The sequence below is a fragment of the Anthonomus grandis genome, chromosome 22 (genome assembly GCF_022605725.1).
Source record: "Anthonomus grandis grandis chromosome 22, icAntGran1.3, whole genome shotgun sequence".
Taxonomy (NCBI): domain Eukaryota; kingdom Metazoa; phylum Arthropoda; class Insecta; order Coleoptera; family Curculionidae; genus Anthonomus; species Anthonomus grandis.
Genome location: NC_065567.1, coordinates 31000002 through 31117842, shown reverse-complemented (window position 1 = coordinate 31117842; position 117841 = coordinate 31000002). Strand labels below are relative to the sequence as shown.

The 117841-nt window shown below is 31.3% G+C and overlaps 9 protein-coding genes across 16 annotated transcripts; 6 read left to right on the top strand and 3 right to left on the bottom strand.

Annotated features, from left to right (window-relative positions):
* Positions 1 to 34845: 34845 nt before the first annotated feature.
* LOC126748200 (progestin and adipoQ receptor family member 3) lies at positions 34846 to 44667 on the top strand. Its single transcript, XM_050457264.1, has 7 exons — positions 34846 to 35012; positions 38680 to 38775; positions 43297 to 43517; positions 43572 to 43728; positions 43784 to 43936; positions 44083 to 44271; positions 44325 to 44667. The coding sequence occupies exons 2-7, from the start codon at positions 38683 to 38685 to the stop codon at positions 44556 to 44558; spliced, it is 1047 nt and encodes a 348-aa protein (XP_050313221.1). The 5' UTR covers positions 34846 to 35012; positions 38680 to 38682; the 3' UTR covers positions 44559 to 44667.
* Positions 44668 to 51455: 6788 nt separating this feature from the next.
* Positions 51456 to 55312, top strand: LOC126748454 (uncharacterized). The gene is made up of 5 exons (XM_050457708.1): positions 51456 to 51555; positions 51803 to 51874; positions 52189 to 52320; positions 52389 to 52601; positions 52674 to 55312. The coding sequence occupies exons 1-5, from the start codon at positions 51456 to 51458 to the stop codon at positions 54917 to 54919; spliced, it is 2763 nt and encodes a 920-aa protein (XP_050313665.1). The 3' UTR covers positions 54920 to 55312.
* Positions 55313 to 60669: 5357 nt separating this feature from the next.
* LOC126748360 (ubiquitin-conjugating enzyme E2-17 kDa) lies at positions 60670 to 69954 on the bottom strand. Its single transcript, XM_050457528.1, has 5 exons — positions 69617 to 69954; positions 69077 to 69140; positions 64691 to 64722; positions 64410 to 64593; positions 60670 to 62259 (listed from the first exon to the last, which is right to left on the bottom strand). Exons 1-5 carry the CDS (start codon positions 69638 to 69640, stop codon positions 62120 to 62122), a joined length of 444 nt encoding a protein of 147 aa, XP_050313485.1. The 5' UTR covers positions 69641 to 69954; the 3' UTR covers positions 60670 to 62119.
* A 350-nt stretch (positions 69955 to 70304) lies between these two features.
* LOC126748361 (40S ribosomal protein S21) lies at positions 70305 to 72441 on the top strand. Its single transcript, XM_050457529.1, has 4 exons — positions 70305 to 70411; positions 70478 to 70537; positions 70711 to 70902; positions 72346 to 72441. Exons 2-4 carry the CDS (start codon positions 70488 to 70490, stop codon positions 72353 to 72355), a joined length of 252 nt encoding a protein of 83 aa, XP_050313486.1. The 5' UTR covers positions 70305 to 70411; positions 70478 to 70487; the 3' UTR covers positions 72356 to 72441.
* A 2875-nt stretch (positions 72442 to 75316) lies between these two features.
* Positions 75317 to 79861, top strand: LOC126748945 (origin recognition complex subunit 3). The gene is made up of 12 exons (XM_050458495.1): positions 75317 to 75520; positions 75607 to 75750; positions 75810 to 75918; positions 75973 to 76151; positions 76388 to 76636; positions 76687 to 76875; positions 76931 to 77064; positions 78468 to 78654; positions 78735 to 79052; positions 79107 to 79340; positions 79411 to 79610; positions 79678 to 79861. Exons 1-12 carry the CDS (start codon positions 75488 to 75490, stop codon positions 79778 to 79780), a joined length of 2079 nt encoding a protein of 692 aa, XP_050314452.1. The 5' UTR covers positions 75317 to 75487; the 3' UTR covers positions 79781 to 79861.
* On the bottom strand, positions 79789 to 82408 carry LOC126748946 (beta-catenin-like protein 1). The gene is made up of 10 exons (XM_050458496.1): positions 82248 to 82408; positions 81954 to 82160; positions 81639 to 81893; positions 81449 to 81582; positions 81101 to 81210; positions 80818 to 81046; positions 80602 to 80762; positions 80399 to 80546; positions 80095 to 80344; positions 79789 to 80040 (listed from the first exon to the last, which is right to left on the bottom strand). Exons 1-10 carry the CDS (start codon positions 82275 to 82277, stop codon positions 79900 to 79902), a joined length of 1665 nt encoding a protein of 554 aa, XP_050314453.1. The 5' UTR covers positions 82278 to 82408; the 3' UTR covers positions 79789 to 79899.
* Positions 82409 to 82680: 272 nt separating this feature from the next.
* On the top strand, positions 82681 to 88541 carry LOC126748152 (cyclin-G-associated kinase). Of its 2 annotated transcripts, XM_050457180.1 has the most exons (19): positions 82681 to 82917; positions 83123 to 83184; positions 83241 to 83415; positions 83820 to 84085; positions 84137 to 84359; positions 84421 to 84566; positions 84651 to 84731; positions 84878 to 85041; positions 85099 to 85403; positions 85454 to 85622; positions 85674 to 85868; positions 85920 to 86062; positions 86119 to 86205; positions 86383 to 86811; positions 86870 to 87064; positions 87121 to 87256; positions 87319 to 87529; positions 87589 to 87750; positions 87802 to 88541. In XM_050457180.1, exons 1-19 carry the CDS (start codon positions 82785 to 82787, stop codon positions 87910 to 87912), a joined length of 3393 nt encoding a protein of 1130 aa, XP_050313137.1. In that variant the 5' UTR covers positions 82681 to 82784; the 3' UTR covers positions 87913 to 88541. The 2 variants fall into 2 exon arrangements, with proteins under 2 accessions (XP_050313137.1, XP_050313138.1); XM_050457181.1 differs by lacking the exon at positions 84651 to 84731.
* A 289-nt stretch (positions 88542 to 88830) lies between these two features.
* On the bottom strand, positions 88831 to 112953 carry LOC126748151 (glycogen debranching enzyme). Of its 3 annotated transcripts, none has more exons than XM_050457177.1 (28): positions 112739 to 112953; positions 111018 to 111063; positions 108600 to 108669; positions 108159 to 108512; positions 107150 to 108100; positions 106473 to 107097; positions 106219 to 106420; positions 106016 to 106153; positions 105794 to 105956; positions 105394 to 105724; positions 105159 to 105335; positions 104931 to 105100; positions 104624 to 104876; positions 104315 to 104514; positions 96911 to 97164; positions 95532 to 95740; positions 94131 to 94334; positions 93912 to 94078; positions 93710 to 93856; positions 93475 to 93652; positions 93235 to 93413; positions 92237 to 92592; positions 92045 to 92177; positions 91779 to 91940; positions 91471 to 91721; positions 89946 to 90131; positions 89666 to 89893; positions 88831 to 89606 (listed from the first exon to the last, which is right to left on the bottom strand). In XM_050457177.1, the coding sequence occupies exons 1-28, from the start codon at positions 112813 to 112815 to the stop codon at positions 89556 to 89558; spliced, it is 6462 nt and encodes a 2153-aa protein (XP_050313134.1). In that variant the 5' UTR covers positions 112816 to 112953; the 3' UTR covers positions 88831 to 89555. The 3 variants fall into 3 exon arrangements, with proteins under 3 accessions (XP_050313134.1, XP_050313136.1, XP_050313135.1); XM_050457179.1 differs by lacking the exon at positions 112739 to 112953 and adding an exon at positions 112412 to 112494; XM_050457178.1 differs by lacking the exon at positions 112739 to 112953 and adding an exon at positions 111194 to 111300.
* LOC126748153 (serine/threonine-protein kinase STK11) lies at positions 109804 to 117507 on the top strand. 5 transcript variants are annotated; one of them, XM_050457185.1, is made up of 8 exons: positions 109804 to 110414; positions 110483 to 110509; positions 111755 to 111876; positions 111932 to 112116; positions 115049 to 115185; positions 115241 to 115426; positions 115479 to 115684; positions 116053 to 116214. In XM_050457185.1, the coding sequence occupies exons 1-8, from the start codon at positions 109978 to 109980 to the stop codon at positions 116094 to 116096; spliced, it is 1344 nt and encodes a 447-aa protein (XP_050313142.1). In that variant the 5' UTR covers positions 109804 to 109977; the 3' UTR covers positions 116097 to 116214. The 5 variants fall into 5 exon arrangements, with proteins under 5 accessions (XP_050313142.1, XP_050313141.1, XP_050313143.1 ...); XM_050457184.1 differs by lacking the exon at positions 116053 to 116214 and adding an exon at positions 116493 to 117507 and having other exon boundaries at positions 109805 to 110414; positions 115310 to 115426; XM_050457186.1 differs by lacking the exon at positions 116053 to 116214 and adding an exon at positions 116493 to 116639 and having other exon boundaries at positions 109805 to 110414; positions 115479 to 115724.
* The last annotated feature ends 334 nt before the right edge of the window (positions 117508 to 117841 follow it).

Here is a 117841-nt window from a genome sequence, read left to right as displayed (position 1 = left end):
CATAAAACATTACGTTCGAAAACACGATATTAAAGTACAGTTAATGCAATCAAAAGCCTTGCTTAAGTCACAGAGAACAACAGCACATAGTCATGTTAGTGATACGTGTAGATGAACAAAATATGAATTGAGATTATGTATCAAATATACATCTGCACCCCACATAAAATAAATTTAATTTATTAATTAATTAAATTAATTAGTGGTATTTTTAAATATTATTAAATAGTAAAGAATTTAATTTAAACATACTTGACTCGAGGCATCCTAAGGCCGATTTTAAAAAAAGTCACGGTTCCGTTATAATGGAATTAGTTAAAATGCCTGGAATAAATTTGAAAAGTGCTCCAAAAGAAATAAATTTAAAATTATTTCCAATGCATGGAAGAGCCGAGAAAATATGTTAAATTTCCTGTAATAAATTAGAAATTGTCTGGAATGTTCCAATGTAATAATGTAATAAATTCCATTAAATACTCCAAAAAATTTAAATTACTCCAAAAAAGTGCAACATTTGGCAAATAATTTTAAGTATCAGGAATACATTTAAAATGGCTTCAGATGCCTGGAAGAGTTAAAAAAATATTTGGAATTCCCTGGCATATATAAGGAATTACTCAAAAAATATTGAATTAAAAAAATTATAGATAGACGCCTGGAACAAAATTTAAAATAGCTTCAAATGCTTGGAAGACCTAGAATAATATTTCAAATTTCCCAGAATGAATAAGAAATTATACGAAAAACGAAGAATTAAAAACAGTGACTTTATATGACTTCAATTGCCTGGAATATATAATTAGTTCACCTTAAATGCCTGGAAGAAAATTAAAAATTACTTAAAAAAGAAAAAAAAATCAAATTCTCTGGAATACATAATAAATCATTCAAAACAAGTTAAATTAATAAAACAATCAATGGCTTCAATTGCGTGGAATAAAATTGAAAATTATTCATGGATGAAAGAGCTAAAAAAAATATTTTTAATTCCGTGGAATTTATCAGAAATTACTCGTTTAACAAGGACTTCAAACGGCTTCAATTGCCTGGAATATATAAACAATTTCATAAAATACCCTTCAATTGCCCGGAAGAAACCTAAAATGGCTTCAAAATTACTCCAAGAGGACTAAATTTAAGATGGCTTCAAATGACTGGAAGAGCTGAAAAAAATATTTCAAATCCCCCGGAATACGTAAAAAAATAAAAGAAATTACTTGACTGGAGCTAATTTAAAGGAAAAAAACGTTGGTAAATTTGTTGCCAAGTTTCCGTCCTTTGAAATAAGATAAAATAAATGCAAAAAATAAAAATAGGTAAAATTTAAAGAAATTATGCAGTTACTATTAAAAAAATAAAGAGCTTTATGTAAAATGTCAAAAGTGACAGGTGTCATGAAAAAACTTTCTATTTCTATATCTTTTCTGACAACTGCAAAATTTTGTAAAACTAAAATCAACTTTGCATAGTACTTCCAAAACCTCTCAGGACTGTCTGGGAGTGTCTTCTGGTCAATAGTACAGATCTCATCTCGTATGCAGCAATAACCATTGCAATATTTTTTTTTAATTCTAAAAGGCTCATTTAAATAATCCCTAATCTGCATATAATCAGTCTGGCAACCCAGCAGTGTTCCAGAGGCGTTCCCTTTCTGTCACCATGCCGCCCTATAGGGTCATAAATAGAGCGCGCGAGAGCAGAGGCATATTGAGGTTGCATTGATATGTATCAGTGCCGGTTTTATTGCCAGTGTAATCCCTCTATCATAGCCCGATCAGCATAATAATAGTTTAAATGTCGGTAGGAAACATCTGGGTTTTCCGCTCACGAATAATAATGGGGTGGCAGGAAATTCGATCAGGAAAAATACTATAACGGCACCATTAACTTATTCATTGGACGGTTAATTGAACTGGTTGTTCTTGCTTGCTGATTAGATTAATGTTGGTGACAGATGGCCTCACTAACTTCTATCCATTAACATGTTAAGTAATTCGTTTTTTTATATGATTAAGAAACAGTTTTAAGAGACCATGCTCTTATGTGCTCTAAATATAAAATATAAAAAGTCCTAGAATAAAATGATTATTCATAATACCTGGAATATGTAAAAAACTTGTTTGAAAATCAAAAATCGCTTCAAATAAAAAGGGATGTAAGAGATGGCCCTTCGAACAGTCTAGAAAAAAATGAAAAGGCTCCAGATATTATGAACATATGCAAAATGGCTTCAATACCTGAATTAAAATTGAAAATTACTCATATATTCTCATCACCAAAAGTAAATGGTTACGTGAAATACCAGGAAGAGATTTTAAATGCCTAGAATAAAATTAAAAATAACAGCTAGTACAAATAGGAGATAACTTAAAAAGCCTGGAATTTATAAATAGTTACATCTGGAAGGTAACAAATATGGAAGTGATTCATATTTTTAGCTCCTACCTTGTTCGAATAAAGTTGAAAATATGCCCAAGAATAATACATAAGAAATAACCATAAATACCAGAGGGAAAATGAAAGTGGGCATGTCCGTAATAAAATTAAAATTACTTAAAAAATGCGAAATACAAAAGAAATAATATCAGTATCAAAAAGTAATAAAATATGGTTTTAAATGCCCGATTAAGAATTTTAGAATTAGTTAAAATGAAATAAAAGAATCAAGTCAAAATGGTTTGTCAATAGTTTCAATGCCTGAAAGATCTAAAAAAATATTTCAAATTCCCAGGAATACATAAAAAATTACTCAAAAAAAAACGTTGAATTAAAAAAAAACAAGTTTATTAGCGGTTTCATTAACGGCTTCAATTGCCTGGAATAAATAAATAATTCCATGAAATACTCTTCAATTGCCTGGAAGAAAATTAAAATGCCCTCAAACGCCTGGAAAATTAAAACTTGCTCCAAGAAAAAATGAAAATAGCTCCAAATGCCTGAAAGAACTGACATTTTTTAATAATTCCTTGGAATACATTATTATAATAAACTTTAAATAAAAAAATACTTTAAATAGCTTCAATTGCTTGGAATATATACAGGGTGCCTCCGATTAGATCGGCAATATTGGTATCTTTGTTAATATTTAAGATACAGGGCCCGATTCGTTGGCCACCTAGGTCACCCGACCTAACCCCTCTCGACTTTTATTTAATTTTTTTCAAAAAAAGCAACGAATTCTAAGGACTCCAATTAATTAAATTATATATATAATTACATCAAATAAATTACCTGGAAAAAAATTATAATGGATTTAAACGCCTGGAATCCCATTAAAAATTGCCCTAAAAGGAATAAATTTAAGGTGGTTTCAAATGCCTGGAAGAGTCAAAAAAATATTTTAAATTCCCTGGAATGCATAAGAAATAATTGAGAAACTTTAAATTGAAAAAAAAATTGCTTTAAATGGCTTCAATTGCCTGAAATATATACAGGGTGTCTCCGATTAGGTCGGCACTATTGCTGTCTTTCTTAATATTTAAGATACAGAGTCCGATTCTTTGGCCACCTAGATTACCAGACCTAACCCGTATCGACTTTTATTTTTGGGGTTACATAAATAATAAAGTGATGAACTTCAAACACATATTAGACAAATAACTGTGATGTTTTTTGCTCATATATTTTAAATTAAGTAGGTTTACTTAATGTTATTTTTATACTTTAAAGTCAACTTGCCCAAATTTGGTAAAATTATTAATACGCTATAGCTTTGTTATTTTTAGTTTTAGGTCATTGAATTAAAGTAACTTTTTCATTAAGAAAATTATTATCTTTTGATTTATGTAAAAATATACGGGGGATTTCATTTAACAAAAGTACATTTTCTCGAAAACGAGATGATCAATTTTTCCTGTTTTTATCATTTTAATCAACAGAAAAAGCTACTAGAACTCGGTAAAAGAAACATTTTTTTCAAATAACTTTATTCAAAAAACCGAAAAATAAAAAAATTGCATTGCCAAAATGTTATAATACGGTCCTCTCTAATTTAAATAAGTTGTTCAAAGTTGTCACCATTAACTTCAACACAACGATTTGCTCGACGTAACCACTGTTTCGTAACGGCACGCAATAGAGAAATCGGTTTTTGTCTAACTGTTGCCGCAGCCTGCTCAATACGTGCTATTAGTTCTTCTTGTGTGTCGATAGGCGTCTTGACTAAACTAAACTTTTCATATACCCCCACAAAAAAAAGTCACATGGATTTAGGTCTGGCGACCTTGGTGGCCATGCAACTGGTCCATTTCGGCCAATCCACCGTTTTGGGTAACTTACATTCAAAAATTTGCTCACTTCTCGTCTAAAATGGACAGGTGCTCCATCCTGCAGGAGCCACATAGCTTGCCTGATATTCAGTGGCACGTCTTCTAACAGAACAGGCAGATTATTTTGCAAAAAGTCCAAATAAACATCGCCCGTCAAACAGTCTGGTAAGATAAATGCTCCAACAAGTATCCCATTCACAATTCCTGCCCACACATTAGCAAAAAAGCGGTGTTGAAAATTGGTTCTGCGAATTGCATGGGCAACATCAACAGACCAAACATGCGTATTTCGAAAATTGTTAATTCCGTTTCGGGTGAATGTTGCCTCGTTCATGGCTAAAATTTTGTTCGAAAAATGTTGATCATTTTCATGTTGTTGTAGGAATCATTCACAAAACTCAACTCCGTTCATTGTTTTCATAACGATGTGCCATTTTTAGGATTTGCAAATTTAAAATTACCAACAATAAACCAAAAGTGTCTAAGACTAACTGATTGGTACAATGCGTGATCGATAATACAAAAATTCGAGCAAAAACTAAACATAAACAGACGATGAAAAACAAACCCATATTCACTTTTTTTATTCTGTATGTCCCTTGTTTTTGATTGTATTGAAAAAAGTTATTTGAAAAAAATTTATATTTTACCGAGTTCTATACACAGTTAAAAAAAAAGTATCAACTTAAAAATCACTCTGTATATCTTAAAAAAATGAATAAAGAAACTAATAGCACCGACCTAATCGGAGGCACCCTTTATACAATTTGATAAAATACTCTTTAACTGCTTGCAAGAAAATTAAAATGGCTTCAAACGCCTCGAATAAAATTGAATATTACTGTATTATGAAAAATAACGTAAAATGCTAGTGAGAGATTTAATATGAAACAGAACACATAAAAATGTCTCTAAAAACGTGGAATAAAAAAGGCTTCAAATACAGAGAATAATAGAAATAAAATTATAATCCGGATGAGTTTAAAAAATAAAAAGTATGTTTTAAATATAGAGTAAGATATATATTGAAATAATTTCAAAATACTAAGTTCTCTTGTTTTCAGCAATTTTACCAACCAATTTTTTAAAAATACATTCATAAAACTCACGATAATCAAAAACTAAGAAGTGGTCCAAAAAGAACAATATCACAATAACCCTTTATATATTTATTGCTGTATAAGCAAATAAGCTGTTCCATCAACATCAACCGCGAAATAATTACAATCAGATACCGACGGTATTATTGGCTTCAATTTTTCCCACCAAAATTCGCAAAGCATTATCTACCGGCTAAATTACGCTTGTTAGTTTAAATCCTGCAGATTTTTATTTTCAATTGAGCTCGTTTTTAAGGCTTACGCCCCTAAATTAGTGCTGTGTTTAACCCAAATGGCTTTTCGATACATTCCGTGATATCCATTTTCTAAAGCGCGCATTTCCATGAAATAGAAAAATCGAACAGGTAGCTCGTTTACGAGTTTTGCGTTATTACGTGTTATGTCCGTTGTTGCATTGTACAATTTTTACTCGGGCAATCAATATGTAATTAATGAGGAAATTATTATTACTCATTCATTCTTTACTATGTCATTTTCAAACTCTTGTTTGGCAAGAAGTTGAAGAGAAGATTTTGACGTTGTGAATTATCTGAAAAACCAAATTAGTCTCATCATCACGATTAAGTGTATGAAAATCTTTAGTCTAGAAGACACAGGCAAGTTTCTTATATCATTAATAAGCTTTACAAGAATAGTAAAATATTAATAGGCTTTAAATCTTTAAGCTCCTTAGGGTCAGAAACTTTAGTTAATAAAGCGATTTTTTGCAAAAATCTCTTATAGAAAGATCAATTTCTCCAACAGAGTTAGTACTGATTAAACTCATTTTACTAGAGTTGATTCATCCATTAATCTAAAACTAATTAATATAGAGTTAATATTATTCTGATAAAAATTAATGAGGTCATTTAAAGGACTATGAGCTAAATTATTACGATGAGCAAAGTAGTCATTAATTATACTAGCGTTATTTAAATTAGGAGGAATTTCAAAATTAATTCTATATAATATTAAATATTGTTAATGTTTTATTTTTAAAATAAGCAACTTTTTCACAGATAATTGCATGTTTAGTAACATTTCTTAAATTACAGTAGTAACTTATACAATTTTTCATTTTATACCGTAAATATCTTTTATGAGGTTTATCCCTTAATTTAATAAGTAATTTATTAATTAGATTTTTGATATTAGTATTTAAAGTATCTATGCCTTTGAAGAAGTCTATTGTTCAAAGAGAGGATTAATAATAATATTATTATAGTTTCTATACCTTATAGAGATTTCATTTTATCTTTATGTAATGTCATATTGAAATTGAAATGAACTAAGATTGTCTCAAAAATAGGTAGAGAGGTAGCAAGCAATTTGAAAATTTATATAGAAGTATTATTAAACGTACAAAATCCGGTTGGTTTATTCACATGCTAATGTGTTTTTCTGATTGAACGTTATTTATTTATTTATTACAGAGGCTTTACAACAGATAAAAAAAAATCTATTCAGCAAATTACAGGAAAAAACTTACAGCAATTTATATGACTAGTCCTAGCAAAGAATGAAGAAAATACTTGCCGAAAAATCCAAAAATATTAGATAGAGTTAACTATATTGAAAAAACGAAAAACACAGAATAAACAGGTTATAAAAAGTCATGTAAAAACCTTAAAGGGTTCTTGTTTCAGCCTCAAAACAAGAGTGCATTTTCTAGTAATTTATTGGGTTTCAAACTATACACTTTGGGTTGGTCTTGGACCATAGCTGACTTAATTGGCTGTAACTCAGTAAGTTCTTAAGCTACAAGAGTCGTTTTTATATCAATCTATTTGTTAAGAAACGCCCTTACTTAAAACGAAATTTTTTTAGAAATGCCTGGAATAGTTTTTTAAATATCTTGCTTAGAATTCGATTTTTGGTAGAAAAAGTTCCTTGAAAGAGGACTCAAGCAAAAGTGCTCTAGCTTAACAACTCCTTGAGCTAGAATCACTTTTTATACATCAAGGGTCCCTCAATACTCTACGAGATCTAAATCTTCCAGTTCTATATTGTACCTCGTATACACGGCTGGCAAATGAATTAAGTCGAATAATAATATTTGACTTTATTTAAAATCCTTAAATAACAATCAATATATTATGCAAGTAATAGAAACATATCATCCAATCTTTCTCTTTTTTTTTGAGATCTTAAATATGATATATTCACAAATTTACGTTGTACCCTTTCCAACTGATCAATATATTTGTAATACATCGGACCCCAAACAATTATTGTTCATACTCAAGAATAGGACTTGCCAACGATATAATATGTAATAAAATTAATGATTTAATATTACCAAAACCGATAGTTATTTTAGATATAAATCCTACATTTTCAATCGCTCTTTGAACACAATTCTCTTGATTTAAGTAAAAAACAGCCTGAAACACAAGGTAACACCATAATTTATTTAAAGTGCCCTAATGGACAAAAATAGAAATATCTGATTGCAACCTTTAAAAAACTGATTCATTTTGATTATCTTTATATATTTTCAAATCATCCGCATAAAAAAGGTACATACTATCAAACACTATTTTTCAACTTAAGCTTCACAAAAACCATTCGATGATGAACCTTATCAAATGCCTTAGATAAATCAGTGTACATCGCTCATGTCTCAAGGCCTTATTCCATGTTTTTGTTTATTTTCTGAATGGATGGTATCAAATTAGTAAGATCTGATCTTCCCTGGACAAATCCATGTTGATTGGCATCAATTACTTCTTATATTTTAAAAAAGAGAAAATGAGCTGTTCAAATAGCTTGTCAAAGTGACTCAATAAGAAACTGGGTATAATTTGTCACAGAACCTTTATCTCCAGATTTAAAAATCAAAAAACACTTTCCAACTATAGGAAATGTAGGTTCAGGACTCATTTTAGAGACAACCCTTCTTAATTCATGTTCCTCTACATGATTTATGGTAAGACATTGTGAGCATTCGCTAGAACTTACTGAGGATGGCTCAAAGACGTTGCTAAAATAAGTTTACAAGTATCTTTATTATTTGACGTTTCAAAATTATTAAATTCCACTTTTAAAGGAATATATTTTAGATATTTTTGTTGTTATGTAGAAAAGGCCAAAAGTATTTTAATTATTAACACTCTTACGTAAATTAAAGGACCTGTCATAGTCGGTCCTACGTTTTGAATAGTTTTCAATGTTTTATTTTTTTGTTAAAGGTATTCTAGGCTTGGAAAACCATAGAGCATATTGATTTTTATTAATTTTTACCCTTGGAATATAATCTGTAACAGTTTCATCTAAAATTTCATAAAAGGCATTGATATTAACATTTATATTTAATTTATCTTTAATAAACCATGACCTGAAATTACTTAACCAGCTTTCTTCTTGCCATAATCTAAAACTTAACCCTCTTAAATCAAATGTTATGATTTTTGGACCTAATAAAGATTCTCTTAAAAATAATTTAAATATCTTATTAAATGATGTTTCTCTTCCCAAGATGGATCGTGCAAAAAATTTAGGCATTGTCCTGGATACTGAGTTGAGGTTTCGTGAATATGTTAAATTGTTAATTCAGAAGTCATTTTTATCGGTGAAAATTTTATATAATAGTCCTCAGGTTCTTAGTCTTCATTTCTTAGCTTTCTGAGTCTCTGATCCTATCCAACTTCAACTACTGTGATTTTATTTATGGTCCTTGCTTAGACATTGCAGATAAAAATCGTATTCAGAAAGTTCAAAATGCTTGCTCACCGCTAATATTTGGATTACGAAAATACGATCACATTTCACACACATTTAAAGAGCTTAACTGGTTGAGGATGGACAGGCGCAGAGAGTTACACTTAGGTAATTTTTTATTTAAAGTCTTATTAAACCCCTCCCTTCCCTCCACTTTATGAAATAAATTTGTTCCTCGTTTAAACGTTCACACAAGAATGATCCGATTTCCGCAGAGGATGACACTTCCTCGTCATTCGACTGCAATGTTTCAACATTCTTTTACGTACATTGCCATTAAACTCTACAATAACCTACCAACTGAATTGTCAACTTTAGATCAGAAGTCATTTAAATCAAAGTTTAACAAATATTTTTTACATTTAACCTTCAACCCGTAATTTAGGCCTTTAATTATTTATTTTATTTTTGGCAATTTTTTATATTTAGCTATTTAATATTTATTTAAATTATATATATATATATTGTTCTTTATTTGGGTATTTAATGAATTTGATAGAGTTAGTTATATTTTACTTTATATTGTAGCTTAATTTTATGACCGTTGAGTAGGGTTCAGTAGAGTAGGTGTCTTAGCTAGACTGCGCCTTGCTTCTCGGGTACTTAATTATAGAATGTTATTATTGTTAACTACATCTGTAAATTTTGAATAAAATTTTTTAAATTTATTATTATTATTATTATTATTATTATTATTATTATTATTATTATTATTATTATTATTATTATTATTATTATTATTATTATTATTATTATTATTATTATTATATCAGTAGACATTTTCTCATTGATTGTGTTATAGTGTGCGCTGTTAACTTTTAGTTTTTTATATGAATTATAAGCAATATTTTTTTCACGTACTAAATTAATGACGTGATGGTTATCTTTAGGCACAAAAAGATTATTATATTCATCTATACGCATTTTCGAGCAGTTTTTAAGCAGAAGAGATCCATGGTTTTAGCTCCTACCTAGCCAAGCAATGGCTTTAAGATACATAAGAAATAACCATAAATACCAGGGGGAAAATGAAAGTGGACTTGTAATATCCAGAATAAAATTAAAATTACTTAAAAAATGCGAAATACATGAGAAATAATATCCGTATCAAAAAGTAATTAAATATGGTTTTAAATGCCTGATTAAGAATTTTAAAATGAGTTAAAATGCTTGGAATAAATTTGGAATTGCTTTAGATGCCTGAAAGGGTTGAAAAACTATTTCATTTTCAACGGAATTAATTAAATTAAAAAAAATAGTTCTAAACAATTTTATGAAATACTCGAGAAAGTTCAAATGCCTAGAAAAAAATTAAAATTACCTAAAATGCCTAGAATATACTTGAAAACTTTCCAAAAAAGAATCAAGTTAAAATGGTTTTTTATTTCAATGCCTGAAAGATCTAAAAAAATATTTGAAATTCCCAGGAATACATAAAAAAACTACTCAAAAAAAACGTTGAAATAAAAAAACAATGAGTTCTACTAAGGGATTCATAGCCTGGAATAAAGTTAAAATGCCTTCAAACGCTTGGAATAAAATTAAAAATTTCTCCAAAAAAAATTGAAATAGCTCCAAATGCCTGAAAGAACTGAATAAATATTTTTCTTTATTATGATTCTCTGGAATACATCAGAAATTACTCTAAAAAAGTTGAATTAAAATAACGAGTTTAACTGTTTCAATTGTCTGAAATATATATGAAACTTCATAAAGTACTCTTCAATTGCCTGAAAAAAAAATTAAAACGGCTTCAAGTATCTGAAATAAAATTGAACATTATTCCAAAAGGAATAAATTGGAGAGCTAAAAAATTATTTTTGTTCCAGGGAATTTACTCAAAAATAGCAATGAGTTCTAAGGGCTTCAATTACTTAATACAATTACATGGAATAAATTGCCTGGACAAAAATTTAAATGGTTTTAAACGCCTGTAATACAATTGAAAATTGCTCTAAAATGAATAAATTTAAGATGGTTTCAAATGCCTGGAATTAAAAAAAAATATTTTAAATTCCCTGGAATGCATAAGAAATTAATGAAAAAAACTTTAAATTGAAAAAAAAAGAAGAGTGAGAGAACTGAGAAGTTTTTGCTACAGAGATCAGTGCCTTGACTCTATATTCTCTAAATTCTCCTATCCTATCATAGATGATTAATTACATTAAAGCACGTCGCATTTCCCCGCTGACTTTATAAGTGAAAAACGAAATAAAGAAAGGCTCTCCTTGAGGATCTTGATGTTCATTGCATTCGGGGAACGGCGAAAGCGGACCAAAAGCGGGCTAAAACTCGTTAAGGGCGGATTAGGGCGGCCGTACGTTTAAAATAGCACCGCATTTTCCAGTCAGTCACTCACACGCTTCTGCTTTTAGCTAATTAAATAGTTTTATTACGCGCGTTTAAAATTTTCGGCTCAAGGAACCCCGGGAACGGAAGAAAAATAAAGTCAAGGGGATTGACGGATACGGCCCTTATTTGCATTTAATTTAATCAGCTAACGTACACTGCTTGAAGTATAGACGTAAAAATCTAACATCTCTGAGTGTTTTATAGCCAGGCAGCACCTAATATCGGTGGAATATGCCGTCTATAAAAAAATGGTTATGTCAATGTAAACAATACAATTTAGGCACTTACAGGATGTAATAATACCGATATCGAAAATAAGGAAAATAAAATGTCATGTTGTCAAATAGGCGCAAAAGTGAGGAGGAAAAAGTGTCGCGTAGTGAAACTACTTTAAAAAACTTAATTAAGCGTATGCTTAGTGAAGCATTTAAGAGGAGCTGAAAAAATCTCTTAAATTCATATTAAACTGATTTGAAGAGCAACAGTTAGAGAAATTGCGTCACATTAGAACTGAGACTACAAGCCTTGGAACACCAATCAAATAATCAAGAACTAAAATAATAATAAAAAAAATATCAATATTACGGAGATATCAAGTCAAGAAAATGAAAAAAACAACAAATGTATTAAATACAGTATTTCAGACAACGCAGGTAATCAAGTAATTATCCCAGAAACTAATTTTAAAAGAGAAAAAGAATGGACCTATCATAGTGATTTTTTATAAAAGGCAAAAACACAAAATCTACAGCATCACAGATTTTTTTTCAGAAACGAAATTTGGTGTAAGGTGAAAATGTAAGCATTGTTGAATAAACCATATCTTCCTTGTAGGTAATTCTTACTTGAGATAAGGTTTTTCTGGTAGAGGTGAATGAGTGAAGCTTAATTAGCATTATTTAAATCGAAAAATTCGTCCATTTTCCCAAAGAAAATGGTCATACGTTTTTATAAAGCAAAAACACGAAACACAAAATCTACAGCATCACAGATTTTTTTTTTAAGAGACGAAATTTGGCGTAAGGTGAAAATGTAAGCATTGTTGAATAAACCATATCTTCAGTAGAGGCAAAAACACAAAACACAAAATCTACAGCATCACAGAATGCTGTATGCGATGTAATTCTGTGATGCTGTAGATTGTGTTTTTGCCTTTAATAAAAACGTATGATCAGCATCTTTGGGAAAATGAAATTAACATTACAGGCATTTAAAAAAATTAAGGAAATAAGAGGAGTTAAAGTGAGTGCGTGTGGATTAGGTGGACAGGATGTAAATATATTCTTCAAATTTTTTGAAATTACCATTAAAAAGAAACATAAGTTAATGCATATTCTATATAAAAATCAGCGACAGAGCAACCTATTTATATATCCTGATAAAAATTAGAAATAAAAGTGAACAAGCTATCCACATCATTGAATTAACTTGGATTTATCCAAATTAAGACCGATATTTTAACCTAACAAACTATAACACTGTACATTATTGTAGTGACTCGAGAGGTGGTGGTACAAGCTCGTTTATTAAGAATTTATTAAAATATAAAATAAAAGCCGCTTAAAAAAAAATGGAGGAAATTAATTGCAATTTAGTAAGTGCACACTTTATGCAAATTAACTGCACATAATTATTATTTATAGGCCACCTAGACACCATGCAATAGCTTCTATATACAACTTGAACAGAATTCTAGAATTGCAAAAATCACATAGTATTTTTATAAGGAAAGTAAATTTAATTCTTTTAAATCCAAGAGAGGCAGTTAAGGAATATAAAAATGTCATTGAAATGAACGCTTTTAATATTGATAATCTACTTACTCCTGAATATGCCATTAGACAAACTGAAACTGCTGCTAGTATTTTAGATCATATTTTAACTAATAAAAATCTTTTATATTCTACTATCCCTTATATCAAATCTTATCAAAAAAAAAAGTTAACATTGAGAATAAATTGACATAACATAATTTAGCGAACTAGCAGAATTAATTGCATCATAAATAATATAAAGAAAATAAAATAAAAGAAAGAATACGTAGAAACGAGGCTAAGTATAGCTGGTAAAAACACAAAAAATAAAATATATCACAAGTGAAGAACTACCATAATTATAATCTAAGCTCCATCAATGACTTTAGAAATAAATGCTTAAGGATTGTAATATCACAAAGATCTCTTTTTTACCTATAGTGGTACTAAACATACAATAGTTTACCAAAGACATCAAAGCCAATTTCGACAAATGCCTCTAATAAATTTTTTTTTTCTGGAAAACATGGATTTATTTTAGTTTGTTGAATTTCTTTAATATTTTCTTTTGGTAATTTTGAATTTTTGAAAACTCGAAAAAGCACAAAATAATTTTTTTATAATAGATAATCTTCCAGGAATTGCACAGATTTAAGAATTGTAAAAATGTAAAAAATGGTGCCAACGAAGTACCTTGAAATGTATAAAGAATCACTTACAATTCCTAATAATAATTTTGGTAATTCTGGTTTTTTGAAAAAAAGGTTAAAAAATTAATTTTATTTTTTAGGAATTTAAAGTTATTCTGTTTTTCTTTTAAGGTACTTGATGTAATTAAGTGTATCTTCCAGGGATTCAATCATGGAAAAATGTATAAAAATTACGCCAATTAAATGGAAACGTGAAAAATCACCTTAAATTCCTTATTAATATACAAAAGTCACGACAAATGCCTGAAACATAATGAAAATTATTTCAATTCCCTGGAAAATATTTTGGATATTTAGAAACTTAAGCAAGTAGATTAATTCTTATTCATATAAAATGTCTATTTTTCTATGTATCTTAGAAGTTTTACCGTAGTTATTTTTTTATTTCTTTAATTAATATTAGGCACCTAATGGTATTTTTTGTATTTTTCAGGAATTTCCCAGGCAGCACCCAACATCCATGGAACATGCTATACAGGGTGTTTCTTAACCTATACGCATAAACTTGGGAAATTATTGCTAACGGCAAATAATGACTAAAAGTGAAAAAAAAATTTAGTAAAATAGTTTTAGTTACGGAGATAAACGACTTATTAATTAAAATTTTAAAAAAAGCGTAAATTCTCCAAAATAAATGTTTATTTTACTATTATAGTAACTGTTCGAAAATATTTTCATGACTTTCAATACATAATTGAGCACGCCTAATCCAAGAGTTGCAGACAGCAGCTAATCTAGGTTGTAGTCGAATTTCCTCGGCGGCAGCAAATATCCGATTTCTTAATTCTTGTTCATTGTCAACTTCGGTTACATACACCAGAGATTTTAGGTGGGCCCAAAAATAAAAGTCAAGCGGATTAAGGTCGGGTGATCGAGGAGGTCATCCAACTGGACCACCTCGGCCTATCCATCGTTCGGGGCACATTCGATCCAAATGCCGTCGCACTGGTCGCGCAAAATGTGGTGGAGCACCATCGTGAAGAAACCACAAATTCTGCCTAATGTGAAGAGGGACTTCGTCAAGGAGTACCGGCAAATTTTGTCGCAAGAATTGTAAATAAAGAGCACCAGTTAGACGATTATCCAAAATGAAAGGGCCCGTTTACAATTCCAGCCCACACATTTACTGAAAATCGTTGTTGAAAGTTTGTTCGCCGAATGGCATGCGGATTTTCAACTGCCCAAAAATGCGTGTTGCGAAAATTGTGAATACCATTGCGTGTGAAAATTGCTTCATCCGTAGCTAAAATGTTCCTGGTAAAGTTTGGATTTAACTGCTGCTGATGTAAAGCTTGTACCCTTTGGACGTGAAATGGATACAGTAATTCATGCCTTAAAATTCGCCAAACTGTGACTGGTGTTAATCCAAATTGTGTTGCAATTGTTCTAGTGCTTATGTCAGGATGCTCTTCGATGATATCTAAAATCAAATTCTCCAGATTTAAAATGCGCCTAGGTCTAATGGCTCCACCATGTTGCCCTGGCCTCGGCCGCAAATTTCCAGTTTCTCTACCCCGCTGAACCACACGCAAAAAAGCTTCACGCAACGGATGATACCTATGAGGAAACCTTTGTGCATAAAGATTAGCTGCAGCCACACTGTTTTGTCTTGATTCCCCGTATGCCAGTAACATGTTCATTAGTTCCTCATTTGCAAAATTATGCGGCATAATTTTAATAAAAAACGAAATACGACCACAACTGTATCAACTGATAGCAAAGTAGGTACTACTAAACATAATAAATATAATAATAAATAATTTCCCAAGTTTATGCGTATAGGTTAAGAAACACCCTGTATATATCTCATGTGACAAAATTTATTGAAAAATGCCTGGAATATACCAAATATTGTATATCCAAAAGCAATTTCTTGCAGCAGATATACAGAGAATATTCAATTTTCATATCTTTGAGATATTCTAGTAGCATAAATTATTTAAAATAAATAAAACTTTTTTTTTAAATTTTAAGGTAAGTATATATTTCATTTTCAAAAATTTTTTGTGAAGGGTCGTGTAAACATTTAATCAAATATATGTTTCGTTTTTGCACTTAATATAATTTGAAATAATTTTGAACTCCTGGAAAATGTAATAAAACGACGTCAAGTAATATGAAAAATAATATTCAAAAATTACCAAAATGCTTGAAGCCATAAAAACAAATTACCGCAAATGCCTGGAATATTTTTTTTAATTTCTTGTAAAACATGGATTTATTTTAATGAGTTTAATTTCTTTAATATTTTTTTGGTAATTTTAGATTTTTGGAACCGGAGAAAGTGCAAAATTATTTTTTAATGTAAAAAATGGCGCCAACCAAGTACCTGAAAAATATAAAGAATTACTTACAATTCCTAATAATATAATAAAAATTAAAAATTATATCCATTTTCTAGAAAAAAAAAATGTTGTTTAGTTTTCAGCTTGTGTTAATTTTTTTCATATTTTTTTTTTAAAATTCTGGTTTTTTAAAAAAAAAGGTTAAAAATGTATTTTTTAGGAATTATTCCGTTATTCTTTTAAGTTACTTCATGTAATTTTGTGTGTCTTCCAGGGATTAAATCTTGATTTCCCAAACAGCACCTAATGTCCGTGGAATATGCCGTCTACATCTCATTTGACAAAATATGTATTAGGCAATATGCCTGAAATATCCCACAGATATGCCAAATATCGTATACGCACAAGCAATATTGTTGCCATATTCCATAGAGAGAATATTAAATTTCCATTTCGGGCGAAAAAAAAGCGAGTAATCAAATTTACCCCAAATCAAATGGAGATTATAAAAATAGTTTTTATTTTACGGAAAAACAGTGGCGTACATACTATTTTTTTAAAATATTTAGTCTACGTTCCTGTACGGAGGCCACTGGTTAAACTTTACATAAAAAAATTACTGTTAATACTCAAAGGGTGTGTGCTAAATTTCATAAACATATTTAGGAAGTTATTAAAGATATGATAAAGAAACGATTTTTTTCTTAAAATTTTAACACCCTGTAGCTGAAAAGTTAAGGATTAACACCCTTAAGGATCAGCATCTTATTTTGTAACACCCTAAATATTTAATATTTTAATTTTTTTTTTGTGGAGGGTAGTGTACATTTTATCGAAAATATGTTTCATTTTTCCACTTAATTGTGAGGATGCTTAGGGAAAAACATGGTGGTTTTAGTTTTTCCAACCTTTATGACTGCTATTCCATACCGCATTTTTGTAACTCATATTTTGCATGATCTTTACATTGAAACCTTTTTAATTACCACCCTGTATAACTGCAGGATATATTTCAAAAGATGCGCAAAAGATATGCCTAGCATATATTATAGAAAATAAAAATATATATTAATTGTCTGAGTGACTAGAGTGGCTTATACTCTGGTAGTAATTACTCTGCCTAAAACTGACTAAATAATATAGAATTTTTGATATATGTTACACAACATTTGCGGAACATAAGTCTATTTAAGTTATGTCAAAAAATTCTAAAGAAAACTAACCGTGAAATGGCCTTATTGCGTAATTGGAGACAACGAACAGTAAGAGTGGCGGTATTAAAGGATATTTGGGGCGGCAAATGTGAGCGCGGCTTCCGTTACTGACACCATCCCTTTCCCGTGGGGTTGATTTATGAAAATTCGTAGGAGAACTGATGTGAATTTTCATGCCGTTGCTGCAAATCGTCCGATGATTAATTACCTACTTGCCACGACGTTATGAAAAGGTATATTGTGGGAGTTGAGTGAAGAAATTTTGTTTTTGGCTCTGCTCGGTTGAGTCTAATATAGTCATTTTGGGGCCACATTGAATATGACGCGGTGTTTAAAAAGGGGCTGTTTTTATTATTTCACGTAAAAATAAACGTGTAACAATACAACGGGGGGACTAAATTAACCAAGATAAATCATTGTCAAAAGATAAAGCCTTTTATCGTAATGGCACGCCGCCATCGCGAAAGCAAATACAATGTGAACAAATAGAAATACTAAAAATTATATTTAGATATAATAAAATATACATATGTACCTACATACATAATAATATAATTAGAGATGACACGTAAAACGGATCACTACATCTGTCGAATTAATTAAAGGTAATGTATTACATCACTAATTGAATTCTATGTTTCCAATTTATTCTTGTATTAAATGGGATTTATTTTTGGCGTCTAAATAGCGTAGTAGTAATTAGGTTGTATTTAATTAAAACTGTTTTTTTTTTAATATCTTTTATTAAACGAAATTAAACTTAATGTGGCAACGTTGTATGTTACCACAATTACAAAAAATATTATACTTTAATTTAATTCATTTTTAATAAAAGTATAGTTTTTGCTAATAGATGGTGTAACATATTATGTAATTTAAAAATAGTTTTTATGTGAAATTTTTTAGCAATTTACTTTTATTTTTATCATAAAAACCAGTTATAAATGGTAAAATACGATTTGTGACAAAAAAAGGTTAAAAGTTCTAACATTTAGTGTTATGTGTTCTGTCAAATTGTCAATACTCTTAAATTTATTTTTAATTTGTCAATAGGGGTAGTTACTAAGGTGTTTTTAACGTATTATTTAAAATTATTAGTGTATGAAGATAAAATATAGGTCTTAAGGAAGCATTTATTTTATATATTTTTGGTAAACCATAAGTGTGTCTGTGTGTCTGTGTCTCTGTGATAAGTGTCTTGCTATTATTTGGAGCTAATTTAAACCTATCAATATCAGAAAATTGGTCTTTTAATTTTTTTGTAGGTAATATCGAATAATTATTATAATTAATTAATGAATTTAGTTTATTTTCATAAGTATTAATATTTAAAAGAACAGTACCCTTATCTGCTGTAAGAATTTTAATAGGATTATTAGTATTTGAATTTTGCTTGATTTTTATTAGTTTTTGAATGTCTTTGTTCTAATTCTAAATTCGTCTTGTTGATCCCTCGGTAAGTTTTTCATTGTATTTTCTATAGCTAAAAAAATGTAAATCGGATAAATGAATAACATCAGTTTTATTTATAAGATTATTATTATTTATATTTAATAGCTCTTGATTTATATTTTTATTATAAACTAGATTTATTTTTTTTCTAACCATATTTTCTTTTTTTCCATAATAAGGGTATGAGATACTAATTGTTAAATTGATATTTACTGAAATAGTGTCATAATACGCAATAAAGCAGGTTAATAAATATGAACATATTCGAGATTCTTATTTACGAGGGTGGTCCCAAAAGTACCCGACCCAAGAAAGAAAACACGAAATTTTTTTAAAAAATGTATTTATTTTTCAACATAATCTCCTTTCAGCTCTATACACTTTTTCCAGCGATGTTTTTATAAGTTCGATACCCTTTTTATAATAAGAACTGTCTTGCGCCTCGAAATAGCCATTAACTGCAGACATCACTTTTTCATCGTTGGAAAATGACCACTGAGCCAGTTTTTTTAATTTGGAAACAGAAAATAATCTGAGGGGGCTAAATCTGGCGAATAGGGAGCATGAGGTAGCAATTGAAACTTTAATTCGTTAATTTTGGCCATTGCAATAACGGATTTGTGAGCTGGCGCATTATCTTGATGAAACAACACTTTCTTCATAACTTCAAATGCGGCCGTTTTTGCTTGATTTCTTCGCTCAAACGTTGCAATAAGTTCGCATAATACTCGCCGTTGATAGTTTTACCTTTTTCAAGATAGTCAATGAAAATTATCCCTCGCGCATCCCAAAAAACCGATGCCTTGACCTTGCCAGCAGATGAACGGTTTTCGCCTTCTTTGGAGCCGGTTCTCCCTTTTGAGTCCATTGTTTTAATTGTTCTTTTGTCTCAGGTGTGAAGTGATGGACCCACGTTTCATCCATGGTTATGAAACGACGCCAAAATTCTGCTTTGTTGCTATTAAATTTCGCTAAACACTCAATTGGAACATCTTCACGACACTGTTTTGGCTCGAGTGTGAGCAAACGCGGCACCCATCTTGCACACAGCTTTCTCATGTCAAAATTTTCAGTTAATACGCGATGTACCGCACTTTTTGAAATGCCTACTATATCCGCTAGCTCGCGCACTTTTAGTCGACGATCATCCAGTACCACTTTGTGAATTTTCTTTAAAATTTCTGGAGTCGTCAGCTCATTTGGTCGATCACTGCGTTGCTCGTCTTGGCAGCTCGTACGGCCTCGTTTAAACTCTGCTACCCAATATTTTACTGTTGTTAACTAAGGAGCAGACTCACCCAGAGGAGAATTCAGTTCAGCTTTTATATTGGTTGGGCTGAGGCCATAATCACATAACAATGATTAATTTTCTCCATTTTCACAAATTCACTGAAAACGTTCACTATTGATGGCTGCCAAACAAATACTAAACAACGTGGCGTCTTCAAACTTGAAATATATGCTTTATAGATTGTATACTTTTTAGTACACTGATATTTTTCAAACTACTACCGACATCTCTAGGTAAGCCGGGTACTTCTGGGACCACCCTCGTAGTTTATCATAAACCACTCATTATTGAGATCTTAGAATTGTCCAAAGTTTAAAATTAACTATTCATTTTGATTAAATTAAATGAAATTAAATAGATTTTTATTAAGTTTACATTAAGAATAACAAAGAAAATAATGTGTTCCAAGTTACATAAATAAATTAAAAAAAAAACATTAAAAACCAGTATATAGCCTGTTTTTCTCCCTTAATTTGTCAGATTAATACCGAAAAATATAATTTTATTGCCATACTTTTCTAATTCTCCGACTGAGATAGGGATATATAAATGAGAATTTTGCTTTTTTTCCTATATAATAATATAATAAATGTCTTTTATTATTCAAATTTATTACAAACTTCATACAAAAAAAAATAAACAAAGTGCCTGAAACTGGCGCAGTCTAGGTTTATATAGCTACTCCACTGAACCAGATCAGGGTGTATTCGAAGTATATAAACCGACATTATAACAACATGTAAAGAAATATTCCGAATTATAATGTAACACAAAAAAAGGTTTTCTTCTTCTATTAAAAACAGCAAATTTGATATATATTAAATAGTAAGAGAATTGTTTTGAATATTCATAAGAACAATTTTCTCCTAAATTTATCTGCACGAGGGTCAACAAATTCTGCAGGTATTTTATTGTAGCACTGAACAGCATTGTAAGAAAACGATCGCTGAAATATAGCACTCCTATGGACCGGCATGGTAAACTTATTTCTAGCTCTAACATTTACCCCGTGTACATTTGACTTTGGGCCGCTAATAATTTTTATCAAAAAAAGTCAAAAAGTGAAGGATTCTACGATTGTCCATTTTAAGCCAGTTAATTGTCTTAAAAAATTACGAAATATGATCATACTTACGTAAGCCATAAACCAATCTGATACAGGCATTCTGAATTTTTTGTATGCTCATTTTACAATCATTATCTAAGTAAAAACCATAAACATAATCACAGAAGTTAAAATTAGAGAGCACCATGGGAATCTCAACTTACTGTCCATCACAATGCCCAAAATTTTTGGCAGTTTCAACAACCGAAAGCTTAGAGCCCTCCACATGAACATTTATTACACTTTTAATAAATAAGTTTAATTTATATTTCCAAAAACCATTAAACAAGACTTTGAGGAATTTAATTTTAAATTATGTTTTTTAGATAATTGATTTATTATATTTAAGTTATTGCTTATACCTATCTCCGCTTCTTTAAGATTATTATATATATCAGCAAACGCTTGCACCTTATAAACTTTTAAGGACTTAAGAATGTCTGCTGTATATGCAAGAAAAAGGCAAAATGTGAGCCTGATCAGAATTATTTGTAATTATTGTCTGAAATCTATTATTCAAAAAAGGCTCAATTAACTGTATAGCCTCAATTGAAAAGCCATAATATTTAAACTTAGCTAGTAAAAGGGCATGATTTATTGTATTGAACGCCTTAGGGAAATCTAAAAGCGCCAGAACAGCAATCTGTTGCTTATCAATAGCGTCCATTATATCATCCCAAGTAACAATTTGCAGTCACTTAAGTTGAGATTACTCTTATTTTCACTAGTTGCAACGTTGTGTAGAGAGAGCTTTTTGACATGTTAAGAGTTTAAGAAAGAAGATAAAGAACAAAGACAGAGGGAATAAGAGGAAGAAAACATATCAATTCAACATAACCTACTTAATCTATATTTTCATAATTCATTTTTTTCTTGGAATTATTGGGATTTATTTTTTTCGTTTTACTTTAAAAAATGAAGAGATATAAAGACTAAATATTCTGTAATTGTACAATAATTGAAATATTAAAATTTTAGGTTAGATCCATCCGTTCTTCCTCTTGCTTCAGGCCAACCAGGGACAATGACAGCGGGATTCTTATGTAACCAATAAAAAAAAATTAGTTATTATATTTTTTTCGAAATCGCTATAAATTCAGGGCACCCGTGTTATTTAGGGCTAAAATAACATCTTTTCACAGTAAACTATGTTCCGTTTATAAATTGAGTGCTTGTAAATCTTTCAAAACGGGTATCTTACCCGTATAATTCACTATATTAAACTACATATAAAACAAATATTAATAAGGACTGTTCAAAAGATGGATTAAAAAGGTTGTATTTTTGGAGTAGCTGCCTACTGCAGTTATCTATTAGTTTATTGTTAAAAGAGTAATTAATTTTTCTGTCGTTATGGCGTCCATCCGTCCAAAAATCAGTAACTCTAAAAACGTTGCAAAAGCGTTTAGAAAGTTAACGAGTAGTCACTGCGTAACGTTGAGACAAAACCAAAAAAATCTCTTTCAAATTGGTGTAAAACGGGGTTGTCTCTACGGTTAAGACAACGTAACAATTTGCACCGTTGTCGCGTCGAAAAATTGCTAATTGGGATCCAGTACGTTTAGTAGAGCTACAGAGGTACCAAAGTTCTCCCTAAAGCCACATTGCGAATATATATAAAAAAATAACAAACCATCTGATGGTAAAGTACTTTTTCAAATATTTTTGAAAGTACTGGAAGTATACTTATAATGCGCAAGTCGTTATCATTTTCTGGGCTAGCAACTTTTGATAAGGGTTTACCAATCCAAATTTTCAATGTATTATGTGGCATATGTACTTATCAATAAAGGGGCTACAATACCTTAACATTTTTGGTGAAATCTGATCATATCACAAATGATTTTTGAGATATCATTGCACCTTTTTTTTAATAGTGTCTGGATCGCCTGGAAATAGTGTTTTTCTTCTTTAATTTATTAGATAGTATTTATATAAAGGAAAATTTGCAGTTTAATAAAATCGACTGTAGTAATTTAAGTGACCCCTATAACTGGATTTGTATAGAGTTAGGTAAACTACTAAAAATAAGTGCAATATATAGACCGCCGTGTCTTCCAGGTAATGAGTTCCTAAATAAGCTTGAATCTGTGATAACTAAACACAAAGTAAACCACATTATATTAGGCGATATGAATATTAATCTCTTAGAACAAGAATCTTTAAACACAAAAAATTATAAAAATTTGTTAGCGTTAAATAATTTTTGCATTGTCAATAAAATTAGTTTTGTGAATGCTACCCGAATATCACACACTAAAACTATAATAGATCATGTGATTTGCTCTACCAATAAAAAAAATGAATGTGATATTAAAGTTGAGGAAAATTCTCTATCCGATCATAGGTTAATTAGTTTAGAAGTAACAGAATCTATAACAAGGTTTAAACCAAAAATATATATTCAACATCCTATTCTAAATATACAGAAATATAAACAAAATATACAAAATAAAATTGCAAGTGTAAATATTGACTGTTTTCAAGACTTGATTAAGTTTATTTCAAATTGTAAACAAGAATCGACTACTATTAAAAATATTAAATGTCATAAAAGTAATGAATGGATTACACCAGACCTATTAATCCTATTAAAAGAAAAAGAAAGACTCTATAAAAAACACAAAAAATATCCAAATGATGACTTATTTAAAATTGAATTTATAAGACAAAAAAATTTTGTAAATAATAAAATAAAAGTATTAAAAAATCTTTATTTTAAGAATAAATGGGCTCAGGCTGGAAAAAATCCAAAAAAACAATGGAATCTAATAAATAAATTTATAAATAAGTCAGGCGAAAATATAAATATTAATCAAATCGAAATAAATGGAGTACTGATAAGTGATAGTAAAGGTATCGCAAATAGCTTAAATAAATATTTTACAGAGATAGGTACGACTATGGTCAGGGATGTACAGAACCAAACGGGGCACTTAAATAATATTCAAGAATTTTATGAAGTTGAGTGTGGTCATAATGCATTTTTAGAACCTACAGATCATAACGAATTAAATGGCATAATACTAAACCTGAACAAAAATGCAGCACCAGGCCATGATAATATCGGAGTGCTTGATTTAATCAATATAAAAGATCATGTGATGTATATATTGGTAAAACTTGTAAATAGGGCTCTTGTTACTGGTGAATTTCCATCAGAACTAAAAATATCCAAAGTCTGTCCAATATATAAATCAGGATCTAAAACTCAACAAACTAACTATAGACCAATTTCCATAATTAGTGTATTTTCCAAAATTCTAGAAACAGTTATGAAAAAGCGAATAACATCATTTGTTGAAAAATATATCTCATATGATTGTTATCAGTATGGCTTTCTTAAAAATAGTAGTACTCTGAGTGCCACCGTTGATCTGCTCAACTATATCTCAACCAATCTGGACAATGGTAAAATTGTATTAGCAATTTTTGTAGATTTGAGAAAAGCCTTTGATGTAGTAAATCATACTATTTTATTAGATAAATTAGAAAAAATGGGGTTTAGGGGGGTTGTACTTGCCTTGATTAGGTCGTACCTATTAAACAGAAAGCAATATGTGCATCTAAACGAACAGAAAAGTGAAATTCTGACATGTAACTGTGGCGTACCCCAAGGATCTGTTCTGGGGCCATTGCTATATGCACTATTTGTCCTTAGTTTGAGGTTAGCAGGTTTGGTTGCCCAGTATTTTACATTTGCAGATGACACTGCTCATTTGTATTCAGACAATGACTTAGATGTTTTAGTTAATCAGGCAAATAACGATCTATTTAAATATAGTCAATGGCTGCTCCAAAATAACTTAAAAATTAATTTAGATAAAACGAAGTACATATTGTTTAAACAAAAAAATTAAAAAATAAATCAAATAAATATATCTCTAAATAATGTTACACTAGAACAAGTAAGTAGTATAAAGTACTTGGGTCTCATACTGGACGAAAAACTTGGCTGGAATCCTCATATTGAACATGTTTATGACAAACTTATACCTTTTATGGGAGCACTCTACCGCTGTAAGGATTTTCTCAGTATTTCAGCTAAGTATCAAATATATAATGCGTATATTTTGTCTGTACTAAGATATCTTATTCCGGTGTGGGGCACATGTCCAAATACTAACTTTCAAAAAATTAAAATCTTGCAAAATAAAATACTTAAAATCCTTTTCGATCTTGACTACTTTATGCACACGAATGATTTATATAAAAAGCTAAAAATATTGCCCATTGGAAAAATTTGCGAGTTGGAGCAGGCCAAATTAATTTTTAAGATTTTACATAGACTACAAAAGTCCAATCACACGATTGTATACTCAAATGACATACATTCATATGAATTAAGAAATAATAATGTTAGACTAAATAATGCGAGAACCAATATAGCTCTGAGAAATCCTATTGATGAAGCTTCACAGGTATTTAATTCTTTGCCTTCTGAAATTAAGCAGGAGACCTCTTACTACAGATTTATTAAGAAGCTCAAGATCATTGTTAGTCAATATGAGGATTGATTTTTGAATGTTTAGGTGTTATCAAAATTAATGTAATGGTTGTAAACAAAGCTACACGTGTTGCGGTTTAGTTATTAATGAAACTCTGGTACCAATGCTATAAATGCATTGTTTAAGATTTTATCATTTATATTAGCTTTTAAAATCTGTATTAATTTTTATATAAATTCGTGTATTAATTTTTATATAAAATTGTAATATCTTGTATGTAACTGATGGCTAATAAATGACGTTTTCAAAAGAAAAAAAAAAGATAATACACGAAAAACATCACTTTATTCCCATACGCTTTTAAATTTTAATTCTCTGACTGAGATAGGGATATATAAATGAGAATGCAACTTTTCCACCACTTCCTATATCATCGCATCATTTTCTTACGTATCTAGACAAGGTGCAAGATACGCCACTGCTTTGCCACCTTTAACACAAGTCAGCACTGATTGACGTGCGGTAAAGTCAATTTTAGGTGGGATATTTAAATCACATTATCTCAAAATGTGAATCTAATAACCACAAAGAAGTAATCGGGCGCATCAAAGTTAATATTCCACCATTTCCGAGAGCCCATTCTATTTAAAACTAGCCCTTTATCTTAATAAAAAGAGCAACGTCGTAAAAGGCAAATCTATACGAAATCCGGGGGCAATAAAGAAATGATATAAAATAATAAGGCTGAGCCCAGGTAAAGAGCGTCGACAAATAGATCAAACCCGAGCGCGATCCACAATTGAGTAGAAAGCTTTCGTAATGATCTCCTTTGAGCCGAAGGATGAGGCAGATATAAATTTGTGGCGCTCCCGCTAACCCCTCCGTCGCGTACGCGGGGGGGTTCAAAATGGCGCCCCAACTGTGGGGGCTGTTGCCTTGGCAACGCGATTTCTTGAGGGTGGCGGCGAGGGATGCTGGCCAACACTGCCAAGACACTATATAGAGTTATCAAGACAATGCCAAAAATTTTATTTAAAATAATCGAATGTCTTTTTTATTGCCGAGAGCTTATTGAGATTCGGTAGGGGATTTCGTTATTTAGGATAAAAGTGATTACCATAAAGGGCTATAATGACGCAGTGACGAACTGAATCCAACTAAATTTTGGTCGTACCAAGCATAAATAGACATTCAAAGGTTGCCTCTTTTGGAAATATAAAGGTCCAACGTACATCTGTTAATTTCTTCAGAAAATCCAATGAATGTCTATAGGAAGTCCTACTTTTCTGACATTTGGATTATCCAAATGTTAGAAAAGTAGATCGCCATAGTACCGTTGAATAAAATTGTCCACTAGACGAATAATTTGCCATTGTAAAGGGATATATAAAACAGCATGTATAGTTCACTCAAAGATATACCGTTGATCTTTTGACCGCAATAAAACCCTAATTATCTATTGAGTCATTAAAAGGCCCAAAATTATCTTATATTCTGCAAGTTATAGCCATTTACCAGCATTGCAAAATATTAAGTAGGTACGATTAATGGCCTAAAAATGTAAATAAGTGTATTTATGTCTGAGTTTAGTCCGAAATAACACTTGTGGTGTTAAGTCCGTATAGGGATAAAAATCGACCAATAATTTACTTTGGCGAAACCTGTTTCGACACTCATGGTACTACACAAAAAGGATGGAGTGACTCCTCAAAAAAAAAGAAGAGGATAACAATAATACATGTATGCTTAGAAAGTGACCTCGTTTTAAATTGTCTAATATTTTCAGCTAAAAATATAGCAGATTCTTCCCTGAGTCACAACTTTTTCAAAATTGGTGTTTGAATATCGCCTTCTTAAACAAATTCCAAAAAATAGTGTTATTAAATTAAATATAAATTTCCTGCAAACACATTGTTTTTCATAAACACAAACCACACCCCCCCACCCACCCCAAACATTTTCCCAGTAAGAAATTCTTTTGAAAATTCACCGTTTTTCGTCCATAATATCCAATCCAATAACACTGTTTTTGTATTAAATATTTATAAATATAATACTGCCTCTAACTCAAAAAGTTCTGATCTTAAATTATTAGGGAAGCAATGGAGTTTCTTTGCGTAAAACTCTTTTTAGAATATTTCTATTATTTCGTGAAAATACTCCCGCGAATAGTGAAAAAGAAGTAAGTAGCACGTCTGTTGTGATCTCCCAATTTAAACCAAATATTTGCAAGTTAATTGCTAAATAATAATCTTTAAAGTATTTAAATCAACTGTACATGTGTATTGTGATTATATGTCAACATGGTCAAAGCAAAATCAGAGAATATGTCTAACAAACAAGCGTTGGAAATCCAAAAAACTTGACAGAGTTAAATAAATGGCGGCTAAATTTGACACGTAATCAAAGGTTTTCAAAAAGGATCGTACAAGAAATATTTTTAAATATTAGTGTTTGAAGGTTTTCTACTTTTAACCTTTAAAGGTAAAATCCCTCTCGAACGGTGGTTTTAACAATTGGTAAGCCAACTACACCATCATTTTCTCATTTAAACGAAATCGCACAAAAGCGATAACTGAATTACACAATATCCCCAATTGTAACGCAAGATTGCCTAATCAAATCATGCAGGTCCGTGGACCTCACCCCTGGAATTGTCACTATAAGCGTCTGGATGGAGACCTCCCTTTCTCATTTTCCACAACCCCGAAATTACTGCTGTGTACAGATTATACAACGTTTAAATTCTACTAATAGAAACCGGGGGGGTAGAAATGTTTCAAACTTTCGATTTAATTGTAAATGTCTTGTGAACTAGCCGGGGTTGTTGAGTCGGACAGATTTTTGAGTTAAACTATTGCCAAGGGATTTCCAAAAGTATAAGATTTGTTTCCTAAAAAAGGTTAAAAGGCAGAGCGCAGACTCGTAAACGTAAGGCCAATCAGATTTTTTTGTTTTAGTCACTTATTATTAAGAAAAATCCAATCAGTCAATTCAAATTCACCAAAACGTCAAGTAAAAGAAAATCCTGATCATACCAGTAGTAGTACCGCTTAGAATTATTGATTTTATGGCGGAAATTCTTGGCAATTTATTGAATTTTTTATTTTACTTGCTTTATTAAAGATTATATATAAAGTTATGCAAATTCGAATTGTTACTTTGGTAAATACTAATAATATTTTACCTAAAAAGCAATTGGACTTTAGACAGAGGCATAGCTGTAAGACTGTATTGGCTGAATTAACAGGCAGAATTATTCAATCATTAAATAGAAATAGAGCATCGGTTCTCGTAATATTAGATTATTCCAAAGCCTTCGACACTTTAGATCATGAGATGTTACTTCCTATTTTAAAATATATTGGATTGTCTTATTTGGCGTTGACTTTAATAAGGTCGTATTTCATTAATCGAGTCAAAAACAATTAAAACAAAGATCAAGTTTAACTCCGAAAACAAAAAAAAAAGAATTCAAAAACAAATGTACAATTGAAAAATATTATATACTACCACTGTTGTCCGCAGAAAACTACAAAAAGCAAAGCGTACAAAAAGAAATACATAATAATTTTTATAATTATATAATTTTGGTAAGTACAGTAACCCTGTATCTACCCCATTTATTATCTAAGTATCTAATATACACACAAAAGAAAAAAAATTAAGGCTTAACTAAACTAATATATCCAAAGTGTTTATCCCAATCAAAAAATTTACTATGAAACATTTAATACCCAGACAAATTTACAATATTCCAAACAATAAACAATAAATTAAATAAAATTATAAGAAATATCACAATTTCCAATAAAAATTTATTCCAATTTAAATTAAGTACCTAATAATATACCCAAGTTATATAAAAATTATTTCTAAAACCACCAGGCTTTAAATTTGCATACCTACTTAATTAACACTTGCAAACTTAAACTCACATCTAAAAGAGTTTTTTAAACATTCTATGTTTTCAAAAATATATGATTTTTTGGCAATTTTATATTTAAGGGGAATAAGACTATTTATTTTGGTTGCAAAATTATTAACAAATCTCAGATTTGCATTAGTATTACTTTTAGGTAATTCTATAAAATTATTGGTTTTTATAATACATATAAATTATAAATTTTGATCAAAGCATCATATAAGACGAAGCCAAACACCATGCTACTGAAGCAGTAATTTTACCTTTTTTTAAAAGAGCCCTCCGATAGAGCGTTTATATCTACAGAAATATCATTATAAAGCCGATAAAACCTATAAGAGAAAGATCGCTGAAAAAACTGCTCTTGTGAGGTGTTGTGAGGGGTAATTAAAGGGTTAAACCTTAAATTTAAGGTATGAACGTCTGTTCGGTATTTAATCTTCTCAAGCAAGTAAGGACAACATTACCTTAAACAAGATTTTTGTACCCCTTGAATCTTTTGTATTTCAGTGAAATTTAAGGTGAGGAAACCACATTACGAAAGTTAAAATGGCTCAAATCTAAAGTGTCAGTCAGCTTATTTTTTAAAGATTGGGATAAAGTAACTTCAGCGCGTTGTAGACTGTATTTGAGATAAGGCTAAACTAACGGCTAGAATTCCGCAAGAAAGCATCTTGGGTCGCCTTTTATATTGCATCTATACGTCTAACGTGTACCAGTGTCTTCAGTATTGTGATTATTGTATGCCGATGATACCCAATTAATTTTGAGTTTTGATGTTTCCAAAATATAGATCTTATGAGTGTCGAGTAACAATTGAGACTGAACCCTACAAAATTCATTGCAGTTCTCTTTGCCAGTGACATGTAACCAAATCAGTCAATTCAATTTCACCAAAACGTCAAGAAGAAACATTCTGGTGGTACCACTTAGAATTCTTGATTTTATGGCGGAAATTAACTTAAACTTTCAATGCGATTAGCACAAATCGATTAAAGTAATTTTTTATTGTCCAAGGCGAACGTGGTCCCGTCATATTTAAATTAATCACTCCTGGTTAAAAAGTGTTTATCTCGTATCTCTGCCAGGAGAAAAAAGAACAACCGCACGTGTCGCTATCCTTCTTGAATGCGAAAATATTTTTTCCTTCATAGCGAGGGACGATATTTCATCCCTCAAAAAGACCTAAAGGCAACATCATAGAAACATCGTTTATGTATATCACAAACATTGATCAGAAACGGAATGTATTGTTCGGTTGTTTAGTATTCCAATAATAATTGGCAGTAAATTATTTAGGATTCCGTTGGAGTTTGTGGCGCGTAAGGCACTCGGGCTGGGAGGCGGACGATGCCAAAGGGCTTAAATGGGATTAAAGGGTCCGGGGGCCAATCAAGGCAACTGTGACAGCTCTCGGGGCTTTTCCCCCCCGGTTTGCTTCCCCTTTCTGTTGTTTGTTTCCGTTTCGCCGGCAATGATTATTGTTGTTGGTGTATGTAGGAATTGATAAAGGGATAGGGAAGAGGGATGCTCCTTTTTTTTTGCATATTTTATACAGAAGGATTGTTTTTAATAGGAATAATAGATGGACAATTGTTCGATTTATAGTTCGGGAATTTCTTGGCAAATAATTATATAGAAGGAAATTTCTTTTAACTCTCTTTTTTTCTTAACTTCCTGTATATTTTTCAAATTGACCAATTTTCATGCAAAATTCCAATAGTGTAACTGCCTTAGTTTTTAAGTTCTAGGCATGTTGGTAAGATTTTTTTTAAATCACCTCTTCAGAAAAAACTTATACAATTACGTCATTTACTGCCAAATCTGACCAAGTTTTCACCCCTTTCTTGTTAATTTTTTTTTTATCAAGATGATCAATATACTTTTTAATGTAAAAATTGAGTTTCATATTGTAATGCAAATCCCTCAATGTTCTATCGATACCCTACTATCTATTGGACTATTGCGCAAATCTATCTCTAGTTTACATTTTTTTTAAAATTTGACAGTATTTATTGTTCGTTCTACTTGTCCGTTTGACTGAGGATACCTGGGAGATTAAATTATATGAACTTTAAGCTCATTGTTATTAAATTAAGGTCTTCCATCTGTGCATATAACCAAAGGAATACCATGTCTTGAAAAAAATTTTACTTGTAAGCAAATCCAAATGTCACAAACATGCAATATTTTGCCAAAGTATTTTCGGAATAAAAAAATATTAGACCAATTAACTGATAACCTTCTCCTATAGATTAGCAATAAATCTTCTTATATTTACAAGAAGTTTCAAGTAAATTGGTGTTGATTTCAATATTTTATCAATCTTTAAATTTGAACTAAAATAATAGTAAGGTTTCAAAATTAAATTTCTATTAATTTAAATTTTTTAAACTTTGACTAAAATAATTTTAGGAGTTTGTTCGGAAAAAAATTCGTAACTTAGAAAATAATAGACCAATTAACTTGTAATCTTCCTTTATCGATTAGCAATGAATCTCTTTATGACTACAAGACCTATCAAGTAAATTGTTCTTAATTTAAATTTCTTATAAATTTTTAAATTTGGCTTTAAATAATTTTTGAACTTTTTTTGATAAGATATTTATAGCCTAAAAAATATTTGAGGAATTAATTTACAATCTTCTCTCATTAATTAGCAATAGATATTTTTATAATTTCAAGAAGTTTTAAGTAAATTGCACTTGATCTATTTTTTTATGGATTTTTAAAGTTGAAGTAAAATAATAATTGGAATTTTTTTGGCAAAAAAATCAATTCAAAAATTATTAGACCAGTTAATTTATAATCATCAATTAGCAATAATTTTTTTTACAATTCCTAGAAGATTTAAGGAAATTGCTCTTGATTTGAGTTTCTAAGGAATTTTTAAGATTGGAATAAAATTATTTTTGGAAATAAATCAAAACTCAAAAAATAATAGACCAATTTGAGTTTCTTATGCATTTTTAAAATTGGACTAAAGCAATATTTGGACTTTTTTTGCAAAAAAAATCATAACTCAAGAAATAATAGACCAATTAACTTATAATCTCCTTCCGTCAATTAGGCATAGATCTTTTTATAATTACAAGAAGTTTTAAGTAAATTGTTGCTGATTTTAATTTCTTATTAATTTTGAAATAATTTTCGGACTTTTTGGGGAAAAAAAATATTTATAACTTAAATAATATTAGACCAATTAACTTATAATCTTCTTTGATCGATTAGGAATAGATTTCTTTATAATCAAAAGATGTTTCAAATAGATGGGTCTTGATTTAAATTTTTTAGGAATTTTTAAATTTGGACAAAAATAATTTTTGGAAAAAAAATCATAACTCAAGAAATATTAACCGAATTAATTTATAGCTCTCAGCCGTCTATTGAATATATATTTCTTTATAATTACAAGAAGTTTTAAGTAAATTAGTCTAAATTTTATTTTGTTATGAATTTTTAAAATTGGAATAAAATTATTGTTGGACTTTTTTTGCAAAAAAAAAATCACAAACCAAAAAATATTAGGCCAATTAACTTATTACCTTCTTTTATCTCTAAGCATTAGCTCTCTTTATAATTACAACAAGTTTCAAGTAAATTGCTCTTGATTTAAGTTTCCTATGAATTTTTAGAATTGGGCTAAAATAGTATTTGGACTTTTTTTGTAAAAAAAGCGTAAATTAAAAAATAATAGACCAATTAATTTATAATCTTCTTTCATCGATTAACAATAGATATTTTTATAATTACAAGAAATTTTAAGTAAATTGGCCTTTATTTTAATTTTTTATGTTTCTTTAAAGTTGCTTAAACTATTAATTATCGTAACTTAAAAAATATTAAACCAATTAATTCACTATTTTCTTCTGTATTCATATTTACAAAAAGGTTCAAGTAAATTGCTCTTGATTTGAATTTCTTATGAATTTTTAAATTTAGATTAAAATTATGTTTGGACTTTTTTTGGAAAAAAATTCGTAACTTAAACAATATTATACCAATTTACTTATACCCTTCACCAATCGATTAGTAATAATTTTTTTAAGTACAATAAATTTCAAGTAAATCGCTCTTGATTTGAATGTTAAATGAATCTTTAAAATTAAACTAAAATGATTTTTGGATTTTTTTTGTTAAAATATTTATAACTTTGAAAATAATAAAACAATTAGTTTATAATCGATTAGCAATAGATTTCTTTATAACTATAAGAAGTTTCATGGGAACCCAATGGTTTTGATAGATTGTTTTAACTACATATTTGACATGTTGTACAAGAAAACACCATATCCTGTATCTGTTCATTGATAAAACGTCAGTTAAAAAATTAATTTGCCCTTTGAATACATTTGTTGATCCCCATATATGAATTTGAATTTAATTTGTTATCTAGTCTGTAAGCCCAGCGTGTAATTAGTTTATGTCATTTGTATATTAGATTATTAGTTTTCTGCACTTCCTTTATATTATTAGGCCAATTCTCTAGAATATAGCTGCTGTAATCTGGATCAGAGTTTGAATAGTAAGCTCTGCAATTTTTTCTCAACATCCTGTTTACTTTTGCCTTTTGGATAAATGAAAAAATGTAATTTACCATGAAAATCTGTAACTCCTTAATCAAAACCAAAACCTCTATTCATAGTTATTACAGCCTCATTTTTTACAGTGATCACAAAAGTTATTTTCACATGATTTATAACTCTGGCGCTGGAACTGGAAAAAAAAATGATGATAAATAAAAATCTCATGAAACTAATCTCAATAAAGTCGAAACAAGAGACGGTGGATGTAAAGATACGTTGCGAACATTGGCCGGTGGCACATGAGCCCATAAAAAAGAATTATGAAGGAAGGCTTGGATCCCTCCAAATCCAGTTGGAGTTGGCGGCACAAGTTGGGGATCAATGGCTCAAGACGGACGCCATACTTCTTGCCTCTTTGCCGTCTTATTTGCTGCGCGAACGGTGTGGATTTTCTACGACTCCTTTTGTTTCTCCATATTATTTTCTTTTTCCATATAACATGGAAATTTCTCTTCGTCCGGTTAGGGGGTTGGTTCCACCCCTCCTCCCCTTATAAGAGACGCCTAATGTAATCTAATTAAGGCGCAGCATTATGTTTTTTACTCAAGTGCAATCATTCATTTTTAACGACGACTCAGGTAGCGTAACCCTAATTTTCCATAAATTTCAGCTTGGTTTCTCAACTTTTACTTTAATAACGTTCGCCAATAATCAGTCGCGCTTCAACCGATGTATCGGACTGGTGGGTCGACTTTCTACGCATGTCCGGCTCGGCACGACTCGTCTAAACCCGTGTAGAAAGTGGATTGTTTTGTTTTTAAAAAAATTGTCGTAATTATTGGATATTGCCGTTAGCTAATAAGTGAGTATTTCCTACTTTTATTAGGTGTGTTTTAAAGCGGGTATTTTTAACGTTTTTTTACGTTTAGGTAAATTATGGAAAGGTAAGCAACTTGGCTATAACGGTTCATCCCCCCATGATGCTCATTTTATATTAACCCTTAAATAAACCCTTAATTCTTTATTTCACAAGACACTATTTCCATTTTTATGGCGAATCAATACTTCAGGACTGTTCTTAATCAATTAAAGCTGATTATACGATTCTAACTTATGTACTTCAAAAGTTATTAACGAAAACTGCAAGGTTGTGCTAGTATGGATTTGCTGATGTGAAACAAACAACATTAAATGAAGATATCTCATAAAGGGTTAGTCTATAGAAAATATGTTTAATTATAACTATAATGCTCATGTTACATCAAGATCCAAAGAAAATATAAGCATTTTTAGCTCTTGATATCATTAAAGGGAATATTTTGGCTAACAACTCAAATAACTCCAGAAATATTGGATTTATTGCTTTGATGGTAATACCCGATTTTATAGGGCTTATGATTAGCAATTAAATAAACTTTATTTATAAATCAATATTAATATGAAATTCGTATGTTATTTCACTGATGATGAAATTCTAAAAACATCTTAAATAACTCCGGAAATATTGAATTTGAGGCTTTGATGGTTATAACCGATATTTTAGGAATTATGATCAGCAATCAAAAAAAATTTAACTTATGGTTCTAGCTTACGTGAACCAAAAACTCTAAGCAAGTAAGGCTGTATTGACTTGAGGCAAAGTTTAAATGGCGATATTTCGTAAACACCTGATCCAATACAAATTATTTAAAAAATAACTTATAGGCAATCAGTTAAAGATCAATTTTATTTAAAATGCTTATGGTTGCAGATAAAAGTTATAACGAATTTTGTCTCGTAACTTCAATGAAGATGAATTTTTCGAAACATCTCAAATAACTCCGAAAATATTGGATTTAGGACTTTGATCATTATAACCGATATTTTAGAGCTTCTGATTGGCAATCAAATAAGTTTTATTTTATGGGTCAAACTTACGTAGATCAAGAGTTTTCAACCAAAAACTGTAGGCTGTAACTTAAGGGTTTATTAACGTCAGGCAAAATTTAAATGGCGATATTTTAAATGTCTGATTCAATAAAAGTAATTTTTATAAAAATCTTAGTCAAAATGCTTATGCTTCTAGACCAATTACCAAAGATGATATATGAAATTTTTGCCTTGTCACTTTATTAAAGAGGAAGTGTTGAATAATATCTAAAATAACTCCGAAAATCTTGGATTTAGAGCTTTAATAATTATAACCGATATTTTAGAGCTTATAATTAGCAATTAAATAAATTTTAATTTATGGTTCTATCTTACGTATATCAAAAGTTATCAACTAATAACTCTCAGCTTGTTCCAGTAAGGGTTTGTTGACACGAGGCTACAAAGGATAAAAATAATTTTTATGAAAACTTGTAGGTATAATTTAAAAACATAATTTCCGCAGTAGGTATATTTTGGCGCCCAACATTGTTGGCATCATTACGTCAAACTTCCAAGAGTGATTTTGCGGTAGTTTTATCTATTTTACAATGAGTTGAACAAAGACATGTATACGAATATAGCCCAGAGGTAAAATTATGTTTGCCAGTGGAGTGTATGGGTGTGACAGAGAGCAATATTAGCCCTACTTAATGTAAGAAAATTATGCCAATAAATAAATTTTAGTGTAACAAAGATGGGTACATAAATATGACTAAGACGTAAAATTCTCAATCCAAATATAAGTTCGAGGCTTTTAATTAAACTTGCAGTTTTTAGTTTGTAATAAGTTTCTTTAAGAAAAAATCAACGACTAATTTCAATTATGTAAAATCGTGTTTGACACTCGAATGTATGAGTGTGACAAAGAGGGATAATAACCCTATATAGTATAAAAAATTATGCCGATAAATATATTTTATAATAAGTGTAACAAAGATAGAGTATATGAATACGGACTAGCAAGTTAAATTGTGTTTGACAATCAAATGTTTGAGTTTTACAGAGAGGGATAATGGTTCTGTAATAAATTATATTTTACAATAAGTGTAATAAAGATGGGTATGTAGGTATGGTTTTATCATTTTTTCACAAAAAACCAAAAATCCCAAATCCCTTTAAAATGCGCTATTTAAATTTAATTTTAAACAGTGTATTAAAATGAGTGGATAAAAAATGACCCTATTTAATTTATTACCCTCTTTGAAGACCTCTTAGTGGAAATAAAAAAACATCAATATAACCCAAAAAAAAATATTTTGGCGCCCAACAGTGTGGGACTTTTGATCAAACTTGTACTTTTTATTTTGTAATTCTCTTTCTCTCTAATAGTCTCTTCAAGAAAAAATTGAAGACTGATTTCAATCACGTAAAATTGTGTTTGACACTCGAATGTATGAGTGTGACAAAGAGGGATAATAACCCTACTTAGTGTAAAAAAGTATGGCGATAAATATATTTTATAATAAGTGTAACGAAGATTGATATGAATATGTACTACCAAGTGAAATTGTGTTTGATAATCGAATGTTTGAGTATCACAGAGAGGGATAATGGCCCTGTAAGAAAATTATGCCTATGCATGGTTTTATAATTTTTTCAGGAAAACCGAAAATCCCAAATCCCTTTAAAATGCGCTATTTAAATTTTACTTTTACACATCAAACTTCCATATGGTATTAAAATGAATGGAAGAAAGATTTACAACCCTGCTTAAAGATATCTTAGTGGGAGTTAGAAACCATCAATATAAACTAGTAATAATTTTAAATCATATTGTCGCATTAGTTATATTTTGGCGCCCAACAGTTTTTTTTTAACTTCTAACCTTTCATCATTATGTCAAAGTAAAATGATTTTCTGGTAATTTTATGTATTTTACAATCAGCGGAACAAAGACAGACATATGAATAGGGTCTAACACTTATAATCACTTGGTCTTCAACTTTAATCGTAATGCTTATGTTGGTAAATCAATTACCAAAGAAGATGTAAGCAATTTTTGCGATTTTCTTTTATGATTCTAAAGTTATGAACCAAAACTTGTAAGGTCCGCTGACGTGAAGGAAATTTATATGCAGATTTCTCTTATATGGTTTATCGAAAAAAAATGATTGTTTTGTAGATAACGACTTGCTAATCAACTTTATTTATGCAATACCATGACTGTAGCTTAAATACCAAAGAAGATATTATAAATGATTTTATCGTTACTTTGATATAGACATTAACATTAACATTAACATTAACAACTAATATAAAGACATCTCCAATACTATGAGATTTAGAGCCCTAAAAATTAGAATCGTTATTTTAAAGCTAATTACTAGGTATGAAATACAGGTCAATTTACGATTCTAGCTCGCCTAAACTAAAAGTTATAAGCCAAAAACTACTTCCATGACCCAGCTGACGTGAAGTAAAATTTAAACGCTACAATAATTCTTTCACTAATAATAACACTAGATCTTTTACTTTTGGTAATGATGTTCTGACTACTTCACCTACTTGCTAGAAGAAGATGCGAACAAAAAAACTTTGTCAAAAGTGTATTATCAAACTACTTTCTATCGTTAATTGGTCGTGAATAAATATCCGTTTCATTTTTTTCTCTGTTTCAGAAAATGACCGTTACAATATCATCAAAACTAGAAATGGTGTCAGGAGAACCGTCCGGCAACGAAACCTGCTGTACGAACTACGATGAAAGCTCCAAGGTAAATATGAACGAAACTTTCTATTTGTTTTGAGAATCTTATAATGAATATGAAAATGAGTTGTTGTGGTACATTAGAATATGGGACAACAGTACAATTCATTTGAAAATGAAGCATTTACTATTTGTCATGTGGCACTCACAACACGCTCAGTCACCTGGTTTAGTGGTAGTTTGTATGCAAGTTAAATAGATGCGAATGCACATGCGTTAAAATGACACTAAATCCGTCTCCGTATTTAAATAAGAAAGTCTAGTTCCTAACTGTTATATACAGAATGGCACTTAAGTACTATTTATACAAGCATTCATATATAAAAAATGAAGATATAAGAAAACACTTTCACTCTTTCTCTGCAGGTGGAATGTGGGTCATAACATTTCATCTTTCTCTTATGTCATGTCAATAAATGTCCAGTACATAAAAATGTACTTTTTTATATAATTAACCTGGTAATTATAATTGTAACGGTTATGTGACAAAAATGAATTGCTCTTATTTATTATATAACACTGAAAATCGTAATAATATTTTTTTTTAGAAAAAATTACACAAATATAACCTTAAAATAATTTGGGGACAGTCACGAGAGGTCAATAGAACCAAATAAAAAATTGCATAATCTGTAACATTGACATTATGCCATGGTCACCACATCTCTTGCATAGGAATAGTATATACATGCCTCTATATGCATAAATTATGATATAGTTAAGGCTCGACATGTACACTATTGAATGTTAATTGTTTAATTTAAATAAAATGATTTTGGCAAAGACATAAGACAAGCATAAGCTTTTCTCAATTTAGGGGTAGAGTTGCTAGCAAGGGATTGATTTTGTAGTAATTCACAAGGGTTCTTAGGAGTCATTGAGTTGATTTTTCAAGGGTTAATGTCCAACCTAAATATAGCGTGAAATCAAGTTTGTAAACGTTAAATGCGTTCAATGGATTTTAAAGTCTTCAATGATCCGGATATTAACATTTAATTACGAATTTACCTTTAAAACAACATTCCAAGGGGCTTAATATTAACGATTCGATTCTTTAATTTAACTAGTTTAAATTTTTTAAATACTGAAATAACATTTCTTAAATATGTTCAAATAACATATTCAGGAGTTCTGGGAAATGTTTTCAAACGTTTGTTTCAATATCAGTTACATGGTTAATTATGATTTTGAGAAAACTGCCTGCTGATGTCAAAACAAATAAAACAAGATGTCTAGAGAGTTTATTAAATGTTTTTTGCCTTTAATTAGGTCGGTTTTTTTAAACATCCAAGTGTAGGGTAAATTAGGACTGTTAAACTAGATATACACTGAAAGTCTGTAATTTATCATCTTTTAACAGATTTAAACCGGAAATTAATTGTTAGGATAAAAATTTCCCACTGAACTGTCTCTCTATCTCTAATATTTATTTACTAATTCAATTTAATCTTATCATTTTTAAAACCTAATTTAAAAAAAAAATTGTAAATGTTATCTAGCTTAAAATCAGATCGTATAAAAAATACAAGTATTATAAAGGATCATTTATTTATTTACAATATAACATTATAATAATTTAAAAACAACATAAGATTTTTTTTAAAAACGAGAAAATTGTCTATTTTAAAATAAATAATTTTTTATTAATAATTGGGAGTGGGTAAACGTTTTTAATTAAAACAGAAAAAACTTTCCAATATCCATTATAGACATTTTACAAATATTTTCAATAAAAATCTATGCTACCTAAGTTGCGCAATCCTAATGCCTAGAAGGTAAAATACCACCTATTAAGCCTTCGTTGTTTTTGTATTTAATTAAATAAATAATAATTTATTTATAGGAATTGTACAGGGCAAATTGGTTATAGTATAAAGTGTTGAGTTGATTCAAAATTAATAAATATTACCAGACCACACAAAATAGAGTACGTACTACAAGTACGTTGTACTTTTGCTAAATATTAATTTCTTCAGAAGTACCGCAATTAAAAACAATACTGTGACATATTAAATAAGAAAACCCTAAATATTTACAAAATGTTTTATTGCCGGCCCTATTGTTATATATTTTATAATTATTTATATCTTCCAAGCTTTTCAAGCTCCCTCCAGAGTATTTGAAGCCATTTTGTGAATTTACCGTCATTATCTATATGCTCCAGAGGTTTGAAGTCGATTTCAATCCTGTTTTAGGCTTTGGGATTAACTTCCCAGTTTATTTCAGGCATTTAAAGTGATTTTAGGCTCAATACTCGTTAAATAAAACTATTTCTTCTTGGAAAAATATTTCCAGGCATTTAAAGTCTTTTTAAATTTAATTTTAGGCTTTTCAAGCTGCCTCCAAGGGATTTGAAGTTATTTTTCCTGGATTATTGCAATACTTTGGTGTCCTTGCAACTTTACGGTCATTCTTTATGTGGTCCTGGCAGTTCAAGCCATTTTTATATATTTTTTAATTATTTATACCTTCCAGGCATTTGGGTTGATATTTAATTTTATTCCAGGCTTTTGAAGCTCCTTACAAAGTATTTTAAGTAATTTTTTCTGAATTATTGAAGCATGTTGGTACCCTTATGAATTTGCCGTCATTTTCTATATGTTCCAGAGATTTGAAGTTAATTTTCCATTTCAAACTATTGATAATCCTGTTCCAGGCTTTTGGAGGAATTTTATAGTTTATTCCAGGTCTTTGAAGTCATTTTAACCTTAATCCAAAGTAGAAAAAGCCATTTCTTCCTGGGAAGTATTCCAGGCATTTAAATTCCTTCCAGGCTTTGAAAAATGATGTTGACTGCCTGGAAAACTTGATTTTGTGCTATCGGGAAGTTAAAAAATTATTCCAGGCGGTTGAAAACCTCGTAAATTTCCAAGCTTTACTTACTTTGAACTTGAGACAAATAATTTTTTTTTTTTATTTTTATAACATAAATATGTTAATAAATAAATTTATAAAATTTAGGATAAACCTCCTTGTTTTGGAACAAATACTCAAAAATAAAGGAGTGTTTTTATTTATCAATTTATTAACAAACAAAAGTTACAGGTTTAGCACTTAAGAAAATAAAATGTTGAACTAACATTTAAAATGTTGAGTCAATATTTGTCAAGATCTGATAGCAAGTAAAAAAGTCAATAAAAAATATTCTAATTATTTTATAAAAATGTACTGAATAAAAGTGAAATTTTGTTGGAAAAATTAAAGCAAAACTACCCAAATTCTTAATCCAGGATCCCGTTTATATTCTCAAGAACTCTTGTACCTCTAATGCCCAAAAATCTCAGCTAATGAATACAAAATCTTCAAATTGGATATTGGCTGTTTGGTGTGAGAAAAATATACTTTATAATTTATCTATCAAATGTAATATCGTGAAAATAAAGCTTCCAAATTTAATAAATAATTAAATCCTTAATAGACCAGAGACAATCCGTGATCTTAGTGTGACATTTTACCCTAAGCTTTCATATTTTATTCCACATACGGAGGAAGTAATTGCAAAAGGTCTAAAAGTCTAAAAATTTAATTTTGAAAAAACATAAGATTAATTTATTTCAAGCATTAAGAGACTGTCAGGCACAAATATTTGTAGGGAAAATTTTAAAAAATTAATTTGATTATCCACAATTGTTCGAAAAACTGGAATTTATGTATATTCCATAAACGACTCTTTGTTTCAACCCAACATTCTACTTACCTCTTTAGAACCTCTCCAATATACCAAATAATCAACATGACTTAATAAAACTAGATTTCTTTACATATACGATTAAAGAGACAGGAAATTGGATGTATGTACCTATACCGCTGGATTTTTCGCAGCAGTTTCATTAAATTCACACAATCTACTTAAATTTTCACCAATTTATACCATGTGTAGTATTTACAATAATGATGCTCATTTTGACATTTTCAATATTACAAAGGAAGCCTTATGTCGCTCACTTGAACACTAAGCCACAAGTAACCTGAGTTTGTATTAAGCTATTTTTTGTAAATAATATAGCCATTTCCGTTAATAAAAATTGAGGTTTATAGTCAGCACATTAGGTTTTGATCGTTTTTGTTACTTATTTTCTATGCCTCTTATTACTTTTTATACAATTTTTTAGTTAGTTTTAGTTAGCTTAGAAGATTTTTGTATCAAGTTATATAAACATTTTTCTTAGTTAGCATAAGTTATATTTATGTATTTGAAGGTCTTTCCTGCCTTGTAGATGGGTATTTATTTACCTGTAAGGCTTGTATTGTAAAATAAATAAATAAATTAGATTTTTAGTTTTAAATAAGTGTATTTATAAGTCTAAACTGTCAGTACAATTAATTAGCGTTATCGTTCATTGTTCTGTAATTGACCGTTAGCCTGGACAGCATTTGTTGCATTAAAAAAATAAAATAAAGAAATAATATTGATGGTACTTGGACAAAATTCCTTTAGATGCAAGAACCGTTCTTATACTATTAGCGTTGATTAAACTCTTTTAAGAATACTTCTACAATTTCATGAAATATGTTTTTTTTTATGTAGGACACATCCCATATTCACGACCACACTGATTCCTTACTAGAAGATTTAACCCAAACAGAAAAATATGATGATGCAGAAGAAATGGAGATGTGTGAAGAAATGTATTATCACGAAGCCAGACAGCTTTTAACATATGACGAGGCACCTGAGTACATGAAACACAATTCGTTTATTAGAACTGGTTACAGAGGACTCCTCACTACGGAATTATGTAAAGAAAGGTGATACATGTTTTTTTATTGAATGAAACATTTTTTTTTTAATTATTATTTTAGTGTGTTCTGGTGGACGAACGAAACAATAAACATTTGGTCCCATATATTTGGTTTTATATTGTTCATAAGCTTGACTGTGTATGACTTAATGATACTTAAAATAGAAGCCCCACTTAGTGATAAAATACTTGTTGGTGTAATCCTAATGTTTTTTCAAGTAAGATTCGCGTTTTAATAAAGTAAAGCGATTTTTATGCAAATTCATATTTCAGGCGTGCATGGCGTTATCTGCCATATACCACACCTTCTGCTGCCGATCAGAAGAAGACTGTTTGTATTTCTTGTCGTATGATTTGTTTGGCATCGCACTCTCTTTATATGGAATTTACGTTTCGGGAATCTATTATGCTTTTTGGTGCGACCAGGTAAAGTTAGTTTAGTTCTGTTGGTTTAATGATATTTTGGTGAAGGCGCCTGAAGCCTGTTATTAAGCTCTTGATGCATTCACCAAAATATCAATAAAAATATTCAACAGAACTAGATGTGGTGTAATAACTTTCTTCCTTTTTAGTTCTTGCAGAACTTCTATCTTATAACCGTCACAGTAATATTTGTAATAGCAATGGTTCTACAAATCCCCAGTTTAAAAATCAACGATAACATCAAAATACTCACTTTCGTATCGTGGGCTGCCTATGGGGTGGTACCGACATTCCATTGGGGCACCAATATGGGTTGGTTTGAGAGTCCTGTCGTTACGGTGAGTATATTTTTAGTATTTTTTTTTACAAAATGTTTATGGGATTCTTTCAGTTATTGCTGCCAAGGGTGTTTGGCATGTATGCCATAAGCGGTACTGCATTCCTCATCTACATGACGAAAATCCCAGAACGGTGGGCAGCAGGAAAATTCGACTTTGTTGGACATTCTCATCAGTGGTGGCATTTTTTCGTAGTGGGAGCTCTGTATTACTGGCATAACACAGGGATGATGTATGTGGATTATCGGTTGAACCACGCGTGTGCCAATAGTATGAGGCTATTATAATAGTTTAATTTTTTTTTAATTGTTTTATATATATATGTTTGTATTTATTTTGTAAGAAATACATGTTTTTTTTTTGGAATATAAGGTTTGGTTGAAGCTGTTTGCTGCAGCTTTTATTGTTTTTTTTAATTGTCCCCAGAAAAATACATTAAAAAATAAATGGTGAAGGTGCAAGGAAAATAAGAGCTACTTTAGGCAATTAACTCTTATTATGAATATAATAACGTTATTTGAAAACAATTAAATAAACAAAAGGCCTTCTCTGTAAAATCCTAATGTGCATTATGAACTTCTATTTCTATAGGTCTGGTCCTTCACACTCTTATGCAATTTTAAATCGACTAAAGAAAGACAACGTCTGTAGAAATCGAATTTTAGAGTGCATAAACAGAAACCCAGAGCTTATTAATTTGAACAAAGATGGTTTGATGAGAGGGTTTAATGGAACATGAGAAAGAAAGGGAGTTTTTACCTCATCCTTAAGAAATTATCATTACATTATGGTGTGGTTGTTACCTTGCTAATTGCTTTACAATTACTTGGAGCTCCCTTTTAGTCCTGTATGTTCAAAGCTATATTTATATACAGTGCTTTCATTTCAAACCGATCCACCCTTAATAACTTTCTTAAAAAAAAAAAAAAAAAAAAAAAAAAAAAAAAAAAAAAAAAAAAAAAACACGTCATATTAGATATACAGGGGGACGTTTAATTATGCATTTACTGAAGTTCTGTCAATCACCTCCTCACCTCCAGCTAACCTCACTTTATTATGTCAAATGGGAACCCTTATCGTGTGATACATCATAGTAAGGAGCGTAAAATTCTCTATTCAACAGTACCAAAAAAAATTAAATCGGTAAATGTGTAAGCAAATAGTTAGCGAAAATGTCTAGAAATAATGAATATTGTATATAACTAAATTTTTAAAAAATTAACTGCGTGACGTATTGCAGGGAAATGACGCACTAGCTATTTAAATTTAATATTTTCTATAAAAATATAGTTGTCGATGTTGCTTTTGCATAAATCGCCTTGATAAAATAGTCTAGTAGCAACAAAACTATTTTTACGTTATCAGAACTATTACATGAATTACCGTAATTTAAATTCACTGCCGTTTATGTAATTACTGTTTAATATAAATAAAACCAATATTGAAAAAAAAAATTGTTGCTACTGAGCGTATTGAACCTTGGTGAACGTTGTCAGGTTTGGTAATAACTCAACTAATACATTTGGTGTAAAATTTCTTTTTGTGTAGCAAGAATTAAACTGTGCAGCAACATATCACAAATTTTCACGGTGATTTTGCTAATTTTGTTTCAATAAAAGCTGTAAGTATAAACCTATTTATTATATATAGATTATTATAGGCTAGAATTATTGCTACTGGATTAGTATGTTAAAAGTTATATGTCAAATTAGTTATATTGAGGACAACATTTTGATTGGTGAAGGTGCAAGGAAAAATCGGTGTCTAGGTGTAACTAGTACATCATTATTGCATTTATTCGTCCGTTAGCGCTATCTTATTGCGCTATAATATAGTGCTTATTTAGTAACCTGTAAGATTTTATTGAAATATGAAATATCTTATTTGAAAAACTGTTTGTTATTTATTTATAATGCTCGACCATTTTTCTTTTGTCTAAGGAAAATAATACTTTTTTTCATCAATACATGATCCAATTAATTTTAATTACTTAGATTTGCAATTTAAAAACACATTATTTATAAAAAACGTTGAATCACATTTCTTTTAGCAGCTTCCTACTAGCTGATTATTGCATAATTTATTGGCGTCCTTTGAAGGCAGACTATACTCAATTAATTTCATTATAATATATGGGAGTGGCAACTTTATATATAAAACCTTATGTAATATTGATGTTAGGTGCCAAAAGTTTTAAAAAAAATCCGCGGATGTTAAGGGAAAAATAAGAAAACTCTACAAATTATAATAACTTTCACGTAAAAGCGCGCATTCCATCGGAACCAAAAACAAACCATTTACACGCCAACACTCTTAAATCAGTTCATTTTACACGAAAATGGCATAATATTACGCAAAAACAAATTTATTAGTCGATGAATGTAGGCGATACACTTTCAATAACGTTCAGATGGCCGTTATGTTATGACGTCAGAGACACACACCAATTAATCTGTTAGACGAGGACAAGCCTTCAGGGAATTTTGGTTAGATCATTATCGGCGTTTTTTTTATACAGCGTGCGTATTTTTGACGTAAAAATAACTAAATCCGACTTCTTAATGTCGCCATTTTGTTTTAACCATAAAGAATATTGCGGATTCGGCTTAGGCAAGCATGAAACTACACGTTTATACCCATCGTAATATCAACGTACTATACCTAACATTACATCATTAATTCTCGCATTCCTTAAAAGAGTTGTTACGATTATTAAGTGATTGTTGTTACATTTCCCACAAATAAATTTATTCAATCGTTTTGCAAGATGCAAAACATTAAGATTTTTAATTATTCCCTTCTTTTTTTCCAGTGGCTGCTCGTCAGTTTAAACCAGAAATATTTGAACATCTACGTGTCTTAATATTGATGAAAGGTTTTCAAACTGTGACCCTGCGTGTGCTTTAAATTCCTTTCCTATTTGTATCTCTAATTTTGTGATTTCGACATAGGAATTATTATTGATTCAAGGCAATATGGTACAAATTCAGATGCCTTTTAAAAAAAAAAGATTAAGTACGACCGTGCTGATTTATGATTAATTGGTTGTCATCACTAATATATTCATAAAGTTTTTTTCCTGAAAACCTGATCTATGCATATAATATAATAAATATGTTGCGTATGTATTTTTTTTTCTTCAAAGAAGATCTGAATAACACAAAATGTGCAGGTGCGCAATCAAACAACAAATAAGAAAATACAGAACTGGAAACAGAAACCTCTGCACGGAAGATATATTAGCGAGCTTATGCAAGAACATGTTGAAAAATGTGCGTCAAACTATTGGCTGATCTCAGGACAAATGTTTTCCGAAACAGAGGTTTCACTCTTAGCCATCCAAGATCAAGTTGTCAACGCGTAATTATCTAAAGTTCATAGCAAAAGATCCAGCTATTGAAGATGACCGATATAGATATGAATGTCAAATATCTGAGACAATCCAGCACGCATTGAATCATTGAAGATATCAACATATATACACAGAACTACAGAAAGTGGTAGCCCGAATTGTAAGGAAATTTCTGGGAACCAACACCATTGATCGTCACCACAGGCCCGATAACCTAGTAACGGCCCCCACAGAGCACATTCCCTTTGATACTTGAGTATCTGCGATAAGTAAATGTTCCTCTCTGAGGGAGTTTGAGCCATTTTGGCTGAAAATCGTAATGATAATAATAACTGTCTTTTTATTTGTCCCCAATATAAATAAAATATAAACATTTATCAAAGTTCTACCATAGAGCTTCTCTATCTAACCATGTAAATTAAATTAATAGCTAAATGGAATGCACAGCAACTAAAAGTAAGGTAATGTAATATTTACATATGATATTAAAGACCTTTGCATTTATTATAAATATTAAATTTTAAAAAATCGCTCTGTTTCTACCTAAATCCTGTAGCAGCAACTTAATTAGTTGAAGACTTTTTTAATTGTAAAATTGTATTACTTTAATTTTAATAACGTTATTTGTCCAACCACTATTTAGAAATCCAAACATAAACAAAATAGATACTAAATAATCATAGTGCTGCTACTGGATAGGAGATGAATATTTGTTTCTAGTACAGTAGCAAGCTTCAAAATTAATAATTATGTTAATTGTTTAATAATTACCATTAACTTTTGTCCAGTAATAGCTATTTGGACTAATTTATTAACAATAAATAAGTTTTAAAATCTTGCTACTGGATAAATAATTCTGTGTTCTATTAGTCCAGTGGCAACAAAATAATATTTTTTTCTTTAATGTTAAAATTGTATTACTTTAATTTTGATAACTCAAATTTAATATTGTTTGTCTCACTACAAACATAAATAATAAATAAAAAAATCATTCTGGTGCTACTGAAAAATAGATGAATTTTTATTTGTTAATAAATATGTTTATATGTTGGCCCAGTACTACTGGATAAATAACCCTGTAAAATTAGTCCAGTGGCAAGAATTTTTTTTTTCAATTTTTAGAGTAATTACGTGAGTTATGATCTTTAAGATTCATTGTTGGTAGTGTGTATACTAGCTATTTAAACTTATTAATTTATTATATAATGTAAATAACAGCGATATTTAAAAAAAGGCTGTTGTTACTGTATAACAAACAATATTCATTAGTCCAGTAGCAACAAAACAATTTTCAAGTGAATTCTGCAACTTCGATTCATTGTCGTTTATCTAATAACTATTGAAACTTATTTAACGTAAACATAACGATTTTTTAATAACACTGTTGCTATTTTGGACAAAAAATGTATTTTTTTACCCAGTAGCAATAAATTATAATTTTATTACTTAATTTACTATGATTTTGTTTCTTTAAGTTCAGTGTCACTTCAATATAAGTTAGCTAAATCTATTTATTGCATATAGAATAAATCAAAATATGTTGGTACTAGATTAAAAAAATATGACTCAAACAATTTTTTTTCACGTTATCCTACCTGCTCTCTTTTAACAGCTGTCAAAAATAGCTTAGCATAACTTCACTTATTTTTTCCCTTTTTAAAACTAATATTTGGCAAGAAAATAAAAAAAAGAATTAAAACTCAAGGTATAAGAGTGAAAGAAAAAGAGCCATCTACTAGCACTAATTTGGGAATTCCAAACATAATCCCTTTATGTCAGATGTCAAAATATATTAAAAACCTATCATGAGAACAGATGGAAAAATGTTGAAAGCGGATTCAATTCCCATGGAAATATAGCAACTAGACTAGGGAAATTTAAAAATTAATTAGGATTAGAAAAATCTATTGGAAATTTCAAACGTTTATTGACAGCTTATGAAATGTCAAAACTGTTCTGAAAACGGAGTCAAGCCTCGTGTAAACGTAACAATTATTGGAAATAGTTTCCAAATACCTTTTTGGGATGATTTATTTAGCACTTGCCTAGGTTATACTAATTCATAAAAAGAAAATCTAACTCTAAAAGTTAACACTAACATGTTTGCTAAACATCTTCACTGAATGCGCACTTTTTACCCAGTCAGGTAACGCATCATAAGTGAACAAAATAATGACTTTTGCAATGCCCTCATTGATGGGATGCAAAAGTATTGATTGGTTCTTAGATGAAAAGCGAAAGAGCTGGTACCATTTATCATTACAAGATAAGATCAATCGTAATAATATAAGTAGGAAAAAAAAAGATTAAGCAAGTTTGTCCTCGAACGAGTAAACCCATTTACCATTGAACTTGAAAGGTTATATTATAAATACGCGAAAGGATCCTCACAATATCAGATCAGAACGGAAGGGGTAAAATAATATCAAATGGTACTTTTATTTTTAAATGGACGCTCGCATGACTGAACTCAGTAGGTCAAAACCGTCTTGTGATACCATTTGTTAAGTAAGACATTTCGCGCGCGAAAGTGCTCAACGGTACGAGTTGTGTCCAAAAAATGGTTTGTTAATTTTTTTTTTAATTTTAATCTTAATAGAAAAATGTGAAGCTTATTGTATAAAAATATTCAAAATTTCACAACCAAGATACTATAGTGATTTTGATATATTAGTAAGTGCGCACTTGTACGATTTGAGCGCTAAACTGGGTTTAAATTTGAAGGTTTTTTGGGTCTTTTTAACGATTTTTTATAAACTTAAATATTTCAAAAATACCTACTCAGAGGAATTATATTTCTTTTAATATGCCTAATAAAATATAGTCATTTAAAACTTAAAATACCGCGCTTCGATATTACGTATCTAAGTAACATAATCATATCGTGCATAATCAATTTCCTATTATATTCGACCGAATTGCATTTTGCACGCATGCATAGCTCATAATGACATAATAGGTACCGCATTTTGAAAAATTTCATATTGATTAGGAATAATAACATTATTATTAAAAATTGCTATTTCAATAAATCCTGTTATGTTATGTTATGTTATATTCAGGGACGGATGCATAGGGGGGGGAGGGGGGGGAGGCTCCCCCCCCAATGAGAATGTGCAGTTGGTAAAAATTTCCCAGAGTTGGTAAATTAAAAAACTCAAGTTTTCAAACCAGACTAATGACACACTTTTATAAAAACATTATGTGATAACCTATTTTTTAAAAACCTTAACATAAGCATTTTCTTAAAACTAATTTTACCAAATACAATAATGTCTGTCAATAAATCGTTGACTCGGTGTTATTCTTAATATTTCTGGGACGTCGCGGCCCGATAAACAAAATGATATCGGCACATATCGCTTACAAAGATTAACATGAAATTCTAGACCTTGATCCTTGATTTATATCAAGTTACAACTGAAGACTTTTTGGTAAAAGCCCTATTAATTTTTAATGTAGGTATCCTCTCTTGCAAAGAATAAAATATACACCTTAACGTCCTTAACTTTCAAAACAAAATAATTTTATACGACATTGCAGCAATTCGATTTACCGCTTATAGTGTGAATGCACATTTAGCTATATTAAAATCAATGCGCACTGCCCGCTAAAATGTCACTTGTCAAAGTCAAAAGAAAAAATTTAGTTTTGGCGGCAACAAACAGGTGAATTATTGTTCTTATTCAGTTTTTAAATACATTTTGAAGTTTTGGATAAGTTTTGGTGTTTTAAGATGGAAAAAAAAGTACGTTCGAATAGAATAAGAGTTCAGTGTTTATCGTGTGGTTCAGAGTTTGTGAAAGAATATAAACCTACACATGAGAAAAAGATGCACGGCGGAAAATGTGTAGCAATAAAACTAGTAGGCGCTCCAGACAATCCTTTTGTTTTGGCGGCAAAAAAAAGACGAAATGAAGAAGTTAGCGAAGGTAGGTAAAAATACATACTAATACAACTAAATCGCGGGTTTGGCCTTGTAATGAGGTAAAAAGTAAAGGAGATGATATAGTCAAGATTGTTTACACCCCTTTTAAAAGAGGGGTGTGCTAAAACCACAAAATTATCTAGATTTTTATATTCATTCATTATATTTATTCAGTCATTAAAAATAAACAATACTTAATTAGCAAGCTTAATTTCGCGATAAATTATTACCTACGTATTGTATTGTTTTAGCATCGTCTAGTTCGAAAGAAAATATACTTGAATTGGCAGTGAATAAAAGAAAGAGCAAAGAAGAATCTAAAGGTAAGCTGAATATAGAATATAATAGATATATTTTGATAGGTTTTTGCGTTTAAAGGCCGGTTTACACGCTACGAGTTATCGTACACGTGTATAGCTTATACACGCTACGACATAGTGTGTAAATAGCAAAACGTACTTCTCACGGCAAATAAAATAAAAAAATTACACATTTCGTAAAAACTTTAGTTTTGTATTTCGATTTTATATTAGCCAATAAAACGTACGATAATTCGTAATGTATAAACCGGCCTTATTAGTGGTTATAGGGAAAAAGAACACAAGAACTTTTTCTGATTACTGATTTGGATTTGTAGATGTAACAAATACTAAAAAGCCAAAACAGTTAATTACCGTTTTTCCGGAAGCTGAACAAAGTAAAGACATTTTAATTGAGGAGCCTGAAAATGAAAACATTGAAAGCTACACATTTCAGGAATCAGAACATGGTATGTTTTATTAGCCAACATATTGGTCTAGTGCAACACAAAATAATAAAATGTGCAATATCTTTTAGAAACAGGAGATGATCACGAACATTTTTCAGACCGCATAAGCTCTAACTCTAAGACTCAACTTAATAGTGATTCGATGGATAACTTAGCTGATCAGTTAATAGTGCCTAATTTCTCATACGTGAATCAAAATCAAAAGTTCTTCATGAATCCTTCGGACAAAAATTCCGAAAATGACTTCATCCAAGAACAGAGCGAGAAGGCATCATCACAAGGTAACATTAGTATTTACTAGATAAAAATTAAAAATTATATTTTTCACCTAAATAAACTATTTTCTTTTTTAGTGGAGAATATTTCTTTGAATTTTAACGTGAACGAAGAAGAATTTGATAAAACAAAGCCTTCCACAAGCCAAAATAGTCAAGAAGACTTTGACAATAATGTGTCAGATGAAGTAGACCACAATAATTGGTTTGAATGCACTGGCAGTTTTGCTTCATTATTAGATCATTTAACTAATGCTAAGAATTTATTAACTAATATCCAAACTGATTGTAATATAGATGAATATATTACCATTATCCAGATTTTGGATATTACTAATACCATTAAAGAAAAATGTGAATTAACACGAGTGTCGTGTGAATCTTATGTTTCCGTTTTAGAGAAGAAGCGTAGCATTTACGAAGTAGATAAACATGTTGGAGATAATATGATGATTCTACATGACCCCGGCATAAGACAAGAAATTAAAACAGACAAAGAGCGAGACTTTCTCATTGCATTAGGACCCCACCAACCTAATTTAAGAATGTTTCCCAGCGATGGTAAAAATCGCTTCAATTCTGGATGGTATAAAGAGTATCCTTTCTTAGAATATAGCACAGCCAAGGATGCTGCTTTTTGCTTTGTTTGTTTTTTATTTCCCACTGGCGTAGGAAGGGAGAAATCCGAGTTAGCTTGGAGTAAGAATGGAGTCTCATCATGGGGAAAAATGAAGAGCTCTGGATCAAAAAAATTAGGGAAGTTACAGCAACATTTCAGTTCCGTCTCACATAAACAAGCCTTGCGGGATTATGGTAATTTTACTAATAAAGCAAACAACATTGATATTTTAATTAACAAGGAACAAAGAGTTAGGAAAATTGAAGAAGAACGCATTCTTTGTCAAAATACAGAAGTTGTCAGTATTTTGTTTGATGTGGCTAAAACATTGGGTCGACAAGGATTAGCATTTCGAGGAAACGACGAAAATGATGGAAATTTTGTTCAAATTGTGCAGCTGCTTTCCCGTCACAATCCAATTCTTGGAAAATGGCTAGCAGACAGAAAATTGCGTCCTTACCATGTAAGTTACATGGGTGCCTCTTCTCAAAATGAGTTTATCGAAATACTGGGTAAAGAAATACAAAAAGAAGTTGTCTCGGAAGTAATAAAATGCCCGTTTTATGCAGTGATGGCGGATCATACTCCTGATATTTCAAACAAAGAAATGCTATCAATTGTAGTTCGTTCAGTTGATGAAAATGGTTTACCAAGGGAAAGACTACTGTCTGTTATGGAATCAAAAAATAAAACTGGGGAAGCCACCGCACAAGATATTCTGGATACATTCATAAAGCAAAACATTGCGCCAGCCAATTTAGCCTTTCAATCCTATGACTGTGCTGCCTCAATGTCTGGTAAATTTAAAGGTGCGCAAAAAAAGCTGTCCGAGTTGGTGGGTCACAATATTTCTTACATTCCATGTCAAGCCCATAGAACAAATACAGCTTTGGAACATAGTTGTCACGCTTCATTTATAGTGGCGGAAATGTTTAACACGTTGGAGGAGCTATACGTTTTTTTCAATTCGAGCACCAAACGATTTTTTGCAATGAAAGAAAAATTAGCTGAAGTGGAAAATTCGATTTTAATAAGAAACTTATCCAAAACAAGGTGGACCGCTCGGGCAGAAACGCTAAAAGCTATTAGCATATCATACGAGGAAATACTTCAACTATTAGAAGATATTTCAAATGCTAATGATTATTCAATAGACAATAAAAGCAAATCCAAAGCATTGGGTTTATATAAAAGAATGTTGTGTTTCGATTTTATAGTATGTTTAATGTTCTTAAAAAATATATTTTATAAAATGAAAATAATCACAGAAATTCTGGAACAGGATGATCTGAATATCATTGATGCCGTAAATATGATTTCTTTAACATGTACTTCGTTACGAAATATTCGGAATAGTGAAGAGGATGTAAATAATTTAATCGAAAGTGCCATACAATTTGCAGTAAAATTAAATGTTGATCCGGAAACTGATTTCCGAAAACATCATAGGAGGCGTCTTGTTCCAAAAAAAATTGATACAAATAGGGATAGCTCTGTTAATATTCCATATAAGCAGTTTTATAGAAAAGAATTTTATCTTGTTCTGGATACTTTAATTAAGTTTTTAGATGAAAATTTGTCAGTTGTGCTTCAAAATGTCTCACCATTGACAAACTTATTTTCTTTTCCTTTAAACAAAAAAAAACATAATTTTAACACAAATAGAACAGGCTATCTTACTATTTCCACCCAGTCACAAAATTGATGAATTAGCTTTACAAGCGGAGTTGGAAATATTGTTTGAACTATGTAGCAAGTCAGAAAAAGTTGTTAAGTCCATGCAGGATGTGATGACAATTGCTTCCCAAAATAAACAGATTTTTCCTATAGCATTTAAGTTTTGTAGATTTATACTAACAGCTGGATATTCGGTAGCAACTAATGAAAGAAAGTTTAGTCTGCTTAAATTTATAAAAAATGCCAGCCGTTCAAAAATGAATAACGAACGGCTAGACCTAATCATGGCTATGAAAAGTGACAGAGACATTTTAGATCGTTTAAATATTAAGAATTTAGTAGCCCAATGGGCAAAATTAAAACAAAGAAGACTTAAGGTCATAAGTAATTTGTAAATACTAGTTAATATAAGTTGTAAGTTTTGAATAAGTTTACAGTGAAAGAACCGCACTATAAACAGTATACTTATTTGTTAGAATGTAAAATAAATATTACGAGTTGAAAATTGAACCGATTTTTTTATTTGTTAGTGATATGCAAAAAGAGTTTATTGACTTAATTAATTCTCTAATTGTCTAACCTTCTACTTTATAAGTTGGTTAAAAAAATATCCCAGTTGGTAAAAATACAATTCTTTCCCCCCCCAACACCGGACTTTTCGGTACGTCCCTGGTTATATTCATAATAAAATGTTTGCAAAGTCACTAGCAATGACTTTGCACTACACAAGGGTTTTGCGTTCAAACAAACAATAAATTATGACCAAACTGGTTGATTTATATACAAATGAACCAAAGAGTATCGATATAAAATAACAGCTACATTCTTCTCTTGATTCTATGGAGTACTTTCCAGACTTCACCCTCGTATTTTTTTGTAACAATATTATCTGCATTTCATGTGTGTAAAGTGAAAATAAAATTCTTGCACGTATTGAAGTCACGCGTTACTATTATTTAACCGTCTGAAAGTTTAAGAGAGTCAATCATATTATTACAAATTCTAACTTAAAATACATAGTCACATTTTGGTCATATAACCCAACAAGCGAAGCGTGCCGCGGCTTTTGCAAGCTTAAATAAATTAATGACTTAATTGCTTTATCGTACAAGAAATTTTTTTTTTCATTAAATTCCGCAACAGCGCGTGCGCAAGTATATAGGGACTTAATCCGGTAATTTTCTGTGCACGTAATTGTCAAACTTTAAACGATTTTTTAGGTCAAAAAACAGGGATATAAGATAAGTGAAATTTTTTATACACTTGTAAACCAGAGCATGCTGTCCTTTTTTTGTACGTGCATATTTAGCTCTTTAGATTGTTCAAATTATTTAAAAGTTATTTAATTTGTAAAAATTTTAATTCCGTGTACACGCTTTCACTAGACGTAAAGTATTTTTTATTGCTTTGTTTTCTAACATTTGTAATTTATTTAAGGTCTTTTTTACTGGTTGTTTCCGTAACATGGGATTAGGTACCTTAGATGTGGTTCTATAAAGGCTGTTATATAGAAGATGAAAATAAGATGATGTTAATTACTTACATCTCGAAATCCCACCTTCTTCAATTTTTTTAATAACAAATTAATGTCCACTGTATCAAATGCTTTTCGCAGGTCAATAAACACAGTTATTCTGGACCTATTTTCATGTATCTAGTAAATCTGTTGTTGCTCCCAAAGTGCTTCCTTTAAAATCCGAATTGATTTTTGTTAAATTTGAAGCTTGCCTTTTTTGCTATTGATTTACTTGCTAAAGGTGCTTAACAAAAAAATTGATTCATACTTGTTTATATTAACTGGTTCACCCTTTTTAAAAATAGGCCCTATTTTTGACAACTTTAATTCTTCTAGAAATTGGCCAATAGCTAGGACATTATTTGGTAAATCTACGATTTCAAGCAGTGTTTCTAGTGACAGAATCACTAAAAAAGACAGATTTCTTGTCTTTTACTATCTTATTGATTTCACCCAGATCAATTTTCTTATAGGCTAATACTTTGTTGTACTTCTTCCACTAAAAAAATTATTCTTATATTTTGTTTGCTAATTTATGTCCAATGCAAACCAAAAAATATATTTCATTACTTCTGTGCACAGAAATGAACCAACTTTAACAAATATTCGCAAATACACCTTGACTAAATAAATATAGTCATTTTCATGCCATATACGTTTGCATAGTAAATGTGCAGTAAAGCGTTTAATATTCATTATTTCTCATATTAATTAGATACTCAATATCTTGGAAAATTGGGCAAGTAATATATATAATTATTGGAGACTTGCGTGTGCGCATATGCTACACACCTTCAGTAAAAACTTATTAAAAGCTATCCTGGTCGGCGCATGCTTGTTTAAAATTAACCAGATCAACTATTTTAGGAAATCAAATCGAATGAATTTAAATCGGGACATTGGAGAGGCCACCATGGTGTGTGTACTTACGATTGCGTTTTATTTAACATTATATAATGTCTCTTAAAATATGTTCATGTCATAGCACAATCTTTCACAACATAATGAAAAATCTAAAAATGGGTAAGAGGCCATGACCCGTGCCTGCGGTCGTGCTTCAATTACTCATTTTTTTTATGTAATAATTGGGTTTATCTTAAAATCATAATTTAGACCAGATAGAAATGGCAAATCAGGATATGTTTTATGAAACATTCTCTGTTATATAAAAATTTCAAGGGTAAATAAAAAATTGCGTCTACATTTTTTTGGTATGACGTAATTAGTTGAAAAGATCACAGAGGAATATGACACCACAACTTGTATAGACAGACATCCTTCAATGGATGTCCTGCATTAGTTCAAACTAGATCGAAATGTCCATGGATGAAAATTTTGTACAAATCAATGGATTTTAAATTATCTTCATCCAAAAGATGTTCTGAAAATTATGATTAATTTACTCGAGTCCAATGGATAAATTCTTTTGAGAATCCATTGGACTCATATTTTTTGTAGGTACATCTATTACTGGTCGAAAGATGTGTCTTCATTTTAATGAATTGACATAACGTGCCCACTCCATTAGAAGTGAAGTTAAGTCTCCCCTTGAACATGATTTCCAAAATTTTGGAGAAAAAAAGTTCTAATGCATCGATTTTCTTGAATTTTTCAATGAAAGCTTGAGAAAACTGCAGAGAATCTTTTAAAACAAAAATCAATTCGATCTGAGCACTAGAAGTGGAGTTATGATCCAAGTTACTTGAGACTGTCTTTTTTCTTGAACATGATTTTCCAAAATCCTGGATAAAAAAAGTTCTGATAGATGGATTTTGATGAATTTTTCAATGAAAGCTTCTGAACACTCAAAAAAATCTTTAATTCAATCTGAGCTCTAGAAGTGGAGTTATGACCCAAGTTATCTGAGACTGTCTTTTTTTTTGGACATGATTTCCAAAATCCTAGATAGAAAATGTTCTGATGGATGGATTTTGATGAATTTTTCAATGAAAGCTTCAGAACACTCCAGAGAATCTTTTAAAAGAAAAATTAATTTGATCTGAGCACTAGAAGTGGAGTTATGACCCAAGTTCTTGAGACTGTTTCCCCTTGAACATGATTTCCAAAATCTTAGATAAAAAAAGTTCTAATGCATGGATTTTCATGAATTTTTCAATGAAAGCTTAACAACACTACAAAGAATCATCTTTAAATCTTAACAAAAATGACAAAAATTAATTCGGTCTGAGCACTAGAAGTAGAGTTATGACCTAAGTTACTTGAGACTGTCTTTTTTCTTGGACATGATTTCCAAATTCCTGAATAAAAATAGTTCTGATGCATGGATTTTGATCAATTTTTCATACGGATATTTAGTCATATTTAAAAAAAGAGGAAACCTTTGGACTATTTATGCAGTCTGGGTATATGACTAAATGAACCAAAAGGTTGCATGAAATCTTATCAATGAGTTGCATCACCTTACTATAGATTTTCCTTATGAATGAATTAATGTGTAACTGCGTTGAATTCTTTCAGCAGGGTAACATTTGGAAATCCTTCGTGTGGCTCAGCTTGGCATTCGTCGCCTCGAATTGCCAGCTCCTTCCGTTCGGAGGTTATCGCCACAGTATTGCTGGAGAGGTAAAATTATTATAAAATACAACTTTCAATCAATTACATATGAAATATTCCTTAGCTACATACATCTACATTAAACAACCAACAGCCGATCCGTCAGGTGTCAGCAGGGTTCCATCTGAATCCTCCTCCACCCCTGTCACAGTTTCTCCCACCTTTTCCTTTGAACCCTCAGTTTTTCTCAGCTGCTAGGAATTTCCATAGGAGCGAACACCCTTCTAATGGATTACTTCCATCTCCAATTGGAAATCTTTTTAGCCCAAACTTGATTAGGCAGAAGCCACAAAGTGATGCCCAGGATGAAGAATACAGGTGAGTATTAAGTGAGCACTACTATAATAATAAATAAATATACGTTTATTTGCCAATATAAAGATATCTAGAAATTACATCAGCATAAAACGGGACTCACATAAGCTGCACTAATTTGCCAAATGTTTGTGAAATTCTTGACAAGTCACATTTCGGTAGTAAAAGTCACATTAGGGAAAAGGACACTTTTCAATATTGTAGTCACATTTGAAAGTTTCTTTTCAAGTCCTTGACATCCTTTTGACTCTTTACTAGTAACACTAATACAATAAATAAGCCTAAAATTTTAATTATAACTTTAATAACTCCAATGAAGATAATACATAAAATACATTTTAAGAGTTATTCACCAACTTATGGAATATTGATCTTTTTGTTTTTTGTATGCAATTTTTAAGATCATTCTTAAAACACTTATGTTTCATATTGAAGAGTTTTGGTGCGATATATTTAAAATGTCTTTGACCAATAGCTTATTGGCATATTCATTTTTCGTTTTTCTGATGGTGTAGGGATGTGCTAAAGGACTTATTTGAATTTTATTCTTTTTTGCGTCCATTAAAAGAGTAAATGAATATAATTTAATGCCGCTAGGTACTGCTTTAGATACTTAAATTTCGAAACTAATCCTGTGATCTTTCTCGATTTGTGTAAACCATTTTAGATGCTAATCAATATGAATACCTAAATATTTCATGGTGCATGTCTCTGGGATAAATATTGATCGATTTACTTGTATAGGACCTAATTTTTGTAGGTTTTTTGCGTATGAACTGAAATTCATGTATTTTGTTTTATCAACATTAAGTTATAATTTGTTTGCCTCAAACCAGTTCGTTATTTTCAAAAAGTCGCTTTCTGCTTCAATTTTTAGACTGTTCCCATTACGGTATCGTGTGCGTAACTTATATTCTTTCTATAATACAACTCACGACGTTTCTTTCTCAGGAAATCTTTAAAAGAGGAAGCGGAAGAACTGGAGAAAGAAAGGGAGCAGAACGACATAACCACATCCTTTGAGGATTTCGGACTCGAGTCGACATCTTCAGAGCCGTTCCCTCCAAGCACGAAGACATTCGTCCGAGTCAACATTCAGGGAAAAGACTATAGTTATACCTCATAATATTATTAGAAGACACTTAACGCACTAGTATTATTATTAGTCTATTTTATGTGTAAGATCTAACCCCTGTAGTAATATATGTGTTAAAGAATAACCTGTTTGATTATACCCAATTTATTGTGCCAAATGATGGTCTTTTATATGATTTAACTAATTTAAAATGTGTTAATTACAACAAGTTGTCACTAAACTGTTTTGTTGGAAATGATAAATGCGGTTAGAGTTGACATAACAAAAACAACCAAAATGGTTTTAAACATAATTTAATCATATTGAAGAGGGAAAATATAAATATACTAAAAGTCACTTTAAATATTATTTTACAGGTCTTTTTTACTGCAACTTTATTAAGGCCAAAGAAAACATTTAGGGGATGATCAGGCAACCCCCCAGCGCAATGCAGTCCCGGAAAGTTTCTTGGTTGTGCCAAAATCAAAGGGGTGATGATTTTTTCGCTTTATTCTGGTTGCGGTCGACGGGAAAAAAAACCTGACATTGTCAACCGGGATAAACTGAGATAATCTGATTTGTAAGGAACGACAAAACATGTTTACATTTACTACAACTAGGAAGATATTTATTTATATGCATGTATGTATTTACGTTAAGTATAAAACGATTACAGATTTTTTTAGTATATTCAGCTATTTTATTCGAAAGAAGTAAAAAAAATAATAAATTTGATTTAATTTCAAACAATAACCAAAAAATGGCAGCAACTGATGACGTTTTTTATACACAAGCAACTGGTTCCACTAATTTATTGTAGTTATAGAATGATTCGGTTGCTACCATTTCAAGAACCTGAAATATGGCATGGCAAGATTAAACTTCATATCGTACATTGTGAAACTATTTTTGATATATCTCGGGCATCACTGCCTCAACTTGTTGACGCAATTAACAAGGAAAACTGTGCATGATTGAACATTTAATTTATTAAATTATTTAACTGAACATTTTATTGGCAAAAACATACAAAAACTTTATTAACTAATCATATATAAATTAAAAACTACAGCAATGCCCAGGGCTCCACCTATTCCGCAATGACAAACCTAACTATCAAGTGTTTTCTTGTTCTGCATTAAAAATGAAACGACACCTAAAACCGAAGCCATTTTAGGACCAGCTGTAACCTTCGTATTTATTTGCAAAAATAGTTTCATGAATGTTGTAACAGAATGCCTAACCCGTATTTCACAGTAATATCTGAGCTTACAAAAGCTTCCCGGATAGAGCAAGAAACCGTGTCATATCACATCATTAACAACAAGAAAAGCTTTGTAAGCACCCAAAACAAAAAAAAAACTGCGTAAAAAAATAAACACTTCTTAAGTGACTAACGTGACGAGTCCTTTAAAAAATAATAGTTTGTGTTTCTACCACTAGCTGAACCACAAAAACCTACAAGTATTAATTTAACTAACGATAATTTATATTTTACTTAAAAGCCCAGTCAATGGGCTCTGAATCCGGGTCGAACGCGGCCCACAAAACAATAAACTGTGTTACGGTGGGTTACGAACATTTTTTTTTTTGCGAGCAAAAATAATATACAAGTTTGACCGGGGCTTGAGAGGCTGGGTCCCCTTATTGTTGTTGTTGTTGATAGATGTGTTGTTTGAATTAAATATTTTGTTGGTTTGTTGTTGTATCATCTAAATAGGTGAAGTGCTGAAAAGGGAGCCGGGCGATCACATGGCGTACTTGCGAGTCCACTCGCGCGCTAATTCATTGTACTTTTCGCGGTCTGTTTTATATATCCTAGCGATTTCTGGGACTAGTGGGTCGTCCGGGTTTGGATCGCACAGCAGTGAGCAGATTGACAAAAGTACTAAAACAGAAAATGCAAATTAGTAAAAATCTAGTAAATCAGCTAGCAAAGTCTTATATTTTTTATAAGGTTATAATGTTCGGTCATACAGGGTGTTATTTAAGTACGTTGCCAAACACCAGGAGGTGACTTAAACCCGAAAAACATAATTTCGTTCCCATCCTTTTCTAATTTTTAAACTGAGATAAAAGTATGTAAATGACAATTCGATTTTTTCACCTATTTTACATATCATCGTTTCATTTTCTAGATAGTGTATGGATTGGCTAAGAATAGTGTTTTTCTCCCGTAATGTGTCTAATTAAACCCAAAAACATTATTTAACTCCCATCCTCTACTTTTTAAACTGAGATGAGGACGTATAAATCGGAACTCGATTTTTCCACCTTCTTCACCTAATTTTTCTAAAATTATTTATTGAGTCTTTTAAATATATTTTTTCTGAAGAAAAAAAAACTCCAAGTCGCGGTCTCAAAACATTCAATATATATATGTCACGAAGGTTACATGTTTTTTTTTAGTGCTAAGCAGGTCATCTAGTTTATAAGGTCTGATGATGCTTTATTAGCGAAACATGTAACCTTCGTGACATATATATTTTCTTCAAATATATAATCATGCTTTCCTTTTTCTTAAATTCTTTTTAGTTTTTCTTATAATAAAGAATTAGGTTTCAATTTTGCCTCATTGTTTTACCACATTTTCTTGGAACTTCTTGTAAACATAATTCAAATAAATTAAAATGTTTAAACCCAAAAAATCAACAGTTTTTGAGACTGCTTTAAATTACTTCAATTTTCTTTTAGCTTCAACTGCCTAGAATTACTAAAATATATCTATTTTGCTCTTCCAGGCACTTGCAACAAAATTAGGTTTAAGAGCTAGGAACCCTTAAAACATTATTTATTTTGAATACTTAAGGCAATTAATTAGAAACTTCTTTTTCAGGCACTTAAAACAGAAAGAGAGGCTTAGAAAAATGATATGATCAACAATTTGCTACCTGAACTGACACAACAATTTGCTCTCTGTTCCAGGTACTTGAAACAAAAAGAGACCTAAGCATAGAAAAGCTAGAAAAATATGATTCTTCAGTTATTTTCTCCTTATCAAGTAATTTCAATGCTTCCTTCCACATGCCACATCCAGTAAGTTTGAGGTAATTGTGTCACAATAGCAATATCATGAAAGATCTTCTATTCATAATTAAAAACAGAAATGTTATGATCAACACTTAACCACCTGAAATTACTGAAATATGTATTTCTATTCTGCTCTTTTAGGCACTTGACATTTTAGGCAACACCAGAAGAATGATTGCTTTGATCATGTAAAACTAGATTTTTATTTTATGACCCAAGGCTAATTACTTTTAAAAAAATACATAGAACCTAACTAGGTTTAAGAGAAGAAATATTACAATAACCCTTAAGGTCAATTTTGTATTATGCACAAACCCAACAAGTTAGTCTAATGCAAAAATATGATTCAATGAATGGTAGTGATTTTGTATATCACCTTAAGACTAAGAAACTCCCAATTTTATGAATTATGAAGAGAAAAAAATGGGATTCTAAGTGTAGGATCATTGGCAGGTATTTGCAGATTTTAGTACTATGAAATGGATTAGCAGATCTTATATAGAGAGATTTTTAACAATGAACAAAAAAATATTACAATAGACTCAGTGTAGGCTAAGATATAGGATGTGAATGGCATTTGTAAATACCTCAACATAATAGGGGTATAAAATGTTATAACATTTACTCTCTTTAAGTAATTGAACTACTTTTCTTCTTTTAGTTGAGAGAAATTCAAAGAAAACACTATACAAATCTGTTGAATAATACTAAATAACTGAATGATAACAATGGAATTCAAGAAGGGTCAATCACCCTACCTGTATGAGTTTATTGGCCTTCCTTTAAGGTTTCTGAGAAACATATGCCATGAAATATTCAGTCAGTCATGATACATTCTTTTTTTTTTTGCATATTTTATCCATTAATTGAACAAAATGGACATTTTAAAATCTGTATGCTAATAAATAATAAAACCTTAAAAATTCACATGAAATATATCTCAGACTAAGTAAATCACCCATTTTTTAGTTCCCTAATAACATAAATTTAAAAAATCATATTGCTTACCTTTGGAAATCGTTAGTGCTGGAGACCACTGAGACCTTAAAATATCAAGGCAAATACTACCATTACTATTTATATTTGGATGGTAGATTCGTGTGGTGAATGCAACTTTGGGAGGTTTGAATGGATAGTCTGTGGGAAAGTGAATTGTTAGGAAAAACACACCACCTTGGTATGGACTGTCGGGCTAAAAAGAAATTGAAAATTTATTATTATTAGTATTCTATAAAATACTTAAATATTATCGAAAATTGAAGAAGGAATATATAATAACCGATACTTACTGGTCCCATAATTGTGGCTTGCCAGTGGAATACTATAATAAATAAAAAAAATATATATTAGTAAATATACAAATGCACTTTTACAAATAAATTTCATAAACATATTTTATGATGACAAGTTACAAAACAAAAATTCATAACATTTTGATAAGTTGAAAATTATATAAACAACAATATTATAATCTCCAATGGAATGTAATATGCAATTTGTTTAACCAAACATTTCGCAGAAGCTTGCTTTACAATATGCCATTAAGATATATGTATTAACTTGATAATGGGTCCCTGTAAAAGCTGAACAAAGCAAATTCCTTTTTTAAAATTGAAGCTTGGTAAAGAGCGGAAACATAAATATATGATATGACTAATAGAAACTGAAATTTATGCATTGGCAAATTTCGGTTTCTTAAGAATAATAATTTAAAGAGTTCTCTTAATGGCACAAACACATTCCTCCTGTGCATGAAGTATGAAACTCAGTTTTGGTTTAATTTTATTTATTTATTTGTCAATGTATATAACACTTCAAGTACACATTAATTAATTAACAGTAATCTATAATATCAATAAACTATACTTGGCTAAACTTGTTCTAGAGAGTGGGGCTAGGGTACTATCCCAAAATGAGCAACTATTTTATTCACTGAAGACTTAAATTGAATTAAAGAAGTACCAAAAAAATCTTTCACATATCTTTTCACTGTAGAAGCTGTTAATAGGACTAGTTAGTAAATAGGGTGTTCTGCAAAAGGGAACATCGAGAAGGAAAAAGAACTTCTAATAAATCCAGGTTCGATTTAGATCATATCTGGCAAACCTTTGAATATGGATCAGAAAATGAAGTGATAAAATTATAATGGAGAATTCAAAAAAGAAACCTCACTAGGTGAATATATAGTGTCTTCAAGGCAGACATATTTAAATTCAAAATATATATTACAGCCAATAAATTCATATACCACTTTTACTGATTTAATAAATAGATAGAATTTTTAGGACACAATATCTATTAATCAGCATGAATCCTTCCACTAACCAACATGAAGGAATTCAGCAACACCAAAGAATGCTTTCAAAATGACAATTTTTTTAATTTTTAATTTAAAAGAATGCTGTTGCAAGTTTTTGGTTGCAGCTGTTAGTTTTAGGTACTCTAATATTGTCCCTGAATTTATTATTGTAAGAATGGTAAGTGTTGTTAAAAAAATACAGTTTTGTTCTTGTGACAATATAAGAGGTATTCATACAAGTATATGCAAAGTATGTGAAAGTCAATGCTGAATGATCCCGAACCATAATGGCATAGTCAGAAACTAATTGAATTACCTTCAGACCAGGTGGTAGCAGTCCAAAGTCATCAAGTCTTTTAGTCATGAATTGATTCAGAATATTGCTTTTGACTTTACCCTGACCAGCAACTGATGCATCATCAGAAAACAGTAAAACTTTTACATCAGGAGGTGAACCAACAATCAACAATATTTATAGAAAAGAGAAAAAAATATAATGGTCATAAAATAGACCCCTGAGGTACCTCATGATCTAGTCGGCTACATTCCTTTAAAGTTTTATTGTTAAACAGACATTTTTGTTGTGATTTAATTTAAGTAGGATTTCATAAGACACAATCAAAGACATGTCATGTTAAAATATTGCCCCTCAGTAAACTCCTCTGCTATGTACCCCGAGTAGGTCCAAAATAGCTAAAGTGGTGGAAGCAGAGAAGTTGGACGATAGTTATTAGGGTCATTTCTATCCCTATTTTAATGAATAGTTTTCGCATTTTTAAGGCAAGAAAAAAATGTGCTTAGTCAGCAGAGTAATAATGACATTTCTAATAGATTTAATTAACTTTGTATTCTAAATATCTGCATTGTTTTTGTTTTTTAGGGTGTCAATTTAGTAAAGTCCGCAGCATCTATAACTAAATCTTTAACAGATTTATAACTAAAATAAATAATAAAAAAGGACTAAACATTAGGAACATTAATTAGAATATTTTCTATTAGGAACCATATTTAATATTGTTAACTAAGAAGTATACAAGATACTTGTCTTTTTATTTCTCAAGTTTAAATATTAAAGTCCTTAGGTATACATTATTTATTTTAGCATAAAGATGTCTTATTATTTTCTGAATTTTCTCTAATGTGTGATGCTGCTTGTAGTGTCCATATCACTATAGCATATTCTAAATTGGTTCTTACTAGTGCATTTAATACAGAATTAATGTGAGTGAAATTCCTTATATTTATTAGATCAAAACCAAGAGCATAATGCTTTATTGGCGATATCCTCAAAATGACTTTGAAAACCAAGTCCTAGACTTTTACTTTTGTTTTGTTAAGCAATGGTTTATTATTTCTAAAATAAGTAAATGTAATATCATAAAGTCCTCTAGTAAAAGTGACTGCGAAGCATTTACCAATGTTAAGTGACATATGCATTTTTCACAGAGTTTAGATCTTGTAACTATTTCTTAGTCTGTTTCTGAGTTTACATACAATTAAAGATCTTAAAGTCATCAGCAAAAAGGAGACTTTTGGAAGGTTATCGATAAAAATTAAAAAAAGCAATGGCCTATTTTGCAGCACACCAGAAACTGCGGAAACCCCCAAACATTTTAACAACCTGTTGCCATGAGGTCAGGTATGGTTCCACATATAATCATACTCATTCATGAATGAGTATATATTTTTTTCTTATACGTGAAATCATACCAGACCAAAGCCGAGCAGAATTTGGCGATCCACAGAATCTAACACTAATTGTTTATTATTACAAAAAAAACTGATCCTCAAAGGAGGAAAACCATTGAGAAATCTTTAAATCATGAGATTCCAATAGAGAGTCAATAAAGATGGTCCTAGTTACAGTACATACATTACAGGTATATAACAGTTATGATGAATAATGAATAAAATTATGAGCTATAAAATTGTAACTGAACAAGATAATATAAAAAATTATTGTTAATTGTGGGTCACAGCAGGCAAGGGACTAAAGGGAACCAACCACCATTTACCAAACCAAATGTAATGATATATTGGTTTCAAGATTTCTAATATGGAGTGGAATAACATTAAAGAATTGGACAAAATAGCATGCTAAAGTCTGTTATAATGTGTATATCTAAATAAATTCTAAACTAGGAGGTACTATTAACTGTAGCCTCAAGCAAATGTAAGTATACGAAGGTCTCGGAAGTACTGCCTACAAGAATCTATATCCCAGGCCAATCATGATTCTGATACATCTCTGTTAAGGCTTCCTGTACATGGCTAGAGGATACTACATGTAATAGTCCTTAAGTATCTTGCCATAAAAAATATTCTACTCAGTGTGCCTAACAGGCAATTTACATGTTCTTTCCATGTTAATTTAGTAAAACTCCTTGTGAGACCACGCCTGGTATATAAAGTGACTTTTTTTAAGCTAAAGTTTAAAAAAAAAAAAAAAGTTTAACTTGTTGGTCTTCGAAGCATTTAGGCAAAGTCTATTGGCCAAAAACCATTCATGAATTTTTATTACTATTTAATATTTAAATGTTGAATAGCAGAATACGAAGGACCTTGTGCAACACCATGATTTATGTTTCTGTCAGTTGACACAACATATTGACTGAAGGTATAACTCAATTGGTCTCACACCATTAACATCTACATTCAAGCAGCTCTATTTACAGTAGGTTTAAGGTGGTGTGAGAAAGTAAGAGTTAGGTCCAAATAGACACCCAACTCCTTGAATGAGTCAAGTTGCTTCAAGGGGATAGCACATATTGACACGGAGAAAAGACCCTTAAACTAATAAACTTTATAAACCCATTTTTCATTAGCAAATAGTAAGAACCTATATTCCAATAGGGAGCAAAGCCGATTGAGAAAAAGGCTGAATCACAATGGTCATAGGTGAGTTACATGACAGGTACACAACAGTTGAATGATAAATAAAATAAAATAAAGAAGTAAACAAAATAACATGAAGGTTACCTGTGAGTTGTAAAGGCTCTAAAGGGAAATATCAATACTACCTCAATATAACAAATATCTATGAACTACCGGCTTTACTAGCTCTTCGATTAAAAACTGTTCAGCTAATACAGTAGGTTATTATCAACCACAGTTAACTGCTAATGAGATAACAGTCACTCATAACACACAAATCTTATAATTAAATGTATACTAACTTATTTTTATGTTTGTTTAGATCCTTCCTTACTAATTTAAAGCGAGACTTAATAACATTAAAAGCCAAATTTTTATTTACCGCTAGTTTATTATATATCATATTCCAGCCGAGAGGGATTTTCATTTAAGGCGAGGGGCACTTATAACAAATTAAACAAAAAAAGCATAGTAATAAATTTAAAAAAAAAATTGAACTTACGATCATCTCCAACAGGTCCTGCTGAACATTGTGCTGGAGGATCTCTTCCCAGATCTTGTAATTCCTAAAAATATCAAAAGAAAAATGTGAGATGGGACACCACGAGCCTACATTTTCCTGTGATAATAATAGACACTTGAAAGTCAGGGGACAAATATGGTGAGGTTAGAAATAAGTTGTGAATGTGGGCATGCTTTCAATCAAGGTTCGCATAAATTCTATATAGATTTGGGGCCGATTCGGTAAGGTCAAAAGTGCTGGTTAATGTTCTTAATAATAAGTCCAAAAGGGAAAAGTTGATAATAACTCAATGATTAATGAATAAATGAGAGATATTTTATCTAATTACATGATAAAAATTGAGAAAATATTAATAAGAATCCACGTATGAAACGCTAGAATGTTCCGTTTTGTTGAAAAAATCTGTCTTCAAGATCCTATTGCACATACCCCTCTAGGGCGTTTAACCACTATAGAATAGATCCGCACAGCCCCAAATTTAGGGCTGCCGCATGCCCCCAAATATAAAGTTAAGCTTACCTTATTAATTCGTTTTAAAGCCATTTGATTTGTAGTAATATGTGTGATAAATACTGGTTTTTCACCAGACAATGAAACGGCCAACCAAGGACCTCTCCGTCGACTGCAAAGATCAAAGATGGCCTCCTTCCAAAACACGACTTAAATGAAATAAAACTTGAAAAATATTTTTTACGAAATTATCACTTTTCTGAACTTTGGTGCGTTTTAGAATTTATTTACAAACGTAGACGGGGTTGACGAGAGGGTGAGAAACTGACCACGTTTGAAAAAATTGCCTTAATATTAAAAGAAATAAAAATGACTAACAACCTCCCTCATGAAAATTCTGATTTTTTAGTGTATTATTCAGGGAATTTTGGTTCTCCCCGATGAAAATCCCTATATTTGTCACTAGAGTGGCGATACCAACATAACAATATACACACTAGACACGGGTTTCGTAAGTTGGTAGCAACTTGTTAAGGAAAATTTACGCAAGGCGCGTTTGTTCAAATTAAAATTCAATTTATTATAATTAAAATCTCTAATACTTGTGCATCCAATTTCTTATAAAATTTCATATTTCACACAAATAAAAAAAAATTTAATTTAAAAACCCTCTGAGCTGAGTTTATTTTTTTACCATGTTGCCGCTTGTACCATATTCAGAAATTAAATCCGGACCAATTTACCGATAACCAACTAATTGACATTTGACTTATGACTTTCTTGGAGCGTGCGTGTCTGCAACCATTTCTTTTTGCCCTCTCTTCTAGAGCATAAACGTTCCTCGTGTTGCTTTTTTCGCAAAAAGTGGGTATTTTTCATAAGAAAACAAACAAAACACCATTTAAAATCAATCTCTTTCTATACTTTCAGCTCACATAAAATGGAAAACGAAGCCGGAGACTGTGTTGACCTGTACTGCCCCAGGAAATGGTGAGTAACATAAACTTCACCAACACACGTGTTTTTTCCATTTATAACGTCTTCATATTAATACATTTATTAACAAATCCTTAAAACCTACCCCTCAAGCACATAAATACATTCTGTAGAAATTTAAACATAAACCTTGCATCACTTAACCTTATTTTACAAATATCCTTTAGCTCTGCTTCAAACAGAATCATCCATGCTAAAGACCATGCTTCGATTCAAATAAGCATTGCTGAAGTTGATCCAGCCACTGGTAGAATGGCTGACACCTCCAAGAGCTATGCCTTGTGTGGAGCTATCCGCAGAATGGGCGAGTCAGACGACTGTATTGTGAGGTTAACCAAGAAGGATGGTATCATTGCCAAGTAAGTCCTTAAGTGATAGTTCAAGCTGTTGTATTATTAAATAGAGCTTTCTTAAATTAGGAACATAGATCTGGAAACCTGGAAATTAAACCCCATTGAGACCAAGAGAACCAGATTAATGTTTTAACAAATTTTTAAACCACATTATTTTACACTTGCATCTTATTGAATTGGCAATATTTGGAATACCATGATCTCCTAATAGTGTTTTTTTATTCATATTTTTCTCCTCTCATGTGTCATCTCTGTTGATGTTGATGACCGCTATGGAAACTATGGAAATTTCTTTTTCATGTTGTGCTTGATGGATCAGAGTGGAATACATCCATGTTTGTTTAGTCTCTAATGTTTCTTAACCAGGACTTTTTCTTTCTCCCTATGTCTTGTTTACCTTCAATTTTTCTTTCCAATATTACTTTTAGTTGTACATACTCATTGTACCATATTAGATGTCCCAGAAAGGCTGTTTTCCTTATCTTCATGATACTGACGAGGGTGGTCTGATTCTGTATCTCCACATTTCAAAGGCATCAAATTTATGAAGTTCTTCCTGCTTCACTGTCCATGTCTCACAACCATATAAGAACAGGGACCACACATATCACTTTACTGTTGTTGGTCTCACCTTGAAGGAAAAACCTGGATTATACAGTTTTTTCTCATTTACGAAAAACTTTATCTGCCTTTTTTTATAATTTTTAAATTTTAAATTTTGCTAGTAATGTATACAGAAAAATTATTTTCTTCTGTGGTACAAGAATGGACATTTCTTGTACCACAGTGATGTGTTTCTGAAAAATAAGATTCTGAACAACTTAGTTTTAATTTAAAACTCATATCACACTATTGTGTCAAAAAATAGCAGCAAATTCTTATGCTCTTAAGATGGTAACGGGAAAGGTTAATTTTGGGAATGTCAATCATTGAGTATGCCCATGTAATTTGAGTAAAGAGACAACTGTTTATCACTCCTAAAATCTTTATCTTTCCTTCCTTATTTATGGCGGAATGTGGTTGCCTGGTTAATAAGAAATTTAGAAATATGAACACAAGAAATAGGCATGAATATACCAGTTGACAAGCTAAGAATCTTGCCTATACCCAAGTTTATTACTCCAAAGAACATTTATATTTGATGGTAAAAAATGCCTTAATGAGCTCTTAGTTGTCGAAAGCTATTATGAAATAACTGAATTTTTGTCAAGATTGTTCAATCATTGTACCTAATTTGTTTGTGGCATTCATTGTTTCAGTTTTACATTAAATAGAACTGTTCAAATCTATTTGTGTATATGATTTTTCTCCTTTAACAGCTTTCTCAAGAAATTTACTGTTATGACAATAAAGCAAATATTTATTTATTGAATTATATTGTGAATGTACCCTCAAAACTAATTTGTTTTATTTTATTTTTTTAACTAATAATATTCTTTTTTGTTTCAGGAACTTCTAAGCAGCCCGGGGATGTTATGTTAGGTTTTTTAAATGTACAACTACCAGTCTAAATAAAGAAATATGACTAAAACACTGTTTCTATAATTATTGTTTTTTATTTCACCTTAAAAAAATCCAAATCAATCAAAAATACTTTATTGTATGAAGAGTTCAACACTCTATTATTGAGTTAAATTTGACATTTATAAAAGGCAAGAAATATAATAAATTATAAAGGAATGGATATTTAGAATAAGCATGATTATTAAAAAATAAATATTAGATGAAATGATTTCTATAATTTACACACAACAGAAGAGATAAAAATAAATACTAAAATTGTTAAAACACAGTTTTATAAAGGTATAATGTATCATTGAAAAATTTGCCTATAGAGAATAGTAGGCCTTAGTCAATGAAACCATCCTAACTTACCTAATTAGAAGCAAGTCAATGATTGAATTCTTAGTCAAAGTAGTTTTGGGGATGAGTCACCAACAAACGAAAGTAAATAATCCATTAATGTCAATAGATCATTTATATACAAGAGAAGTAAAAGTAGATCAAGCACGGAGTCTTAGGGAACTCATTGCTCTGATAGATCACTTAATCCTTTAACAATTTATAGCCAGTTTAAATTGACCCCTCTAAAACTGTAATGGGAAAGGTTCCGCAGAATTTAACATTTTTTATGAAAGTTTTTCGTTTATTATTTTGAGTAATTACTTATTAACCTTGGTTTTAAAAATTTAAATAAAGCTGGTAAATTTAATCACATTTAAAATAAGACCACTTTTATGCATGTGGAGGGCATAAAAGTGATAGAAAAATGAATTTCAGTTGTACAAGAGGTGGGTAAAGTATCGGAAATCGAACCCCTAACACACTGTATACCAGACCTCTTTGGATCTGGCTTTTATCTGATATATTTTGTTACTAATAGTAGTTCTGTTTGACCATATTTATTACTCGGCGATAGATCATTTTATAAGTGTTAAAATAGGTACAGATGAATGTTATAGAGTAATCAGAATAAAGTGTTTGGTTTCTCCAATAATATAGAGTCTGGTTCACAAGCTTCTTGTCAGGCCGGACTCAGCAGGTTAGATTGGGTAGTGCTAGATCCAGCAATATCAATGTATGTTCTGGTGTACCTCAGGGTGGACACTGCTCACCATTAGCTACATGTTTTGAAAATAGTGCCTTTTTATTGTTTGCAAATGACCTGAAATTTTATAGAGTAATCCAGACTCCCAAAGACCAAATTTTGTTACAGAATGACCTGAATAGGCTAAATAATTGGTGTGTCAACAATATCTTATTCTTAAACATAAAGAAATGTAATTATATTAGTTTTCACAAAAGAAGTAAAAAAGTTGTAACATCATACAATATAGAGGGAAGCCCTATTCAGTATTCTGATACAATCAAGGATCTTGGCATTTATATTGACGATCATTTAAATTTTAATATACACATAAATAATATAGTGGTTCTGGGTTTTGTTCTGCGTAACTGTAGAGAGTTGTAAGACAGTGTACATGTCTTTGGTGGTTTCTTTATTGGAGTATGGCTCAATGATTTGGTCCCCCTATTACATGAACAGCTGCCTGGCCCTTGAAAGGATTCAGAATAAGTTTTTGAGATTTTGTCTATTTAAATTAAATTTGGAAATACCGAACGATCATGTTTATGATGATGCACGGGAAGTGCTGGCTATGACAACATTGAGAGAAAGACGTATTCGTGGTGATTTAACCTTTGTATTTAAGCTTCTCAATGGTCTGATTGTATGCCCCGACCTTCTCGGTAGAATTAGCTTCAATGTCCCCTCAAGACTCTTGAGACGAAACCGACTATTTGCTTTGCCTTTTCACAGTACCAACTATGCCACTCACTCCCCTATTGAAAGAACCTTAAATATTATCAACCATGAGGAAATTGAATTTGTGGGCATTGGCTTGTCTAGTTTTAGGAATCAAATTAGAGAGATTGTTGATTTTATGTTGGTTTGCCTGTAAAAACATATTTGTATTTTAGCTATTTTAAGTTATGGTTAGGTGTAACTATTGAACTTTGTAATATTTTTTTTTGTAATGAATAAATAAATAAATCTCTCTATAAAGAGTATATAAAAATCTTATATTTTTAGAGGATATTTTTGTCAATCCTTTGGTTGCCCAAGGTTTAACTGATCTTAAAGGAAATTTTTCGTCAAATATACCAACCCATTTATTATTAAACTGTTCCAGAGGATCTGGAGTTACTGTTATAGATTCCTAATCTGTTTGTTATAAATTATTAGCAAATTCCTTGAAATTTCTATTGTTATAATTTCTTATTGATCTATTTATGAGTTTGGGTTTTTCTATTTCCAGGGAAATATATATGCTACAATAGCTTTATGATCTGATAACCCTGAGGGCACTCATTGCCTATGAGATTGGTTATTGTTCTGAAATTTTATGCAGAAATAATCTGTAAGAGTATATGAGTTGGAAGTAATTCTAGTAGGACCATGAATTCAAAGATTACTATTGAAAGATTTAAAGAGATCTACTAAGTTCTGGGTATGCACCATAATCTTCGTTACGATAGTCGATGTTTAAATCCCTTGTTAACAATAATTTAGAATTCAGTGGTAATCATAAAAGTAAAGTTTCTAGACCGTTCAGAAACCCATTATTGGAAGTAGGCCTGTATATGCGTAAAATACGTATAGAGAATATGTTTTTTATCATATAAAAAAGAAAATTCAAATTCACCCTCTGTCATCAAGTTTAGCAATATTTAAATATTCACAGTCCTTAAGAAATATTGAAATATATGGACAAAGTTGCTCCATTTAACATTTTAAATGTTAACATGCATGGCGGAACGACGTAAGTGTAAAGCGGGCTTTAAGTAACATTCGTTAGAAAACTTCCAACGTTTACGTCGTTCCGCAAAGGAACAACTTGTGGTTGACAGTTTTGTTTATATTTTGAAATTCTAATGTAATCTTAAAACATTAACTTTAAAGTTTAATTTTTAGTTCTTTAATTAATTTTTAATCTTTATAGTTTTTTAATTTTAAGCATCTTTTCACCCTTTATTAACAAATATATTAAAACTTAGCATTATTTCAAGGAATTATTTCTTACCTTCAACAATGGGTGAAAAAGAGACCATATCAGTATCAAAGGTAATGTATCTTATTAATTTTTAAATGCAGTTCTTCTTTGGAATCTAAATGAACAAACAATGTGATTATAAATCTTGATATTTCAGGCCTCCTTTGTATTTAAAAATAACTTTAAAAAACCAAAGAAAGGCTCAAAAAAATCCAAAGGAATGTTGCCTAGTCCATTATTTGAAAACTTATGGTATCAGCAGTTTAAGGAATTATGGTCAGGGCTTTCTGAGGATCTTGAGGTGTAAAAAAGAATACCATTGTATCATTATTACTAGTTACATTAAACATAACATTTTAGGAATTATTGTCAAACATGTTCACGACCATGACCACCGATTTAGTACAATACATAAAAGACTGTCATAAGAATCCTGTAAATGAGATACCGACTGCAGCTCTCCTAACAGGTACTTAGGCACACTATCCGCAAATAAATGCTTAGATTTATTTTAATCTTTTAGGGATTAACATGCCTGATCATGAGGCTCAATTTAAAAACCTTGAAAAGCAACTGAAAAGGGATGTTACTCCTCATGTAGCCTTTTTAACCAGCCAAGACTGTGCTAATATCAAGTTCCTAATAGAGAAATTGATTTATCAGTATGTTAATAATGGCCATTTAGATGATACTGATGAAGAAGTAGGTATAACTATATCATATATATATATTAGTCAAAAAAACTTACAAGTACTATACAAGTTATACAATGAGGTTACTTAATAATCATATTACATTTTAAAAAATTGAATAAATATTAAACACTATACTATTACCACAAACATATGTATATTATAAATGGTTTATCTTACTAAATTTACAATTAAATGATTATGGTGATGGTTAGTCTAAATAATGTTCTATAATGTGCATTTTAGGATGAAAGAGTACATGTTAAAAGGTCCTATCTGAGTTTTCCTTTATTACAAGAATGGTATGAAGACTTGTATCCATCTGAGCAGAAAAATGTCCTAGTAGTTATTATTCCAGATTTTGAAAGCTTTAATGTTAAAGTTTTGCAAACTTTCATCTCAATTGTCAGCTTATATCTGGAGAAGTTAAAGTTTGTGTTTGTTTTTGGAATAGCAACCTCGGTTTCCACCCTTCATACTTCATTTCCTTACCATGTAAGTATTCGCTATAGTTGGAATATTAAAATATTTAGATTTCATTTTAGGTTACATCCAAAACTAACATTAAAGTGTTCAGATGTGAACCTTCAACGGTATATTTGAACCAAATGCTGGAAAATGTCTTCTTTAGAAATTATTGTGCTTTTCATTTGGGGGGCAAGGTCTTTGACTTGTTTACAGAAATATTTTTATATTATGACTTCTCTATGAGGAATTTTGTACAGAACATTAAGGTGATTAATATATTTTTTTTATGTATTAATTGATTATAAAAAAAGGTTTTTTCAGTATGCAATGATGGAGCATTTTTGTTTCGGAAATGCCATGGCCTTATGTGATATGGATAGAAAAACTGTTAAAAATACTCTACAGGAATTTAGTCATGAAGACTTTGATAATGTACGATATCTGAAGTCATTTAGGTAATTTTTTTAATTTATGGGAAATCTTCATTACAAAGTAACAACAAGATATAATATAATTGGGTTATGTAAATATAAATTTAACATAAATAGTTAATAACAGTCTCAAAAAAATAACAATAAATTTATGCCATTATGTAGAATGGCATCAAAATTAATACATTTTTTAACAGTCATGCATTACAGCAACAGGTAAACTAAAGTATACTTAGTAGAATCTCTTTAAACAGTTGAAAAGAATTATTAAAAACATCCAATTTCTCCTTTGTATTTAAAAAATCCAGCCCTATATCCATAAAAGAATGTCTACCATAATTTGGTCTGTGAAAACTAATGAAGATTGATTGTCTAAGTGTTGTCTGAGGAATTGAAAAATTTATCTCAGATTTTAAGAATGTACAATATCATTTTTTTAATAATGTACATCATCATTTAAAATTTTATAAATGAGAGAAATGCCATACATAATCTGTCTGTGATCTAGAGTAAGCAAATTTAATTTGCTTAAAATAAGAAAATAATCATGTTCTAAAATGAGATTCAAATTATCAATACCTCAAAAATTTGGTTTTATATTCTCTCAAGTAATAACTTATAAACATTATACTATCCATATTCAAGTAGTGATCTGATCTGAGTTAACTGCTTCCAGTGAAACATCCTTGCAATTGCTCAAAGTAAATCTTAACATTCACTGTGACTTAATTCAGGTGTTCATTAAAATTTAACTGAAAGTCAAATAGTATTCCCAAATCCTTGGCTTGTTCTTTATTTTGCAGAGATTGACCATCTATTGAATAACATGATAAAATCTGATTCAATAGAAAATTCCTTGTTTTCATTGAAGGAAATTTTGAAACACTTTTTAATGTTAAGATCTAACAAGTTACACTTACACCAATTAGAGAAACTATCCAAATCCCTCTGTACTTCAATCCATATCCATCTCATTCAAAATTATCAAAAATAGTTTAAGATCATCAGCAAACATTAAAAATTCACAATGTTTTATACAATCTTAGAGTCGTTGACAAATAGACCAAATAGCAAAAGGACTCCAGAATTTACATCAGTCACTCTTGACAAAAAATTACCAATTTTACCATCAACTTTTGTCACAAAGAAAACCAAGCTCATCTTGTAAGCCTGTCAGAGAAACCTATATTTCTTAACTTATACAGCAAGTGGTAACTATGTCAAATGCCTTGAAGAAGTTGGAATATATGGTATTAACCTATGCCCCTCTCCAAGGCACTCGATAGTTTAGTGTTAAAAGTAGATTAGTTTTAGTAGATCGACCACCTCTAAAGCCATGCTGTTCATCGATTATTAATTCTTTACATTGCCAATTTAAGTATAGTTGTGTCTAATGAATTATCTTATATTGTAATTTTTTTATTTAGGACAATGGTGGAGTCTGAATCTGACCCCGCAATTCGAATAAAACTTATTACAGACAATGAACATTTCAAAACTGTTGTATTGGAAAAAGTCACTAATCTACAAAGGTACATTAGACGCCTTCACATCTTTTTAGAGTGTTTATATTCCTTGGTCTGTGATTTGCCTGAATCTCCTTTGGGAAAAAATGTAAGAATTTCAACTGCACTAGTTAGATTTATCATATGATTAACAGAACTTACAAATTCTATGTGAAACTGTTTTTTTAGTTAAGAGAAGTCTATGCACTGGCCGTAACAAAAAACATAACAGAATCTATAGAGTTCAAAGAAGCCTTTAAACTTTTACATTTCCAATCAAAAGAGGAATTAACAATAAAATTAGGCAAAGTGGTAAACGTTTTAAAGCTGAACATAAACGAGACCAGCAAAAAGACCGCACTAAAAGACTGTTTTAACGAACTCAATACATACATAAATTTGTTGAATAATTTGAACACTTTAAGTCCAGAAGAGGAAGAACCTGAAGTAATGGATTGTGAAGTGCAGAACTTGGGCCCTGTCATGGATAGGAAAGCTTTGAAGCAAGTGAGTTTTCAATATAAAATTTCAAATCAATTGTAAAGTTTCACTTGTCTTTAGGCCTTGCTGTTTCGATCCAAAGACAGACCGAAACCGTTAAATCGATACGAGAAACTTCGTAATGAAATTTTAGATTTTCTTCTTGGTAATTTCAAAACTTACTTGGTCCACTACAGTACGATGCCTTTACACGAAATATTTTTCTTTAATGATTTTTCGATAAAAAGCAAAATAATTGGCATGCATAGGACGGCCATACACAATGCTTTGAATGATCCTCAGTTTTATTTGCAGGTAATGTTTGTTTTCAGTACTTTTTAGATTTATAGGACTCATAGAGACTACACAACTCTTTTTTTTTTAGTGCAAATGTTGTGAAATACCTAACTCACAATCGATCAAACCTACAATGCCGGACATTTGTATTGCCTACAAATTACATTTAGAATGCGGCAAGATGATTAATTTGTACGACTGGCTGCAAGCTTTCTTGTGCATTGTTGACCCCAAAGATGATGATGATTTTGATGACAAATCTAAGAAAATCGTGGAACCCCAATTACAGTATCCTTTTTTTTATCCAGTTTTGCTTTTATTTACTTTTAAGTATTTTCCTTATAAGCATTTTTAGAGCACGTTTTACCCAAGCAGTAGCAGAACTCGAATATTTAGGCTTCATAAAGTCGTCTAAAAGAAAAGCGGACCACGTTACCCGACTTACATGGGGAGGTTAATAAAACCCTTATAATAGTTAAATGTTTATTTATTATAATTTTTTAAGGAATAAAGATTTTCTTTAAAAAAAAAAGGAAAAAGTTTATTTAATCATAATATAAATCTAAAAAAACAGGCATTAAAATTTATCAACCAAATTTAAAATATGTTGTTGCTCCTGGTCACGCCATTCTTTCTCTCCTTCCTCCCCAAGATTTCCTGCATATTCACGCATTATATGTCTAATAGTTTTAAGGGAGGCACCTCGCAAGTTTAATATCTGTAAGTATTAAAAATTTTAATTTAAAGTAACAAGTGAATATTAATAACTTACCTGCATAACTCTTTGCTTAATAGTAGGAGGACCACCAGCACACACTTCCAAAATAATATAATCAACCAATTGCAAAGTAAATAATCCTCCTTCAAGGCGTCTTAAGTAATCTTCATCTTCGTTATCATCAACTGCATCATCAAGATCCTCAACTTTTTCTAAATACTTAAAGTGCAATTCGAGTAATCTGTCTACTTTTTCATGGTCATTTTCTGTGAATTTGGTTATCAGTCTTTGGCGTTGTGATCCCCTGGAATTATAACATGTAAATTGTATTCATTTTTAGGACAGTATTACTAAATACCTGCAGTTTCTAAGCATGGATGCAATAATAGAACAAACATGTTCTTCATGCTCCTCTGCTGATTGTACCTTTTTCCTGTTTTTCTTTGGTGTTTTCATGAACAATGGGAATATTGTTCTTAAGCCTAATATATCTACAAATTTGTTACCTGAAAGAAACAATTTCATTATTGACAGTAAGGTTTGAGTAGGTTTTTACCTTACAATTGTCTTTCCCATGCACACCAGACATGGCATAATCCAAAACCTTAAGTGAGCCATTCCTAGAGGTCTTTTTCTCTCTTAACATTAAATTCATCAATTGCAAACCTTCACCCTTTAAAAATTTCTCCCTGTTAGCAATTACTAAAAGACAACTGCACAAGCTAAAAAACCAGTATGAATTAGAATAGTATAGGCACAACTGTAGGAATTGTATACCAATTAAAAAGATTTTCCATAAATTCGTGTTCCTCCGCGCTAGATGGGTCATGTCTTTTGTAAAACGCGAGTTGCTGCAACAGTGTGTCAATACCCTCTAATTCTCCAAGCAATGTCCGATTAGACTCATTATCTTGTAGGATTATAGACAGCATTTCACTGACATACAATTTGTTCTGGTCAAAAGGTGTCTTTACCCTTAATCTCTTTAACAACCATTGTAGTAAACCTAAATAATAAAAGTCATTATTAACCAGAAACATATAAATTGGACCTGTACTACCTTGCTTGCCAGCTTCTGAACATATTTCAGACCTCAGTTCTGTTAGGTTTTCTATGATCGATAATGTATTGTGTACACCATCTGCTTCTTCTTTCACATTTTCATCCAATCTAATAATGTATATCAAAATTAATAGAAATGAGCATATATTTAAAGGAAATAATTAAATATCTTTACTCCTCATGCTTCTAGGTTAATCATACCTTACTGTCAACTATATATTGTTAGTTTTTCTTTTGGTAAATAAAAGAATTATTGTTAATCAATTAATACTTATGATTTGTTATCCTGCTTTGTAACTGGGTTTTCTTGTTAAGCAGCCTACTAACTAAATAAATAAAATATTACCTTTCAAGGTTTTGAACTAATAAAGCAATGACTTGATGCTCCAACAAAGCTTCAATAAGAGCATCAGCTCCCTCTTCTGACTCATTAAGAATATCAACATCTGTTAACTCTTGCATAAGTTCTATAGTTGCTACCTAAAAATCGTGTTGCTTAACTGTTAAAGAATTCTGTTTATTAGGAAATTTTTTACAGCAATGTCAGTGTTATCGTGAGCCAACAACTCCAGCAAGCTTGGAACCACTTGCAATTTGACTACTAAGGGGTAGTGATCTGGTGCAGTAGCTAATAACCTCATTTCCTGGAGCGTCTCATGGAGTTCCAACTCGCTATCCATGAACTTCTCTGGATGGTCTGGGAATTTTATTCGCATCTCTCTGTTTTTGAGGGAGCGTTTTTCAAAATTTAGGACTATCTTTTTTATTGAGGTTGGATCCATTACATCTCCCTTAAGGAAAATCATTAGTAAGAGATCCTGATTATAATTTGAAATTCAAATAATAATTACCTCAGTGTTTTCTGTCTCAACATATTTAACAATTTCAGCTTTTTCTTCTTCAGTTAACTCATCAATATTTTGCATGGATGGTGTTGGCGATGAGGGCTTAACCATTTGTTGAGCCTTGGCCCTGGCAATTTTTCTCATTTTCCTAGCTTTTTCTCGATCAGGTTCTCCCCCTTCGCCATCTGCAGGGCGCTTAGGGGTCTGGGGGGGCTGGAATGGTTAAAATACTCAATAGATGAGAAAGGTGAAGCACTTGCCTAGGCAAAGGAGTATGGAAAATTTGTAATTAATACTTGCCTTGTAATCTAAAAGCTCTCCCACATCCATATTGACTTATACAGCAGACTCTTGTTTGAGTTTCTTTGTTTTTTGTAGTTTTAATTGCTGAAAAATAAAGTTGTATTATGACTCTAAGATGTAAACAATATAAGAATGTCTGACATAACCTTAAAAAAAAACTTAGGGAGTCATTCATGTAAATCGGACGTGTAAAATGGACTTCTTGCCTGATGCAAATAAATGTTTTGGCATTTTTTAACTATAAATTTAATTTATTTTGAATAAATGTAAAAATTGGCTTATTTAACCTTTAATAAATAAAATAAATAAATGCCTTAAAAAAAGTATTTTTATTTTACGTCGTTCCGATATTTTCTACAGCCGTTTAGCTTGACACCATAAGGTTGACATAAGACGTAATGATGACGTAAAACACTGTTTGACATTTGACAAACAAACAATAGTTTATTCACTCAAAATTCTGCAGGAAAAGATTCATTTTTTCTCAATATTTTTAATTTAAAATAGGGATTTTTTAATATTTAATGACTAAATATGAGTGATTTATTTAAGTCGGCCCTAGAATATTTCAGCGGGCCATCAAATGGCCAAATCGAGAACAGTTTTGTGGGCCAAACTGTTGAGGTATCCAATGTCAAGTTGAAAATCAAAAAAGTTATTGCAGAGGGTAATATTTATCTAATTATTCCTGGTTTTTTTATAGTTTTAAGCAAAATTTGAGGTACCCATTAAGGAACATATTCCAAAAACTACCAAATTTACTATTTATCCTTTTTTTATTTTAACCACTTCATATTAAGCAGTTGGTTAAAGTATATTGATCCTCATAGGCTTAAAATTGTTCAAATAATGAAGTAAATACTATTTTACAGGTGGATTTGCAGTAGTTTTTGTTGCACAAGACATTGCCACAGGAAAGGATTATGCCTTAAAGGTAGTACCACATTTTATGTATATTAAATCGGGTATTTATTGGTTTTTGTCTTTCAGAGACTACTAGCCGCAGACGAGGCTGCTAAGAAGAATATTATACAAGAGATAAACATTTTAAAGAAAATATCTGGTCATCCAAATATTATACAGTTTCTCTCTGCTTCATTTATTGATAAATCCCAAACACAACATGAGCAAAATGAGTTTCTACTTATTACAGAATATTGTCCAGGTAAGACAAAATAAATTACAGTGAAGGTCTTGTTTAGGAATTTTTCTGAAAAAGGCTTGAAATGTGTCTGATTATACAGGAAACAATATTCTGATGGCAGAGTAGTGAATTTTCAATTGGATCTTTTTTTCGAAACAAAAAAACAAAAAATTAATTTTGACATTTATACATTTTAGTTGTAGCTGGAATTATACATAAAATTTTTTTTCTCTTTTTTTGGAAAATAAAATCCACCTGAAAATTTGTTACACTACCATCAGAATACTGTTTCCAGTAAAATTACACACATTCTAGACCTTTGCTTATAATTTTAGGCATGATTTTCAGAAAAATTGCTAAACTAGACCTTATCCTATATTACGACACATTGTCTGGTTTTTTTAATAAACAAACATGTTTCTAAGGTGGCTCAATGGTAGACATTTTACAATCCAGGACTGCACCTTTTGATCCTGAAATAATCACATCCATATTCTACCAGACATGTCGAGCTGTGGCCCACATGCACTCTCAAACCCCACCAATACAACATAGGGATCTGAAAATTGATAATTTACTTATCAGTGCACAAGGAACAATTAAGTTATGTGATTTTGGATCTGCTACCCAGGAAGTATTTAGGCCTGACCTAACTTGGTCTGCTAACCAGCACAGTAGTTTGGAAGAAAATGTAAGTGATCCAGAGAGTATGATAAATTCTAATAGTGCTAATTTGTTTCAGTTGGCTTGTTTCACTACTCCAATGTACAGGGCTCCTGAAATGGTAGATACATGGAACAACTATTTCATTGGCCCCCCAGTAGATATTTGGGCTTTGGGTTGTATCCTTTACACTCTATGTTATATGAAACACCCTTATGAGGACAGTGCTAAGCTTAGGATCATTAATGCCAATTATGTACTGCCTCCTGATCCAAAATATTCCTGTTTTCATGAGATCATTCGTAAGTATTTTAATAGTGTTTTTTATTTTTATATTAAAATTTTTTATATATTTATTTTCAGGTGGATGTTTTCAGCCAAACCCAGAAAACCGTATCACAATATCAGGTATATTAGAGAGGCTAGCTGCTATTGCAGAAACTCGCCAATATAATCTTAAGGCCCCATTGCCATTCAAAAAGGAACCAGCTTTAGTACCAGAACAACAGGCAAGTAATTGAGCATTTTATTTAGTTGTTTGGTAATGAGATCTAATAAGGGATAAAAGAATGTAAGTAAATACCTACTTATAGGGAAATGGAGATTGTGTGAGTAATAACACTGTGGATCAACCTAATCCTCAACCTGTAAATGGGACTCGTCCTCCTCAGCCTGTAAGTTTCACAACTTTATAAATACAGGTTTATATATAATATTAAACTCTACAATTAATGCTTACCAAAAGTCAAATGTCCATAATTTTAAAAATCTGAGGAGTAATTTATTTTTTAAGTTTTTTCTAAATTTATTTTTCTTATAGGTTCCTCCTAGACCTGCAGCTCCACCTCAGGTGCAGGTTCCGATAAACCGCCAATTTGATCAACCTAAACAGGCAGGGCTATTTTCCTCTTTAAAGGGTGGAGCTGGTAGTTTTCTAAAAAACCTTAAGGATACTAGTTCTAAGGTTATGGCAACCGTACAGCAGTTAGTCTTTTTACTTACTATAGAATTCTAATATGAGTTATATAATTTATATTTCAGAAGTATGGGAAGGACTGATTTAGATATCCACTACATAACTTCAAGAATTATTGTGATGCCTTATCCATCAGAAGGGATAGAATCAGCATATAAAACTAATCATATTGAGGATGTGAGACTGTTTTTAGATACTAGACATCCGAATCACAGATATTCGGTTTATAATTTAACAAACAAACCGTACCATTCAAAATTCGGACCGGCCAGAGTGGTAGACTGTTCCTTTGCTTATCCCAATCATTTTAAGGCGCCATTACTTAATTCAATGTATCAACTGTGTGAGGACATTTATCAATATTTGGCAGGTAAATACGAGAACGAATGTATAAATTTTTTTGCTAAATTTTAAAAATAGGAGACAGCAGAAACGTCATTGTGATTCACTGCACGGACGGTAAATCCACGTCTTCAACTTTAGTATCGGCGCTATTGATTTATGCCAATTTGTATGAAGTTCCTGAGGATGCACTGCAAATGTTTGCAGTCAAACGGTGTCCTCCTAATATGAAAGCATCTGAGTTAAGGTGAGTATTGATTTTCATCCCTAATTTTCTTTCATTATCTGGTTCTTTCAGATATCTATACTACCTCGCTGACATAGTAAAAAATCCACCCTTATATCCTCACTACAACCCTGTCACATTAGTGTCTTTGCAAATGACCCCTGTTCCTCTATTTACAAAACTTCGTGATGGTTGTCGACCCTATTTGGAAGTGTACAGCGAAAACCGTTGTTTATTATCAACTATCCAAGACTACGAAAGAATGAGGTTATATTGATATCTCTCAGCTGGGGTCAAGTTTTATAGTCCCTATTTTAGGTTATACAATATGGCTGATGGAAAATGTCTTCTGCCTTTAAATGGAACTGTATGTGGTGACGTATGCATCGTTATTTATCATGCCCGGAATATTTTGGGAAAGGCAACGGGCATTAAGATATGCCAGATACAGCTGCATACAGGTAAACGATTTACACTTGTTGATGTCTAGTGATTATTTTAAACCTTTTGCATGCAGGTTTTATTCCTGAAGAGGAAACTTCCATAAGGTTGCCTATGTCAGAATTAGATGAGTTGGCTGAAGGACAAGACCATTACCCGCACGGTAAGAAATAATAATATTAATATTAATAATAATAATTATGTAATATACTACTTAGTACTACTCTGTTTTCTTCTTTTTTGTTGTTGTTAGTATCTTTACCTGTAATTACTTGCGGGTGTTTGTAAGTTGTAAACCAATAAATAACACCTTGAAACACCCTTCGTTTTTGAAATCTAGGTTTTGCTGTAACACTAAACGTATTCGTCGGAGACACAGAACGTCGTCCCGCCCAACCAGCTCCTTGGCAAACAGATAATCAAACGGATCGTGTGCCTGTAACCCTGTTCACTTCCCAAATCGAACAAGACGAAACCATCGATAACTTTAGGAGTAAACCGAGCAAAAAACAGGTCCAACGTCCTCCACGACCTGCACCACCCTCAATTAAAACAACGTTACCGCCTCCTGTTGCTACAACGTTAGTTCACGAGAGTTTGGTGGATTCTGAAGACGACAGCGATCCAGCTTGTGATAGGATAAAGGACGAAGTTAAATTCGTAGAAGAAGCGGTGGATTTATTGAATTTGAATAGTGGATTGTCGGCTCAACCTCAGGGCTCTGTTAAGCCTTCTGCTAGTACCAATTTTGATCTTCTCAGTAGTCTTGGTAAAGTTATTATAAAGTGAAAGATATGGGGGTGTAAGTCCTGGTTGTTGATTTTTAGGGGATGGTAATAATGATGAATTTACCGCATTTACTTCCGCTACAAATCCGCCCAAGCAGAATGCTGCTTTTGATCCGTTTGGGTCTATTGGTGGAGGATCTGGTGACAGCACTAATCTAATAGGAGACTGGAGTAAAGCATCGCCAAAACGGTCAACTGAAAACGCACCAAAAACTGATTTCTTTGCAGATTTTGGTGAGCACTTCTTGTTTTTATGTTAATAAATTTTTTCTTGTTGGGTTATTTTTAAGGTGATCTGGGTGGTTTTGGGTTATCTGGACAAACAAAACCAAGTCAACCGGCAAGCGGAGGCAGGACTCCCAACGATAATCCTTCTACCCCTTTTAACACCCCACAACATCAACCTGCAGGTCCTGATTATAGCAGGTAAGTCATCATTAAACATAATTTCAAAAATAGTGTTCTATCTTTATCATCTTCATTTTCAGGTCTCACTTTGAGCCATTAAATAAATCAAACACAAACAAGGAAGATCCAAAAACTAAATCTAAAAGCACTGACGTGTTCGGTGACCTTTTGGGCTCCCAAGGTTATAATTTCGTTACGAAAAAGGACAATTTGCCACGTTCCATAAATGAAATGCGCAAAGAAGAAATGGCCACCTACATGGACCCAGAAAAGTTGAAAGTTATGGAATGGGTATGTACAGTAGACTAATTCCTAACTTTATGAAAATGTCGTTGAAAATCACTTTCTAGAAAGAAGGAAAGAAAAATAATATAAGAGCCCTATTATGCTCAATGCACACTATATTATGGGATGGTACGAAATGGACCAAATGCGAGATGCATCAGTTGGTCAGCGCTGGTGATGTTAAAAAAGCTTACAGGAAGGCTTGTCTGGCTGTACATCCCGATAAGGTATATAAGTTTACAATAAAACAATTTATTTATTCATTAATTTCATTTTAGCAAGTAGGAACTGATAACGAAAACTTAGCCAAACTGATTTTTATGGAATTAAATAACGCGTGGAGCGATTTCGAAAATGACGCTTCTCAACAAAACATGTTCGCTAGGTAGAGCTTTAAGGCGATTTAGAACATTCAACTAGGCCATTCCGTAATATCGAATTCGTTTCAAATTAGATGTTTTATATCAGATAGAGCGTCAAAATGTGATTATGTAATTTCGTTTTGTGATAAAAATTGTCTAGTCACAACCAATCAGTTAGTTGTGACTGGACTATACAGGGGCTGTTTCTGCTTCCAGTTAGCAGGTTAATTTTTTTTTTTAAGTTTTGCAGCCCTGTATAACAGAGTTTTTGCAATAATTTTTCTTTCATTTCGCACACTCTTAAAATTTTCAAAAATTAAATTATAAAAATTTGTTGAACAATGTTAATCAGATTTTAAAAATTATGTACAGGTTAGTTAGTTCCTTAAAGGAGATAATGATATTATTATTTATGTTTTTGACACTATATAAGAAAATTCGTTATAATTGAAGCCTCATACAAATTAAATGCGAATCATTTTGGAACGCATTGTATAGACATTAGAAAATATTAAAATTTTTGGGTATATAAAGGTGCATTTTTTGTAACACTAGATTTTGTTTTTAGGAGGCAAATGAATTATGTCATTAGGGTTTTAATTATAATAAATGTACTTTAATGTGTCGGTTATTAAAATGTTTGACAATATAGGAATTATCCAGAGTTTTTTTTTAAATATTTTGACTGACTACCTGACTGCAGACGTACCAAATAAAAAATTTCTAATTCACTAATATACCGTAAATAATCAAATTTACGATTTTCAGAACTTTGAATGCAGGTGTTTAGTTTAAATATAAATTAAAACTCTTTGTACATTCGGTTTTTAGACTTGTTTATTTATTTTTTGAGCTACGTGTTAGTGTCTAATATTCTTAGATAGAAAATAAAATTATGTTATTTATTCATTTATTAGCTGTTTTTTTTTTAATAAAACTCCAAAAAACTTAAATAACTCATTTAATTATATCATATAAAGTTTAAAATTCAATTTCTAGTAAAACTTCCTTAAAAATATCAACTATCCATAGAGAGTATTATATGAAAAACAACAACTTGGAGCTACACAATTAAAACGTAACAATAAATACACAGGACATTACGCTAAATAAATTATAAAATAAGTGGTTAAAACTAACGCAAAAAAAGCTAAAATATACGTTATGGTAATTCTTGCTATTTTATTTTGTTCGGATTCAGTTAAGGTTGCTTTAACCCGTTTTCTAGGCATCGCCTCTAATAGTAAAGGATTTAAAATAAGCGCATCTCTTTCACATGGAATTTCTTCAACTACAGGGACGATTTCGTCCAAATCTATTGCCGCCCTTTGTCTTTTAACATTGGAGCATCTATTTCTAGAATAACAGGAAAAGAAAGTTTTCTTAGGGTACGGCCTAACAGTACTACTAACAAAGAAAGAAATCGGTAAATCTAGTAAAACCCCAGGCACGAAAGCAGACACGTTTAAAACGTCACAGCTGCATGGTTTTTGATTACGTTTTATATATAAATTAAGAAACACATCGTTGACTATGTTTGTCATATTATTATAAGGTAAAATATCGCCCTCCGTGTAGATTTTTTGTCGCCGAAGAATATTTGAGAGCAACGGGGATGATCGGGGGTCCCAAACAGGTTTGATTTGCTTAAAAACTAAATTTCCGGCAAGTCAGTTAACGATGACCTGCTTCGACTCGATTTGCTGCAAATCATAAAGTACCTGGAAGAAATACGGTTTTTTCTTATTACATTATTTAAATATTAAACAATCTTACTTACCTCTAGTACGCAAGACATACTCCAAGCTTGAGTCCTCGAACTGTCGCGACAATAACTTCCATTACTGTTGGTTAACTCAGGTAAACCCCTCCAGGCGGAAGTAGTTAATTCAGTCATATGCTTAGAAAGAATAACTTTTGTGTTAGATATGGTTTCTTTAAGCATTCCATTTTGCGAGGCAAATAACAATTTTGCTCTCAGGAAAAACCCTATTGGCCATACCCACTCCTGGTAAAAAAAATGTTAATAATAATTAGATTTATCCAGAATGCACCCTTACCGGTCCTTGGTGATAATTAAAGCCATTTGCGACATGGAAATCGTCGGAGTCGTTTGAATTATCGTAATCCCCTCGGTAATTCCAGTCTTCTGGATCGAGAGTTTTCATTCCAAGGGGTCCTAATAGGTATTTTTCTGCTTGTCCTAAAGCGGCCCAAGCATGTTGGGGGTTGAAGAGCTCAGGAGCCTAAGAGAATATATGATGAATATATGATGAGCCTAAGAGAATATATCAAGAAATTCTGTTATAAGCCTTACTAATGTTAACAGGTTATATAACTACGAAACCACACTTATATCCTTACTTCAATACATGTATGGGACAGCCTGGAATTAATTGAAAAAGCACTTTAGATGCCTGGAAGAGAGCAAATCCTTTCAATTAATATGTAAAAGATGAAAAACCATAATTTTACCTGCCTGGGAAAGATATAAAAAAGCTAGAAAGACACAAATATGTAACCAAATACCTTAGACGTTGCAAATTCTTGAAAAACCTAAAAGATCTGTCCAAAAACGTAGAATAAATTGAAAAAGTACTTCATAAATGCTGTACATAACATCAAAAACTTAAAAAGTAAGAACGCTAATTGCAAATCCTTTGCAAAAGTCTGAAAAAAAAAGAAAAATTACTTCAACTGCCTGGAAAAACCCAAATGTCTTCAGACGTCCTAGATAAAATGACAAATTATTTAAAATACCGGGAAGGCAATAAATATGAGTTCAAAAGTCCTGGATAAGATGAAAAATCATTTAAAATAATTGGGAGAAGTAAATGAATGGTGTCAAATACCTGGAAGATAGAAAAAATTATATGAAATGCCCCAAAAACTTGGCAATAAGTTGTTTATGGCAAGTTGACATTTATCCTCAGCATTTAAGTCAGAAATTAGAAAAGACCAATCAGAGTTATTTAAGTTCTGGTAAAGGTTGTTTATACCTGCCAGAGTCAAGGAAGTACCAGTCTTTCTACTATCAAATATACATTGATTTTATACTTTTACATTTACCTTCTTTGCTATGATCAGAGGTGGCCATCTGCAGTACAAAAGTGCCAAAATTTAAAAAAAATCCAATGCATTATTTCTAGTCTTCTTAAAAATTTGCTCTGTTAGATCATAACTATATAAAATGTCTAAAAGATTGTATTTTCTACTATTACTTACATTAAAATTATCTAGAATTACTACATGACAGGACTAACGTGTTTAAATTTCTAAGGACTGGTTGACTCTATCTATCTATGTCGAATTTATTAATCTTAATTTTTCTATAAATGGGGAAAATATGTGTATTGTTTGCTATATGTTATTCAAATTTGATAGATTTTTAATAAGTGAAAACTCTAATTCTGTACTATTGTTAACTATTAATTTGTAAATGTGTAAGTTTAAAACAGTGTAGTCCTTAATAGTTACTTTTTTATTTCCAAATAGGCATAATTCCTGGTATAATTTTTTTTGTAGACTCTTCTTGAGATCAATAAATGCTTTCCATAGCAAAAAAAAATAAATATGGATTCTTACCGCAACCATTGCAATAGGGAAATTACATCTAAGTTGATAATCTGTCCATGGTTGTGAGGATCCAAAACAATCCTTATAAATACTCTTCTTGTTGATCAAGTCTGGTCTCGGTTCTTCTGCGGTTGGCTTTGGTGCGATCCAGAACTTCTTCTCAAAGTTCTGCTGAATTTTGTCCGCCCATTCTTTGAACGTCCATTTTGTTACTGCGCCATTTTTGTGCGTTCTCTGAACACCATCGTATGGATATTTCCCTATGAGAATTTACGATTAGATTTGGTTAAATTTTATTGCAATAAAAACTATTGTACCTTCTCCGTGAAGCTTCGCAAGCCAAGAAACGGCCGCCTTTGACAACCCGATGAGTTCCACTGCTGAACCGTCACGTGGGGTAGCAGGTTTCCCTCGGTTTCCTGCTTTATCAGATGATCCCATTTTGTCCATCCAAGTTCCACAATTCCATTGATTTCCACCTGAAGAATAAGATTTATGGCATTAAAATATAAAGAAAAATAGATAAAAGGTGCTACTTGAAAATCTACATGGTGCCTATAGGAAGATTTTTCACAATACTAACCAAAAACAAACCCAGTTTCAGGATGAATACCGATTTGATTATTAAATCCGGCATCAGTCATGTGTTCGTCAATTTGACGGCCTGCGTTTCGTTCCCTGAATTTTAACCCTTGGAAATGCACGTTTAAGGCTTCCTACAAACAAAAACACTCCCATAAAACACTCTAAACTTTTACTTTCCACATATTCTCACCTGAATTACGTCACATAAGGGTTGATCTGCACTACCCGGTGGTTGCGGTGGAGAGTCATCTTTCGGGAAGATTCGTGAAACTAAATCGTTCAGGATCGCAGTTCCATTGGGGGCATCTTCGCAGTACGATTTGATGCAATACAACCACCACCAGAGAGCGTCTCGACAGTTAAACCTCGAGTTTCTTCCACCGTCCAGTAGGTTGGGAATAAGGCCGTGTCTCAGGCATGCGGCATAGCCTAGAATATGCTCTCTGGCCTCCTCAAATCTTCCGGTTAAAAGGAACAACCCTCTCATAGCGATGAACGTGTCCCTGCCCCAATTTCGCATGTAGCCAACCGAAAAGTGAGGCAAACCTAAATATATCATTAAATTAGTATGTTATTAATGTATGCTAACATCTTAAAGAAATGTTTTACATTAAAAATGTTCAAATTTAATATTCTTTATTTTGCCGAAAAAACAGGATACAGTTAATAGTCTAGGTTATACAAAATTGTAATTGGACAAAAAAGGATCATTTCCCAATTATACAAGAATAAGAATAAAAGAGAACAAACAGCAGACACGGCAAACAAAACAGCCCAAATCAATGTCTCACATCATTAACATGGTTTTCAAAAAGGTCGTTCTACTGTTACTAACTTATTATGTTATGAAAATTATATGTTTAATGTTTTTGGTACAGGTTCACAATGATGATAGTATATATATACAAATTTTTCGAAGGCGTTCGACAGAGTTAATCATACGCTTCTACTGGCAAAGCTCCAAGTTTTGAGTCAAATGTTATTTGTTGGCTAAGGAACTATTTACTGGGTAGATCGCAATGTATACACATATCACAATCCTATCAAATTCATTAGTGACTCGTCATGTTTCTTTAAATTAATTAACATTAATTTATGTCTCAGTATTATCTAGCTCAAGTTGTATTAATATTTGTATTATTTTATTTTTGTCAAATTGGTGGATACCGTTAATAAATAAATAATTACCTGCTGATAGAGTTACACAAGCCTGTACACTTTCTCCCTTGTCATTTTTCCTTGTTCTCGGTTTTGGTGGTGCTAAATTTGGCGAAAGGGTGGGTAGATTAGCCGATTTGACGTAACCACCAAACTGTAGTGACCCCAGAGACAATTGTCTTACAAAGGCCGACCCATTTTTCGAAAAACTAAAATAGAACCGGGCATTTTATATTTATTATATTTTAATTAAAAGTAAGGCATACTTACTCGGACATCAGATCCCAAGACTGTCTTAATAAATGAGTGTGTATAGCATCGAAAACTAAATCAAAATAGCAGGGTATTAAATATCTTGGGATGCCCCGGAAAGGTTTTGTGTTTTCTTCTATCCACTGTCCTAATTCTTTGGTGCCTTGGTCTACTTTTAGCCTCTTCCAAATATAGTCTAAAAGGGTTTTTAATTATGTAAACTTTATGAGAATAATCCGGGAAAATTGCTTACCAATCATCCAGTTTCCATCTCTTAAGTTCCCACAAAACGGATGACCAAGATCATTATTAGACCTAATATTAGCTAGTATCGAATTAAAACCTTGCAAACCACAATAAACCACTGGGCCAAAGTTTGGGATATTGTATACATCCAATCCTAAAATCAATGAATCTGCTACAAAAGCTGTAATGTACTACAAACAAATAATTACCATCATCCCTTTCCTCTTGGTCACATCTGTAGAGAGCTCTATTCAAATCACATAAGTTCATTTTGCTAATAATCTGCGACAATTCCCTGTCTTTTTTAACAGATATGGTGTTGATCAATGTGCGTAATTTTGATACAGATTCTTGTGCTTCTTTATGCAATGACACTCTGAAAATGTTTATTAAACAACATATCCAAAATCATCCTATAAGTGTTTTACTTGATAACTACAACAGATCCAGGTTTAAAGTTCTTAAAGTTCAACTGCAAGATATTAGGGCTTCCAGAATTCGCTTCCTCCAGGAAATCCGACTGGTCAATTGCAATATGCTGCTTTAGGGACACTCGGTATTCCGACAGACCGTTAATCCATTTAGAATCTTTGACGAAATTGCCAAATTTGGTATATTTTGAACCTCCAGTTCTGCAACATGGATTCATGGAAAGTTTAACATTGTTGTTAAAAATTATATTAAAAAAATAATAGATAAGTCAGGTACAGGAAGTGATATTAATAATTTTCGCCCAATAAGTGTTATTTGGCAAAGCTTTTAAAAAAATGTCAATGAAATGCCATGAATCAATTTAGTTTTCTGGAGGGATGTATGTTTAATAACTCATGCAGTCAATAACTTGGATTTAAACAAAAAGTGTATAGCAGTATTTTTAGATATGGCTAAAGCCTTCGGTACACGTTAGGCTTCTTGAAACCTTACAAAACTGTGGAATTAAGCATATAAAATGTATAAAAACTCCTTCCGAAAGGTTACAAATGGTGGATTGTCAAGAAATTAAAATTGGTGTACCTCAGGGAACTGTTTTGTGTCCAATACTTGCATAATACATATTAATTCATTGTTGAACTTGAGAATTTAGGGCTTAGTAATTTTTTATACTGATGATACTATACTTGTTATATCAGGGAAGAAGTTACAAGTTTAAAATGCAATAATTAAATTTAACAAAAGTCACGTATATAGCCTTTTTCCTAACTGAGGCAAACTAGCCCCTATATAATTTCATTGATATTGGAGCACATAGAATCAAAGAAGCAACAGATACCAAATTTTTGGGAAATATAATTATTGATCAACATCTCAAGTGCCAAACACATATTGATTATGTGTCAAAGAAGATAGGCATTTTAATACATAAATTTAATTTGTTGGGGTTTCATAAATAGGAGCAGTTTGGTTGCAGTTTATAAGTCACTAGTAAAATTTGTTTTGACATGGTATTTTGGTATGGGGAGGACTTTAAATTTTAAGTATATTAATTATGTTAGTCCTTCAACTTGAACTTCAAAAAACATACATTAATTTAACAAGCATAGTAAACAAATAATTAAACAAAAAAATGGAATCAGTTTAGGAAATGATTCTCTCTAAGAGTATTTTATTTTATCAGTCTTGTTATTGGTCATTATTTACAAGTGTAACATAATACAAACATAGTTTATTATTAAAAACTTTTAAATATATGGCACATACAGCTGTTCAAAACATCTAGGTGCTTAGTGAGACCCTATGTAATGTTTAGTTTATCTTTTTAAGGAAAAATTATTAAACATCTTGGAAATTTGGATATTATATAAAAATAAACTAAATAAAATGTTTCTTACTCGACATCCACGTGGCTCAAAGAGGCTTCCAAAACGATTTCTTGTAAAACACCTTCCACTCTAAGGGGTTTGACCGACCTTTGATAATTCCCAGCATGCACATCTGGGTGTCCAAATGCAGTGAATGCCACCAAAATGTAACTGACGTGACTTTTCGGGTTATGTCTGGTTACAGCTACTATATCGGCATCCATTTGGTCTACATACACCTAAAAATTGTCGCATGTCTAAATTTAGAAGTATAAAACCACAACAGAATGGCAGTGTTGTAATAGAATGTCATGATCAAGCACTACTAAAGGAAATTCTGGATTAAAAAAAAGGCAAATATTCCAGCTGAAAATGCACTAGAGCCTGACAATGTACCGTCCTCTATTATAAAAGGAATGAATAGATTTCTTGCTGAACCACAGACAATTTACACTAACTACATAAAAATGCCCTGAAAGATATAGGTCATGTATTTAAGAAAGATCATTCTGAAAACATCCAAAACTTTCGACTCATTGCCATTCTGTCATTACCTGTTCCAATTTGTGTAATATTACACAATTTATTGCGAAATGCCTTGCCAAAAAACACTATTTTATTACAAAAGATGCAATTTCTATAGCAGAGGGTGGATCTAAGCTGACTAAGATGATGATCTAAGCTGTGCTGCTCCTTTAATGTATTAATGATTTAGTCAGTGTAGTCAATAATACTGAAACATTATTGTTTGCTGAAGAAATGAACATTTATGAAAAAATCAAGACATCAGAAGGCTGTAAAATAATCCAAGATGACTTGAATAAAGTCTTTTTCTAGTCAGTAAGCAATGGATTAGTTTTTAACATAAATAGGTGCTATATAGTGTATATCTACTATTGACTGTCAGTATGAAGCAAGTAGAGTGGTATGGCATTGATTTGGGGTAATTTCTTACTCAAAATTCAATTTTAAATCTCAAATGTGTGACATTGTAAAAGTCTTCCAAAATTTATGGTTTTCTTGTGAGGAACTGCAGGGATTTTTAGGATCCCAACTGCATTAGAATACCTTATCTGTCTTATTAGAACTTTTGGAGTTTCTTTAGTCATTTGGAGTCATTATTTATCAAGGATATACTTGATAGATAATAAGGACACCAAAATACATAAAAATAGTATAGAAAATAGAAGGGAATGTGCACTTTTATTAAATTTTCCAATTATCTCTATATCTAGAATATACAATCACTTAAGAAACAACAGTGATATTCATAGTATGTTTGTATCATAGATAAGAAATCTATGTTAAAATATAAATGCTGCGCATATGTGTAAATAGAATAAGTCATTTCTACTATTGGAAGTTTCTGCACAATGTGTATTAAATCCATAAATAAAAATGTCACTTACTTGATTAAAACCTTCAGAACCAAGCTTAAAATGCAAATTATTAAGGGCTCTTTTAGCGGCTATGATACCAAACCTGTCGTTGACATATCTGACATTTCCGATTACTTGGGACTCGTCTTCTGACCACTCAGTATATTGTCGAGTTTCGTCTACGACGTGGATGTGATGGGGCACCAGCTCGTCGTATCCTCTGTTTGAACCGCTGGCGCAACATGCCATGTTCACTAATGCCGTGGAGGGTAGCAGATCAAATACTGAAAAATTGAATTATGTGTAACTATTTGGGGGTGACTTTTAGTAAATAGAATGGGGATTTGGTAAGCACTTAAGGGAGTAAAAATGCTATTTTCATATGCAAATTATTTAAAAAAATTATATTTTGTCAAAATACGCTAAAGGGTGAAAGGGGTGTGTAGAGGCGAAGTGGGTGAAAAAATATATATAAATATATATTTTTATAAATATTAAAATATATAAATATATATTTTTTCACCCTATACATGTATGTAAAATTTTAAAAAAATTAACTTCTCAAATTGGAACCCTTCATGCAGTTTGGGCTCTCCCATCAACCTCGTTAGTTCAAACCAGTGGTGCCAACCGGACTATTATAGTATGTGTACTAACTAACTAAACATTATGTACTATTCAAACCCGTAATAGTACGCCAAAAGTACTATTATGTATGAACATGCGTACAAATCTTTAAAAATGTACGATATCAGCACCAAAGCTTTTCTTTTCGTGTTGAAAAAATAAACTGTACATTCAAAATTAATTATCAACCTTGAAAGCTAAAGAAAATGTAATCAACCCTGAAGTACACCAACAGTCCCCATAACTATCTCGTTTTATTCTTATGCGATAAACAAAGACAAATATTTGAAGAAAGACGAACACTCGTACAGAAACTCCATGACGTTTTAATTTACCCATGTTGAAGAGAAGAGAGAAGTGAATAAAATAATTAGGACGTAAACAGTGTTTCCTTATCCTAACTTTTTTTAATTTAACGGAGACGATTTTAAATATGATTATAGTTATAACACATTCACAATCGTAATATATCATTATGCATATATGAATATACAGGGTGTACAGGGAGATACAGGGCGATGAAGGTTCAAAAAAATAACGGTATTTTAAAAATACTATAACTATCCTTAAACCGATTTGGTTGAAATTTGGTGCAGTTATTTGAAGTTATAACACGCTTATTTAGCTGTAACTAGATTGAAATTATTAGGTCCAGTGGCGTGTCAGTGGGCACCACATGCTTATTGTTGAGAAAAAACAAGGCCAATAATTGATTGTTTTGCAGCTTTTTATTTATTTTTGTATTTAAGTAACTAAAAATACAATTTTTTTGTATATTATCTTATTATCTTCATATCTGACTTTGTTTTCGAGAAAAAAAATTTAAAGTATCTTTAACTCATTCTAAAAATTATCCATGGACGACAACATGAACTAAAAACCAATTAATTCGATAAACAATTTCGACGTTAAAGTACATGAGCAAAATGTCCACCCTCCAATGCACGACTTTTTGGTCTCTTGTGTCTTGTTTACTATGATAATAAACATTCAACTTCTACGATTTTTATTATCAGATTTTTGAAATACAACAAAATAACAAATACACCGCTTCTTTATGACAAATAATTGGCAAGTCCATCCAAGTACCTCCTTTGTACCTACCTGCTTTGGAGACCAGCTGACAGTGATAGAATTGCTATAAGTAAAATTCAGCTGTCAATTAGCAGTGATTCATTACTCCATCATGAATAATTTTACTAACCATGAAATGACCGACATGCACTTTATTTATGGATTAGCAAATGGAAATGCGGAAGAAGCACGAAGAATTTACCTGGACAGATATCCTAACAGAGTAATTCCATGTGCAAAAACATTTAGAAAACTACATGCAAGATTATGTGAAACTGGGAGTTTTATTAAAAATATGGGTGGTGGAAGACCAGAAGAAGCTATACTTGATGCCATAGAAGGAGATCCTTCCAATAGTATCAGGAAGATTGCACTGCAGCTTGAAGTCAGTTAAAAAACCGTTTGGAAAGTTTTAAAAAGAAACCTCCTGCATCCATATCACATACAGCGTGTACAAGCTCTACTGCCTCAGGATTTTCATCCAAGATTAATGTTTTGCAGGTGGTTGATTCATACGATGGCACACAATAATAATTTCCTACAAAATATTTTATTTACGGACGAGGCAAATTTTTCAAGAGATGCTATTATGAACTTCCACAATGATCATTTTTGGGCCGACGAAAATCCCCACGTTATTAGAGAAACTCATTTTCAGCAACAATTTTCGCTGAACGTTTGGATAGGAATTATTGGTGACTACCTAATTGGTCCATTTTTTTTACCGGCAAGATTAACAGGTGAATCCTACATGGATTTCTTGCAACACCATTTACCCACTTTATTAGAAGAAGTACCCCTACAAGTAAGAGTCAACATGTGGTTTATGCACGACGGGGCTCCAGCTCATTTCAGTGTTCTTGCTCGGCAGCATCTCGACGTCATCTACCCTAATTGCTGGATTGGACGTGCAGGACCTCAAAATTGGCCGGCTCGCAGTCCTGATATGAATCCCCTGGATTACTATTTATGGGGCCATCTGAAGGCCGTTATTTTTTTGAACCTTCATTGCCCTGTATCTCAGAAACAAAGCAACTCCCGACATACGTTCATAGGAACTTTTTTTCATAAAACGATCTAACGATTCACCCTGTATAGTTTCATACCGTAGTTAGGAAACACCCTGTATAGGACATATGTAAGTCTTTTATTTTAACAACTACTTTTTTTAATTTATATGATATAGGTGGAGTATATTCCGTTTATATCTTTGATTATGGTAAATGTTAAAAACATTTATTTACAGTATATCACATCCAATCAAAAATGTACTATTTTTGTACCATCTGCACTTGTACTATTATAACATATGAGTTGGCAACACTGGTTCAAACAAGCGCCATCAGGGATCGCTGCGGCAAACTGTCGCTCCGTACACAATTTTGAATATAAAATAAATAAATTTAAGCAGATTTTTAGTGCGATTTAGATAAATAAATGTATTTTGTTTTACAATAAGGCTTTCAGTGCAACTGAAGAAATTAATGACGTAATACAGGGGATTGTTGACGTATAGAAAATGACTGGTTTCATACGGTGTTTTTTTCAAATCATGTTTTCTCATTTCAGACGCTCGTTAAATCAAACGAGAGTTATTTTATTAATTTATATTTCACAGGATATTATTACACATTATCGGTAAATAAGATACAAAATAATACAATCACAACTTATGATATGAGATGTTAATGAGTTATTAGTGTGGAACTGAAATAGCCTTAGTAGACGCCTTCTTCTTCTTCTTCTTAGCAGGTCCATCGGCCTTTCTCAGCTTATAAAACATTACGAAATTCGACGCTCGTAGCTTCGCCTCATCCACGTCGTTACTCTCCATAGGATTTACCGATTGCAGATTTTCATTTGCCGTGGGGCTTTCTATGTTGTCAACCAGTAGCTCCATTGTCGTGTTACGGTATAATACCCTGCTTCGATTTATTTTTTGTTTAATTTGGCGGTTTTTTGGTTAAATTTTACACGGAAAAATTTTGAAGTGCGTATCGGTCGAAATGCCAAATAGGACTGTCAAAAAAAATCGAAACTGGCGTCGATTTTTTGAATTGACATTTGACAGATGTCAATTTGAATACGCGATTTTTGACCATTGGTGCCAAGTTTTTGTGAGGTTATGTTTATTATGAAAATTTTATAATAATAAAGATTTTTTTTATGACTATCGCATCGGGAATATACAAAATAGCGCCCGACGTCATGTAATGTCAAGTCAATTTTTTATTCATTAAAAAAAAATAATTATTTGTATTGGTTCAGTGTTTATTCATTCAAAAGGTAGGGTTTTTAGTATTCATTGCTTTTACAGGTAATCGATAATACAAAATATTACATATATAGCAATAATGTGCAATAAATAAGGGCCAATTTTTCTTGTCTTCCTCTGCTTCCTTCTCTTCGGGATTTTGCGCTCCGCTTTCTTGATGAGCTTATAAAACGTTACAAAATTAAAAGCTCGCTGCTTCGCTTCTTTCAGATTTTGCGCTCTTGGGCTTTCTCTGGTGTCAACGCCAAACTGTTCCATTTTACGCGGGAAGGTAATACAGTGCACTCTTTAGGTATTTCTACTTGAATTTTGATATATTTTACACGAAAATTTTGACTTGTGCGATGCTCAATGTGCCAAAAAAAAACTGTCATTTATTATGATTTTGACAAGCGTGTCAAATATACAGGGGTTATTGCAAACAATGTAAACTGGATGAAACACATTGATAGAATAATCAACTAAGGCCAACAAGGTTTTAATGATTTATGGGATTAAATACTGAGTCCATTAACCAAGGCAAACAAAAACAGGATGAATACAGTTCAATATTAAGCACTCACTAACTTACTACTAGCAGAAAGTGGAAAACTAGTCTGGATTATAGAAGGATGTGGAGTGGCCACACATCTAAATAGAAAACAGTAAATTATTAAAACTCATTAAAAAATAAAAAGTAAATGCACAAAAGTACAGGATATGAAGAAGTTTGACCATGAGAAGTGCATACAGAAATACCAAGTAAGCCCATTCTTCAAGTATAACAAAATATAGAGTACCTGTGATTAATATAGGACTTAACATAGTAGAACAAAACATGGAACAATTTTTTTTAGATTTTAAAAATATCCAAAATACTACACCATTTATCCAGATGGAACCTTGGACAAAACTTTGGCATGTATTGCCCACAAGAAGACCATAGATTTTCATCCATATTACACATCAAATATATACAGCGAAGATTATTACAATTCATAACAATGTAAACTATTGCCTAGAGAAGGATATTAAGAAATGTATAATTTTTACACATTTAAAAAGTGCAATTAAAAAAATAAATTCCATAAAGGAAATAAAAACATGAATGATTTTATGGGTAGAATATTAAATATACCATAACCAATCAATTTAGACATACAGGATATAATACCTAACTTAAAGGGGAGACACTGGGAAAAGTGAAAAGAAACATAGAAGAAAACTGTGGACAATAAAGGTAAGCATTACATAAATGGTTCCTTACAGCAGAGTTCCATGGTAAAGGACATATCACAACGTTTATACGCCTGAGAAAGGGACATTGTTTAACTCCTGAACATTTAATATCAATGTAAACATAAACTGCTCATGTAGGGGTAAGGTAATTTGAGGCATATAATATTAAAATCTACATAATGAACTGTGCAGGGTAGTCCAAACATCAATTGCATTAATACTCCATGAACTAATAGTGGAAATTATTAAAACAGTTAATAAATATTTTGAGAGAAACACACATGAACCACCTCTGATGTGGGTTTCTGAGAAAAATACAGTCCTTCCAACAATATCTGTGATATATATACATATTAACAAACTAACAACCTAATAATTTCATAATAATAAATTAGGTGTAATAAGGTACAGAAAATTAGATGAAAGAAGTGCTCCATAGCAGTGAAGGAGATATAAAAGGCAAGATCTAATTAAGAAAGACAGTAGTAGATTTGAGAGGGCAGAATATAAATTCGACAAATCTCCTAAATCAAGAGGAGAAGTGATTGGGTAAATTGCCTGGTAGCAGAACCAACAAGAAGAAAGAAAGAGAAACATATCAACTCAGCGCTTAATATATGAAATATTTAATATATAAGTACAAAACTAATATTAATTTGTATAGTGTATCTTATACAGAACAAAAGTACTTACCTGTTTTGCAAAAATAATACATGATGTTCGCTCCATTGAGAAACAGAATCTTACACCTGAATGGCACTACTCAACTTTAGTAAGGCCTTTGACACAGTGAACTATGACTTGTTATTGAAACTGCATTATTTTGGCTTTTCAACAAGGGTCAGTTAACTTACCAATGTTATTTTCAATTTATTTTGCGGATGTGTAGAAGGTAGTAAAACTTGCCACTCTATACCAATAATAGACAAGGAACATATTCGAACGACGCAAAACTCTCTAATATTCGATTTAAAAAGCATTGAAACCTTTGCAAGAGACTATAATCTTAAACTAAATTCTACACAAACAAGTCTACCAATAATACTAGGAAGTAAAAACAGGAGAGATGTCCAATACAATTTAACCATTAACATTTCAGGCAATAAAATTCCAGTTGTTCCTTTTCAGCTTTATATTCCAATAAAATTAAAAACTGCCTATTTGCCTGAAGCTGAAAAAATATATTCACTCTAGGCAAAAGTATTTGTTATGTGACACTTTAGTTATGGTGACACTGTATATGGTAATTCTTTGCTATCATGCGTAAAAAATATGATACTAAAACTACAAAATATCTGTCAAAGACTTACTTTTATATTAATTATAGCGAACACGTTACACCACTTATAAACATCAAATATTTTAAATACGGACATTTCAATTCCAGGCAGCTGAGTCAAAAATTCCATTTTTAATTCCAGTCTAGTTATTTTATTATATCAGGTAACTGGGTTTTTGATTTTGGTCAATTGAACCATATACTCTATTTTTCAATTTGAGGTATTCTAGTTTTTTCATTATTGCAAGAAATTGACTTTTTAATTCCAGGCAGTTGAACCATAGATTCAATTCTTTAATTTCAGTCTAGTTGCGTTATATCCGACAATTGACTTTTAATTTCCAGTCATTTGAGCCATATATTCCATTTTTTAACTTCTCTTATTTTAGTTCTTTTATTATTCCAGGCTTGTGAGTCCTGGATTTATTTCCTTACTAGAGTCTACTTCTATTGTTAAATGGCGTAGTATTGTATGATAAATTTTATATATAAAGTAGAGTATAAAAAAATAAAATACACAAAATGTATTTGAGCCATGAATTCCATTTTTGAATTACAGAAAACCGGAGAATGCTCCATATCTATAATTTTATTTATTGCATTATAAATAATAATAGGCCTGCTTATTTAAAAAAAAATTAATTCTTAGGTTTAGTAGGAATGTACATATGTCATTAATAACAAGTTACGCTTCAGCATCATCCTTTATCGTTTTAAATTGATACATAAATGAAATACTTATGATAGTGCCCGCATCTGCCATGCATTGATTCTTTTTTTAGGTCAGATTTAACATAGTTTTTTATTGAGAATTATTTAGCTGTTTTGTTTCATATTTAGGGTACTTCACATATGTTTAATATAATATAACGAGCATGTGTCAACTGTTTTTTGAGTTTGAGTTTAAGCCACAACAGAAAACTATATTAAATTTATGAACTTTAATTAAAAAGACACCTACCTGATCTCTTTTCAACTGGGCTAGGATTATCGTGGGTCAAGTCCAAAAATAGCGCATGGGCCACCATTGGGGTCAACAACCTAAATCTTGGTTGCTCAAAAGAACCCACTGGCACCCCTCCATATCGGTATACCAAGCGCCCTTGTTCATGGGAATCCCAGGCGGACATGGCTTCACGTATAAGGGATGTGATACCCAATCTGAAATCAATGAAAAGAATTATTTAGAATAATACAAGTTTTTGAAATAGCTTTATTGTACCAGGGTGTAACAAATGAAAAGGTTTCTATATACTGTGTAAGTATTTACCTATTAACAAAGATATTATCGGTAAGGTCTGAATTAGTAAACAGTTCGGCAACAACGAACAGATCCGGTCTCACTTTTCTTGCACAATCTAAAAGATATTCCGCCACAGGAATCGGAGTAGAATGACAATTGTCTAGACGTACACCGTCAAATATTTTAACCGTTTGCTCCACGTATTTTCGCATATGGTTCCAAAGATAAGGAGAGTCTTCTGGTTTGTCTCCGAAGCGTAGCTTTACGCTGTCACCCCAAGCTAAAATATTTGAAATTTTCATAAGTTAATTAATTATTATCCAAGAGGACTTACCAATAAGGTCACGTCGAATGTAAGTTTTAGTACCAGCATCAGCAAAGTTCTTCAAGGGGTCCGAATTCATGACCCAACCGTTGTGAGCCATAATAAATTTGCTATCTTCGGAATACATCGTTTCCTCAGCTTCTTTCAATGATTGTGGCGAACCATGATCTGTGAAATACCTGCAAAAAACCGTTCATTTATTAAACAAACTAAATCTTTATTTAAAAAGAACCTTACCGGTAAACCACAGGATTTTTAGTGGTGATCTCTCTAATTTTAGGTCCGTCTGGCTGTACCCTAAAGTACCGTATACCTGCAATAACATTTTCAACCGCCGCATCCAAATCACCCTGAAGTTCTTTAATGAGGGCATCATTTAAAGAGTCTAATTTTGATTTTAGATCCTCAGTACACCTAAAAAAATTATTGGCCATTAATTATGTAATGTTCTCCTCATCTAAAGATTTCTCACCTTTTTACTCTGGACTCCTCGTCAAAACAATCTGATCTATAAGTATTATACTTCTTCAGAGCTGAATTTAAGTCTATTTTACTCATTAATCTTTTAAATTCTGGATCTTGAATTAATTGAATATCCGGTAGATGATCTCTTTCGTTATTAGTGACAGGTGGAGTTTTCCTTGCTAAGGTTAAAAATTGTTCAAGGATCTTATTAACATCAGCGATAAACAGTTCCTGGAGTCGCAAAGGCTCTAAGACGGCCGTCTTAAAATGATAACGGAAGGCGTTTAGATGCTCTTCAGTAGATATTTCAGCTGGAATTCCACGATCTTCGTAATAACCTAGAATATAACGGTTTTTCTAATACAGTAGTTTATTTGCTACTTTATCTTAAAATTTTGAATTATTACCTTTTTTAATATCCATAGAGAAGTGATGAAAAGCGGCGTCAAGCAAGTATGCTGGCCTCAAATAAGGGCAATTCAAACAGTTGTATGTGGCCTCAGGATGTTCTTTAATCCATTCACTTTCATTTGCAGTGTGATTGAGAACAATATCGCACACCGATAACACCTTAAAATGCATGACATATTTAATTGCTAAATTCAAATTTTATTGCAATATTTAGGTACCTTCCACTCTTTTCTCATTTTTGAAATTAATTTTTCAACATCTTCGAAAGTAGCTTGCTTTGCTTCTCCTGTGCTAAACGAGGGATTCAGTTTCAGTTGTTCACTTAAACTGTAGCAAGACTTTGAGACTCCCAGTTGCTATAATAAAAAATTACTTTTAGTTTTTTATTTAACTTTGAATTAATGGTTTTAGGTCCAATTACCTGAATAGGCGTAAAATGCACCATGTTATATCCAGACTCTTTGGCAACTCTCAGTTTATTTTCCCATGTGGAAATGGGACCCAGATGCTTTGCAAGTACCGTCTGGCACTGGATGCAATCTAAAGGTAACGTATCTTTATTGCCATATTGTAGTACTGGATCAACCAAGAAATAACCTGACCCTTGTTTCTCTTCTGTGTCCCTAAAATAAGCGAATTTTGATTTTAATTTTTAATTAAAAAAATATATCTTACTCATTGTCATAAACAAAATAATAATGGAAGCTGCCAGCCACGTTGACCTCTTTGATTTCGGCAAATGAGGCTGTATCATCTGAGTTCTTACATCCCTCATCCTGGCACCAGCTTAAAAGCTGATATCTGTTTCTGTCAAATTCTTCCAATGTTCCATTGGCTCTCTCTTTAGGGTAGTTACAGTACAATTTAATTTTCCTCCCCAATAGCGAAGGACCTAAACGGAATTGCAACGTGAAGTTCTTCTCAATACGATAAATAGTTGATTCCAGATGCTCCTTATCATTTAAAGCAAGAATTCGTTTTTCAGACATATTGTCGGTTAGATAATTATCCTTTTTCTCAACTGGAAAGTGTTCTATAGTATTGATTTCCCTTATCAATGTCTCATCTGTTTTTTCATCTATTACAGTATCATCGTTTTCATGGAAACCATTTAAGATAATATCGTCCGAGTTTGAATACTCTTTTAAAATATTCTCAACTATTTGAGTTTCTTCCTTTGTTATTTCTCGAATTTGATTTTCAGTGTGATTACAATCAATATTTTCTGAAATAGAGGGTTCTCTAGGTTGACTGGCTTGATCCTCTATGTGAGCCTCAATAAAGTCTTTTGGACTAACACCTTGATAAAAATTGATTAGGAAAACATTAGGGAATTTAAAAATCATACTTACCACTAATTATAATTTCTTCGCGAGTTGATTCTAGGTTAGCAATGTAGTTCTCAAAACCTTTTTGATTGGCTTTAACTTCACTAGACTCTTCACTATAATTAGATGTTACCACTTCCTCACAAACATATGAGCCGTCAATAAAATCATTAACTGTTTCTCTTAACTTGGACTCACTAGATTCACCTTCAGAGACAATTATTTTCTCACACACCAGCAAGTCTTTGTCACTAAACTCTATATTTTCTTGGCTTGGATCGGCTTTAATTTCATTCAATTCTTCACTGGTAGAAGTTACTTCTTCTTCACAAAAGAGTAAACCTTGGTTATTTTCTTGCTTTGGATGGTCTTCACATTCAGCAAGGGTTATTTTTTCGCAAACAATCAAGTCCTGGTTAGTAATCTCAAGTTCTTCTTTTAGATTGCTTTCAAGTTCACTAGTCTCAGTAAGGCTAATTTTTTCACAAACCAGCAACTCTTGGTTAATAAACTCTTTACTTAAATTTGTTTCAGGTGCATTTACTTCTTCACTGTCAACTGCCTTTACTTCAGAGAAAAGTGGGTTCTGATTAACAACCAGGGTTCCTGGATCTCTTGGTATGGTTGCAACTTCACTAGGAACTTCGGTAATTACTGATTCTTCACAAATAATCAAGTTCTCATTAATAAACTCATTGCCTCCTGCTCCTGGACTATTTTGAAGTTCCCTAGCAACTTCTGCTACTTCCACAGGGTTTTCTAGAGACTGACTTACAATTTGAGCAGAATTTTTATTGACTTCTTTGAAAATTTCATTATTACTTGGTTCAGAATTGGTGACTATGCTAGCATAAGAGACTTTTGAAGTGACCTTTTTGCTCTCCTTTAATTCTACCTTTGGCTTTTCAATTAATAATGGTTTTTTATAATGATCTATTATAGCTGGCCTTACAGGGTCTTTCTTCTTTGAAATACCTTAAAATAAGTTAAAACATATATGATTTAATATGGTGCAATAAGTAAGAATGTATACCTTGAGCAATTACAGCAGTTATGGCTTCCTCAGAACTCTTCTTTTCAAGTATTGACTTCTTTCCTTTTCGACTTCTATCTTTTACTGGGAAAAATGAATAGCCCACATCATCAATAACAGCTGGAGATTTGGAAGTCCCCTCTTTCACAAATACAAACTCCTCATTTTCTGGTTCGTCAACTTTGCTCTTTTTGCAATTTTTATTTTTTTTCTTTGATTTTTTCTCAGTATTTTCTTCCTTTAGTGTCTCCTCAATAACTTGCTCTATAGGAGTTTCCAATTTAGTGCTAAAAGCAGGTTCGTTGTTTGGTTTTTTAACTCGTTGTTTTGCTTTGGGTTTGGGTTGTTTGGTATCTACAAAAAAGGCAATAGATCCATTAACATAACTAGCTGATATTAGATTTTAATAAAGTAGTATTTACTGAATAAAAAAAGAGTTACCTCTAGCTGTTGCAACAGCTTGACTACTTCTGGCTTCTGATGTATTGCTTTCAGATTTAGTTCCTGAAACCTAAGAAAAAGAGATTAACAGACCATAACAGTTTTATAAATAATATATGCTTAAAGATTCAAAAGAGAACCAGTTATGTAAGTAATATGGCTTTGTTATGTAAAAATAGAATAGGGATTAAGTACTTGTTTCAATTTTATGTATCATGTTTTTTTTGATGTGTATTTATTTTACTAATTTAATTGGAATATCCCATCAAAGTTCCTTTTAATGTTAGTCACATTGCTAAGTCCCTTGAGATTTTGCTTGAAAGAAACATGTATCTCGATTAATGAAAAGTAACACTTTTTGGCGTAAATAATATAACAAACAAATCAATAACAAATAAACAAATTAACTTGCAAATTTCCTTTAATTTACTATAAAGAATTCACATTTTTATACTTTTTTTAATAGGTCTTCCAACTTAAAACTGAGTTTTTAACTAAAACCAGACTTAATTAAGCTTGTCAACTCACCAAAAAGTTAATTTATATTCTCCTACACATGTTCCCTCATGTACTACAGCCGCACTTAAGTGAAAATAAATTTTAAAAATATTTGGGACTGAAGATTCAAGGTGACTTTCAAACTTGCACAAAAATTAATTTCAAAAATAAAAATATACAAATAACAGCTGATTTTGACAGATGAACATTTGACATTTCAGATGGCACTGGCTACCGAAACGTGTACGGAAATTTCGCTTGAGACGAAGAACTACTTATAGCAATATGTGTTGTTATATAAGTACATATAGCATATAATAAATAGATTTTTAGCCATGGATTAAAAAGGAAGAATTAGCCAAAGAAGGGAAACAATTGTACAAAATGGATTTTATTTACAAAAATTGCATGGAGGTATATGATAAAACACAGGTATATTTTTATTAAAAAAACGCTGTGTAAACACTTTATAAATATGTTATCAGTTAGAGCAAATATCCTATTAACATGTTCAAAAGCTTAATATATTCCGTTTCATTTTAGTTACGTAACTTAAAGATCGATATTACGTTTCATGCATGTGTTCCTGATCCGATCAATACAACATGGCTCCCACATGACGAACAATAGAAGAATAAACGGAGAATCACGTGATCCTTATCAAGCGGAGTAGGAGGGAGTGACATGACAATTTGAAAACCAGAAACGTCAACATAACCATAACCTCAAATGAGTAAATAGCAGCTGTTTTTTGATAGTTGTTGTGTTGACGGCAATGCCCGAGATGCACAACATAACTAAATTTTAAGTAACTTTCAACAATAATGTAACTATTTTCGCAAAAAACCACCTTCTAAATTCTCAGTGTATACAAAATAAAATGAGCAGTAACATGTGTAATTCACTTAGCAGTACAGAGAGCTTAGGGGGGCCAGGGTGCCCCCCTGAAACAGAAATCTCCAATCGGATCTTCTCTGTGGACAGCACTGAGGAATTAAAGCCCCTTAGTCCTTTAAAGACCGCTAAAATATGGATCTGTGAAGCCATGGATGAGTATGATGGGCTGGATGACGATTTGGAAGCAGTAAATATAGCAAATTTTTTTCATCGGGTAGACAGTAACCAAATCATATATCAAGCCTCAAAGAAGAAGTTTAAAATGATTGGAAAGTATGTAATGGGGGATATGTTAGGGGAGGGTTCTTATGGGAAAGTAAAAGAAATGTTGGATACCGAGTCATTAACTAGGAGAGCTGTTAAGATATTTAAGACCAAAAAGCTCCGGAGGATACCAAATGGATTACAAAACGTTCAAAAGTACGTTTTATTTTATAGGTTTCAATTTGTTGTATAAATGCTCATTATATAAATTAACACTGTTACAGCCCTTGTGCCAAGGAGACATTCATAAGGTAATTTTTAATATTTTTCATTATTATTGCTTATAATACTATATACAGAATGCCAATGTGAACATATAATACCTTCATTAATGTCTTCATGAGGATCTAATTACTATCATGGAGAAAAAATTCCATGTCTATATCTTAAATATGCTATTTGCTTATTTAAATTGCTAACAAATATTTACATAATGAGTATCAGGGAAACCTATATTAAGGCCTTTATTTATCGAAGATAGTAAGTAATCATTTTTTAATTACTTTAAGATATTATATGTATTCTCATCAAAATGTTTGAAATAGATCAACTTGTTTAATTCAATAACACAAATTTAATTGAAAAATTATCTGAGTAATTTTACAATGATTAACTGGATAATGAGCTTGTTACCCTATAAAACAATTTAAATGGACAGAAAATTGCAACCATAGCACAATAATAATTATTTTATCACAACCATATTTGAATGATGCATGCATTTTATTACAATGATAATTAAAATAACTATGTACTTACAGTGCCTAGCAGCCAAGAAAAGAGCGATGACATCTTTGAACGGATCCTGAAACAAAAATTTAGTTGGAAATGGAAACTTTAATTCAATAGTCAATAAATAAAAAAATTTCATAAGAAATCATTATATTAATATTTGTCTGTATTTAAAGGGTCAATTTTTTTTTCTTTTAACTTACCGTGTTGTGTGCCAGGTATTAAAAACCAGAAAGAGAAAAATCAGTACAATAACTGAACACAAGAAAATTACAAGCATGTTTAATTCTTCTATTCTCAACAGGACCTTTAAAACTAAACAAGGTAACACAGACTATTTTTATTTTGGTATCACCACCAAGGGATTATATATAGATAGCAAATATGATAACAGTTATTTTATTTATTATATGGATAAGTGTATATTCACAATTGAATATCTAATGGCAAACACTAAATAAACTTAGACAATTATAACGTTTGTTTTGTACATTGTTTTGCTTTAGCTTTATCTACTTGACCTACCAAAACATTTTTGATACCCATCTTGTATTGCATATTCATAGCAATAATTATATTTGTATAATCTAGTTCAGTGGAAACAGTGTAGTAGAATTCATTTTTTATGAGAGTATATTTCTTGTAAAAAAAAGCTGATTTATAGAAGGATAAGTAGATACAAGTTTTTGACATTATAATTTTTACACTCTTTTATTTGCTTCTCACGAAATAATTTTTCCTATATAATGGGCTTTTCATTTCAGAGAAATCCAACTTCTAAGAAAACTGCGTCACAAAAACATTATACGGGTGCTGGAGGAGTTTGAAGTGGAGGAGAAAAACAAATTATATGTAATTATGGAGTTTTGCGTTGGCTCATTACAAGGTACCTAAGATTTATATGCTAAAAATAACTTAAATTTCTGTTTATTCATTTTCAGCAATGCTGGACTCTGTACCTGGCAAAAAACTGCCACCAAGACAAGGGCATGGATATTTTCTGCAACTTGTCGATGGGCTAGAGTACCTCCACTCAAACAGGGTGGTGCATAAAGATATAAAACCTGGAAATTTGTTGTTTACACTGGATGAAGTCATGAAAATATCTGATTTTGGGGTGGCTGAGGTAAGCCAAAGGGGGAAATTATATTTTGGCTTGAGTTTCGTACTTTGTTGTTAGAATGTTTTTTTTTATAATAAAGGTGTTTAAAAATTAATTATTGTATCAGCTTAGATTTGTGGTAGAAAAATTAGACGTTGGTTTAGGAACCAAAGTCTTTAGCGGAGCCAGGGTTGAGGGTAGAAGTGTACATTTAATGTGTTACTGTTATTTATAGCTGATGTCTTAAGATCTTTTAATATCTGAAGGCACTGCTATTTAACTTTTAATAATTCAAAATAAAATACTTGCATTTACTTACACAGAAAACAAAAAACAATATGAAGACATGTTGCACATTCTCACGACATACACAGTATAGATAAAGAGAGGAATGTGAACGAATTTATTAGCCGCAGGTATACAAAAGAATCAAAATATTTTGAGCAAAAATTACTGTTAGTATACAGTATTGCTTGTGAAATTCTATTAAATTTTCCTAATATACAGGGTGGAGTATACACATGCAAAAAATATGAGAGTGCAGTAATTTAATTGCAAGTGAAAAAAGACCTAAAATTTGGGAATAAACTATTCGATATTTAAATATGTTTATTTATTTGATAGTTACATGCAACCGAGTGTTTACCTTTTTGAACAAACTATCAACAAAACGATCCCTCCCACGGCCGAAACTGGCACTACAATGCTGGTACTCGCGTTCATTTGCACTATTAGTTATAAAATTATATATTTCTACAATAAGTAATTAAAATAAGTCTACTATCGACTATCAGGGGTCAACAGCGTGATTTTTGTTTTCTCTTTCGTCCCTATTATTTCGGCCTGAAACGTATTTATAATGTTTTAACGAAATGTAGTTTATTAGCCAAAGTTTTAAGTTGGACTAATCTGGTATGACGACCCGTCGTTTCTGTATCTTCTAAAATATGCGGCGATGCTTATCTTCGGTGCTGCAGATTTGATTATAGTTATTTTTACTTATTGTCGCGTTTTGAAAAATTTGGTGTAGGTCACCATCGCATGCTCATAAATTATTTATTTTACCACGACATCCTGATTTCATCTAAAAATTTATAATCAACATAGACGGAAAAATCATTGATTTATTAGGCTTTCATATCAGTAACGAGGTTAACATCTGAGCATAGCATAAAGTGCAAAATATTCACATAAATTTAATTTAAAAGTAAAAGTTTTTGTGAAATGTGACTGATCGCAAAATGCAAATCTTATTATTTAGTTGGTCTATTTTTAGTTCTGCTTGTGCTGCTCACGGCTTTCAAACATGTTCATTGAATTTTGATACACTATTTTTAGAACACTGTTATCTTTTATTCAGTTATTTAAAAAGAAAAATTGATTGTTAGTCGCATGTACTTAGATATGGGTTTCTGCCAGTTACAAATTAAATTGTTACTTACCTTGCAGTTCTTTATGCCCAGGGACTAAATAAAATGCCGTAAAAAAACTGGTTATATTACTAAATAAAAAATTACACAAATTAACCAATGTATGGTTTATCGCCATAGAAATTAACTTGCTGCCAAACGTTTATTAAAAGAGAAAGAGACATATATATGTTTGTTATACAATTGCACAAAACTTTTATAATGAAAGACACTCAAATCAAAAGGTATGTAAAACAGCGATACAGGTAAAATTAGTGGAGAGTAACAAGACAAGAAAGTCTATTGTACCAAATCTAAAATAAAATATTACAATTAACACCTAGTCAGAGAAAATTAAAATAAAGAATGTTAGGTCGAAAAAAGCTATTAAGAAGGTGCACATAATAATAACAATTCTTCTCTTAAGCCTATTGAAAGTACAATTTAAATATTTCTTTGATAATATAAAAATAAAAAAATCTTTATTATATGCAACAAATAAATTACATCTATTCAATATACATAGAAAGGTGGAAAGTACTGCTAGGCGTGTTTTACTAAAAGGACATTTTCCTTAAAACTAAAATAAACTAAAAATAAAAACCCAAACAAAAATGATTCAGAGTACCATACCAGAATCAAAGTTGCACCTGTATTAAAATATCACCAGCCTCTAATATTTTTTTAAAATTCAGACTTGAAAGAGGCCATGCCTAAATCTTTAATTTCTGCAGGTAGGCAATTGTAAATACAGGCAGAAGTATATATGAAAAAACCTTTCAGAAATTCAGTCTTGCTAGTGTGCTTTTATAGTGAATATTTCCATTATGCGTATCTCCCCTTTGAATAAGGAATTCTGACAGGTATTCTGGTTCATGAAAATTAAGTTATTTATGTACAGTTCAGCCTTTACCCAAAAATCTTAAAGACTATAGACCTGCTTTACATGCTCACTCACATGAACCCTCCGAGGCAAATATCTAGTAAATCTTACACAGGAATTTTGAATTTTCTGGATTTTATATTTATTTTGTTTACCTTAAAAGGGACCATTAACTAAGATTAAGCATTAAACTCTTTGTAAGGATTTTTTTTGTACTAGTGAGCAAAATGTCCTTAAATTCATAAAATGGTTTTAATGTATAATATGACTATTGACAAATCTTATTTACATGTGCATTAAATGACATTCGATTATCCATACAAAGGCCCAGGTTTTTCACTTGATCTACTCATTCCAATTCAACACCATTAATATTTAATTTACTTGATGCTCCATTATTCAAGGTAATTTCTTAAGAGTTAATTACATCTAAGGCTTCAGGCAGGCAAACTTTCCAATGATGGCAGATAAATCTGCAAATCATCTGCATACTTGTGATACCTGCAGTAAATTATTTTATGAATTAAGTAAGCCACAAATATTAAGAGAAGTGGTAAATATATAAGAGAAGTAAGTCATTTCCAAAGGGGTCAGTGTAGGGCGCTCCTAAAATTAACAAAATGTATCAAAAATTAATACACTTTACTACAGGTAATTATTTTAGATTATTGATACGTTTGCTCCAGACGACACTTGTTATACAGGCCAAGGTTCACCGGCGTTTCAGCCCCCAGAGATCGCAAGCGGCAAGGAGAGTTTCCCCGGATTTAAAGTGGATGTTTGGAGTGCAGGAGTCACTTTGTAAGTTTCTTTCTTTCTCTCTCATTTGGTTCGCGAGCAACTCAATGATTTTAAGATTTAATATCATGACGGGCAAATACCCCTTCGAAGGTGACAATATTTACAAATTATTTGAAAATATTAGCAAAGGAGAGTTCACGGTCCCACAAGAACTTGACGACTGCCTGCAAGATCTACTTTTGGGGATGCTCAGGAAAAATCCGGTTGAACGGTTCAGTTTGCAACAAGTCAGACACCATCCGTGAGTAGTATTATAACAAAACGAGTACAAACTGGTTCATTTAAATTTTTAGGTACTTACATAGAAAACCACCTTTAAACGCGTATCCTAGGGTTTCTCTTCCGGTTCAGAAACGTAACGGAAATAACGACATGACAGTATTACCGTACCTGTTTAATCACTATTATGCTAGTTTTGACGACAGTGATTCTTTATTGAATAATTCCAGCTTCGGTTTGGATTCCACACCAGAGTACTTAACGGAACGGGAACTTAATGGTAATACTATCTCGCCAGATTATTATTGGTAATGGTAGATGTAAGTGTATATGAGATGCGAGTGTGATTGGTTTTTATGTGGGCATGAATTTATTGGTCTTGTTTTTACACCCTACTAAACACACTACATTTCGCATATTCTCAGAGTTGCGTGATGTATAAATTATTGTTCCTAGAAGATGGTTTGTGTTGGCATTGGAAAATAAGATTCAGGAACAAAGATTTTGATACTTTAGGCTTCTACAACAAATCTTTCTCTAATTCTTGTGTAAACCGAAGCAATGTAGTTTCTGCCGTTCAACTGGTGGTAGTCCCAACAGTTCCTTTTTTTTCCCATATGTCTCTACAAATGCTTTTGGTTCTTTTAGAATTTGCGGATATTTGTACCATCTTCAAGTACGCCACGTGGTAGTATAAAAGCATGAATACTTGGCCATAATACAGGATGCAGAAACTTTATACAGAAGCTTATATTATACCGATTTATTATATTTTTTTGTTAAATAAAACAAGTTTATTGAAAAGGTTTATTTTAATGTTATTTTATTGTATGTTCTTGGGTTTTCATACCTTAATCTTTGACCCCACTTCCCTAAGGCACCCTCTATAAGGGGCGAGAGCTATAAGTACATACAATAGTACCATTAACAAAGTTTCAAGAATCTTTCAGATTCTGTAGATAAAGCAAATACTAACTGAACTTAATTTTTATTATTAACAGGTTTTACTTGTTTTGGTTTATTAACAAGAAATCATTTGTTTCTTGGCTATTTTCAAGAAATATGCGAAATGTTATTTTTGATTCTAGCCTCTGCGGAAACCGAGAAATGCACCCCCGAGCAAGCGAATGGGAATGCTCAGGCCGATCAAACTTGCACGAAAAAAGCCAATCGGAAAAAGAGACCAATCACATGCTTAGCAGTTAAGAACCTTTCTATGTGTAAACAATCGTGACGTGGAAGAATTGGAATTTCGAAGATTTCTGATTATGAGAAACATCGGTCTAAGGCATGACACAATTAGACTTAAACATTTACATAGAGCGGAAGCATTACATACAGCAGAATCACATTTCTTTACACAGAAGTGACCCAAACATGAAAAGTTTTAGATGATTCTTTCTTGGGTAAAGAAACTAAGGGGTCTTTATATTTTTAAACGCATGTCAATCAAGATTTTACATTTTAAAGAGTATCGCATGTATTAATTAATTTTAGGTTAAGTTTTATTATGAGAGTCGGGTTTTTTTAGGTTTGGTTTAGATACAGGTTGGTCTAAAAGTAATGGAATGATACACGGTCAGGCTTTGATTGATTTTTATATGCGAAAACCATTTTACTGCTCAAAATACCAAAAAAATAGAAAAAAAAGTTTTTCTGTTTTGGCTGTTTAGAAAAACTTACTTTTTAAAATGCAACAAAGAAATATATGTATACGGATTGTTTTACTTTATACCTCTTTATTTTACATATTTTATTATATATATATATATTTTAAATTCTATTTTTACAACTTTATACACTTACTTTTTACTCTGGGTTGCATTACTTTTGGACTCCTGTTATATTTGTCTATTAAGAATTAAAATTTCAAAAATAAGGTAACCCTAAAAATCGTATTTTATTGTTGATTTCTTTATATGAATTTATACTATATATTTTTGTTAACTGTAAATCTATTGTATAAAATTATGTAATAACTTTATTATTGAGGAGGAATTTATTACACTTGGGCGCTTTTTTTGTATATTTTTATTGTTTTAGCAGTGCCATATACTTTATACATATATTTGTGAAATAAATATTGTCTTTTGAGTAACTGAATTAAGCAGCCATTTTATTTCTTCCTTTTTATTGAAGAGGTAACTTATAGTGACCAGAAAAATCAAAGGCTGTGTACATCCAATGTAAAACTCGTAAATCTAACTCCCCTTGTTTAAAAAGAATTAAAGCATTTTACCTATTTCTTGACTTGTCAAGGGATTTAATCCGATTTATACCTACCTCGTTTACTTTTTCTTGTAGGTACATGACTGTTCAGTTATTGATTCTGGAAGTGCTAAGTAAATTCGCAATAACAGCTGTACAAAAACGAACATTGTAGAATTTACAGTTATTCAAATTTTAAAAAGTTTTCTTAAATACTTATTGGAGAACA

Excerpts from the sequence above, each read along its gene's own strand:
- LOC126748361 (XM_050457529.1), top strand. The coding sequence starts at position 70,488 with ATGGAAAACGAAGCCGGAGACTGTGTTGACCTGTACTGCCCCAGGAAA. Across the intron at positions 70,538-70,710 it reads CTGTACTGCCCCAGGAAATG|CTCTGCTTCAAACAGAATCA; the intron begins GTGAGTAACATA and ends AATATCCTTTAG.
- LOC126748946 (XM_050458496.1), bottom strand. The coding sequence starts at position 82,277 with ATGGATGTGGGAGAGCTTTTAGATTACAAG. Across the intron at positions 82,161-82,247 it reads GAGAGCTTTTAGATTACAAG|CCCCCCCAGACCCCTAAGCG; the intron begins GCAAGTATTAAT and ends TAACCATTCCAG. Across the intron at positions 80,041-80,094 it reads TTAAGCAAAGAGTTATGCAG|ATATTAAACTTGCGAGGTGC; the intron begins GTAAGTTATTAA and ends TAATACTTACAG.
- LOC126748152 (XM_050457180.1), top strand. The coding sequence starts at position 82,785 with ATGAGTGATTTATTTAAGTCGGCCCTAGAATATTTCAGCGGGCCATCA. Across the intron at positions 85,623-85,673 it reads ATGAAAGCATCTGAGTTAAG|ATATCTATACTACCTCGCTG; the intron begins GTGAGTATTGAT and ends TGGTTCTTTCAG. Across the intron at positions 86,206-86,382 it reads ACAAGACCATTACCCGCACG|GTTTTGCTGTAACACTAAAC; the intron begins GTAAGAAATAAT and ends TTTGAAATCTAG.
- LOC126748945 (XM_050458495.1), top strand. The coding sequence starts at position 75,488 with ATGGGTGAAAAAGAGACCATATCAGTATCAAAG. Across the intron at positions 76,152-76,387 it reads TAGATGATACTGATGAAGAA|GATGAAAGAGTACATGTTAA; the intron begins GTAGGTATAACT and ends TGTGCATTTTAG. Across the intron at positions 79,053-79,106 it reads ATAGGAAAGCTTTGAAGCAA|GCCTTGCTGTTTCGATCCAA; the intron begins GTGAGTTTTCAA and ends ACTTGTCTTTAG.
- LOC126748360 (XM_050457528.1), bottom strand. The coding sequence starts at position 69,640 with ATGGCTTTAAAACGAATTAATAAG. Across the intron at positions 69,141-69,616 it reads CTTTAAAACGAATTAATAAG|GAATTACAAGATCTGGGAAG; the intron begins GTAAGCTTAACT and ends TGATATTTTTAG. Across the intron at positions 64,723-69,076 it reads AGGACCTGTTGGAGATGATC|TATTCCACTGGCAAGCCACA; the intron begins GTAAGTTCAATT and ends TATTTATTATAG.
- LOC126748454 (XM_050457708.1), top strand. The coding sequence starts at position 51,456 with ATGCACGGCGGAAAATGTGTAGCAATAAAACTAGTAGGCGCTCCAGAC. Across the intron at positions 51,875-52,188 it reads GAGCAAAGAAGAATCTAAAG|ATGTAACAAATACTAAAAAG; the intron begins GTAAGCTGAATA and ends TTGGATTTGTAG. Across the intron at positions 52,602-52,673 it reads CGAGAAGGCATCATCACAAG|TGGAGAATATTTCTTTGAAT; the intron begins GTAACATTAGTA and ends TTTCTTTTTTAG.
- LOC126748151 (XM_050457177.1), bottom strand. The coding sequence starts at position 112,815 with ATGAACGCGAGTACCAGCATTGTAGTGCCAGTTTCGGCCGTGGGAGGG. Across the intron at positions 106,421-106,472 it reads TATTTTGTTTATGACAATGA|GGACACAGAAGAGAAACAAG; the intron begins GTAAGATATATT and ends CGCTTATTTTAG. Across the intron at positions 93,414-93,474 it reads TCTTGGGATCTGATGTCCGA|TTTTTCGAAAAATGGGTCGG; the intron begins GTAAGTATGCCT and ends GTTCTATTTTAG.
- LOC126748153 (XM_050457182.1), top strand. The coding sequence starts at position 109,978 with ATGAGCAGTAACATGTGTAATTCACTTAGCAGTACAGAGAGCTTAGGG. Across the intron at positions 110,510-111,754 it reads GCCAAGGAGACATTCATAAG|AGAAATCCAACTTCTAAGAA; the intron begins GTAATTTTTAAT and ends TTTTCATTTCAG. Across the intron at positions 112,117-115,048 it reads CTGATTTTGGGGTGGCTGAG|ATTATTGATACGTTTGCTCC; the intron begins GTAAGCCAAAGG and ends TAATTATTTTAG.
- LOC126748200 (XM_050457264.1), top strand. The coding sequence starts at position 38,683 with ATGACCGTTACAATATCATCAAAACTAGAAATGGTGTCAGGAGAACCG. Across the intron at positions 43,518-43,571 it reads ACGGAATTATGTAAAGAAAG|TGTGTTCTGGTGGACGAACG; the intron begins GTGATACATGTT and ends TTATTATTTTAG. Across the intron at positions 44,272-44,324 it reads TTGAGAGTCCTGTCGTTACG|TTATTGCTGCCAAGGGTGTT; the intron begins GTGAGTATATTT and ends GGATTCTTTCAG.